This window comes from Ictidomys tridecemlineatus, chromosome 3 (genome assembly GCF_052094955.1).
Source record: "Ictidomys tridecemlineatus isolate mIctTri1 chromosome 3, mIctTri1.hap1, whole genome shotgun sequence".
NCBI lineage: Eukaryota > Metazoa > Chordata > Mammalia > Rodentia > Sciuridae > Ictidomys > Ictidomys tridecemlineatus.
The window spans coordinates 199,986,315-200,130,493 of record NC_135479.1 but is presented as its reverse complement, the minus strand read 5'-3'; the positions used below and the strand labels follow the sequence as shown (position 1 = coordinate 200,130,493).

General features: G+C 36.6%; 1 protein-coding gene across 1 annotated transcript; it reads left to right on the top strand.

Annotated features, from left to right (window-relative positions):
* Positions 1-33,719: 33,719 nt before the first annotated feature.
* On the top strand, positions 33,720-138,264 carry Cyyr1 (cysteine and tyrosine rich 1). The gene is made up of 4 exons (XM_005335393.5): positions 33,720-33,938; positions 38,943-39,045; positions 121,769-121,926; positions 134,028-138,264. Exons 1-4 carry the CDS (start codon positions 33,866-33,868, stop codon positions 134,159-134,161), a joined length of 468 nt encoding a protein of 155 aa, XP_005335450.3. The 5' UTR covers positions 33,720-33,865; the 3' UTR covers positions 134,162-138,264.
* Positions 138,265-144,179: the final 5,915 nt, after the last annotated feature.

Sequence of the window (144,179 nt, the reverse complement as noted above, 5' to 3'; positions counted from 1 at the left end):
AAGAACTGGGATGAGAAGAGGGGGTCTTTGCACTGCTTCAGTTTTCCAGAAGGCCCCCAGCTCTGTAACATGTACTACCCAATCCTAAGTCACTAATTAGCCATCCTGAGGATCATGCTGATGTCACCATACCTGAATGCTTTTTTTCAGGTAACCCTTATTTTACTTAGCAACTGCACCCAAGTCCAAGAGAAGTGATGCAAAGGAGGTACCAAGACATAAAACATGAAGAACAGATTGACTCTGGTATTCTGTAGCAAAGCTGCATGCAGGACAAAACATAGTCTATATATTGATTCTTGACTATCCACAGCTGTAGACAACCACTGGAGATCTTGGCACATATCTCCTGCAGCTAAGGAGGAATATTCTATGTTAAGCCAGAATGAATAGGATTCATTTTTCTTTATTTTTAAATGAAAAAATGTGAATAGACAGAAAACTTAAGATATATTCAACAGACAATGAAGCAGGGGCTCAATAGGCAGTTTTGTTCCAGTTTCAATTTCTTACAAAGATGCCATTATATATCAAGCTATACAAAAATGCACTTTACAAATAATGAATGAGACTGAGAGATATAAAACTCCTTGACCAAGGTCCCACACAAAGTTAATGACAAAGAGAGGACCAGAATCCAGATCTAGTATACTGTTTATTTTGAAATTCAGTAACTCCATTAAATTCCTTTTATGTATAAGCAACCTAGATTTACAACTGGGGCATAAAAGTGGAAGAAAACATTTGTATATTAAATTTGTCCTCACTACACATCAGCTGAAAAGGTGATGCAGGGGATAAGTGGAATACTTCAATAACCTACTTCTGTAGAATTCATGTATTATGTATGAGCAAGAAGGATATATAATCGTCATCATGACCTCCTAAAGGAGTTTAGAGGGTAAATAAATTTTTTTCATGAAGATCCTGTGATATACTAGTAAAATATACACGAGGAAGATTGATAATTACGGTGACATTAGAAAATATTCAGTTGCAGTTTTACAAATGTAAATTTATACCAACATAATAGATTTTCATATAAAATGACATTTGCTTCAATAATAATAATAAATTGTTTTGTGATATATCAAAATACATTCAGATGAATCACTTTTTGATAATCACATTTCAGAATACTGTGACACACACATAAAATCTCTTGAGCAAATTTATTTTCAGAATCAGAAGCATCTTTTAGATTCTAATTCACATCTTTCCCTCTTCTTAAGGGCAATGTTACTACCTGCCTCGAATGTGTCCATCTCCCTCTTGCCTGTCTCACTTTCTACAACCCTTTTGAACCTCTAACTAGGCTGTCTTTTCAGTGTTCATTTCTTTTAACACCCTCTGGTTTGTCTCATGGATTCTCCTTCCTGCTGATAAGCTCCTTCTTCAATGCTGAGTCTCCCTGCCCCAATCCCAAGTTCTAGCTCCCCACGACCTTCCATGAGATTACCCTCCACTGAATAAAAACAGCCATCTTTCTCAACATCACATCTCCTTTTCAGGATCTTCTGTGACCCTGTGACTTGTAGATATAAGGGCAGGGAGGCCCAGACCCATAAGCCCTGTTCTGCCCAACTCTACAGGCCCCCTAGGGACAACTACGGTTGGTGGAGGTCTGGTTGTGGCAGCAAAAGAGCCCACTCCTCCCTCTGCCTATTTCTGCTTATTTTGCTCTCCTCTGAGTGTTAATCCCCAAAATATTCTCCATGGAAGCTTTCCAAATGCTGAAAGTGACTTCAGAGTCACCTTTCTGGGGGAGCCTGTCCTGAGATATTCCCTTCTTGCTTGAAATCCTAAACTCTCTATGAAGCTTATCCATACTGAAGGACTGTTCTGTTTCCTCAAAGCTATCGAAACTCCTATCAACAAGCACCTGAAAATAATGTACATGGAATCATATTACATGTATTTAGCATTTTTATTTTGGTAAAAAAAATTTAGCATAAAATATACCTTACTGAGTTAAAATTTAATGTACATTGCAGTATTATTAATTAAATGTGCATTCCTATACCACAGATCCCTAGATCTCATATTGCTGAACCTCATATTTCATCTCACATTACCGAACCTCTATACCCTTTACACAGTTCATCTTCCTTCCCCCAGCCTCTGGCAACTACTATTTTACTTTCTGCTTCTATAAATTTGACTACTTTTGAAGTTTCCTATGAGTGGAACTATGCAGTATTTGTCCTTCTGTGACTGGCTTATTTCATGTAGCATAATGTCCCCAAGATTCATCCATGTTGTAGCATATGACAGTTTGCTATCTTTTTTAAGGCTGAACAACATTACATTATATTTTTGTACTATGTTTTCTTTATCCTTTCATCTATGTGCATTTAGGTTGCTTCTACCTCTTAGCTATTGTGAATAATGTTGCAATGAATATGTGCTTGCAGAGTACAACTATCTCTATAAGATCAAGTTTCCAATTCTTTTTTATAAATACTTAGAGGTGCATTAAATTATGAATTGTTTTGTTCACTCATTTATCTAATATTCATGAGTTGGTATTCCTGTTGATCAATTGGAAAATATATTCATTTGAATTACAACTACCATGTCATGATCTTTGCCCATTGTTCTGTCATAATACCTTAGGAATTTCGGGTGTGGAGCATGTTATTTAAAGAAATAATTTCATTATCTTGCCCAAGATTAAGCATAGAAACTAGATGGGCTGTTTCGCAACCAGTGATTTTGTGAATGACCAAGAGCATTTCAGAGAATTCATGGCTGACATTTCTATTTCTCTACTGTTAATAAATTCACAAAACAAAATCTATAAAATTTTTATTTTAGTAGAATGGAATGTGAGCTGGTGGAGGTCCAGGGAGTGCTCTGCGATCCAAGAGATGGCTATGGATTCATGACTCAGTGTACCTCACGAGACATAGTGGAAGTTGTCAGGGGCATGAAACCTTCATTCTAAGTGACTTTTAATTTTAGTTATATAAAATATATATATATATATTAGTTCTATAGGATTATATGTAATATATATTATATATAACATATACACACACATATATATATAAAATATGTGTGTGTGAGAGTGTGTGTGTGTGTGTGTGAGAGAGAGAGAGAGAGAGAACGTGTGTGTATGTATAAATATATTCTATATAATCTTATATGCTGTAGGATATGGGTTCAAGGTGAGACAGTCATTAACAGCAGAAGGCATAGGAAAAAGGATGTTGAACTAAAGACAAAGAGAAGCACATGAAGAAAAACAATCTGATATTTTCCTTCAGAGTAATCTTTACTAGATATAACTAATCAAATTCTCAACTAGTATTTTTAAATGCTTCTTTTAAATTTGACACAAAGACAAAGCATAACAATGGAATGCCCCTAATTTGACTTTGGCCTTTTCAGAAATAATGATCACTAAACATCCAAAGTACATAGTAGCAGATATGTTTACAAAGCATGGTTGAAATAACAACCTCAAATGGTTTCTGTGTTTATTCAATCTAAAAACAAAACACAAAATGATTAAAAAAAATTTCAAGATTCCTCAATAACCTATTGTAAAAGCTGCCTTTCCATGGTTTTTTAATATCACAGGACTCAATATTCTACATACATTTCACTTCCAGTAAAGCATATCAATATATTTATTTAATTATTTTTAAATCAACTTTTCTTGTGTAATTTATTTATAAGAAATTAACCAGTGGATGTCAGTTATTATTTGAAAAAAGCTGAAATTTGTTTAATGTCTCTTAGGAATAGGAAAAAACATATAAGGTTTAACATGTAATACCATGAGACACTGTTTCCTGGTCTACATCAAGACAGAGAATACAATTAGGTGAAAAACCAGTACATTATCAAGAGAGACTGAGAGGCAATTTAAACTTATACTACTCTTTTGGAAAGAATTAAAGAGAGACTATATTGATAACTCTGAGTCCAATGTGTTGAAACATCTTTATCTGTGCCTCTCTTCAGTATTGTGTACAACATGGCTAGAGAGTTGTTACCAAACTCACTTTTCTTTGAATCCAGCTACCCAAATTCCTTCTTCCTAAATCTTTCAATTGCTTCAGTTGTGCTGATAAACACATATTTTAAAAATAACAATAAATAAAAAGGCAATCCCAGAAGTGAGTTAACCAATAAAGGAGTCTTTTTCTTTATTCGGGAGTAGGAAAAGCAATGGATATTTCTACTGTGTTTTTTTTGATCCCTTAAATGTCATCTTTTTCCAGATCTCTGTTTTCAAATATATAATTTATATTTTAATAAAATTTACAGATCTTCAACTGCACACTTTAATGAATTTTAACAAATATATGTACTCCTGCAAGCAATACCCAATGTTCAAACTGTATAGAACATTTCCATCTGTATTAACACAGATGTTCCTTTTTACCCTTGTCAAACAATTCCTCACAATTAATGGAGCTGGTCATTCTAATGTTTTTTATCTCCATTTTATTATTTATCCATATTTTTCATGTATCAGGACTTCATTCCTGTTTTATGTCTAGGTGGTATTCTATTGTGTTAATGTACAATTTTTTGTTTGTCCTCTTGCTGAGATTCATTGGAGTTTTCTCCTCCATTATTTTTAATAACATGGATCTAATAGGTTTTTAATTAAACACACTTGATTAATTTCATATCCACCATATCAACCAAACATATTTTTATGCACTTTAGGAAGAGTATAGACCAACAAGAACTCTTTCATACTACTAGATAAATTATAAATTATTATAATTACTTTGGAAAAATTTGGTAATATTTAAGAAAGTTGCAGAGGTGCATTTTCCATCACCCAGTAATTCTACCCTTAGTTATATGTTCTGAAACATTTTCAGACATAAGTATGAGTACAAAAATGGTCACAGAAACATTTTTTTATAAAAGCAAAAGTCAAAATAGCATAAATGTCTTCTCAAAAGAAGAACAGATAAATTGTGATAGGTCCTTCAATTGAACGTTATGTAGCAATGAAAATAACTACACATGGGTCACTTGTATCTGCATGGATAATTCTCACAGATACGATACTGAGAAAAACAAAAAAGCAAGCTCAAAAAAATATAATAACATTTATTCAAACGTTGAAAACAGTGAAAGACTAGCACATGTATAAAATAGATATCAAGAAACATATAGAAATGATAAACATTATATGGAGGATAATAGTAATCTATGCAGAAATGGAAGGTAGATGTGGAAGTCTGGATTAATTTCCTGGAAGCTTGGCTGTGAATATGTGAGGAGTCATTTTACTTTCTCTTGTTTTTGTATTATATCTGAAATATTTTACAATTGTAATACATTTTATTCTCTGACTAAACCACTCAGAAGTGAACACAGATTCAATTCCTAAAAGGATCCTTTAGAAAGTATATAAAATCAAAAGAGTTTAAGCTAGAATATCTGGGAGATACTAAAGCAGCTGAAGTTTGAGACTCCAATTTTGTGAATCAACATTGCAAACAGCTAAATGTGTTAAAATCATGAATGAAGAAAATGTGCCGTATTTTAGGTCTAGAGAAATTGCTATGAAGAAACATTTTGGTCCTATAGACTTTTTATGCTATAACATAGCATTTAAATAGATGAGAATGTATTTGAACATGTAGACAATTAGAAACAATAGCAGGCAGACTGGCAAATGTATAACCTGCTCAGGGAAAGGAGGGTAAAACAAGCCCAGATGTGTAGTGACTGTCAATTCCAGGGATATTGAAACACTCCCACCTTGGTTGATTTATGCTACCCACTTGCGTTGGATGAATGAAAATCTGTGAAGAAATGCATACAACTGAATGTCACGAACCATCCCTGGAACTTCACTGTGGAAAAGCAGAGAAGTGTCACAGAAGACTTCCTCAAGGGACTAGGAAGATCTGGCACTGGAAGTCACTCATGACCTAAAATGATATGGAACTTTCCCAATGCTCAAACTTATGCATCGTAATTTTAAAAAAAATACTAGGAAGAAAGTACAAAAGAGGAGGATCTTCATAGGTTCCCATGTTAATCTAAGAGTTTGTTTGTTAATTCCTACATTTCAGAGGCTAAGTATTTTTTCTTCTGGAAAACAGAACTATTTCTGATAATGTGCCTTGGGTGATCAAAATCAGAGTATTGTTATAATGAAATGGTGATGTCCTTGATAGAAAGAAGTCAACAAAGCACAGATTAGCAGCTGAGCTGATAACAAAAGACATAAAAATGTATGGACTTGTTTAGATAAGGAGAGGATTACAAGAGGGTAGTTTCTTAGTACCCAGAAAATAGTGGAAAGAGCTAAGGATACATTGCTCTGCAAGATTCCATATATGAGAAGAGTGAATAAACCAGGTGGAGAAGTTTCCATGCATTTACTTCCAAGTTCTAGGCATCGCCTCCCCTCCTCCCCACCATTGAATTTTTGGAAACACTCAATCTAGGACTTTGCTCAGCAGGAGGATAAATTGAGTGTAAAGCACCCCAAAATGTTTCTAAATTTCCTGAGAACAGAGGTTAATATTGCAGGATTTCCCTAACCCCATTCAAGATTTAGCCCTCTTTGGTGTTTCCTTCCTGAAGATAGATTAAGAAGTACACTGTGACCAGGTGCCATGGCACACTCCTGTAATCTCAGTAGCTCAGGAGATTGAAATAGGAAGATCACAAATTCAAAGCCAGCTTCAGCAATTTAACAAGGCCCTCAGCAACTCAACAAGACCCTGTCTCAAAATAAAATACAAAAAAAGGGCTGAGGATATGACTCAATGGTTAAGCACCCCTGTGTTCAATACTCGGTACCCCCACAAAAAAAAAGAAAGAAAGAGAATATGATAAAATTTAAATCTCAAATAATATTGGAAATTCTGTGATTAAATTAAAATTTTTATTTTTGTCTCACTATCTTTAGCTTAGCACTCTAGCCACTTACAGTCATGAAAGAATATATTTGATATGCAAGCATTTGTCTTGTTTCTTTTTTTTTTTTTTGGAACTGTGTCTTTTTTTTCATTGAAAAGTTAACAGACTATTCAACACATACACATATACATCCACACACACACACACACACACACAAACTGGGTACTAACTGAGTCCTTTGGCAGTGTATTAAAAATTCAAAAGCAAACAATCTTCAGGTCCAATTAAGGAAGCCCTCCTGAACCCAGGCCAATCAACACCAGTAGCACAGCTTGACTCAAGGAAGATTTTTTCTAAGCATGCAGATAATATGGTGTTAATTCCATTTCAGAAAACTTTTTGCAAGTTGTTTTATTTAATGTCAACTTCAGAAAGCTCACTACAGGCAACTGGACAATAAACTACACAGAAATCACTTTACAAAAAGAGGAAAAGCCCCAAATGCCACTTTCAGAGAAAATGCAACTCAGTTTTACTCAGAGCAAAGAATAAAAATCCTTCAGCATTGTGGGAAAAAATGCAGCCATGGGTTTGAAATCGGTACTCAAACTATACATGCAGGACACTATTCTGCTAATACAATTGATTTGCTGCTGCATTTGTCCTTTGTTTGTCCAAAATTAACCATAGTACACAGCGAAGTGCAACTAGCATTGGAGCCATTCTTATAGGGTTACAGCCTCAGCACAGCATTTTGCTTCTCTACAGCCACTGGGTCTCCTTGTATACCTGGCCTTCCTCCTCTTCTTTGGTCCCAAACAGGGATATTGTCTGTTTGCTATTTTTTTTTTTTTTTTGGTCTGTTCTGATAATCCTCAGGAGAAGTTGTGTCATCCCCCAATTGCTGCATTAACATCTGGTCCAAGAACCTGGTTATCATATCTTCACCATTAATTCTCAAACCATCTAACAAAGTCTTGATCATAACAGATTATTTGGCAATTTCTACACCAACTTCAAAAATCTCTCCATGGAAACTCTGCAACTTGATTGAAGTTATGGTGCTAGGACTCAAAGGGAGGGCAGGTGGAGGCTGACAAGAACAGGGCAGAGTCAGCACAAAGACAAAGAACTAGGGAATGAAATTGACCACCTTATGCTTTGTGCATATACAAATATATCACAACAAATACCGCCATTATGTATAACTACAGTGTGCCAATGAAACAATAACAAGCAAAATCACAACAAAGGTGGAGAACAAGGCCTCTCTATAAGCTTTATCTTTGACCATTGCTCATACCTAAAAGAAAGAGGATTTAAACCAAGTAGTTTCCTTTTCAAAGAAAAAAAGAAAGAAAACCTAACAGTATGATTTTCCCAGGGAGATCTTAAGGATATTACTATGTCAGCTTTTTGCTAAAGATTTAATATCAGATAAAATGTCTAAAATTTTCATTTGGAGATGTCAGTTCAGCATATAACATTGTAATATTGTAAATCTTCAATATTGTAAATGTTGTAACATATATGGCTTTAAAAAACACATTATTGCCACAGAGCCATAAAAATAAGTTCTGCATTCCCACTGTTTAATAATAGATTTTTAATTACTGCTTATTTTTTTTCTTGGGATTTGAGGGTTCATTTCATTTTCTGTCTACTTTATGAAGAAATAATACACTCAAGAATTATCATCCAAGGATTTATGAACACATTAAAGACCTTGCTTCTTATGTTGGCTCAGGGTCTCCCTAGTTACCAGAGCTATAAGATATGTTTAACTCAAATAGCAATTCAAGAAAGTGGCTTTAGTAATTTTTCTCAGAAATCTCACACTATTAGCTATGAGGTTATTAACTAAACCTGTCTTTATGTCCTCAGCTGAAGTGCTTTTAAAAATGTATGTTTTCATAAGTGTGAACTGACACTTAGAAATTTTGAGAAGGGTTTTCCTTCCAAACCCTTAGAGTATAATTGCTATTTAGAAATGTTAATGAAAAAGTAGACCCTGTATAAGATTATTGACTTTGGGGTAAGGGGGAGTATGCTCCTTTATATGTTTTTTTTAAAAAAAATTCACTTGACTGTTTATCTACAGTGGGAATCTTTGGGTTAATATCACATGAACTGTGTGAACCTCCAGAGAAGCTGCTTGTTTGCCTGAATTGATCCAGGTTAATCTGGTCACGTGGAGGTGATCTTGTATCTTTAAGCACTAGGCACATCCTCAAATTTCAGTCAAGATTTATCATTCCTTGGTAGTCTTGAAATCTTTTCAGTCTTTTAGGTTTTCATTAAGAGAAATTCCACCACTCCTTCATATGCTTCTGTGTCATTTTGCTTTGTTCAAAGAGAATGAATTCTTTCTGGTGTATTTAAAAATACACACAACTTTCCTACTTAGGCTACCTCTTTAATCCGCTATCAACCAGTGCCTTCTTGGGTAAGAATTGAAAGCTAGTTGAGAACCTCATAGGTCCTTTCAAGGCATCAGTGAGATGGAAATAAAGGACAAAAACTGTAGAGAGAAATGCAAAGAGCAAAACCCAATTTCCCCTTCATTGAAAACACTGTTTCGGGGGCATCTTCTTAAGAGTGGCAGATCACTCAGGGTACATTTTCCATGCTGCCTGCAGGAATATAACCAAAATGACAGTGAAGAATAAGAAAGGGAAAGCCATAATCCTCCAAGGATAAAGAGAGCAAAAGAGACAAGAAGACAGGTCAGCAGAAACTTAGAAGCTAGAAAACAGACAGATGATTGATCATGGATTTAGCTGGCCAGAGAAAGCGGAAAGCTACCTGTAGCCCATAAAGCAAAGCAATTGCCCCTGCAGAACTACAAAAAAAGGCTGAGGAACTGTGGTGGGAAGATGGGGCTTCAAAGCAGAAGGAATGATTGACATTCCCTATAAAATACAGTTTTTTAACAGATCCTTCTCTATGCCAGTGCCTCAGCACTGAGTACATCCTTGAAACGAGAAGGAAATGTTGGACTAGTATGGTGGGCTCTACTCTTCCCATACTCCATCCCCAGACTCAGACAAGAAGGAAAGAGGGGAAGAGGGAGACAAATAACTTTTCCTCCTTTTATACCACCCCATGGTGTAATAATGAAGTACTAAGGTTAGTATTTGGATTTTAACAGGCATCTCTCTTAGGAAGCCTTGGCACATGACTCAATTGAGCATATTATTAAAAAAATCATTTTCTATTTAGTTTTGAACTGCATTATGAGGATTTTTAACTTTTTAAATTTTTACACATATTATTAATTATGTTTTTCTTTGTGTAATATTAAAATTAGTTCTAACTCCCTGTTCACTTGCCTATGGAGAGTGGGAGAACAATCTCAAAGTAGGAAGTGTACTTTAAAATGTAGTAGCCACTAAGACAAATACCTGGTAAATGCGGCAAGCACATATCTACACAAAAGTGTTAACAGTTTAATTTTTAATGGAAGCCCAAGATAAGATAATAAAATCCCACCCATTTTAAGAATCACTAACAATTCATGGTTTTAGGAGGAATCGTGATGATCATTCGGGGAATATTTATTCCAACTTCAATTATTGAACAAAAGTCACAGTGATATAGTCACAGAAAACTTCAGTGGTTTAGATTAATGGTATCATGTAAAACCAACTTTGTTTCCTGGAATGCTGGCAGAAATCAAGAGTATAGTCAGCAATGCCTGTAAAATACATTATTCTTGACTTATTAGTTGATGGATTAAAGATGTGAATCCCCACCCATTAATATTGCACCATGGGTTTCTTGTGAATCTTTATTACTGACAAACAAACAAATGAACAAAAAACCTAAGAGGTCAAAATGTTTACAGTTCACAGTAATGGTCGTTTGTTCAAAGAAGGTCTTCACTGGGGTCTTATGAATTGCCAGAAGTAATCAGCCTCTGAATATGAACTGTAATCTCTTATTCTCACAAGGATTTCTTCATTTTTTTTGTTAGTTGCTCATGACAATACAATGATCTTGACATATCATACATTTGAATCAAATGGGGTATAATTTATCATTTTTCCAAGTGTACAGGTTGCAGGATCACATTCTAAAATGTACCCTTTCCAAAATGTTTCATTCCAAATCAGCTTATGTCCAGAGAAGAATAACCAATCTCTCCCTATCCTCCTCCCCATCTCTATCTCTATCACTTTTTTCTTTGGGGGTATTTTTATATCAGTAGGTGAAATGTTCAAACTACCATGGAAATAAAATATAACTATTATAGAAATAGAGAAAGCATTCTATTTTCTTCTCTCAGACATCTTCCTTTGGAAGCCAATTCTTTACATGCTATACAAATCAAAGTAAGCATGAAATATCTTATGGAAAAAGATGTTATACAATTTTTAAGTAAAATTAAGTTAATATACTTTTATTGATTCTTTTTATGTGGGTTCACATGAAATCTTGGACCTTGGTTATAACAAAAAAAAACAATGCTTTTTAACTGATACATAATTGTATATATTTTGGAATTCAGTATGATGATTTAATAACTGTGTCAACATATAATGATCATATCAGGGTAATTAGCATTTCTGTGTTGTTAAACACTTGTCATTTCTTTGGATTGGTAGTTTTGAATTCCTCTCTTCTACTTCTTTATAGTATAATTTATATAATCAATTATTCTACGCTGTAGTAACCCTACTGTACTGTGAAGCAATACTTTTTATAGCCCATATTTCAATGTCATGAATTACACTTACATACTAAGGGATCAGTCATAATCAATGCACCATATGCGCTATTGAAACATAAAATAATTTTTATTTTAATAATTTTCTTTAATTAAACTGTACCCCACAGGAAATTTAATGAAATGGCTAATTGTTCTTTTCATTACCATTAGCTAGCATTGAGGTTCTGACTTTTTTTTATACATTGCTAATATACTTCAGATTTTACTATTTTTTTATTTTTTTTTTCTTGTTTTTTTTTCAATTTTAAGAAATACCTTTTGATATTATTAGGGAATAAACTGTGCCCCACCCCCCCAAAAAAAAGCAAAACAAAAAAACACATGTTGAATCCCTAATCTCTACTGTCTACACAGTGTTCTAAAGAGATAATTAAGATTAAATGAAGTCATACAGGTGGGATCTGAATTCAGTATGGCTTGTGTCCTTCTAAGAAGAGAGAGAGAGAGAGAGATACTAGGGATGTGTGTGCACAGAGGAAAGACCACAGGACGACAAAGTGAGAAGGTGATTGTCTGCAAACCGTGGAGAGAAGCCTCAGTATGTTCCAGATCTGCCAACCTCATGATCTTGGACTTCCGGCTTCCAGAACTGTGTGACAATAAATTTCTATTGTTTAATCCAACCAGCTGGTGGAGTTTTGTGGAGATTAGCTCCAGTAGACTAATGCAGACAGCCATTTTCTGTCTTTGTGAACTCTGCCCATACAAATACTTTTGGCTCTGAAAAGTTCTACATTTTGGAAAACATATCACTTCATACCATTTTATTATAATGTGTTTAAGAAAATCAAATAAAGATATATGGAGCCAGAGAAATTGGCAAGCTGAACATTCTTATTCTGGTTGATGGCAATGCTTATTACTTGACTTTTGTTCTACAGGATAATAATATTGATCTCATAAACTTTTAGCTTTGGATTTGAAAACAATAAATGCATAACTGAAAATATTATTGTTCTAGTCTCCAGTCTTCCAAATGGCCTGCAATCATTATTAATATTGTAGATATTCAGTCATGTATGAAATTTTCATGGAGTCAGGGAAACATGGTTGAATGAGATTTATGAGATCATTAAATAGTAGAAAGTATACCTTAGGTATGTAAGCTATATATTTTGTACACATTTTTTCATTCTATTATTTTTTGGGGGGGCAATGGGATTGAACTCAGGGGCACTCAGCACTCAACCACTGAGCCATATTCCCAGCCCTATTTTGTATTTTATTTAGAGACAGGGTCTCACTGAGCTGCTTAGTGCTTCACCTTTACTGAGGCTGGCCTTGAACTCTCAATCCTCCTGCCTCAGCCTCCCTGGCTGCTGGGTTTACAAGCATGTGCCTCCATGCCTGGCTCATTCTATTCTTATTATGACATAGACGTATAAGTCTATCCATTGCAATATCAAAGAAATAGACGCTCAAAGTGCTAAAGTGATTGTTGAAGGAACCCACTGTTAATGAATATTATGCTGACCCACAATCCTGATATTCAATGTCAACTCTATTGGTTTTCCCATTACCCTGTACTGACAAATAATTTGTTCTGCTTTATTTTTCTGGTTAAAAAAAAAAAACTTATCTGAAAATTGTTATCTCAAACATCCAACTTGCCACTTAGAGTTCCTTTGATTTAATTTTTAATTAGGTATTCTTTTTCCTACAGTTCTTTTGGCAAATGCTTCATTTATAATGGGTCACAAAAAAAAACCCACCTGCTTTTGTTTTGTTTTGTTTTTACTGAGATAGTGCTATGTTTATCAGTCTGGAACGTGTCTGGGAATGCCCTCCAATGGCATGACTCGGAGTACATCCCCACCCACCTAGAGATTTGATAATCTTCCAATCCATGAGATTCCAATGAGCCTTTCTCGTGCAGTGGGCTTATGCAGTTGGCCCTGGCTGTTTCTTCATAAGATTGACACTTTGCCACGGCAACCCTTCCTGGACTGGTGCCCATGACGGCTGCCACCATACTAAGCATGTTTGACTGTATCCCAAGCCTCAGAGCCAAGATCAGGCTGAATCTTTCAATGCCTTAATGTAGATTCAGTGAAGTTACAACACAGAGAGAAAACGTCCATCTCTGCTGTCTGTAGATGGTCTGAGTCCCCATTTTCAGGATTCATACAGTATTTCCAGTCATAAAATATATGGACGCTCCTTAACAGCCTTCAGTACAACACATGTTATATATCCCAGACCTGATGATTACCCTCCCTTTATCATGGGACATGGAAGTAAGTGCCTACCAATCTCTCAAAAATGTCTCGACTACCATCTTACCTCTGAGACTAATCTCCACTGTCCCAAAGACTCCAGCTGAAGGAAAGTCCTTCTTTCATCCTACCACGAGCTTCACCCTCTTTCCACAGGGAAATTGATGAACTGAGAAAATACTTCTCCCTTAAGAGATCTTACCCTTACAGGGATGTGGCTTTTTTTTTTTCCTGGCCCAGTCAGAACAATTATATCTGAACAATTATAATATCCCTGAATAAGACCACTTCCCAGTGTCTAAGTTATTTGGTTTTAGACAAGAATAAGAAATCAAGAGTCCCCCCAAAAGCCCATACTGCATGAAAAGAAATGCCCTTCTTTTTTGATTTCCTTCCAATGCAAGTTTTAGAAGGTGGCTATATCTCTTTCTTGAAGTCCAATTCATTTGAGATCCTCATTCCAGAAAACAGCTGCTCAAGCAAGAATACATACAATCTCCAAGAATAAATTACAGTATATAAGCAGACTGTATTACAAATATATTCATAAAACAGAAACACATCTCTCAAAGAAGCAACAAAATCTGTAGACACATAGCTTTGCCAAAAACTTATACACAACAGTTAAAATTACCAAAGAGACGACATAGCTTCTCAGTTTATAACATCTGCAGTCATGTTTACATACTGAGGAAAAGAGCCAGAGAAGAGAGAAAGATCTGCCAAAATGCAGAATAATAGGTATAGGTGGGGGAAAAAATCTCTTAGGTACATAACAATTAGGAGATAGAAAAAGGCAAGGAGTCAGATTAACCTTGAATAAAAGGAAAAGCTGAACTTGGTTTAGGAGTAGAGATCTGGAAAAAGATTCTAAACTAAAACTGAAATCTCTACTAAGATGGGGAAACTGGCAGGATAAAAATTATATTTATTTTAGTTTCACAATTAACTCCTTAGTGATTTGTAAATAATCTTCTCTATCTCTCTGACCTTGAATTAACTTCTAAAAATGGAAGCAAAGATTGCAAGCTTGATTTAGGATATAGAAAGTGTGAGCACAAAGGGAAGATGGTAAACCTGCATTGAAGTATATGATATATAATTAATAATCAAGAGGGCCAGGTATGGTAGTGCATGCCTGTAATCCCAGTGGCTCAGGAGGCTAAGACAGAAGGATCACAAGTTCAAGACCAGTCTCAGCAATTTAGTGAAGCCCTAAGAAACTGAGTGAAACCCTATTTCAAGTTAAAAAATAAAAAGACTGGAAATGTGGCCCAGGGCTTACACACCCCTAAGTTCAATCCTGGGTACCAAAATAAATAAATAAATATATAATCAATCAAGGGAGGATGTAATTAGAGAAAGCTTATATGTTTGCCTGATAATTATAGACCAAAGGCATTATTTTCAGTAGATGGAAAGCAAGATTTCCTCCTTGTCAGCTTGGATAAAATCTCCTATTGAAGGTAGGGCCGTCATCATATCTATGATATGATACCTACATCCTAGCAGATGTCACAATTCACCAGAGTAGAATAACATCATGTTAATTTGTAAAGGTGCTCCCTACCTCAAAATGGGCATAAGAGTTGGCAATGGAAATAGAAAAAATTCTGAAGTCTTCTAATCATGTTTAATATCCTGGCACCATTAATTTATTATCAACAATTAGATAAATCTGTAAACTCCTTTACAAGGTGGTAGTAAAAGCAATATCTTATAAGTTTTGTGTCCCTCTGTCTTTACTCTTGATGAGGAAGCTCTGTACTATAAAAGGCATAATTGCAAGGACAGCATCAGGTGAAACCATTATCAAAATGCCCAGAGGACTTAGGTGAGATATCAAGTTTGTCCATGGTAGAGAGCACATAGGTATCACTGGAATCAGCAACCACTTAGTATCTTTGCCAACTTCACAAAATCTCCCAATTGGAACACCTCATCTGTGGCTCAGTTTTGGGTCTTACTTTTGGTATATATTTTCTCCTCAAATATTTAAATATCATCTGTGTTTGTTTCCTAGGGCCACCGTAGCCTAGTACCACAAATTAGGTAGCTTACATCAACAGAAATGCATGGTATCACAGTTCTGGAGTATAGAAGTTCAAAAATCAAGGTGGTGGCAGGCTCATGCTCCTTCTGAGACTTATAGGGGAGGAGCTTTCCTTGACTTTTCCTGGTTCCTTGTTGTTTGTTGGAAATTGGCTTTCCTTGGATTAAAGATGCAATAATTCAGTCTCTGCCTCCACCATCACATGGAGTTCTCCACTCGTATCTTTGTTTCTCTCCTCTTTATGATGACACTAGCCATACCAGAATAAGGCCCACCCTTCTCCAGTAGGAGCTCATCTTAACTAACTCTATCAGCAGCACCATCATAATTTCAAATAAGATCACATTCTGTAGTACCAGAGATTAGGTGTTTAATATATTCTTTTGGAAGGACAAAATTCAACCCCAAAGACCAACTATATACTGAAGCCTCCCAAATTTATATCCCCGATGTTAATCCTGAAATATTTCTCAATTGTCTACTTGGCATCTCCACTTGATTAGCAGAAGAGACATCTCAATATGTACAAAACTTATCCTCACTTTCAAACTTTTCTTTCTCTGCCTTTCTTCATCTCAGTAGAAAATTTAGCATCACACATTTGCCTTTTTTTTCAATTTAACAATTTAAAAGTCATCTTTGTTGCTTTCTCACCCTGACACCTTACCAATATCCCACTATTCCTGCTGTTCCACTGTCCACAATGGGAGCTGAATCACCTGTTTCTCTCCTTTATTCTGGTACCATAGAATCGATATGGAATACAAAAATAGTCTACTAAATTTTCTTCTTGCTTTTCCCACTGTCTCTCTATAATGCATTTTTCATACAGCATAGTAAATATTTTTAAGATGCAAATCAAATCCTGACATTCTTCTTCTGGAAACCCTCAAAAAGTTTCTACCATATTTAGAATGAATTTGAACTCACCATGATTCAGCTGGGCTAATAAAACTCTAATGTCAGCATCTCATACTACTACCTCCTAATTTATATGGGTGTCGTCATGCATGGGAGCACTGGTTATAGAAACTCTCTTGTTCAAGCTGTCCAGAAGGTGAACACAAACTGTTTGTTCCTGGAGGTAAGAAGAGTGAGGAATAGAGGTGAAGGAAAGGAGAAGGGAAGCACAGCAATGAGCATTTCATGGTTGCAGATATTTGGAATCCACCCACTTCAATACATTCACTTTAAAAAGCCCATCTAATTTCAGCCCTGTTAACTACTCTGCTGCCTTCCATTTTGCCTGCTCCCTCCAAGTTCTGAGCATTGCAATTGTAATATCTTTTGTAGGAATGTAGTTTGAGATAATTTTGTCTGCCAGATTAGATGCTTTTCCTTGACTGCCTTGCTATCTTTAAAAATTTGCAGAAATCTCTTGTCAATACATGTTTTCTCTCCATTTCTCTTTGACTTTATGAACTAAATACCTTTCCAATTATTAATTCTTGCTAAGGGAAGTTTGGGAGAGTGAGTATGCATGTAGTCAACCAGCTCAGTTAATGGAAAGAATCCTGTATTAGTTAATGAAATACCTGAGACTAAGAAATTGATCAGGAGCATACATTTACTTCTCAGAGTTCCAGATGCCAAGAAGCCTAAGGTGAAGATAATACAAGGTTCAGTGTCTGGACAGGGCCATTTCTACCTCCAAGAGAGCACCTTGAATGCCACTTCCTCTAAAAGGACAAACTCTATGTCCTTATGTAGCTAGTTCTCTCTAGACATTTTATAGGACATTCATACAACTTAAAGTTCTCATCTTTTAATACCATTGCATTGAGGACCAATTTTCATCATGAATTTCAGAAAGGACATTCACCTCATAGTATGTTCGAGGATTAATGACATCTCCCAACTCCATAATACATTGCAGGAAAACTTTGAGTTGTGGTCAAATTCTGTATCTTATGCTACATAATCTTCATAAGAAAAATGACAGTTTAGACAGATTAGATATTGATACACTCAACCTCAGTACTATTGACATTTGGGACAACAAAATTGTTATAGGGAGCTGTCTGTGTATTAAAGGGTATTTAGCACCATCTCTGGTCTCTACCTCTCCTCCCCCGCCCAAGTTACAACAATTGAAATATCTCCAGATATTCCCAAATGTCTCATGATTGAGAACCACAGATTTAGAGAGAAATTGGAGTACTATTAATAGAGTTAGAGGTGTAGTATACACTACAGAGATTGTTTGCTCTTTAATTCAATCAACAATAATATAATTTGGAAAACCTTGCATCAACACATAACCTAATACTTTAGGCCCTGAATTACTAAACAGTTTTAACCAATTCTTTTTTTTTTTTTTCAAAACTTGTCTGCTCCTCTCCTCGACTTTAACTAGAACTTCTAATGTCTGACCAGTGCAATACAAATACTGCCACAGCTGTTTGGGGTGTCTTTGCTCAGTCTATGAAATTATACCAAGCAATATGGGGGATGAAAGGATTCAAGACAAATCTAGGGAACTCAGAAGTCAGATTCTTGGACTTCACACCATTTTCACTAAAAGTTTCAGTATTCTCTGACCCTGCAGTGTTTTTACCTACTACTCTTTCATTACAGCTGTCATACGTAAATTATGTAAATTTCTATTTAACTTTTAATTTATTTTTTTAGGGGTGTTGAACCAATGAACCACATCCATAGTCCTTTTAAAATATTTTATTAGAGACAGGGTCTTACTAAGTTGCTAAGTGCCTCTTTCAGTTGCTAAGACTGGCTTTAAACTTGTGATACTTCTGCCTAAGCCTCCTGAGCCACTGGGTTTACAGGTTTGCTCCAACTTGCCCAGAGATTTTATCATATTCTTTTAATGATTTTTTTTCTCATTTTCTGTCCATCTGATACCATTGGGGTCATTGTACAAATAATATATGAGATATTTAGGCTTTAAATTCATGGCATTTATATTCATGCATGAGCAATTGGTAGTAAATAGTAAACCAATCAATATTTAAATTAACTGGTGATCAGTGCTATGTAGAAAACTAGATTGTAGTATGTTAGAAAAAAAGGATGGCAGGGAAAGAGGGCAAGATTAGACTGAGAAATCAAGATAAAAATCATTAAACAGGTGACATCTGACTCAAAACCCAAAATACAATACAAGGATGTAATTAAGAGTTTCCTATATGAAAATCTAGAAAATGGACTCCAAGAAAAGAAAAAGTCAGTGGTGTGTGTGTGTGTGTGTGTGTGTGTGTGTGTACATATATGTTTTTGTATATTTATGCATCCATATATATGCATCCAAATTAACTCTTTCTCTACTTTCTTGGTTCTGTTTATTGCTCATTCCTCTTTAAAATGGCTCATTAAAACTTTGTGCTCTTTCCTGCATATTTAGGTCCCATTGGTACCTGACTTATTATTTTGCCATTTCCTAATTTGAATTTCCAAGTGTTATCATCTGATTGGCCACATTTACTCCCACCTCTTTTTTTCCCCAAGTAATGCCAATAATCACTTGCTGGACTAGAGATTAGCTAGTCTTGTATCAGATGCCCTTTTCCTAATATAATCAACAAGACAGTGAGAGGAAAAGGTCATTTGCGACCAAAACACCTGCCTGCAGTTCCCCTTTGTACTTCCTCTTGTTCGACTACAGTCAAGTCCGCTTCATCTAGAGGATGGGTAAGTGAGCCACCTGACTGACATATCGCATGAAATCACCAACTGAAGCAACCTTGGCTGTGCACTCAAGGTCACTCTCCCCTCAGCTCTGTTATCGTTCATGTTCCATTTTTAATTTGCTTTCCAGAGAAATCCCTGAAAGACATCAGAAAACTAGTCCTGGCAGTAGCAGAGGTTAAAAGCAAACAGATAACTGTATGTCTTCCACACAACAGCATGAGATTGAAAATGATTTTCCCTAGACAGTGAAAAGAACATATGCTTTAGATTTCTTAGTTCACTTTCCCTGGTGTGAATCATAAAGTCACTTATTCAACCAAAAATTATTGCAGACAGCTATCAACCAAGCCATGTTTAAAGTTCTTAATAAAACAGCAGTGAACAGGGTAGATCCAGTCCCTGCCTTTGAGAGCTCCTAGTATGTGCTTTTTCAGTGGATATTTGGCATACACTTCTTATTGCCTAGTATCTTTTGTTTTCTCTTGTTTTGTTGTTTTGTTCCTTCTTTGCAAGTTTGCCATCTAAGGAGGATTGCCTTCCCAAGGAAGATGTCAGAAACAACAATGGACTTTCTTGCAACTATAACTCCAGTTCATGATTTGATTCTTGATGTGTATTTTGATGGTGCTAGTAAGACACTGAATACAGAAGATAATGCTGGAAACATGGATACACATGCAGAGTCTATGTCTTATAAGCATGAGTGGCATTGCAAAGTTAGATTGGAAGCAGTAACAGGGATTCCTATAGTGATATTTGGTGACAAAGATGAAAAGTCTTCAATTGAGCAACTTCATAGCATACTCTGGATATTTCCTAGATTTGTGTTCTTCAACATGGTCATTACTAAATATGTGCATCTATTGAATACTTAAAATATAGTTAGCACAATTTATGAATTAAAAATTTCCATTTTTATTTCTTTTAAAAAATATTTTTAATTATATATGACAGCAGGATGCATTACTATTCTTATTACACATATAGAACACAATTTTTTATATCTCTGGTTGTATACAAAGTATATTCATACCAATTCATGTCTTTATACATGTACTTTGAATAATAATGTCCATTGAATTTTAAAATGTAACTTGAAATACTTCCTTTAATTCGCTTAAAAACTCTTAAGTATGTTTAAAGCAATTTGGTATGGAAATCTACTTTCTTAACTGTACGTAAAATCTAAATATAGACTATCTGATGAAAATTTAGCTCACAAATTAAATCAGTTGCAAATGCATAATGAATAAAGGATATTTCAGACTGTGTTAATAAGCATTTAAAATATATCATTAATGATTTTTTATATTACTTACATGTTGAAATAAAATTTTGAATGGGTCAAGGCAAATAAAATATATTATTAAATTAATTTCAATTCAGTTTTACATTTTTAGCATGGATATGAAAAATTTGAAATTACACATGTAGTGCACCTATTTTTACTGGACACCAATTTTCTAAACCAGTGGTTCTCAATTTTAATATGTACTAGAATTGTCTGGCAGGTATTTTAAATCAAAGTAGTGCTTTGATTGACAATGAAGGAGAGCAAGTGAGAAAGCGATCTCTGAGAAAGTGAGTTGAGTGTAATCTTAGGATTTGGGGAGAGGACCCCTAGAGAGAAATGGGATAACTGGTAGCAAGGAAATGACCAGAAATTCTAAGAATTTTCCAGGATTCTGTGGTCAGATCTACTGGGGAAAAAAGTCAGAAAGGTAGATGGAAACTAAACTGTTCAAGACATTCAGTCTTGGTAAAGAGTTTGAATTGTGTTCAAAATCCAAAAAGAATATGCAAAGTTTCAATCAGTGGAGGATTGGGACATATTTTTATTTTTAAGAGATTACACAGCTACTATCTGAAAACCTGTTTAAAAATGAACAAGAATGGAAACTGAAAGACTAGAGGATACTGCAACAATAAAGACAGGGCAAATAAAATATGCCAAAACAACCATATGGAAGCCTAAGCAGCTGCTGATATAATGATTATCAAGACTACAAATGTGGAAAATGCTTGGGATGCAATGTTAACTGAAGAGAAGATAAAATCATATAGATAGTATGCTTCAAAGTGGAATTATGCATACATACCAGAAAAGGCCAAGTGATAATACAACCCATCTCGCCAAAGAAGAAAACCATAGTGGGAGTAATATTTTTCCTTTTTCAAAATGTAAATTGATGTATCATTTTAAAACAACATAGATTGAGAAAGCCTGGCTGTAATTAAATGAAGTATTTCTCTCACTATTTCTTTTAGTAAGGTGGAATTTTATTGCCAAGAAGATAAAATTTTCATAATATGATTAGTATTTGCATTTATATTTATCACTGAATATTTAATTTCACTTTACTTTTTCAGTACACAGAGGTATTCTGCTAGTCTTTCCATAGCACTCTATGTGCTACAAGCACAAATGAGATACCATCCATTTGAAGTATTTCTGTCTCTATTAATACTAAGGCATCAGACATTGAACTAGGAAACAAGGCAAGCATCTGATATGCTACTTGCTGACAAAACCAACACCTTATCTTCTAATCAGTTATGATTTGGAGACCTAAATGCTATTGATTGTTACATGCTAATTTTATGTCCTGCTACTATACTAAATTTGCATTCAATATCAGAGAGATTTAATTGTATAAAATGAATATGTACAAGTATCATTATTGATAATAGATTCTTCTATAACCTGGGAGAAGCAAAATAATTCAAAATTCAGATACCAAAAATAAATTTTAAAAAACTACGCCAATAAATTTTACTTCTTAAACATTAAAATTATTTGTATGGCAAAAACACCATAAGCAAACAAAGAAAAATGACAAACTGGGAGAACATACTGAAATATATATATCACTTGTAAATGATTTAATATCCATAATATACAAAGAATTATTTAAGGAAACTCCCCCAAATCCTATAGACAAATAGGTAAGTTATAAATAAATAACTCAAAAAAGATTTTTTAAAAAATAGCCCTGAGAAAAGATATTAAATTTCACCACAATAAGAGAAACATAAGAAATACTACCTCTCATATCAAACAAGAAAAGAAAGAGGAAGGAAGGAAGGAAGGAAGGAAGGAAGGAAGGAAGGAAGGAAGGAAGGAAGGAAGGAAGGAAGGAAGGAAGGAAGGAAAGGAGTGAGGGAGAGGAAGAAAGAAAATCAAAGACTTTGGCAATATATTATGTAGGCAAAGTGGCGGTGGATACATACTAGTGGGAATGCATAATGTCAGTCTCCTAGAGATTAATGTGGCAATGTTCAACAAAATTGCCTATGCATTTACCCTTCAACCCAGGAATCCAACTCTTGTAAATTTATCTTAAAGATAAACATATTTTAAAGGTTATTAATTCCAGCATCATTTGGAATTGCAAACATTGGAAAATAACTTAATATCCAAACAAATAACAAAAAAAAAAGAACCCATTCAATTTTACGCTTTGAAGCAATTAAAAAAATGGATGAATACAATAACTCTGAACTAATATGGGAAGACTGCCTAGATGAAAATGCAAAAAAAAATGTACACAATGCTTCAGTGAAAAATGCAAAAGAATATAAACAATACTTCCCTCTTTGTATGATGGAAAGGGAAAATTTCTTCCTTGTTCTTCTCAATTCCACAATTCCCTTATAATGTGTAAGACAGTTTCAGATTTTTTTTTTTTTTTTTTGCTTATACCACCTCAAAGAAAAAGAAACTTCTAAAAAATGACCTATAAAAAAAAAAAAGAGGGGCTGGGGTTGTGGCTCAGTGGTAGAGTGCTCACCTAGCATGCATAAGGCCTGGGTTCGATCCTTAGCACCACATAAAAATAAACAAATAAAATAAAGATATTTTAAAAAAGAAAGAAACATGAGAGATAAACTAGCACATGATGAAGCTGATTATTTTCAAGGTGTAGAGAGACTGTAGTGGTATATGGCAAAATTGACAACTCTCTGAATATATCTTTCTGCATGTTTTCTCTTTCTATCTTTCTTTCTTTTCTTTTCTTTTGGTACCAGGGATCAAGCCCAGGGGCACTTACCACTGAGCCGCCACATCCCCAGCACCCTCCCACACACACCTTTTTATTTTTAATTTTTATTTATTTATTTATTTAGAGACAGGGTCTCCTTAAGTTGCTTAGAGCCTCCCTAAGTTGCTGAGGCTGCCTTTGAGCTCACCATTCTCCTGCCTCAGCCTCGCAAGTGGCTGGGATTACAGGCATGTGCCACTGTGCCCTGCATGTTCTTTACTTTTAGAAGTTTTCTAATATTCTACATGTTCAGAAAACAAATAAAATCAACAAGGATAAGAAAAGAAAAACAAACAGTAAGAACCTCAAAGCAGTAAAACTGAAAGCAAGCTGAAATAAATGAACCCAAGGGCATTTTAACTGTACTAAAGTTAGGGAAGGGAGAGTACTAGGTCAAGTACATTTATTTAGAGAGTTGTTAATAAAACAATTCTGAAACAATTTTGAATGTATTAATATTTAAGAGTCACAGATATGAAGTGAGAGAAATTAAGGAAGAGCCCTATGGTGATGGATTGGAATTAGAGGTATCAGTGTGAACTCAGATTTCTATAATGAACATGTATGTATAAATGTGCACGTGTGTGTGTGCATGTATATATGTATCTATGAAACCATGTTTTTATTTTCTAGCTCTGTCCATGTGAAGGGGCAAGAAACAAAGGAAATCCAATAGTAACAAACCCAGCTTGTGTTGAGAGTATCTTCTATACCATTATCCATTAAAGAAAGCCAGGTCTTCTCAAAGAACGGAATCCAGGGCTAGAGCATGGAAGATCGATATGAACCTGGAACACGTTTTATGCCAGATAGTTAGGAAGTGCCTGAAACCACTGTGGTGTTGTCACAAAACATAGAAGCCAGCTCAAAGGGACTCCAGTGGCCGAATATGGAGTATATTTACCCTTGAAAAAAAATGGAACTTCATAAGATCACATCTATAACCAATCAATAAATTAACAAACAAGGAAGAAGAGATTCTTATTTTGAATGTCAAGCTCCAAGTAGTCTACACAGAGAGAGTATGAAGTACAAAACAAAACCATCTTGTAGCCACCACAATAAAAATCATTCAAGCAAAAACCATTAATTGCTTAAATATGGAAAATATGTTAAATATGGAAATTATGTTAAATATGGAAAAAGCAAATTTCATGAGGATTGGGGTATTTGCAGGACTTGACATATCCTAATAGATTTCATATTATTAGGAAAAGAAAAATTAGCAACTGTATGTTGGAAATTTCTCACAGACAAAATACACACTGAAATATTTAAGAGGAAAGAGCTACAATATGCACAGCTTATTTTTGAATGGTTCAACAATAACATATGCACAGGCATAGAGAAAAAATACATTTAGAGGGTGACTTTGAGTGCTATTAATAATAAAACCATGGTGAGAATTGTACACTAAATTAGACACTGAGACACACATATACACACACAATGGATTACTATCCATGCATTAAAAAGCATGATATCTTGTCATTTATGGTAACATGGTGAACTCAAAGGACATTATACTGAGTGAAATAAGCCAGGCACAGAAAGGCCAATAGCACAGGATCTCACTCAGATGTGGAATCTAAAAAAGTAGATCCCCTAGAAGTAGAGAGTGGTTACCAGCGGCTGAAGCTGAGGTTAGGGAGGTGAATTAGGAAACATCCATCAGTAGGATATTGTTATGGTTTGTATATGAAGTGTTCCCTAATAAGGTCATATGACAGGCCATACAGGAGTGTTCAGAGGGGAAATGATTATATGATGAGAGCCGTAACCTAATCAGTGGGTGGATCCATTTGATGGGTTAATAATCTGAAAGTCCTCCTGTACTGGGTGGTAACTACAGGCAGAAGGGGAAGATCTGGAGGAGGTGGGTCCCTGGGGACTTACCTTGGGGACTATAGCTTATCTTCCCGGATCCTTCCTCTCTCTCTGCTTCTTGCCATCATGAACTGAGCACTTTTCTGCCATGATAGTCTGACTCATCCCTGGCTAGAGTAATGGAGTTGGCTGACCTAGACTGAAACTCTGAAACTGGAAGCCAAAATAAATTTTCCCTCTTCTAAGTTGTTCTGGTTGGATATTTTTGTTTGTTTGCTGACAAACGAGGTACAAAGGTAAAGTTGGACAGAAGAGATGTTCTATTGTGGTGGAGTGACTATAGGCAACAATATTGTACACTTAATGTTATATATTCAAAAGAGTTATGAGAAAGAATTTTGAATGTTTTCACCATGAATAAATAATAAATCTTTGAGGTGATGATGTTATTACTCTGATTTGATTATTTCACAATGTACACATGTACCAAAAACACTATACTCCACAAATATGCATAATTATTATATAATTATAATAAAAATTAAAACTTTGTTCTTTTTTATAAAACTAGGTTTATATAAGGGGCAGTATTCTCTAAATCAGAATTCTTAGAACCAACATTTTGTTGTGGTGCTTAGGCAATGGTATCTGCCTTTGGGAACTTGTGACAAATGCAAATTGTCAGGTGCTCACCTTGACATTCTGAATGGGGATTAGGATATGGTGGTTTCTAGTTTAGCATATTTTGTAGGTAGTGACTTTGATGCATGCTAAACTTTCAGCACCACACTTCTAAACTATAACCTACTATTAATAATATAGCACATCTTAGAATTGTTAGGATGATTAAATGAGATGTTATGTGGACATTTTCCAAAATGTAATTAAAAACACATTGTTGATAGCAGATTATTTTGTGTGACATAAAATTGTATGAGAAAAATTCTGAAATCGATAGAATTTTGAGCTTTTATCAAATTAATATTTTACAAAACCTTAAATGTTATTTCTCTAAACTTTATTTCCCATGCTTATTCCTAGGTCTTGCAAAGACAAGGTGCCTCACTAGAGCTTTTTTGATGCTGATATAATTACTGTTGAGAAAGGTCATTAGCAAGTGCCTTATTTTCTGTTTTTGATATAGCCAAAGTGAGAATTTTTAACTTCATCTAAACCAAACATTTTTTTTTTTGACGGTTTAGATTTGATGGTTAAGAGTGGAATCTCTGCTGCTCAGGAGTTACATGCGCAAAGCATTCTCTTTTGCTATGTGACCTTGGGCAAATTTGCTCCCTGCTCTGAGTCTCAACACCTTGCTCACACAATAGGGACTGTAGAAACAGTATCCATCTCACTGGGATGTTGAGAGTCTTAACTCAAACATTCAAAGAATAAGTAGAAATGGTCTTGGTATATAATAGGCTATTCAGTATTCTTTCTGTATTCAACCATTCTTTTTTTTCTTCTTGTTTTCTTCTAGTTTTATGGGGTTTTTTGTTTTGTTTTGTTTTTCTTTTGTATGGGCATTTTCTTTTCTTGGCATCTGTATATCTTTTAATGAAGATGAAGCAGAGGCCTTACATACACACAAAAAAAGGTTTTGTTGTATTTACTAATGGATAACTAGTCATAAGAAGTTACACTGATCTGCATGACTACAGGAAGAAATAAATTATTTGAAGAGAGGATTAAGAGTCAGGAGAAATCAGAAGAGGATTGTCATCAAACTCAGGGAACAATCTATCATATCATTGCAAAATCTCTGTGACCTCTCTGCATGGGATCCTGCCTCCCTCTAATTGATGTGGTACTTTGGCCTTAGTTTCCCATCTATGAAACTAGGAAACTGACACAAACATTGTGTGAAAAATGTCCTAACTTTTCCATGCTAAATGAACCCAATGGTTAAAACTGCTCATCTGTCCTATGTGATCCATAGCTTTTTCAATCATCTTCAAGCATTTATAGTGTAGATATATACATCATCCAAAGACATAACCATAATACAAACACAACACCCAGTTACACATGATATGCTAATAAATGCTCATCAATGAATATTGGTCTTAAAGTTTCATTACTATGGCTGGAATTAAAATTTATCAGAGGTGAAATCATTTGATCTACAAATGCATTTGAAATCTTTCACATAACATTAGTCATTAGGAAACATCTACTCTAATTGGCATAATCAGACTAAAAGATCTTACTTTAAATCTAGTTTTTAATCATTATAGCACAGCACATGTTTGTTGTAAATATTTGAAAACATAAGAAGCAATCAAAAGTAAAGATGTATTGATTCATTAAATTAGGATCCTATAGTAAACATAGTTTGGCTTCCTCCGTAAAGAGTCTATGACCATTTTCCTATATCATTAAATATTCTCCAATATGATGATGGAATAATATTACAAAATGTAACATTTATTTAAGAACTAAGCAGTAAATTAGGAAAATTAGGAAACAGCAATCATGGCCCTTCTGCAAACATGTGCCTGTAGTAGCAGTCCAGTGTGTGTCTGCACACGTGAGGGCAAACTTGCAGCCTCTGATGGGGGCAAGGGTCCAGTGAAGTCCACCTGCCACTGTGGTGATGTTGCCTCCCTCGGGCTATTCATCTCATCACGTGAAGCATTAGCCATGGCTGCTGCATGGAACAGACACAGTAAAAAACACATGCACATACAATAGTGGGTTATCTTCATGGGAGTCCCCATTTTTTGCTATGGGCCATGGAGCTTTATTTCTTCATGACCTGTCTTTCTGTATAGCCAGGCAGTTACATCCTCAGCTGGCATATTTTCAGTCATTTAACTTCAGTTAGGTCATCTGTTACCTGAGCCTGGCAGAAGAATATGGCTCTGTGCTGCCGTATAAACCATGCACAGTTCCAAACGAAGCTGTTGTTTCCAAATGTCTTTCTATATCTTTGCCTCCTTTCATAGATGTGATCAGGGACCTAAGGGCATTTATTTATTGCCCTGCCATTGCCGCAGGATCCCTTAAACCCATCATGGCAGCTAGAGGCATCGGCATCGAATGCATGGAGCTGTTCCTGGGCTGGCATGCCCAATTCATATCATTGCTCTGCAACTCTATTTTCTTGAGAAAAGGCCTCAAGATGTTTTAGTTCCCAGTATGATCAGGTTTGCCTTTGGAGGGACAAAAATATCTTAACATTCCCAAGAAATTCGGTGACTCTTTGGGAGTTGGGAAAACTTGGACTTTTTCTTTAATAGCAATTTCCAACCAGATAGCCCTGAGTACTTGGCAGACAGCCCAGGTCCTCGTAATGTGGAGAAGCAGATGGTCCATCCTCTCTCTTAGAGATGCACCACCACAGTTTGAGTTGACCTCTCTAGGTGAACAAAATACTCAGAAGTTAACATCATATCATCAATATAATGCAACATTCATACTGTGTCAGCTTTTGCTCACCAGGCTAGATTTGCCACCATCGTCCCATGACATATAGTTGGGTTCCATAAATATCTTTAGGGAAGAACACTGAAAGTCCATTGTTGCCCTTCTCCTGTGAAGGCATCTTGCTATTGTCTTTTTTTTTTTTTTTTTAATTAGACCCCTTGTGTTTCCTTTGCCCTCTCTGTCACATTTCTTTGGTCCACACTGTATTCTTTGCTTCTTAATCTTTTTAGTTTCTCCCTTACCAGCTATAGCCTGTGCTGCTCACAGAAGAGAAGACCCCCTAAAGGGCTCAGGATTGAGACCAGAGCTCTATAATATTGCTCTGAAGGGTTTGGAGAACTGTCCTTCATTCTTGCTGTGAATGGTTCATTGTCAGGACCAGTGTGGTTGGCTATATAAATGGCCTTCATTTTTAAGTCATCTAGGAGGTCTTGGAGTTCTTCCATCCGAGGGGTGCCATGGGTAACTCCCTCACATTGGGCAAGCATTTTTATAAGAAGTAAAAAGCAGGACGATAAAAAAGATGGCATGGTCCTCATTAATGGCTGAAAATAAATGTTATTCATTTCCCTCTCTGATGGGACTATGCCTCCAGTACCAGTATCCCAAAGCCGCAGCAGCCCTTCTGCTGCATCTTCCTTGGCTTTCTGCCTAAACTTGTTCCCAGTTCTATCAATTCAGCATCAGTATAATCTCTCATGGAGACATACATGCAACCATCAGAAGGAGACAGGTCCTCAATATTCATTCTCACCAGCTGTAGACTGAAACCCAGCCAGTGGTAGAGCAGGACTCCATTACTAGGGAAAGAAAAGAAGTTCTTATTTGGGACAGAAAACATATACCCACATGCACATATTAAACATCCTACAATAAACATAATAAATCATACGGTAGGGCAGACTATAAAATATGCCATGTCAAAGAGAAAAAAGTAGAACATGCACAGGGTGAGAGGTCAGTCATAGGGAACAGGAGAGGCTGGATGGGATCTTTGAAAGTGTGGTCAGACTAGACCTCATCAAAGATGTGACATCTAATCAACACTGTGAAGCAGCTGCTCTGCCTACTTAATTTTCTCCCAAGACTTTATATAGAAGATCATAGTTGGAACTATCAGATTAGATCTTAATTATCCTGCATTTAATTTTAAACATCAAACAGTAACAGTAAGCATAGACTAAGGCTTTTTTAAAAAAAAGAACGAGATACCTAAGAGGAAGGTCAAGAAATAAAGTTTAATAAAAGAACACACTCACCTTTCATTGATAAGCATCTTCTCATTATTAAAATATTTTTTAATCTTATTTTTCTGTACACTATATATTATAACTATATAAGTTATAAGGATTTCTCCTAATTTTAAAGTATTGAATATTAATCCATAATATATATGTATCCTAATTTACTTAACTATTCTACCTCAGCTGGACATGTTCTTTTTCTGTGTTTTAAAATTCTAATAAATACTGTTATAAACATTGATCTTCATGGACTCACATAAACATGGAAATTGATTAGGAAATGGGATTCCTAAACTTTAGTCTTCATCTTTCAAATGTTTAAAATATTTTCACTCTCTTTTACATTTCAGGGTTGCAGATGAGATATCTTATTATATTTATCTGATGTTCTTTCTTTTTGAAGCAAAAAATTTAAATACATATGGTAATTTATAGTTTTTAAATTTATAGTTGCTAAAATATATGTATATATGGATATTTCTATATACAGGCTTTTTTTCAAAAATTCTCTTTAGAACTCAGCATTTTAAATATGAACATTCAAATATCATTATAGCCCATAATTAAAAAAAATATATTTCTTTGATGAATTCTTTTCTTTTTCCTCCTAAAGTTGCTTCTAGCCTACATTTTTATTTCCATATTTGATCTCCTCAATGTGTTTTTACAATTTCTCCCTCTAGGAGCAGCCTGCAGGGACTCTGACCCTGGAACACTGCCTGGCCTCCTAGGCCTTCCTTTGAAATCATGGTGGAAGCCTCCATGACCCTTTAATCCCATCATTCTGTCTTCCTGTAGAACCAGTACCACGTGGTTGTCACCAAGGCCTGCTGCTATCTGGAGCAAGAGCCAAGCTTCCAGAGACCACAGCTGCAGTAGTCTTTCAGTACCTGGGTGACTGAGGATGGGGAAGCAACTTCCTAAGCCACCCTGTGCAAGCAGGGTGCCCCACTCATCTCAAAGGAATTTTTACTTTTCTTCCCTTGAGCCTGAGATTGGTGTGATCTTGCCAAGATCTAATCTTTCTAATTGTCTCTCTCTGCAAAGTTTTTGGAGATTTGTTAGTAGTTATAATGTCTATAACAACCACATATTCCATAGTCCCAGTTTTACTCACAGTTTTCTGGTGGGAACTGCAAATTTTTCAAATCTTTCTGTTCCTGATTATCATAATAAACTTGCTGAAAGCTGCCAGTAATATCTATGCTGCCTAGACATTTCTTCCACCTGATTAAGAAACACCTCACCTTTAAATTCAGCCTAACAAAGTCTTAGGACTTGGGTAGAATGTAGACAGCTTCTTAGTTAGAACATAACATGAATGCCCTCTGGTCAAGTTATCAATAGTTGTCTTCCTTTTCCTCTGATAGCTCACGAGCCCACCATTGGGTATCCACAGTCCCATCAGCATTCTGGTCTTCTGAGCTCCTATCAGAATCGAAAGCTTTTCAAGCTTGCTTGTCTGAACTTTTCAAAATTCCTCCCACAAATTTCAGAAAGCTTCTGAACTACATGATCAGGTTAGTCAAAGCAATGCCCCCATTTCTCCGTACCAATTTCTGTTTGAGTCAGCTTTTTTTGCCACTGTGACCTAAAGACCTGACAAGAACAATTAGAGGAGAAAAAGTTTATTTGGGGGCTCACAGTTTCAGAGGTCTCACTCCATAGATGGCTGATTCCATTCCTCAGGGCTCAAGGTGACGCAGAATATCATGGCAGAAGAATGTGGCAGAGGGATGTGGCTCAGAACACGAAGACCAGGGAGCAAAGAAAGAGAACTCTCCTCACCAGGACAAAAGGTAAACCCCACCTTCTCCAGCCACACCCTACCTGCTTTCGGTTACCACTGAGTTAATCCTTAACAGGGAATTAATTCACTGATTGGGTTAAGGTTCTCATTTCATCTCTAAACCTTCTTTCATTGTCTCACATGTGAGCTTTTGCTCATAATTAACAAACGCGCATTCGCACACACACACACACACATGCACACACAAACACACATTTTAATAGAAGGTCTGTTAAATTAAGTTTCTATTGTTGATTTTTCTTTTGCTTCTTGGTTTTCAATGGATTGTTGTACTTTTTCTTATTGATTTTAAGCTCCTTAAGTAGTAAAAGATCAGATGTGTTCATTGTATGCATTGCAAATATTTTTACCAGTCAAATGCTTAATGAGTTACATACAGAAATTCTTAATTCTTATTTAGTCAATTTGGTCAATATTGTCTTTTATGGTTTCTGAATTTGGGGAATTTTTAGAAAAGACTCTCCTGTTTCATAATTCCTTGAATGTTATTATTTATTTTATCTAAAATTTTCTTGTCAGCATGTTTAAAAAGCTTAAATATTTAATTCATTGTGGAATTGACTTTAATGGAAGAAGATAAAGCTCCAAAATGCCTATGCATGTACCAACTTAATTTATTAACAAGTAAAGTCATTTCCCCTGCTATTACACTATTTTATCATAAATTGAATTGTTGTATGTGGTTAGTTTCTTTATTCTCTGCCATTGAGCCTATGTATCTCAATGGCTAATCTAAACTGTTTTAATTATTTTGATATTATAATACATATATATTTAATATCTGCTGAAGCTAGTCCTATTCATTATATATATATATATATATTTTTTTCCATGTTTACTTTCCACACAAACTTTAAGATCAAATTGGCTTTGGGAAAAAAAAAAAAAGAAACATGTTGGTATTTTTTTTATCGAGATAGTTTTGCTCTCAAATTTATAGAATAGTTTAGGGAGCCTTAATATCTATTAGCTAAGAGAAGTATCTCTACTTGTTCCCCCATTTTTCCTCCTTTCTTCATAACATTGAGCCTTTGATAATTTTTATTTGCAAGAAAGAAAAATTTATTTTTTTAGATGAGAGCTTTAGAGTTGGTTCCCTTTGATTTTCACATATCCATCTCATTTGATAATAATTTTGCTTCCAATCCAGAAAAAAAAAAACAACTTTTTCCTTTCTCTTTTCTAATTGCATAGGCCAGTAACTCCAGAATATCGTTCGACAATAGTGATGAGTGTGTACATTCTTGTTTCGTTTTGCTTTCCCTTGCTCCACTGGCATGCTTTCATTACGTATTTAATAAATAAAACATTTTATCAGCTTTCAGAAAAGATACCAGACAGTTTCTGTACTTTCCAATTCTGGATTTTCTTTACTCTCATTCTTTGTACAATTAGCTTCAACCCTGAAAATTCTCTTCATTTGTTTAAAGATTAAAAAAAAAAAAAGTAACGTTCTTTATCTATTGCTTATGAAGGACAAAATAGTGCTGGAGGGCAGGCAGGAAAAGGAGCTGGTCAAACACCATAGCAGCAGCCCAGGCAGAGGGTTAGAAAAAGTTCCTTCAGGACCAGGCGGTGTCCTCAGTCACTCTACAGAAGGAAGCACGGCATCGTGGGGAGGAGTCGCGCCTCCCCGCCCTCTGCCCCCTGTTAGTGCCACCCGCGGAGATGAAATGTGAGCCTGGGTGGCCCGGACGCCAGAAGAGCCGCCTCTCTCCAGTGCAGTGGGGAGGGACAAAGAGTCCTCAGCCCCCAGCGCGTCGGGTCCTGGCCACCGCGCCCCATCCCGGAGCCCGCACCTCTCACGCCACGCGCCGACAAGCTCTCCTCGGAGGTTGGCCGGGCCATGGCCAGGTCCCCGCTTGGCCGGGCTCTCAGGAGCACTGCTCTCTCCGTCTGACCGCACTCCATCCTCCCGTGCCCTCCGGTACCGCGCGCTCCTTGAACTCCAGCCTCGGTCCACACCGTCCGTCCGTGCGTCCTGGCGCGCAGTCTCGGGCCACCGGCTTGGATGGACGCCCTGAGGCTGCCCGGGCATCCAGGGGTCTTGCTTCCGAAGTTGGTCCTGCTTTTTGTCTACGCAGGTCAGTGAGAAGGTCAGGCGGCGGGAGAAGGTCAGGGGTCTAGGGACTGTGATCAGGTCGCCGTCTGGGCAGACGCCGGCTGGGCAGGACAGAAAAGGACCTTTGTAGCCAGCAGAGCTTCTGGAGTCCCCGCGAGGCGACAGCAGGAACCAGCTCGCTTGAGCCCTCTGCTCTGCCTTTTGTTTTTGTATTTTTGATTTTTTTTTCTTTAACTTTTCTAGTTTGCTTTTTTCCCTTCTTTTTTTTTCTCTCTGCCAAGCAACTTGGAATCCACATTCCGGTACTTAGGGGATTTCACTCTAAGCAGGACAAAGTGTATCAAGGATTCAAGGGAAATCTGGGGCGATGGCGGAGACTAAGGGGTAATGGGAAATCACTTTCATAAAAGCATCTGAAGCAAAGAAGTACTGCTAAATTTAAAAATAATGGAATTTGGTGAATTTCCCATTTTGTTATGGGTAACTCATGGCCCCTTCTAACTCCCACTTTCTAAATATTCCGTGTTTTTTTTTTTTTTTCTGTTAGAAATAAAAACCCTTACACTTTTGCTTTTGCTCTTTAGGAGAGTCACAAGTATTGAAAGCTAGACAATTGAATGCTCTGACTTAAACATACAATTTTTGAGAGGCACGAATTCACCCAGAGTCTAATCTGTTTTCTTTGATGTGGTTAAGCACTTGTACGTGAAGGGCATCTCATTTTCCTCCTTCCATTTACTCTTAGTGAGAATTGCAAATAATTAATGAAGCAAAGTGGGTTTTCTTGTTTTGTGATTGATACAGAGCCCTAAATGGCCTTTCCATTGGTTATTCAAGTAGAAAGTTAATTACATATGTGGTCCTTGCATCTGTTTGGTTCACAAAACTGTGCCAGCAAAAAGCAAGTTCTTTGTAAAATGTTTTCATGTCTCTAAGTTCCTATGACAAAAATCACAGTCTTACCCATGACCTTGAAATGCTAAGTGTATGAATAACATTGCAATTTACCTTTTAAGATTTAAAAAATTCTGTCATTGGAATGAAGATGCTCTTCTACTTTGTTACCTGAGAACCAAGGGAATTGAATTCCTTATCCAACTTTGACAGAAAGGAGTCAGAATAACTTTAATAGAAATTTTTGATCTGTTTATTAAAATGCAAAACTTGTTTTATTGTAGGGGAAATGCTGACTTTCTAATGTAGAAATTCATAGAAGTAGAAAAGTCTACTTCTATGAATCTAACATTTTAATCGGATTGCAATATTCATTTTATTTTTAAATCCTATGAGGCTTTCCATATTTGATGGAGTATCAATTGCACTCATGTTAGTTTTATTTAAAAATCTCTTTATTAGTTCATTGGAAGTAATGATGATTCTTTCTCCTCCTCTGCTTATCAAAAGAAAATAAAAATACGAAAATAATAAACAAATGAAATTTGCTTAATCCTTGCTTGCCCTTACTCAGCCACTTCACTGAACCAGGTTTTTCTTATTCTTGTGTGTATTTTATGCCCTTGGTGGAATGAAAGTTTCTACTTTGCACCCCTGTCCTCTTCCTCTACTTTTCTCAATGCTAGGTCTCCAGTTCCCCAGGACTCAGGAAACAGCAAGGCTGGCCGGCTGCAAGGTTTCTTCCTATGGATAGCTGTCACTCCTTCTGTTTCTGTGATTCTCAATCTACCTAGTAAACTACGAAGTAATTGCAAGCCAGTACTAGGTTGTCTTTCATGAGAAATATTTAGTTAATGAGTTCTTTGGTGTTGATTCCTGAAATTCTTATTTCAAGACCTTTTTAAGCTTGCCCTATTTATTGGAAAATAAGCACAGGTCATGCTCTGAATTTTTTTCTGGGCAAGATCTTCAAAGAATAGAGAAGCCCCTGACAAAAGGAGATGGGTTAGGGCATATAGTGGGAACAAAGGCATAAACAATGAACTGGATATGTTCAATGATGGATAATTCCATTTGGTTAGAACTAAGATATAAAATTGGAAGTGTCTGTTGGGGCTAGATGCCAGAAAACCACAGAAATAAAAATATTCAAACAGTGTGGTAAATTACCAGTTTCTTGGGACAAAAACCAAAGTAGATAAACCACTTATCTTCTAAATTATTTTCTGCAAAATGAATGCATTAAACTCCACCTTCCAAGCCCGGCACGGTGGTACACACCTGTAATCCCAGAGGCTAGGGAGGCTGAGGCAGGAAGGTCTCGAGTTCAAAGCCAGCCTCACCAATGGAGAGACACTAAGCAACTCAGTGAGACCCCATCTCTAAATAAAATACAAAATAGGACTGGGGATGTGGCTCAGTGGTCAAGTGCCCCTGAGTTTTATCCTTGGTGTCTCCTCCCCACTCCTCCAAAAAAAAAAAAAAATCCATATTCCACGTGGTTTTGCAAATAACAGCAAGGTTTCTATACCTGAATTCTCATGGTTTACCCTCAGGTCACCTTTGGAAAGATACCCACTGTAGTGTTTATATTATTGTCCAACCCCCACTGCAGGCTACAAAGACAGGATTTGGTCAAGGTTTTACCTTCTGGGCCACAGGCAGTGCCTTCTATCCCCTCCCTTTCCTTCCTCTCTTGTCCTTAGCTATAGCTTGCAAATGCCATTTGCAAGCAAGTGCTTCAAGCCAGATATGGCTTTTCCTGTACTGCACATTCCTTAAGGAGGGGTGCAGGGTGAGTAGGGGAACCTTCTTCCACATCATGCCTTTAATTAAAAACCTTTGAAGAAAGTTTGAACTGGCTAATTTTCAGGGATATTAACTTGGATATTAGAAGTGATATTATTTATCTTCCAAGGACAATTCGAATATTCCATTCTCTCACAAGTGAGAAAATGACCCTGTACAGTCCAGAGTTGGATCTTCATAAAATTATCCTCACAATCAGCCAGAGAAAGCAATTAACATCACAAAATGAGCTTTAAGGTATGATTGAAAACTCAGTTAGGCAAGGTCATGATTGTGACTGTATTTGCCCTTTTCAGTAGTAGCTTAATTCTGGGAAATAGACAAGAGTACTGGAAAATGCCATAAAAATAATGGACAATGTGTGACATGATCTAGATGTTTACTGCAGGTATAATTCAGTTTCTTGGCTACAAGATTTTGGGCTTGGTTTCCTGTAATGTTGGCTGAAAATATTTTGATAACACCGTGTTCTTATGATAGTAGTAATTGGAGTGCAATGTTAGTAATTGAATCTTTGATATTCATGGAGAATTTTAGAGGGTTTCACTGCCCTGGGCATCATTCAAAAGGCACCTGTGAATTTTCTTACATATTGGTATCTTCCTCTGACAAAATAGTGAGGACTTGGCTGTCTCTTGATTTTAGTGGTTTTTAAGAACATGAAGCAATGTATTCCTGCTAAGTCCAGAGAAAATTGACAAGTCTAAAATTTTCAACAAATTGAACAGGCCTAAAAATGAGAGCTACAGAAAACTCATGGAGAAAATTATAAAATAAGTAGTCTCGAAAAGTGTGGTATCCATGAGGACTGGAGCAGTAGCTCAGTGGCAGAGTGCTTGCCTAGCTTGTGTGAGGCACTGGGTTCAATCCTTAGCACCACATAAAAATAAACAAATAAAATAAAGGCATTATGTCCATCTACAACGACAAAAAATATTCTTAAGAATGTGTGACATAGTTTGCAAAAAATAGGGATGATTAATACATTAGCTTCTCCCTTGGATATAAATAATACCGTGTTTCTCTCTTTGAAATTTAAGAGTGGATTTCAGTAGAGTTACTGAAAACCTCAAGGTTCATAATTATTAATCTGTAATGTAGAAATAAAATTGAGGGAAAGATAATATGAACTTTCTTACTTGTTCCACAAAATTCATGCATTATTAATGAAGGCAGATGAGCTTTGAGACCTGAACAGGTCCCTTTGTAAAGAACTATTTTAGCAAAGAGGGGGTTTAAAACCAGTCTAAACTTTCTTTTATAGATAAATGAATACAGGGATGTGTAGACAAAAATATAATGTTTTATACTTTAAATGTTATAACTCTTAGGAACACAAAAATTTTGTATAACTTATATAATAATGTTATCTTCAAGGATTGAGTTGAAAATTACTCATTTCTTCATTCTTGAACACATAACTTAAATTATCAGACTATTTAATGTTTTTCTAATCATATATCTGAAATTCACACATCCATTATAATTTATTTTACTGGTTATAACTCAGTGATAATCTTAAACTGTTGGATATAAATCACTTCGGTAGAATAAAGAATTTCAAAAGCTAGTGTGATTTGTACTCAATATTTCTGGTATAAATTTTACTTATTGAAGAATACATTGAAAAAGTAGCAATTTGGTTTTGTTGACTCCCACATATTCTTTTAATCCCCAAACACCCTTTTCCACTTTATACTTGCTGTTTCAAAACTTATGAGTTCTTCCCTGTGATATTAAACTATTAATTATTCACAAATTAATTATCTGAGTGAACTCTTTGTATAACTAACTCATCACCTTCCACCTCATTTGTGTTTTGCTGTATGTATGCAAACTGTAATTATGAGGGTAAAAATAGGTGTTAAAGGAAAAACATATAATGCATAGTCATGTCAGTTATACATTGATTTTAGATTGTCACTCTTTTGGTATGACCCCTTTCAGAAACACTTTCCATTAATTGAGGTTGAGAATGTAACATCCTAAAATCAGAAAACCATCAATTAAAAACATAAGAACTTTGTTGACAAATGAAATGGCTGATTAGTTGGCTCATTCATTAATTTCTCCCTTCATTATCTCAGTGAATCAACACGCCCTACCAATGATTGTGCTTAGTGCAGGAGATTCAAGAATGGTCTTGGCCTTTATCAGCCCGGAGTGTGACTATTAAGAAAGGCTAGTTTAGACTCTTGCACATGTTATGGGATCCACAGCATGACCATGAAGATACAAGTGTACTGAAAAAGTGATTGTTGACCTACTAAGATATGAATTTGATTTCACAACCCTAACTGCTTTTGTGGTTTCTGTTGTTTAGAGGATTGCCTTGCTCAGTGTGGCAAAGACTGCAGATCCTATTGCTGCGATGGGACCACGCCCTACTGTTGCTCCTACTATGCCTACATTGGGAACATTCTCTCGTGAGTACTGCTCACTTTTGGCAATATTGATGTTGTTGGGTTATGTTTTCAAGCATACTAAATTAAAGATACGGCTTAAAAAATTAAAGATCAGTTGCTTATTTTGATAATGGGGATTGAACCCAGGTGCATTTTACCACTGAGTTACATCCCAGCCCTTTAAAAAAAATCTTTTAAATTTATTAATTAATTTTTTTGTGGAACTGGTGATTAAACACAGGTGCACTCCACCACTGAGCTTCCTACCCAGCCCTTTTTATTTTACTTTATTTTTTATTTTGAGATAGGATCTACCTAAGTTACTGAGGATCTTGCTAAGTTGCTGAAGCTGGTCTTTAACTTGCCATCCTCCTGCCTCAGCCTCTCAAATTGCTGGAATTCCAGGTATGCACACCACACCTGGCCCATGTGGGAACTTTTGGTGTGATGGGGATATTTCACACCATGCTGTGGTATATTAAATGACTATACATAAGTCAGTGCTTGGAACTATCCATTTACAATTGGTACATTTTATTGTAAAGCTGCCTCAAAATGGTAGATGAGAAACATAATATAATTGGTTATTAGCGTAAAATCTTTACTGGAGATATTAAGCACTCATCATTACCTAGTATTTTGTATTATTTGACAAAATGGACAAGTTAGTATAAATTGAAATTAGAAAAGAGTTAAAAATGATAGTTTTAGGGTTGGAGATAAAGCTCAGTTGGTAGTAGTGCTTGCCTCACACACACGAGTCCCTGGGTTCAATCCTCAGCACCACCAAAAAAAAAAAAAAAAAAAAAAAAAGATTGCTTTGTTTCTTAATTATGTGTACTAAATAATGTTTTAAGTAGATCTTATGTAGTTTAAATGTTGTCCATGATATGTTTTCATCTGCTGTGATGAAGGATTTATAAGTCAACATTTGTTATTTAATTATGGCAGGTTTATTTTGCCATCCAGGTATTAATTTGTCTAATGCATCCAGTAGATATCAGGGGAAAGAGAGATTATGAATAAAAAGCTGTTGAGATACAAAATATCAATTCTCTACATAATACTCAGAAAACAGTTTCAGGAAGAAAGTTTAGAGGCCAAGATAAGATATGAGTGAATAGTGTAAAAACAAACCACACACATATGCACACACACAAACACATCCACACACATTATGAAAACAGGTACCTGCAGGAAGTGTTAAGTATTTCACCATAACAAGTTAAGAATGTATTTTAGAGCTGCTTCCAAACAAAGGGAAATGAGAAACCAGGACCTGCCTTCAGGATTGAGCTTTTGGAAGAGTGTGGGTCAGTCCTCTGCGCGTTAACTGAGATAAAGAAGGTAGAGAATTAGAAGTTAAAAATTTTCTTGAGTCAAAATCCCCATGGCTTTCAGATAGTAGCAGTGGTCTGGCTGCTGACCTCTTGTTTTGCTTTTCAAGTGAATAATGTTCCCAGTCTGCTTAATTCGTGCCCTTTGAAGACCAAGTGGAAATGGGAAATATTAGGCGCTAAGTCACCTTGCACAGCTATTTTAGGGATGTGCCATTGAGCAGGCTTATAACACATCCTCCATTTCCTGAAAATAGAAAACCTGGCACCACAGAAACTTTCTAGAACCAACACTGGAGATCATATTCTTTTGAATATGGCTTTAAAAAAAAGTCATACTTTCAGATACTTTTGAAGACCATGCACGAATGTCAGATCGAAATAAAAATAATATATGCAATTTAAGTATTCTTTGAAATGCAAATAAACTCTAAATGAATATTTGAATTTTCCCTCATGGAAGATTTGGTAGGAAAAGAGAGTTAAGCACATCTTCTACCTTAGAAAACTGTCAGAATGATTTTCACATGAATTTATCAGTTGTTGTTTACAGTTGTATATTTTTAGAATTTAAAGTAATTTAAAATCACTTATTAATAAATTAGAAATTTATTTTTGAGTAATCTCCACATGCCAGATGGTACTGTTTCAGGTGAAACCAGCAGATAATACAGATTTGGGGACTTAGGTTCAGAGATTCTGGGATTGTTTAGTCTTGTCTCCTGGCCCATCTCTCTGTCCACTAATTACATTGTGGTGTGCATAGTGCCCCTGTTTCTCACCTTATAGCTACTTGCGCTCTGGTAAATATGCATAGAACATGTAATTACTTATTAATCAGTATATTTTTTAAATTTAAATTTACAAATGTGCTTTATGTGTGATTTACATTTGCAATCAAATCCATACTCTGATGATGCAGGCTCTAACTAATTTCACCTTTTGATTACAGTAAATCATTAGTTGCATTCATGTATTTATTTGGGTTATTAGGACCATGTACTCATTATGTTTAGGGAAAAAAAAATAATTGTGTTTTGGAAAGGAAAATAAACACAGATGGCATTATATTTCAGGCAGTTAAAATTGAACTTTCTGTTCAAAATAGAAGCCATTGACTGTATCCCTTGCTAAACAATTTCTAGCCAAAAAAAGAAACAGAGAGAGAGAGACTTTAAAGTGTTTTTCCCTACTGGATAAAAAAGAATGCATTTTCAGGATTTCCAGTTATTGTTTAACATTTGAAAAGAGTTCTTAACTCCACCCAAAGCTTTATTTTATTTTTTTAAGTTGTGGGAGGGTGGGAGAGGTGCAGTAGTTAGAAAATAATCAATTCTAAGAATACTTCCAAGAGTCTCTTTCATGCACAATATTTTCAAATATTGCCATTTGGAACTCAGAAAGTATGCTCTTCCTCTTTCAAGCATCCAGACCACATTCCTGGCGAAAAAAAAAAAAATCAGTTTAATGATCTTAACAGAAAGTTAAATTTTTGTGGTTATCACAAAAGTAATAAAGAAAAAAAGAAATATACAATAAAATGTTAGATATTTTAAATGAGTAATTTTATAATTCAGTTTATTTTTCATTTATTTTCAAAGTAAAAATATTGGATAAGTTTAAAATGAGCTAAAAAACAGTAGAGAATATACTTTGACATATTTTGGACTGTTCCTAAGTTGGTAAAGTTTGGTTCACATGACTCTTCTGGCTGAGGCCACCCGGAAGCCAACCGAGTATCAGAGTTGAGAGATATTCAGCCCTTGATTCTGTTTACTTCATCTGATTTCACTCTTTTGCAAACTAATAATTAAGATTCACTTTTAAAGAAATTATAGGAGCCGACTTCCATTATTTTTTAGTTGAAAAGTTTTCTTTTACTCAGTTTCCCCCATCTTTTAGGATATTTTCTATACCAAACATGAGTTACATTGGGCAAATAAATTCAGGACCCACACCTCAATTTTGTTTCTTATTTCCCTGAGGAATTTTTAAATTTACTTCTGTCTCCTGAAAAACTTTCAAAATTAAACTTAAAAAATAGAATACCTACTTTTGGTCCTTCCAGTCACAGATACTGACTTCTATATAGGAGAATAATGTTATCTTCCAGAATTTAAGAATAATTTTTACACTCATTGGCATATATTATTTAATCAGTTAATTATTTATAAATGCACATAGAGGGCCTATTACCGGGCATAGCTGGACAAGGTCTTGGGGTCCAAAGATGAATAAATGATACATCTTGACTTCTAAGACCTTGAAATCTAATAAGATAATGTAGCCAAATAATTTTTGAAGTAATCCATGAAGTGTTATTTAAGGACCAGAGAGAAAACAGCCCAGCCTGCTTGTGTGTATGAGTCTGAGTGTGTGTATGTATGTGTGTGTGTGTGTGTGTGTGTGTGTGTGTGTGTGTGTGTGTATTTAGAATGAAATGTTTAGAGAAGCGTCAGAAAAGGCATTTGATCAGAGTTTTGAAGGAAGAGTAGGAATTTGTATAGATGCACAGTGAAAAAAGGGAAGTGTATTCCAGACAGAGAGGCTCCTATATACAAAGGCATAGATAAAAGGAAGGAAGTGATCAGTTGGGAAAACCCCATGTTATTCAGCTTAGTTAAAGGGGGAGGTTAAAATCTGACTATATCATGGGAATAACTGGGTCAGATACAAGATAGATTCTTTTTTAAAAGTTAATTAATTTACTTTTACATACACGACAATAGTGGAATGCATTACACTCATTATTACCCATTTACAGCACAATTTTTCTTAACTCTATATAAAGTAGGTTCTTGCCAACATACTTTTATTGGCCATTCCTACCAAAATTCCAAAGAAATAATTCAGTCTTTTTCTGATAAAACTAGCCATCTGGTTTATGCAGGAAGCATGCATTCCTAGACACCACTTAGAACCCTACACAAAGGTGAGCAGGCTCCAAGCTTTTATTTACTCCGTAGATGAAAAGTTTAGAATGTAAACTTTGAGGTGTTAGATTATTTGGAAGATTTTATATGACAAATGTGCAACCTTGTAATTTTTTCTTAAATTTAAGAGATTGTTGACCAGGAGGACAATTACTTGAACATTTAGAAGAATTTGGTATGCTTAAAAATGAGAATTTGGGCCAAGTTGAGAAATAAACAATTTACCACCAGATTGATTCTCAAACATTCATTCAGCAACTCTTCTCCATGAAAGATGAAATACTCTGTGATGAATATGAAAAGGACATTTACATTTTTGCTGCTGATGGAATTTAATTGATATTTCCTGGAGTGTGGATCCCCAGTAAAGACATAGTGTATGAAATAGTTTTTAAAATTGGTAGAAGTCAGGGGAAGAAACAGTGCATCTGAGTGGCTAATTACTGTTATCTAATGGGACAAAATAAAAACAGGACTGTCCTACAAATTAAAGTATTCTGCCATGTGAATAAGAGAATAATTGAATAATTTTAAATATGAACTAGAATTTGACTGTTTTGGACACAGTGAGCCAGATGAAAAGATATAGGTTTTAATTCACTAACCCAAAAATAGATTTTAGCTTTTCTAATTTGCCATTGTGAAATGCTGATCTGTCTAAGGATTCTTCAGAGCACCATCTGGTCATCATAAAAATCCCCATGGGGAAAAAAAAAAACAAGAGGAAGAACTAATAATGGAGATCCTGGTGGGATTAAGTTTCTTTTCTTTTCAATGAAATGTGAAAGATGTATTACCCACAGTTTTGCAAAGACAGCTAATAAATATCACAACTGTGATTTTAGAGCCAGGCTGTGCATGAAAGCAAAGCTGGAATAAAAGATAAAGGTTTCATATTTTCAAATGACACTTGAGTCCTATGATCATTAACTGAGTGTTCTGAATTAAACACAGGAGGGTACTAAAACACTGACAGAAACAATGCATTTTAACAGAGCTTAGGCATTCATTAAATACATCATTTAAATTAAAATAATTTTAGTCTTAGACATGGGGAAGAAACTCTGAAGTGTACATACTGAGTGAATCAAAGTTTGTGGGATTTTTTTTTGGTTGTTGTTTTAATAATGGCACAAAGGTAAGTAACTAATATGATGTTTACAAAATACAAACTTGATTTAAAATGTACAATAACAGGTTTGATATAAGAAGAAGGTCAGGGGCTGGGGATGTAGCTCAGTGGTAAAGCACTAGTCTGGCATATGCAAGGCCCTGGGTTTGATCACCAACACCTCAACCTCAAACAAAAGGAAGAAGGTTGGTGGTTCTCAGGAGACATAAAATCTCGTCTTACAGGTTATTTTCAGTAAGAACAAATAACAATGTGTTGCATCTAAAGCTTCTCTCCATCAAATTTATAGTGTATCCTAATTGCCTCACTCCTGTGGGAAACACAGTATGCAGTTAAACGTGTGAGGAGGATCTTTAACTTCACCATGAGGACCTGTAAAGTCTTCTAGGAGGAGAGTAATTTTAAGATCCAACTTGGATAGAAAAAGAATTGATAAAATTCATGAGTCAGAATAAGACACTTAGGAAACTCAGAATATATATAAAAAATGTTTTAACCTAAGAGATATCTTTAAAAAACAGAACAAAAAATAAAACCCCACTTAACCTTGAACACTATGCTCCGTGGTAGGACAGTGAAACCCTTCTCTTTCAAGGTAGCAGTAGGACCAGCTAGTGTCTCTCACCACTGCTGTTCATCATAGTACTGGGAACCCTGGCAGGTGCAATCAACAGGACACATGTAAAGACAGGTAAAAGGAATCGGGAAGGAAGAGACTAAATTGCTGTTACTTACAAATGATATGATTGTCAATACTCTTCAGGTTATAAAACTAATAATAGAATTCACTGTGATGACAGGTTACAAGGCCAGTGCACAAAAATTGGTTTATCGCCATATGCTAACAATGTTGATTAGAAAATGTACTCTGTGTGTGTGCACTGTATATAATATACATGCATATATATACATAAATACAACATAAGAAATCTAATAATATATGCTTGTCATTTATGTAATAATCCAAATACATAAAAATTTCAAGGTATGAAGAGAAATCTAAAGACATTGAGAGGTATATATAAATTATGGATAGGAATGGTGTAATGATGTCAGTGCTGGGATATGTCACTTACTCCTGAACTATCTGCAAATTCCATGTAATTCAATCAAAATCCACAGGATATTTTTTTATCAAATTTGAATGACTGGGCTTAAAACTTATGTGAGATAGTAAAGGGCTCAGAAAAGTGAGGATAGCTATGAAAAAGAGCAAGATTAGATGGTAAGGTTTATTATAAAGTTATAGAAAATAAATTGTACGATACTGGATCATAGATAAACCAAAAATAATACAGAGCTTACAGATGACTTATACATGGGGGAGTTTGATAGGTAACACAAATAGCATTAGAAATCAATGGAGGTGGATGGGTTATTAAATAAATGATGCTAAAAGTATTAGCTACACTTTGAATAAACATTAAAATAGATTAGTTCATTTGTCTGCATCCAGAATCCATTCCTATTGAACTAATTACATAAATTCAAAAATCAACTATTTATAATATTTAAAAAGGGGAATATAACAATATGTGCTTTATGTTTTAAAAAGTTGAAACAGAGAATTTAGAGTGTTTTCACCCTATGAAAATAATAATTATCTGTGTAGATATATTTAACCTATATATACTATAAAACATACATGTATGAAACATCACGATACCCAATTGATATGTGCAATTTTTATGTTTTTATGTATAATATCAGAAAGACAGTTTTTAAAGCAAACAAAAAAAGAAACAATGGCATTATAGTGTCTAGATAGAAAGGTTTCTAAAAAATGAATAAATAAAAAGCACAAATAGTAAAAGTAGAGATATACTAAAAATCATTGAGCTGTACACTCTAAACTGTTGAGTTTTATGGTATGTGAATTATATCTGTGTTTTTTTTAATGCTGAATATATAGGGCAACTGAATTCCTAGATAGAAGTAAGAGAAAAAAATCCCCACTCAGAGAAGATACTGGTAATTCTTATGATTTACATAAGATTAGTTTCCAGAATATTCAATAGGAAAATGTGCAATTCATATATTAAAAAAAAAAAAAACCTCATAGGGCAGAATACTGAAGTTAAGGCCATAAACATACAGAAGAGGTACCGCATAGCTGCCTGAAGCATGGGAAGCCATTAAAAACTATGAAATGCCTTCTCACACCCATCAGGGGGCTGTCCACATTCCATAATTCTGATAACACCAAGTAAGGTGGTCAAAGCTAAGAGGGTCCCCACACTGCCAAAAGGAGAACATAAACCCTTAAAAATACCTGGAGAGCAATTTGACCCCCATCTAGTAAAGCTGAAGATGGCAACCCTTAGAACTTAGCAATAGTTCTTCATTATATCTTTCCTAGAAATTTTCAGACTTGCAGGAGGAGACATTTGTAACATTTGTTGACATATTATTTAGAATGACAAAATACTGGAAGCCACGTAAATATCTACCAGAAGAGTGTGGATAAATAAATTACGATATATTTGTTCCATGGAAGAGGTAGGTGATTAAAATAAATCAGTGTAAATTAACATATCATTATAGTAAATCTTGAAACTGTAATGCTGTGTAAAAAAAAAGAGTGAATTAAAGATGAATGTGCACAGCATGTAACATAATTCTGTGTATTATTTATGGAAATGTGCACATGGTGAATGTGCAAATGTATGAAAGAGAGATGGGGTGCATGTGAATTTTAGATTCCCCAGGACTTGAGGGGTGTCCAGGGATGAAGGACTTCATCAGGCACAGATGGCCCTGGGCAAACTGGGACAAATTAGTCACCACAGGGAGAAGCATAAGGCCACACAGTCTTCAATTGTGTAATATTTCATTACTTAAAAAATTGAACAACTGAATCAAATATTACAAATTGTTAACATGTAATAAATCTGGTTAGGTATGTAGATGTTTATATGGTTTCTGGCTTAATGGTGGTTCCACTTATGATTTTACTTTATGATGATGTGAAAGCAGTATGCAGTCACTAGAAATAGTACTTTGGGCCAGTACCCTGACTCATCCCTGTAATTCACCTATGGAGGCTAAGACAGGAGGATCAGAAGTTCCAGTTCAGCCTCAGCAATTTAGCAAGACATTGTCTCAAAATAAAAAGGTCAGGGGATGTAGTTTAGGAGTAGAGAACCCCTGGGTTTAATCCACAATACCATCAAAAAATACATGAAAAGAAATAGTACTTCACATTTTGAATTTTGAACTTTCCCAAGCCAGTAATATGCAATACAAAACTCTCATGATGCTGGGCAGTGGCAACAAGTACCCGCTCTGATCAGCGATGCCATCCCAAGTGGAACCTATTGACACTCCATGGTGTACTTCGTTTCCAGCATTTGGGGATATTGCGTTGTGTGGTTTTCCATCCCATATTGCCTACAAAATGCTCATCTATGAGAATACATCAGATAGTCACCACTTTGTTATAAAATAGTATTTGTATTCAATGATGTCACTTGACTCCAGACTAATATAAGTGTCCTGAGTATATTTAAGGGAGATTATGCTAGACTTTAATGTTCTGTTGGTTAGGTATATTAGAAAAATCTTCAACTTGTGATATTTTATTTTATTTATCATGGGTTTATTTGGAGATATATACATATATGTGTGTGTGTGTGTGTGTGTGTGTGTGTGTGTGTGTGTGTGTGTAAAACTTCATAACATCATTGTTGTGGAGCTTCTATGTTTGTAATGCATAATTTGATAATCCTTGTAATTAAAAAGAGAATAAAGAAATGAAAAAATTTGGATGGTGGCTGTCATGTGATCACCTGGACACCTTGTTCATATACAGATTCTCACTTGGTAGGCTTAGGTGGGGCCTGAAATGCTGCACTTCTAACGACTCCCAGACCATCCTGGTGCTTACCATCATGGTGCCATCTGACAGTGTCTTGTGCTACAGGATGAAATGATAGAAGAGACTGGGACATGTGTACTGAGATGTGAAAAGAACAAGTCCGCGTCATTTCTGAAGTTTCTGTTTGGGATGATTGGGTGGATCACATGCTGAGAACTAATGGAGGATATGCAGGAGTTTCGGAGACGGGAATGGATTCTGTTGTGAGCATATGGGGGGAGGCTGGTAGACTATACATCAATGTCTGTGAGCCTTCACTGGTGGAATGCACCAGTCTGAAGCTGAGTAAAGAACACAGAGCAGCACGTAGAGACTTGGAAGTGAGGAGCCTAAAGCTGCTGGTGGAAAAGGCATGGGGATATGAATAAGCTGTTCTGAAGACAGACAAAAGAAACAGAACAGCAAGCCAATAATGGAGCTCCAGGGACATTCAGTAGCATGCAGTGATGTCTTCCTTTTTCACATTTGGAGGCCATTTCAGCCTCCTCCACCTCTATCAAAGCTGATCTAAATACACCTACCATAGTGGTGTGGAAAAATGTCCCTATTTTGTTTTATTTGTTTTTGTGTTTAATATTGCATAAAATATAGGTAGGATTCATTGAATTTCAGTTCATTCTGAATTGCATATGGTATCCTAAAAAAGCAGATTAGATGATGGTCCATCTATATTTAATCTGTGGCTGAAGCAGATCACTTCATATCTGGTCACATATTCTAGGTTTTAGGGGTTCTTTTCATTAGATACAAATCACAGTTATTATTTTATAAGAGAATGTGTGTTTGGTGATGGAAGAGATTCTTAGAATGTAGAGCACTACTATCTACTTAATGTTTTCTCCATCCCAAATGCTTAGAATATTTTTTTTTTATTCTTTGGAATAGCACTTATGGCCTAGGTATTATTATTTCTGTCTGTCAAAATGATGAGGTTTGGGCTTAGAGTCAAATGATCATGCAGTTGCACTCAGGTGTGATGGAGTGGGCTAGCATTTAAACGTAGATGAACTTTCTGCTTTACCCACTGACTCCTGATCATCTGAAGGAGGTTTCAAGATGGGCTGAAAGAAGATTGCTATTGTTAGGAAGACCCATACCATGATTGCGGATAGTCTTTTCTCTCCTTTAGTATCTGGACTAAATTCCTTCCTAGATGCTGCTAAGACAGTATCCTTTCTAGGCCATGTTATTGTTATCCATTTATCCAAGGATCTCAGTTATGGGTCTGTCCTCTCCTGTTCATGTTCCACACCTGAGAGGAAAAGGGAGCCCCTTTGCCAACTCACCATCCAAGCTACAGGGTCTATGGGTCTGGAAGATCCCATGGCAGATCATTTACAGTCAGGTCAATCCTGCATTTAAACATGAAAAGCCTGAGATTTTGCAGGGTCTAAATTAATATTCATCATCTGGATAAATATTTGTTGAGACAAGTCAAATCATAATATGAATATGTTATTGGTTTCAGAGACTGTCTTCATGGAATACAGATTAGATGTTATTGCAGAAGAAAAGGTGTGATGGAGTCAGTTGTCACTTTCTAATCACACTGTTTATGATAACTTAAAACCAGACGAGAGGGACTAGAATTGAAATGCCAATTTGATGATCGTGATTTAACTTCTTGTCATGTCTCCCAGTGACTGCTCTCTATCAATGAGGCAGTGTGATCTGCCAGCCTATGACCATTACGGCAACAGGCTCCCATGGAACTCTATTCACTTCTATAATTTTTAGAGATAATGTGTATTACTGACAAAATTGAGGAGGGAAATTTTATTATTGATAAAAATTGAGGAAGGAAATTTACATACACTCAGTGATATTTCCTCGCTCATATTGGGAGAATTCTGGCAGGCAGCTGCAGCCCAGAGCACCATGTCTGCCAGCCATCTCCCAACTGCAGAATGTTAGGCTGAACGCACTCATAACTAATGAAGATTGCAGAGGGTGATGATCACCTCATAAAGTCTAATAGGATTTCATGCAAAAGTGCCACAGGTAAAAGCCTTAGCTGTTTAACCCATACCAACTCTCTGTGACTCAAGGACAAACACCATCTCTAGTTTCTATATCATTGCTATGGAATGAGGAAGAAGAAAGAAAGACCTTACAGGTAAAGAGAAAAATGTTTTGTACTTTTGCATAAGCCAGACAAGAAATAGAGGAAAAACCCTGCACATTACTTCAAATGTATTTCTGTATGCATTCACACTGCCAAAAGGCAAGATGAACTATTTCTCTCTGCTGCATTTTGCAAAAGATAAGTGCTACCTTATCTTTTTTGAAGGCTGATCTTGTGTTATATCTGGTATTTGTAGAAGAAGAAAAATGCTGTATTAACAGTATAGAGTTGGTTGCAAATAACTAACTCTATACTGATAACACAGCATTTCTCCCTCTACAAACACCTGATATAACACAAGATTAGCCTCCAAAATATCACACATAGAAACTGAATTGAGGGCTCTTTTTAAATTTGATTTTTATGAACATTAATTGTACATGTTACTGGGATTCATTGTGACATTTTGCATGCATATAAATTATCAAATCTAGCCTTCCTTTATTCATATCCCCATCCCACTTCCCAATCTCTAGTTAAATGAGTATTCTAAATTTAATTTCATTTAACTTTCAAGTATGAAGGAGAACATGCAGTACTTATTCTTTCTGTATATGGTTTATTTCACTTAATATGCTTTTGATAGTTCCATCCATTCTGCTGTGAATAACAGGATTTTATTCTTTGCCATGGCTGAATAATATTCCATTTTGTACATATACCACATTTTCTCTATCCATTTGTCCATTGATGGACACCTGTGTTGACTCCATCTTTTAGCAATTGTGAACAGTTAGAATATACATTTATCAAAAAAAAATGCTGAAGGCTCTACTTTGAGGTTATCTCAGATAATATCCATCTTTACATTAAGTAGATAGACCTCACCCTTTGCCAGGTAGAATCAAACAGGAAGTAAATCTTTGATTCTATTCTTAATTAATAGAACTTTTATCACCAGGAAGTTGTAAAAGAAAAGCCACAAAGGTTGAGATTCAGAAAAATCAGGTTTGTGCTTCTCTTTTATGCTATGTAAACTTAATTTTCCTTATATCACTGAACCTCAGTTTGCTAATGTGACAAAAGAAAATATTACAAACAGCTTTCCTCCTTCTCATAATTGGGCCAATGGATTTATTCGCACATAAAAGCTCCTAGCCCTGGCTTTTCAAAATTTTTCTGTCATTGATGAAAACATCGGGCTTTGAAAACATCTGGAATTGGGGAAAAGCGGAAACACAGGAGGAAAGCAACTTCTTCTCCAAGGTCATTTGAAAAGTCTGCAAAGATTGCCACTTCTGGTGAGAGGCACAGTCCCTGGCCCTCTGGACTTCCTCAACAGGAGAATGCCACCTGCTGAACTTGAACACCCCTTCCCTCCCCCCTAGAGAGCACTCTCAGCCTTTCCTGAAACAAATGGCCCTCTTAATCAAATGTGATTGCAGTCTGATAACTGCAAAAGCAGCTAATTAAGTCTGGTGTCCTGCTGCCCAGCAATTGCCAAAAGCATAATACGCCCTGAAAAGTCAGGTGCATTAAGTCTACAAATCTGTCGTGCTGCCCTAGGCCGACCCGTGAGTTAGAGAAAACAACTGAGAAACAGAGACAAGTCTAAATGAAAGTACATAAACCTGATTTATGAAGAACCACATACGTAATACCAGCGATCTGGAGGTAATGATTTGCTTTATAGTTTCATTATGAAATTCCAACGAGATCCCTTTTAGAAATTTATTTTATGCACAACTTTTCAGAAATATTTATTTTGCATATGCCTGGCGCACCTGGGAATAATTTGTGCTCACAACAAATGTTCTAACTGCTGGTCATTTCAGTAGTGATCACGGTGCTCTCTAGATAGACGTATGCCTTTTTCATGTGATCGGTTAGAATTGCCCTGGTTAGGCTCTTTAAAAACTCTATCAGCAGTTCTCTCAGTGCAAGTCAGTGCTTTTAAATTTACAAGAAAAGGGGCCACGACTGGCCTCTGACGTTATTGCACATAACCTACATTTGCGACCATCTCCAGTCTGAACATATTTTCAGGGGTAGCAGATAAATGCCAGATGGTGACGCCAAATTAAAAGTCATTGATCAAAGCAGGGACCAAAAGAGGTCCGTGGGTTCCAAAGTGACTTTCCTTTCATTCAGCTTGTTGGTGTTACACAGCCAACCGTCAGAGGAGCTCTATGTTTCGCTTAGTGTTTGTGAACTGGAAGGGTTGTTTTCCTTCTGCGCAGGATGAAGGAAGCAGCTACTCAGGGCTGTGCAAAGTGAATGGTAGGAAGATGGAGAGCAGAATCCACAGTACTGCCTAACCAGCCTTGACTTCCTTAAGTGTTTTCCTTTCTTTACCCCACCATGGACTAAGCAGCACAAAACACATTGGAGGGCATTAAGGCCAGAGAGAGCTACTGGAGGAGCTCTCTAATTTCAGTAAAATAAGCAAAGGCTCTTCACACTTCAAGACCCTGGTAGGCATTCTCTGATATTTTACTTTTGTAGTACTAACAGATGGGATGAATCCCACTCTTTTTCTTTTCTTTCTATCCTCCTACCACTCCACCATGGATATGAGCCCATTTGTTGACATAGGTATACAGTAGGGTAAATAAAGCCCAACCTTCTGGCCAGAGAACCAGAAAGGGTTGTCCCAGGGAACTAACAGGTGCTCTAGAGATTGTAGAGATGGAAAACTCAGGGAAGGGGCTGCTATAGTTGCTTGTGAATTCCTGGGCTTACCTCCAGTTGTGCATGCATGGATCTGACCCTCAACAGTCCACCACAGACCTGAGAACTAAATACAGGTGAGACAGCCACAAAGATCCCACAGCAGCAATTGAGTGGTTACACAGGGGGCCCATCTGAACAGGATTACAAAGGTTTTGAAAATGGAATTTACATTGAAACCACAGCCCACAGAAGTCTGGTTGGAACTTATTGTCTTTAATTGAATCTAATTGATTGCCTTCTAAAATGAACATATCAAAATTCTCCATAAGCTTCAACAAAACTTAAGTCTCTTAAAGAATTAAGAAGTCCAGATTGCAATTTAATATACTCAGCATGAAAAGAGTCAAGGAAATTTTAACTCATAAGTAAGGTGTTAGTCTCACTGACAACAGCCGGGTGACAGAGGTTGCAATTACCTAGTAGAGACTTCAAAGAAGTTATTGTAAAAGTGATCCATGAGGTAATGGCAAATTCTACTGGAAATTAGTGAAAAAAGCCAAAATTTCAAAAAAAGATAAGACAATATGAAATTTTAGAACAATACCAAAAAAAAAAAATACAGTAACTAAGGTTTAAAAAAATTCTCTATATGGGCTCCAAGGGAGAATCTTGATGTCAGAGTAAAGAATAAGTGAATTTTAAGACAAATCACTAGAAATTATCTGGTCAGTGAATTATCAAAAAAAAAAAAGGAAAAAATACTGAAAAAAAATAATGGTTGTTGATGTGGGTGATTGGTAGAATGTTTCCCTATGGTGCCCTTGGGTTTGATCCCCAGAACTAAAAAACTAAACAAAACAAAAGCCAAATATCATTATAGCAATGACTGACATGAACATAGAAGAGGCCTGGAATTCATTGTTATCAGAGTCCTAGAGGAGAGGAGGAAGCACATGGTGCTAAATCCAGGCATGGGGCACACACCTGTAATCCCAGAGACTTGGGAAACTTGAAGCAGGAGGATTGCAGGTTCTAGCTGGCCTCAGCAACTTAACAAGACCCTCAGGAACCTATGAGACTCTGTCTTGAAAATAAAATAAACAAAGGACTGAGGATGTCTCTCATTGGTAGAGTGCCCTGGATATGGTCCCCTCTAACAAAAGGTAAAAAAAAAAAAAGTATGGCACTCACAGAATTTGGTGAAATAGATAACTACAGAGTCAAGAAGCCCCACAAGTTCCACAAGGATGAACCAAGAAATCTACGTCTAAATAAATTATAGTTAAACTGGTAAAAATCAGAGAAAAGAAATCCTCAAGCAGTGCCGCAGTCCGGCTGCAGCAAACTAACGGGGGTGAGTTGGGGGGTGACGAACAACTTGTGTACATTGATACAGCAGGAGTGGGAGCCTTTTATTGTAGGACAGGAGGGGTATATATACATTCCACACAGCTTATCTAATTAACATAAACTAGATACAGCAGTCAACCAATAAGGAATCTCCACACTTAATGGCTCGCTGGTGTTACTTCACAAACCACTCCCCCTGGCAAAATGCCAGGCGCCATCTTGACTTGTTTACAGACCTGGAGAAAAGCAGCTGGAGAAAAACAGCATATTACCTATGGAGGAGGTAGGACTTGCATGACTTCTTATTCATCATTAGAAATCCTGTTTTTTAAGTGCTGGAAGAATAGAACTATCAATCCCGACCTACATATTCAGTGAAAATATCCTTCAGAAATAGGAATTAAACATAGACATTCTCAGATTAAGAAAATATGAAACTAGCTGACCTGATCTAAAAGAATTGCTAAAGAAAGTTCTTAAGAAAGAAAGCAAATGATACCAGAACGAAACGTGGAATATCAAAAAGGAAATAAGAGAATTGGTATACGTCTGGGTAAGTATAATGTAGATGATTTTTCTCCTCTTCAGTTCTTTAAGATGCATTTGGCAGCTGAAGTAAAAAATACTGCATGATACTGCTTTCAAAAGGTATCGATGCAATTGTTGATGCCTCTCTAGCACCAAAGGGATGGGTTGAGAGATTTAGAAGATAGTGAAGTTTCTATATTCTAACTAAAGTGATATAAAATCAGTTCAAAGCAATGATAAGTATATATTCTGCAATTCCCCACAGAATCCAATTTAAAAAAACAATAAAAATCTACAGAGCAGTGTAGTCAAAATCACAATAGACAAATTAAAATGGAATATTAATAAAAATAAATGTTCATATAAACAGAGCAAAAACTGGAAAAGGGGATCAAAGGAATGAAAAACAGGTGGGATAAACACAAATTAAAAACAATGACAGATCTAAATTCAAACGTATCAATAATTACATGAATAGTCTAACTGGACCAGTTAAAGGACAGAGAATAGACATTTTTGACACTGACCCAAATCTACTGATATAGGTGAATTAAAAGTAAAAGGATGGGTAATGCTGTGCCATGCCACCATGAACTGAAAGAAAGCTGGAGTGGCCCAACTGATGTAAGATAAAGTTCTGAATATTACCGGAGATAAAGACTGACGCAACAGAGTGATACACGGGTCAGTTAATCACAGAGATGTAACAATCCTAGATGTGTACACACCTAACAAGAAAGAGAAGGTTCCTGAAGCAGCAATAGGAAGAACTGAAAGGGGTAATAGATAAGTCCATAATTATGGGAGACTTCTCTCTCAAAAGACAGGATTAATAGAAGTGGTCAAGGGAAAATCAGCAAAGATTCAGAAGACCCCAGAGAATCCGTCATTCAGTGGATTGTGATTGAAATGTCTGAAATGCTCCTCTCAAGCAGAAGGTGACCTTCTCAAGCGCTTTCATGGAACATTCATTAAGACAGACCACAACCAGGGTCACAGAACAGCCACACTGAAATTAGTGAAATATGTTATCTTTACAATAATGGAATCATGCTGGAAACCAGAAACAAAAAGAAAGGAGAGGAATTCACGAGCACTTGAACACAAAACAGGAGACAAAAATAACCCACTCTCAAGAGGAAGTGTTCAGGCAAATTTAAAAATACTTTGAACAAAAGTGAAAATTCAACATAAGAAATAAGCAATGAAGCAACAGCAGTGTCCAAAGAAAAATTTAGAGCATTCAATTATATTACAAAAAGTTTTAAATCAGCATTTGGTTTCTATTTTTAGAAACCACAAAAGAAGGGCAAGATAAACCTGAAGCAGGGAGATCCAACAGAGAAAAATAATGAAACCAAAGCTTATTCTTTGAAAACATCAATGAAATTGACAAACCTCCAACAGGACTGACAAAGAAAAAAAAGAAAGAAAAGTCACAAATTACCAGTGTTACAAATGACTGAAATATCTGAGGTATTCTTTGTAATATATTATCTCTAAAATATGATATACTGATAGTCATAAAATACAGAAAAATACAAATTGCATATCAATTTTTTGAATTTGATATAAATTCTTCCTCATTTATCAATTGCTCATCCAACCAATAAATAATCATGTAATTCTTTTTTTATTCCTTATAGCAATTTATTCTCACAATTCTAGCGGTATTTACCTCTTTTTTTAAAAAAAATATTTTTAGAATATCTCCTTGACTAAATTCTTAAATGCAGATGTCTATTATACTCACATCTTTAGTGTCTCTCCTTCCTAATATGATACCCAGTCCCATGAGAGTTTAGAGTTTGACAAACAGCTAGCCATATGGAAGATACAAACTATTAAATAAAACAGTTGTTGGTTATATAATCCAAAGAGAAAGAGCTATGGAGACAAGGAAAACCAGGTTTGTCTCCTGGCTCCATATTGGCTAGTAAATTTAGACAAATTTATTGACTTCTTTGATTATCTGTTTAAGTTAAGAGATCATAGTAGCAACTTGCAAAATTCTTGTAAAGTCTAAATGAAAACAGCACTTAATTTCATGCTTGTGTTACGGCAGATGCTTAAAATAGTTGGATGCCTTAACACGTGCTGCTTGTATGTTGCTGAACAGCTGGAACTACATAATAGAAGAGTGGTGTCCAAATTGTGTTCAACCAGGAATGTAAAAATGATTCAGCCATGCACAGTAGCGCACGAATGTAATCCCAGCGGCTAGGGAGGCTGAGAGAGGAGGATCTCAAGTTCCGGTCCATCTTCAGCAACTTAGTGAAGCCGTAAGCAACATAGGGAGATCCTGTCTCAAAATAAAAAATAGAAAGGTGTGGGTATGTAGCCCAGAAGTAAAGTGCCCCTAGGTTAAATCTCCAATACTTCCCCCACCCCAAAATGATCTACTGGGATGTCATCAAGAAATTATAGAAATAGAATTTTTTTTGAAGAAATTACTTTAGGTTCTTTATCACAGTAGGGCAACTACTGGTTAAAACAATCTGTTTTAAAAATATAAAGACACTAAGGTAAGGGAGAAAATGGCCCATTAAGTATGCTTTGGGAAAGACAAGATGTGACTGTTGACTTTTAATCAAAGTGATAAGATATTATTTAGGTCACCATGAACTAAAGAGAATCTTAAAAATCTAAATATCTAGACCAGTGGTTCTCAGTCAGAGGTGATTTTGCTCCACTATGGGCATTTGGAAATGTCTTGAGATGTCTTTTTATATCTATGAAGAGAGGTACTGGCATCTAGAGAGTAGAGGCCAGAGATGCTGCTAAATATCCTACAAAACTTGGGCTGGTCTTTCACCTCAAAGAAGTAGCTAGCTTCCAAAATCAGTAGTGGTAAGGCTGAGAAACCCTGAGCTAGAAAAGGATCAAGCTTCAAACTAGCTCTGCCATTTAGAGGACTTGAAGCAAAGCATTTAAATTATTTGTAGACATTTTAATCTACTTTAAAGAAGATCTAATAACACCTTTTTCCCCCACTTAACCAAAATGTCACTCTCAGTTGGCAGTGAAATGCTTATTATAAGGTCTCTTAAAACATAAAGCACACCTCATCTTGTATTGGTATGAGGGGAAAAATAGGTGGCACTATAACAATTGATAGACAAAGAAAAAGAAAATATGTCGCCTCTTTCAGTAGCACATGTTAAAATATCTTAAATATAAACAAGAGATAGAACAAGTGGCTGAACTAACCACTCTTCAGGAGGATACTGGATGGACCTCCATGCTATATGGAACAAATGTTTAATAAAATCATGACAAACTTGTTTAGTCAAAGAATAAATCAGAAGAAAAAATCAAAATTTTGATATTTGATATAATAAAGAGTAAACAAGAAAACTACTTTATTGAAACTCACCTTCAGGAGAAAGAGAACAATACAAGTATGTCGACTTATATGAGTGAAATTGTTTGTATTTCTCTTTCTTCTTTAATTTTACTTAAGTGTTCTGCTGGCAGATTGCAAATAATACCATGAAAACTTAGATTTATGCCAGTCTGTTCTAAAACAGTTCAAAATTTGAAAATCCCTGTTAGTTTGTACCTGTGTGGACAACTCTCTTAGGAATCAAGATCTTTGAAGAATTGGCCCGCTCTGTGGTACTTTCCCTCATGAACCAAAAAGCCATTCAGTGATGGCAAAAATTCTAATTTCTCATGCTGTATAGTGAGAAACCTCGTAGATGACATGGAATAAAGACAGAGACATGGGGAACAAAAAGTTAAGGATGTCAATAATTAAATTTGGTGATGAAAATACTAAAATAATTAATTTCAATGGAGACTTATTAAGAGAAAAATACTGTTTCATGAAATGTGTAAGAGAATTTTGGAAGAGAAAAGAAAATAATATGAAACCAAAACTCTTTAGTCACTGGCAGCCTTCCCCAACTATGTTCATACATTTTTAAAAATTCATTAAACTTTTTAAAAGAATGATCCTGGTTTTCGCCTTGTAATATAAATATTTATGAGAAGGGAGAGCTCACACACAACTGCAGAGACCCAGAGATTCATTCCTTTCTGGGTGCAGGGAGAAGGTGGTTCATAAGGGAAAAGAGCTTATCCTGAAATGATTTATCTGAAGCCAGTAAAACCTGTTCTGCTTTTCAGATTATGCTATTAGGAAGTCCAGCCCCCAGGTGTTTCAATTAATCAATGATCTGATTTAAAAATCTGCAAAATCTTGTAGGTTTTTTTTTTTTTCCTGTACTGCATCCATTTGTTTCAAATAGCACTTTTAAACCTGCATTTGCATACCAGAAACAAAAAATATACTTTATTTCTTAAATCACATTCAAGCTTTTAAATGTCTTGCATTTGTAAACGTCAGACCTTAATTATTGTCTGTTCAGCAGAAGTAGAGATTTCATAGCATTTAAATTAGAGGTTCTCAAACTTCAGCTTGCATGGAATCACCTAGAAGTGCTTTCTAAAAATACATTTTCTCAGGACCTGACCTAGGAATTCAGGTTGAAAAGGTGCAAAATGGAGAAAGAAAAGCTTTTTTTCCACCCCCATTCTTGAATAAATAGTCCTTGGACCACACTAGGCTGAATAAACCATACCAAAAAGCTTTTCTTTTCAGACTTTTATTACCCTCTTTAGTTATCAAATTAACCTACATAATTAAAGTCATTTAGTGAATTTTAACTTCCTTACCCTTACCTAGACCTATGTTAAGGGTTATTTAAAATTACTCTTGTAAATATGTATCAGAAGTATTAAACATAAAATATTATAAAGATTCTCTTATGTTTGGTCAAAGTAATTAAATAGGAAGGCGAGATAAGTGTTATCTCAGTGAGTCCCCAAATGGTCAAATTTACAAAGTTTCTACCTCTACCATGAATGGGCTATGAAATAGAGATGACATTACAATCTGCCTCGCTGGTTGCTATATGGACAAAATGAGTGAAAACCTATGAACCACTTGGAACTGTTTCTCGGTAATTATTGCCACCAGTGTATGCTTCCATTATGTCAATTAATACATCCACAATGAGTAAATCAGGAGTGGGTATTGCCATAACTGATAACTTAAATTTATTTAAGCATGATCTTTCCTTGGCAAGAAGAACCAAAAAATAAAATGCAAATAAAATTATAACTTTGAGCAGAAAAGGGCAAAGTGCACCAGAGACTGGACCCTAATTTTTTAAAGAAAACTTTAAAAGGAGTGGTGGCTCTAGGGCTTTCAAACCAGAAAACTCCACCATCATCCATATTCAGCTCTTTACTTCTAGACATGCCGTTCCCCTATGTCCCAGGGCCACTTCAATCTTTCCTGTCTTAATGCTGGCAAGTTGACCTTTCTACTGGACAGTTTCTTCACCTTTTTCATGTCCTCTGAGACAGACTTGGGCTGCATTAACTTCCTGCCAGAGCTGGGCCAGCTGTTTCCTAAGGTACCCATTATTGTTGCTATAATACTCTAAGCAGAGTGAAATCTCTGGTGGCATGGGGGAAGCTTTCTCTTCAGGTGTCCTCTCTACCTCAGCCTGGTCTCAGTCTTAGTATGATGTGTACTGCTAAAATAAGATACTGATAATTAAATCCATGAGACCTGCCTCACTCCCAATGAGGGAAACATTAATATCTCTTAAAGACCTAATCACCATCTTTTAAAGACTCCAACCCTCCAACACTGGCACATTGGTGACCAAACTTCTAGCAGTTAAATCTTTGTGGGACAAGCAATGTCCCGCGAATAGCAGGCCCCTTTCTGGCATCTCAGAGGGTGCAATTGTATGGTCATGAATTTTTACAGCACTTGAGAAGGTATTTTAATTGTCAAGATCATTATCTTTTTCCATTTCCATATCGTCTCTCTCTAATGGTTTGGAATAGCTGTACCACTTTGGGGGATCCTGCTGGAACTGTGGATGCATCTTCTGAGTTTACTTTAGGATGTATTTTTGTGGGTGATAAATCATGTTTATGTATAGTTAAGTTGTTGCTGGCCATTCCTAGATAAGAAAAGCTCCCAAGAATGATCAAGCAACCCACTGTAGAACTTACTCAGCATTCTGAAAGGAAGGAGAACATGATTAGGTGAATAAGTGGGTCCTAGAGCTATGCAGAGTAGAAGTCATAGATAGTGATGGAGAAACAAAGTTTGAAATATAGGAGTCTGGAGAGAGTCTGTGGAAAATTCTTTTAAATACAGTATTACCACTTCTATATGAAAGAGACCTAATACAAGTTTTCTCAAATTTGATAACAGTCCAAAATTTTACACACTGCCACTAACATGCTGTGAACCTAAAAAAAAAAAAAAAAGAAAAAAGAAAAAAAAACTTAAACCAGGAATAGTCAAAAGCAAGTTTTAATCCCTCATGCTAGTAAAATATACTAGTTTTCTCTTACCAGTTTGGAAAAAGATATTGCAAGGTGGTTGTCACATGAACAGAGGATCAAAAATTTGCAGCCAAAAAATGTAATAAAGCACGCAGGAATGTATATCATTGACTGTGTTGAGCAGTTAATCTAATGTATCAATATCCTTAAAGAGAGGCCCCAAATTTTATAAGGTTCAAACTTAAGAAAAAAGATCCACAGCTGGCTTTGATTAGGAAGTGCACAGATTTTACTTATTCTACCTTGAACCTGTTTTTCCCATAAGTTCTGTTATTTTTTTTATTCATGGTATTTGCAGAACTTAGGTATTCTATTTTTTGCAGGAAAGGAAATGCCATGTAATAATAGATTCACCTGTTATAACAAATTAATAATATGATATCCAATAATTAATATCATCACTACAGTTGTTGGATATTAGGATAGACAATGAGGGATATGTGTGTGTGTGCATGTGTGTGTATAAATAACCAAGCCAGTTAAATAATAGAAAGATTTATTTAAAGTATTATCACAATTTCTCTTTCATTTGTTAAAAACTGAATTTTAAGAAAATCTCAAGAGTATTAAAGCTCAAAGAAATGTTACCCCAGCTATTTCTGGAAATTAAGAACTAAGTAAATAAGTGATTTCCTGAAGCAGTTATTGAACTTATATTTTATTTTAAAAAGGCACAAGACATTTCTTCCAGGCTTTTTCTTTTTTTTTTTTTTAAAGAAATCTCTGAAACCTAGACTGAATAGTGAAGTCTACATCCTACCCAAGAAAATATATAATTTTCTGCTTATTTAAATTAATTTAAATTATCTGCTTAATCTTTCATTATTGAGAGGCGAATAATGTAAACTGTCTTTAATATTAGGAATATGTATCATATTAAGCAGAAGATAGAAACCATTCCACCCTGCCCTGCTTGCTCGCCACATCACTTCATTAACTCAGCCATCTTGGAATCAAACCTTCAACTTGTTCGTTATTACCTTTTTATGAAAAAAAAGAAAAGAAAAGAAAAGGAAGCAGACCAAAGGACAGAGAATGGTGGGGTGTGCTTCACACTGTATATTTGGGACCCTGTAGAAGTTGCTGAGGAGGTGACCCCATAGGAGGTGCTGAGGAGGTGACTTTTGAACATAGAACAGAGCAAAGTGAGAAAGTCAGCCCTGGAAGCTTTTGAAGGGTGCAACGTCACCAGGAGGGAGGCAAATCCAGACCTGAACACCATGACACGGGAGAAAGGTGAACCTGAAAAATAAGACAGCTCAAAATGGCTTGAATATTTTATATTTATACTTAAATTTCTTTTAATGTAAAATTAAAAATATTTCCCAAGAATTTGACACAGACCAGAACATATAATAGAGAAATGATTTTTTATATGTTCTGAAACATTTAACCTACTCTTAAGATATTTTTTGTTTATTTAAATGCTCTCTTATGTGTCATTTTATAATGAAATAGTCATTTATCTTATTCTTTAAGTATTTAAACCTATATCTCTTATAACATTAAAATATAAATATTTTATAATAAATTTATTCTTTAAAATTTATTTAGGTAATATTAAATGATGTGAATAAAATTATCTTTCCTTGTGGCATTTTCATTGATCCGTGAACCCCAAGTTTCACCAGCATGTCTGCCCATCCAGGGTGTCATTAGAGATGGATTCTGCCTGCCAAGGGTTAATGAAATTTAGTTTTATAAGTCAGAAAATAGATTTATAAACATGGCATTCTTATGGTAGGCATTCATCTAATAAATCCTAAACATGCTTTGATTTATAAATCATTTTATTGCCCTTGGAATTCCAGTGACTGACTTATGAGTCAGTATGCGAAAATCTATAATTTGATCAGGCATAAATCTTATTCTACAATTTCTGTTTTAACACATGATTCATAAATCCTGGTCAGTGTTAAGTTTGGGGTTTTCTAAATACTCTGCATTTAGCACTGAGTTTTTAAGTCCATATTTGAGGATTTTGATGAAGAAGAAAGTAATTATTTGTCTATAATTCAGTTAAATAAAAATAATAACTGAGTAGAGCTTTCTCTATGTTCTGATAGGTGGGATAGTAAGTGTTTTAGCTTTAAGAGCAGTAAAATATTGCAATTAAAATTCATCTTGTCTGTACATAACAGACAGCATTTGTGTCGGGGATGATTAGCTGTCTTCTAATATCCAATCTCTGTAATTCAATAGCAATTGAACTTCAATAAAATACCATGGCTTCCCATGATAAAGACTGACTGCCTCTCTCAGCCCACCACACAAGTGAATGTGACTATGTGACTGACTTTCAGCCAGTGGTGTGTGAGCAGGTGATTGTTTGCAACATTATTACATATTCTGTCAGGGGACCCCAAAGTAGCTCAGGTCCAGGTGCAGAAACAGAGGAGCACAGACCCCTGACAGGAGGTGCCATGTTTTGATCCCTGGTGCACATAAGCCTGGAAAAATAGGTGAGGGAGAAAACAGTTTCCATTTTAAAAAGAGTAATTAAAACCTCTTGTATAGCAAACAAATGTTCTTTGATTATTCAATAAAATGTGTTCAGTGTGTTATTTGTTAGGCATTTTGCTGCTCATTTTGGAAATAAAGATACATCAGATTTGGTTAAATTTTTCCTAATAGCAATTTCTTTCTTTTTAAAATTTTTTGTTTATTTATCAATTAATTTTTAAAAATTTAAGTGATACATAAAAATTATACATATTAATGGGGTACAGATGTTTCTGAGCACTATAATAGAGAACATTGTTTTTAAGTATTTTCTGATTGCTACAAGAGCATAAAAATGCAATTATTGGTCATTTATTGTCAATACAAGAACTTTGCTAAATTTACTTAGTAATTCTAGTAACTATTTTTTACATTGTTTAGAATTTTCCATGTATTACTCATAATCTGAAAATAGAGTTTTAGTTCTTCTTTTTGATACGTCTTTTTTTGATGTTGTTGTTAACCTTAATTCCATGAAAAATATTGATTAGAATCATTAGAGAAAACATCTTTGCCTTGTGCTAGAACTTAGGGGCAAGTAAAGTGTGACATTAACAATACTTCTTCCTGCGGATCCTTTTTATCAGATTGAGGAAATTCTCTTCTGTTCCTGATTTGCTGTGAATTTATTAAGGAATGGAGGTTGAATTTCATTAAATTCTTTTTACAGCTATGGAAATGCTCATGTTTTGTTCTCTTGAAAAGTGATTCAAGGAGTTGATTTTCAATTTTTAAACCAGCCTTGCATTCCTGGGAAAATCAATCTCTCTCTCTCTCTCTCTCTCTCTCTCTCTCTCTCTCTCTCTCACACACACACACACACACACACACACACACACACACACACGCCATGCCCACTTTCTCATACTGTTTATGCTTCAGAATGCAATAGTGTCTTCCCAGCCTTTAACTAAGTCTGCATTTAGAGTGCATCTACCTTAAGTTTTGTATTCAAAGCTCCACTCCTCTAGACAGCAAATAATTTGTGCTTTATAAAGTTATTCTGACTATCCCTGTCTCTTAACTGAAGTATTTCATTCCCAATCAGTGTAATTACTGATGTGCTTGGATTTAGTTCTGTCAGTTTGCTATTTCTTTTGTCCACCTCGTTTGTTTTATGTTCCCTTGTTGCGCTTCTCCTACCACTTTGTGTTAATTGAAATTGCTTTCAGGATTCCATTTTCATTTATGTATTGGCTTTTTAGCTTCCGTCTTTGTATTATTATTTCAGAGGTGTTCTAGAGATTACAATATGTTCCTTTAATTTTTCAGCATATTGAAAGCTAATATTGTAATGCTTCTCATGAAATGCAATAAATTTGCAATCTTGTCTTTTAGCCCCTGTAATTTATGCTGTGGCTTTGGCATTTATTGCACATGCTGTCATTTTTATTTTAAACATTCTTCAGTATTTCAAAGAAGTTAAGATCTGAATTTTCACTCGACATTGCTTCCCTTCTGCTTCAAGAATTTCTGTTAGCTTTACTTTTAGGGAAGGTCTACTGATGAAAAGTCATCATTGTTTTTGCTAATCTGAAAATGCCCCTATTTCACATTTATTTCCAGAAGTTATTCTTGATTCATATAGAATTCTAGGTTGGTGGTTTTTTGCTTTCATTTCACATTTTTTAAAGCTATCATGCCACTATTTTCTGGCCTCTACTGTTTCTGCTGAAAATGTAGGGGTAATTTATACTTTTGCTCTCATATAAATAATCTTTTTTCTCTGAATGCCTTTGAGATTTTCTTATCTTTTGTTTTTATCATTTTCAGTATGATATTTTCAAAGTTTCTGGAACTTAGGGGCAAGTAAAGTGTGATTTTTGTTTGTTTTCGTTGTTTTTTTTGGTCTGTATTAAATAGGATACCTAAAATTGGAAAGGGGTCTGTAAAATATAGGATTTTTAAAATATTCTTTCTTCAAATGTTGAGTTCTTCCTCATTCTGTCTCTCATCTCCTCTAAAACTCCACATGCATTTGACCTTTTGATAAAGTCCCACAAAGTACTATGATCCATCTTTTTCTCTTTTTGTTCTCTTTTTTTCCCAGTCTGAAGGATTTTTCATTGAAATATCTTCAAGGCACAAGCACTCCTTCCATCTCCAATAAGCTAATAAGCCCATTCAATGAATATTTTCTTCTGTTTTATATATTTTATTGGTCATTTAATTCATATTCTATTTTGTACACTTTTATGGGTACCATTTCTCTGCTGAGATTTCCTATTTATTCACTCATCACAAACATATTTCCTTTGGTTCCTTGAGCATACTTATAATATCTCCATCCAAATTCTTGTTAGCTAATTCTAGCAGTATCTTGGTCATTTCAGGATTTTATTTTAAATTGCCTTTTCTCTTGACCATGTATCTAGTAACTTAGAATTATATACTAGACATTGCTTAAAAAATACCCAGTATAGATTGGACTTTGTCATTCTCCTTGTTGATGTTTTTTCTTCATATTATTTATCAAGTAGTTAATTTGAGAGGACTCAAATTCAGTTTGTGTCTCTTGTGAAGTACAAAACTCTGTTTAGAACCTAAGTTGGGCTGCTGGGAGTTTATTCCAGGCAAACACAATTCTAAAGTTTTCCTGATATTTTTCCCAAGATTTATAGGCAAAATGTGATGCCCCCCTTTTTTTGGTTTTCTCTGATTTCCCCCTCATTAACCATCTGCTTTGTCTTCCTGAACTATCTCCTCTGGTTTTTAAAGCCACTGTGCTACCTGGGCTTCTGTGTAAACCAGAGTTATCTTTCTTCTGACTGGAGCATGCCCTTAGGACAAAAGCTTCATCCATTGGAAACTCATTTCTTTCCATTCCCTTCTTCCCAGTTTTGACTCACTTCCTATTTATGTCTGCTTTTGCTTTATTTCTGGTGACTTCAGGAAGTTGCTTTTACATTTGTCAATAATCTATGGTTGTTATCTGTAGTGGGATTCTACCAATAGGAAATACTCCCTTCTACCATTCCCACAGAAGATATTGCCCCATCCATGAACTCAGTCTTATGTTCTGAAAAGAGATGCCAAAGGCATCTGGGAAGAGTCCAAGGAAAGTTCTTTAAAGAAATGATTACTTTACAATACAGAATAGATGTCTTCCTAAAGTGGCATTACGTATCAACCTTGTTTTCCCACTTACTTTCATATTGAATTAGAAAGAAGTAGATATGCTATTATGAAGCAGGGAGAGAGGATGTGAATTCCAGACATAATAAAATGCTACTTAGGAATGCACCAATGCTTCTGGTTAAATAGCATAGATTGAATGCAAATGTCTCTCTGTAATTCCTCCTGAATCTTCACAAAGCATTGACATTTTTTAAAACTCACAAGGACAAAAAGAGGTAATAGTTTGAATTCTGGAAAATAATTTAAACGCTGGTAACTGCTGTAGTCTAGAGAATGTAGAAAACTGAATGAGGCAGAAAACCCCCAAAGCTAGTCATTTCCACGCAAAATACTATAATCTGCTGGACCTGGAAACAAGTAGTGCTTTCAAGACAGTTGTACCAAAAATGGGGATAAAAAACTTGAGTGTGGATGGAACATATTTAAAAGACAAGTTAGACTTCCCGTGTTCCCCTCCAACTGTGCTGCATGAACAGAAAACCAAAAGTCGGTCATTGTAGAGGACTCATCAGACAGGCCCTGAATTTGGAGAAAACAAATGTGTTTGAGATGGGAAGGTGAGTTACTGTGCTGAAATCCAAGGATTATGGGACAATCTTTCCACTGAAGAGAGATTTATTCTTTGCATGTCTTGCGAATTGCTAGCAGCTGGGTTTAAAGTTTAAGGTTAGAGATTGGTGAACTGCTTCCTGGAAAAAAATCAATCTACACAGAAATAAAGACCTACAGCAAGAATGTTTAAACAGAGGGTCTGAGCTTGAGTGAGAACGAGGATTCATCTCCACTTTGACTCACTTCTGAAAGTGAACACTTCTTCCATTTCTGAATGTAGGTGGCAAATCATCATGCTCTAATCATACCTGTGACTTTGTGACCAATAGCAATCAGTTATTTTCTGATAAGATGACTCATTGCATGGATCTCAAAATAGCATTTACACTCACCATTATTTCAAAATTATAGAGATCTGGAGAAATAATTCTGAAGCAGGTTCATAGACGTTTTAGTCAGTTTTTGTGTTGTTGTAACCCAAATACCTGACAAGAACAATTTAGAGTAGAAGTTTATTAGGGCTCACAGCGTCAGAGGTCTCAGTCCATAAAAGCCCAACTCCATTGGTCTGGACCCAAGTAAGGCAGAACATCATGGGAGAATGGGTGTGAGGGTGGAAAACTGCTCCCTTCATGGCAAGTAGAAGCTGAGAGAGAGAAAGAGGCCACAGGAAGAACAGCCCTCCCAGGACACACCCTCAGTGACCCACCTCCACCAACCACATCCCAACAGCCTATGGTCACCATCTACTCCTTCAAACCCGAATGTACTTATTAGGTGACAGCTCTCATAATCATTTTACCTGTGAATATTTCTACATTAATCAGAGCTTTGGGAGTCACCTCATATCCAAACTATAACCATAGACATCACCAGGTTGCATGGCATTAAAATATCCAAGAGCCTCTGAACTGTGGGCATTTAGATTGGTCTTAATCACAATAATGATTCCACAGTAGCAAACCTACAGTGAGAGTCAAATGTTGATAAGTTACAGTCAGCCTTCCAAGTCAGGGTTTTTGAAATTTGTTCTAATTAATTAGACATGACAGTAGAATGCATTTTGACCCATCATACATACGTGGAGTATGACTTCTCATTTTTCTGGTTGTATATGATGTAGAGTTATACCGGTCATGTGATCATATACGTACATAGGGTAATAATGTCTGATTCATTTGACTATCATTTCTCCCCTCCCTTCACTCCTGTCTGTCTAATACAAAGTATCTCTATTCTTTCCTAGCCCCCTGCCCTTACTCTGAATTAGCATCTGCATATCAGGGAAAACATTCAGCTTTGGTTCACTAGGATTGCTTATTTCGTTTAGCATAATATTCTCCAGCTCTATCCATTTACCAGCAAAGGCCATAATTTCATTCTTCTTTAAGGCTGAGTCACATTCCATTGTGATTATATACTGCATTTTTTTTTATCCATTCATCTGTTGAAGGGCACCTAGGTTGGTTCCATAGTTTAGCTATTATGAATTGAGCTACTATAAGCATTGATGTGGCTGCATCACTGTAGTATGCTGATTTTAAGTCCTTTGTATACAAAGCGAGCAGTGGGATAACTGGATCAAATGATGGTTGTATTCCATGTTTTCTGAGAAATATTCTTACTGCTTTCCATGGTGGTTGCACCAATTTGCAGTCCCACCAGCAATGTATGAGTGTACCTTTTCCCTCACATGCTCACCAACATTTATTGTTGCTTGTACTCTTGATAATTGCCATTCTGATTGGAATAAGATAGAATCTTAGTGTCATTTTACCAAATCAGGTTCTTTTGAGCCTCATTTTAAAATATAATTTGGTATCAAAGGAAAACCTGACATTTGAGAAAAGCCTCTGCCACGAAAGGTAAAGACAGAACAAAACAAAGCAACAATGAACAAGAGGGGAGGAGAATAAAGCGGAAAAATAAACACACCAAAGAAGCATCAGGATTAATATCCTGTCAGAAATAACAGACTATATTGCTTCCATGAAATGAGACCAGTCTGATACATACAAAGCAAAAGAGTAACAAGGAGCTCTTGGAAATTAAAAAGATAGCTTCAGTAAATGTACAGGAGACAAATGAAGAACAATATTCAGGACAAAGTTACTCTTCAAGGTAATTCTTTCTAGAAAGCAGAGGAAAAGATCAAAGGGACGGAAATGGTATTTTATCCAATATAATTATTTTTCACTTACAAAACATTGTGCATCTTAGTAAACAACTTCTAACTTCCACGTTTATACATTACAACACCACTGCAGTGCCACTAGCCACTCCCATTCACCTGTAGTTGGGAACAGATGCTTGAAAATAATGGATGGTTTGAAAATGAATTAGTTGCTGGTAGGGCACCAGTAATTTTCTCTTTACATAGACTTTAGTATCTGATAAAGGAAGGTTTGTCTCTGTGCTGGTCACTGCTGTTGCTCATCATCTTGGTCCATTCTGGCTACTACAAAAAAAAAAAAGACCATAAACCGGGTAACATATAAATCTATAAGAAATTTCAACAGAAATCGATTCCTCACAGTTATGGAAGCTGGGAAGGCCAGATTCAAAGTACTGGCAGCCTCCGTGTCTGGGGATGGCCTGCTTTCTCAAAGACAAGGACTTCTCCACATGTTCTTATGTGGTGGACAGGGCAGGGCAGCTCTCTGGGGTCTCTTTTAGAAGCACATTAATCGCAGTCTTGAAAGTTCATCTCTCATGACCTAATCATTCCCCAAAATGCTCACCTCATAATGTTGTCACACTGGGGTCAGGTTTCAGTGGATGAATCTAGGGGAGCACAGACATTCGCCAAGCATTTCTAACTTTCAACTCAGTAGTCTCATGCAGGATTCCTCCACTTTGCTGTAGCTTGAAGTTAAGCATCAGCTCTCACTTGCTTTGGCCAGTGAACTGGGCACCACTTCTAGAGAGAAGCCCCTACAATGGTTCAGTTTGGCACATCCTCTTCTTTGTCACAGTGAAGCCTCTGGCAGCCCAAATTGCAGAATGCCAGTTAAGGACAAAGTCTCCTTTCTGCCAACCCAAATTGGACATAAAGATCAAGCAGTAGATAAACTTTGTCCAACCCAAGTTGGACATAAAGATCAAGCAGAAGGTAAACTTTGCTTGGATCACTCACTAAGAGCTTGAGGTCATTTGTGTCACAATGAGAACCAGAATCTCTCTCTTCTACTTCCCTGTGTTTGTTTATATGTCCTGAGCTATGAACTGCTATGATTTGAATATGTCCCACAAAAGTTCATGTGTTTGAAAGTCAATCTCCAAATTCATATGTCAATGGTATTTGGAGATGGGCCTTTTAGAAGTTAATTAAGATTAGATCAGAGGCTAGTGCTGTAGCTTAGTGGTAGAGTGCTTGCCTAGCATGTGTGAGGCACTGGGTTTGATCCTTAGCGCCACATAAAAATAAACAAAATAAAGGCATTCTGTCCATCTACAATCATAACAAATTAAAAAAAAATTACATGAGGCCATGAGGGTGGAACTCCCATGATGGCATTAGTGGCTTTATAAAAAGGAGAGAACTGAATTAGCATGCTTGTTCTGTCTTACTCTGTGACGCCTTTTGCTACGTTATGATGTAGCAAGAAGACCCTCTGCAGATGCTGAGCAGATCAGATGCCAGAGTCATCTTGGACTTCCCAGCCTCCAGAACTATGAGCTAAAGAAACTTCTATTCTTTATAAATTGCATGGTCTCCGGTATTTTGTTATGCCAACAGAAAACAGACTAAGTATAAGCCAAAGGGAATTGCTACACAAAAGAATAGACTAGAAAAAGCAAACTGGAATCCCTTCATGTCTGACCCTAACCTGATAAATAAAATAATTTGCATCCAGTGGTTTTCAGTCAAACATTGCACGTATCCATACCTCATTTCAGAATCACAGAATCTCTGAGCCCCTGAAGTGCCATCCTTTCTCTCTGATAAACTCTTTCCTGGACCTTCTCTTAACCCCTTCAAATAACTGATCAACTTATACACCTCAGTCACATGCTCCTCCTTCATTGTTTCCCTAGGAAACTTCTCTGAATCTACCTTTTGGGGAAGGCTCCTTATTTTAGGTTCCTACAATATATTTTTGCTTCACAGCTTCCCTGTATTTATGGTGACACATTCTTGGCTCTTTTGCTTGACTGCAATCTCCATGGGTGCAGAATCTCTATCTGGGCTGGCTCACAGCAGATGCTCAAAGGATATTTATTGAATGAATGAACAAGCAAACGAAGCATCCAGAAAGCTGAGGATACGTCTAGAGAATACAGAAATGACATAGTTTAGGGAAATGCAGAAATAAAGATCAAGGCACAGATCAAAGCAGACCCTGTTAAAGGACTGTGATGCAGTGGTACCCAAGACACATCACAAAGCATATACATTTTCATTCCGGTGTCTCAGGGCTGCCAGTGTTATAAAAATAGTGAATAAAAATCAAAAGGAAAGAGTTATCGTTTTCTTTCTACTTAAGTATTGAATTTTAAAAGCCAAGCTTCAGGCCCTTTATAATCACATTAGAGTGACTCCTGCCATGCTTTTCTGACATGAAAACCTCTGAAGTTTGGAGGAAATGGTGTTTAAAATGGACTAAAGCAACTGACTTATACCTTCTAAAAAAAAAAGTCTTAAGTTGCTGCCATCCCTGATTTTGAAATGTTGTCATTTGACATTGCCTTCCTTTGATAATGTGCACTCTTTGTTCATTCGCACAGACTATACATATACCCATTTGTTAAAAGCACAATAAGGCATCTCCTGGAGAAGTAGGGCTCACCACCTGCATGCAGCTTTCAACAATGTGATACATCTGCCCTCTTTTTCATGCGTCTCTGGCAACTTAATGCTTAAGTGACACAGGAGACGTACAAACTCACTGAACCCTGTGGATAGGGAAGTTATGAACATCTTCCTGCAGAGGTCTCAGAGTTCAGTTGACTCTTGAGATTGGAGGAAAAACTGAAGCAACGTTTGGAGGGTGGGGCTCAGACAGTGACCACCACTGCATTCTGGCAGCACAGGCAAGGGGAAGAGCTAAGAATGCAGACACTGGGTATGAAAAAATGAAGTTAGAGAGCTCTCTGGTTTTTCTGAGGGTACTGTAATAAAACTTGATTTGGAAATCATTGACTTCATAACCATGGATTAGGTACTAGCAAAAATCTCACACACTTTCTTCCCTCCACCCAAATGAATAGAGAGAGCAGAACTTCAGTAGTACAGTTCCTGATAATAGCAAAATTATTCTGCACTAAGTTCTTCCATGCCTTGCAGATGCAAGGAGTAACATTAATTATGTAAAACCGTTGTGAGACACAGTTATGGTACCTGGCCCTATCAGTCTGTCATACAAATAGCACATCTGGTCTAGAAATTGAAAGGAGTTTAGTAAGAGGACTTTTTTAAAAAGGTGCAGGCAGGGATTACAGAAACCAACAAAACATGGTGCCGCATTCTGGGATATCAACAGTGGAGAGCCTTTAGGGTCCCTGAGCCAGAGAAGAAAGGAGAATGAGTAGTTTCTAAGAGTAGCTATATGAAAGGGGCCATCCACAGAAATGATGACTATCTAGAGAACAAGGCAGCCAGCTAGCAGCAGTGGACTGAAGAGGAGCTGGCGGACCACACGCCTCCTTCCCACTCTCCCCTCCACCTCCATTCTCCAACACCAGGCTTCCACTGGCCAAACCCAAACAGAAGTCAGTGAGAAGCTTGATCTGTTGACACAGTCAGTCACTGATTACTGATGAAGATGGAGAACTGTACATAGATCCTGAGGGGCAAGAAGAAAATATCCATCACATTAACACAGAACATAGATGCAGTGCACGGCCACTACCTCCTGATACTGAGTCTGGGGATGCGAGCAAGGAACAACTCATTCTTTAATCCACTCCTTTAACATTAGTTCTGTATTAAGCCCTTAATGTGTAAAGAAACCACCAAATTCCCACAAAGTTTGACATCATTTAGGTCCTCAAAGGGTTCTAATGGAGAAATTAGGTAAACAGTCAAATAAGAATATATATTACAGCCATATTAGTAAATATTGATATAGTATATTGCAAATTTGGTTTTAAGATCCTGGTGGACAAATTACTTAAACTGATTTGAAAGAAGTGCTATGAAATAGTAACAAAAATAGTGATGTGTGACATGCTGTGAGTACTTGGAGCTCCATGTCTATGGTGCAACTAGACTTTCATACTAAATTTTATATCATTTGTCTCAATCTTAAAAATATGTGAATTCCAAGTTCTTAACAAAAGCTTCTAGGCATATTGCCATGAAATAATAAATGGCTTTAGTTGGTTAGTATGTAAACTAATATTTTTCTGACCTTCACTCTTATGAAAGTGTTTTCACTCTCAGGACCAACACCAAGCATTGAACACAAGCACCATCACCACCAACAGCAATGGCAACAGCAACATCCTGGTTGCATGGTTAATTTTGTGTCAACTTGACTGTCCTAAGGAATACTCAGTGATAGGACATTTTTTATGAAGTGTCTGTGAGGATATTTCTGAGAGAGTTTATCATTTGAATCCTTACACTAAAGATCAGCCTCATCTGTGGATGGGGATCCTCCAATCTGTTGAGGACCCTGCTAGAACAAAAAAAGGTGATGAGAGGCAAAATCACTCTTTCTGTTTGAACAAAATCATCTTCTGCTCTTGTATTTTCATATTTTGAATTTTCTGAACTTTGAGCTCCAGAACTTACACCAATCAACAGCCACACACCCCTAACCACCCAGCTCCAATCCTGGCTCTCAGACCTTCTGTCAGACTGAATCATACCACTGGAATTCCCTGCTCTCCAGTTTGTGCCTGGCAGATTGTGGGACACCTCAAACTCCATAATCCTGAGTTATGTATGATGGTACTAGAGAACTCTGATTCAAACACTAGCTAATTTTTTTTTTCATGAATGTGTGCCAGTGGTATGGCCAAAATAACAGGATATTCAGAATTTTAGAGATCAACAAATTTCTCCATTTGAAAATAATTTCATTATGGGCAAAATAATTATTCAAGCAGCTTGTGAGCAGCTTGACTTCACTAAGCAGCTTCTCAACTCTAGTGTCTTTCATAATACACAAATATGAGCAAATAGACTGACAAATTAAGGCTTCACAGTACATCCTGAGTCTTGTAGCTTGGGTTGGTTCTACTGTCCCATGGAAAAATGGTTTATTGCATTACCATATTTGTACTGTTACTTACCAGTACTTAATACATGTCAACATATGTCAATATTTCTGTTGATATATGTGTTTCATCATAGTTCATCATTGTCACTACTAAAAATAGGATGGATAATATTATGGGCTATATATGAGGTGCCCCCCGCCCAGAAAGCTCCTGTGTTAATGCAAGAATATTCAGAGCTGAAATGATTAGATTTTGAAAGCTGTAACCTAATTGGTTCATTTTTCTATTTGATGGATTAATAAATTTGAAAAGACCACTGAACTGAGTTAAAACTGTAGGAAGGTAGGGTGTCAATAGAGGAAGTAGATCACTGGGGACATACACCTGGATTATGTTGTCCCTGGATTATTGCTCTCCCTCTCTGGTTTCTGGCTGTTTGGAACTGAGCAGATTTCCTATGCCATGTTCTTCTGCCCTGATGTTCTACTTCACCTTGGGCCCAGACCATTGGAGTCTACTGACCATGGACTGACACCTAAAACCATGAGCCCCAAATAATCTTTTCCTCCTCTAAGTTGTTCTTCTCATGTATTTTGGTCACAGCAACAAAAACTTGACTAACATCGGCAGCAATAACATTAATTTGTTGAGAAAAGAACTTTTGAAGATCAACTACTATTACCATAGGTCTAAGGGCTAACTTCTTAACCTTTCTGAATATACCTCTGCCCATCAATCATTCTAACAAACTTCTAAGTGCTTAATAAGATAAAATTTACTAGCAATGAACCACACTGACCTCTGTCAAAAACAACAACACCTATAGCAATTAATTTCAGATTAACTGAAATAGGAACTGATGATATTGTCCTTGGCTGTAACAAACCATACTCACCTGTGCCTTCATGACCTGTTTTCTGAGACATGCTACTGGGTTTAGCCAGCCTCCAAATTTGCAACAGGGACTTTCTCCTAAACCATGCTAATGACTGCTACTGGGTCCTGAAAAATCTTTCTGTACACATTTGTATCCAAAGTTTAACTAAAAATTGAGACTACCTCTTTTCTTCATGAAATTGAATATTTACTGATGTAATGCATAATATTCATTAAACAGTGAATATCTCTATTATATGTTAATATGGGACTCAATTTATAACAAGTTATTTATATCCAGTCTATCAGTAGCTCAGTTATTTCATGAAAATCCTCATACATTTCTAAAAAATATGCAAAAGGAATATATGTATGAAAATTTGATGTGATACAATGGACTTTGGACTAAACAGAGTACTTTTCAAATTTCAGCCTTTGCTACTTACTAAGTAACCTTGGGCGAGTTGCAAAACGCCTCTGAGCCATACTCTCTTTATATGCTAGATAGCATTAATGCACAACTTTGGATTGTTGTGAGAAATAAGTGCTCTATGTAAAGTATCTGTGTACTAGCCATGGTGAGGCACTTATAATTATTGGGAATGACTCAAATTTATTTTAATTTTACCTATGACCTTTTGTTTGCTGCTAATGATGGACTATGGTTGTATGAAATAAAACTAAACCAACAAAACTTTATGGTGTTTGCCCTCCTGCTTGAGAAAAACTTTATTGAAAGATTTATAAGGTATCTACTTGCATGTTCCTCCTTTTCTTATAGGTTGAGCTCTCTAATGGCCATGTATAATTAGTAACCAAGCTCTATGGTAAAATTAAATCAAATTGATTTCAGATCAGGAAATGGTTTCTGAGTATGAATAATGGTGCCAACTCAATAGTTGCGACTGAATCTTAGATTTTTTACTTTCATTTTTTCCCTTATTTTTAATTTCTTTCCAAAATTGCATTAATAAAGTTCTAGAAAATATTTTTACACAGAAATTCTAAAAGAAAGAAAAAATATTTTTTGAATATTTTATTTTTTTAGTTTGTTTTTAGGTGGACACAATATCTTTATTTTTTTTATTTTTATGTGGTGTTGAGGATCGAACCCAGTGCCCTGCGCATGCCAGATGAGTGGGCCAGCGCTTGAGCCACATCCCCAGCCCAGAAAGAAAAAATATTTTAAATGCAAACCTTTTGAGTGAAAAGCAGAAATTTAGTTATTAACAAAATTTGATAATATTTTTATGTAAAACAAATACTTATATTTCTATTCTGTCAAAATAATTTTTCCCTAGTATTGGCTGGTTTTGTCTGAGAGTTGACCAGATTTCTACCAGAAAATCTCTGGATTTCTACTCACTTTAGGTTTTGCTATATTTTTCCTTTGCTCTTTATCTATAGAACACAGTGGTTTGTTTCTTGAAATTTCCATGTGTTTTTTTTTTCTTATAAAGCGATTACTTCTTTGAGCTTTCAATAATGTAATAATGATGCCTTCACCATCAATTTCTCTTACTTGGTGGAATGTATATATTTCTAGACACTCAACAGGAGTAAAGACCTGATGATCACTGAGCTGTGGTATTATTTGAACAAAATATTCTCTTGGGACCTATAAAAAATTTGGATACCTCAAACCTGAATTTAGCTTTGAATCTGGCAGCAGTGCACTTTTGTAAAACAGCACTTTTCAGGAGGAACAGAGATTTCTTTATGTGTGAATCATCTGGTCATGTTCATGTAAAATAAAAGAAATATACAAAAGCAGCTATAAAATGGCTTATATCCATGCCAGCATAGGCCATTTCTACTTGATGATGAAAACGGATCTATTCATCAGTAATTATCCATATAATGACAGATACCGGAATTCAGAGGGAATATAAAAATTAACCTATCAGACATTCCTTTCTGGTTAGTGTTCTAACCCTTGCGGTTTCTAGGACATTCATTATGTAAAAATAAAAGTGATATGGATTTACTTTGGTTATGTAAGTTGATTATTTTACATAAGTGAAACATATCAAGTTTACCCAACTTCATGCCTGTTCCCTCTGCCCCCCCCCAAAAAAAAAACTGGAGAAGGAAGTGGTTATAATATTTTAGAAATTATGCTTGTTTATTTCTAAACCCCAAGTCCTAGTTTATTGATAACACTACTTATTTTTATAACATTTTGCACTGTGCAGGGGGAAAAAAGAGAGAAACTGGCAACCTTTGCTCTCTAATTTGCTCCAAATGTTCAAATGCCTTTCTTATATGTTTCCTGTGCAGAATAGGTATGTGAGGGTAGCCCTCCCTGATCTCTGATCACTCGTGGTATGAATGTATTCATATATTTGGAGGGAAAAAAATGAAGCCAGAGTGTCTTCACCTTTAGGGTCAACTTACTTTATTTTCTAATTCATTACAAATGATTGACATAAACTCAGCTTCGTTTATTATGCAAGGACAGGAAAATCTTCTCTCAGGCAGAGTGAGAAGGAGCAAGGCCATAATGCCTGGAGGGCATGTGATATATTTCTATGGGGATTCCTGAATTTCAAAATGTCTTTAACTGTCTTGCTTCCTTTGATTCCTAGGACCCTGAAGTAAGGACAGGAATTTTTATACAACTTTAAAGATGGAAAAAAAATTAAACCAAGAATTAAGTAGATGAAGAAGCTTGTATGTCGTTCTCAGTCACTTAGCTAATGAAGAGTGGATCTGAGATTGTAACAAGTTTTCTGAATCTTACACCAGGATACCAACATGGATAGATGTGTTCCTGGAATCCTTGAGGTGTTGTTAAAATTCATTATTTTCAATTGAAACACTTAAAAACTATTTTTAGTATGGAAGACACATATTTATCAAATAATTCAGATGTTTATAGTGATCTTAACATGAAAGTAAATTCTACCTTACAAATATCAGGTTTAAAATTTGTTGCTAAACAGTTGATTAGTAAATGGGGGATGGCTTACAAGGAGGTTAAAAAGAAAAAAGTAAGAACTTTTTAATTAATGGGAACTGCCATCAGAGATAGCCCAGTAAAAATTATTTGCACATAAGCAATGATTGTAGTGGTTTGGGAGGGTCAGAAAGCCAAGTATACTTCTAATTAACAAATGAATCCCTTCAGAAAACAGATAAACTTCAATTTAACATGTGCTAATAAATTCACTTATTAAGTATCCCACATACACATAAGAATAACATCTTTTTAATGAAAAACTTAAATAACTCCATGGACAAAAATTAAAAAAAAAAAAAAAACAGAAATACATAGGTGTTTGTCCGTGTTGAAGCCCTGGGAGACAGGCAGGCAGGGATAGCTGGAGTTCAGCTCTATAGTCCTGGGCTCATGGGGAGGCCCACATGGTTGGAATGGAGCTAGACTCATTGCTAGAATTAACTTGTGAACTGCTGTGGGGCTGAGGTCAGATCACCTGGCTGTCAGAGATGCTTAATAGGACTGCAATGGAATGATGTGATAGACATTGATAATCAGCTCAAAAATAGATATTTTAATATTCCCAAAGACATAAAGGAAGAAGTTCACTAAAAGATATGAAAGTACAACCCAGAAAATAGGCAGAAATTAAAAAAACAGGTTATTAAGAACTAGGAGGGTGAGGATAAGGCATTTGAAATTCTGAAAGTGAAAAATATGGCATTGAGATTTTTAAAAATTACAATACAATAAGATCTCTAGAGAGATTAAGTGAATTGGAACAGGGTCCTGGGAAATCACACAGGGCATTAGAAAGGAGATGACAGAGGAAATGTTCTAGAATGTTCATGCCAGTTACCCATTTATTACCTCTTTTAAAATCTTCAAATTAAAAAGCACTAGTAAGCAAAATGGAAAACAAGAAGCCTATTGCAGGGCCTGGGCCTTCCATGAAACTGAAGCAGCACAAAAACGCCCCTCTATCCCAATTCTTGCGATGAGGCCAGAAGGATTTCAGACATGCCATTCAGAGTAATGGGCATGAGTTCTTTAGAAGGAATAGCAAAGGGGTAAAGGGACATTCTCAAGGGAAAGAGTGTTTCCTCTCAGAGAGGAGATTCATGGCGTAAGCGTCTCCTGCTCACTAGTTTTACCGGGCTCCTAGGGAAGATTCCAGAGATTCCCACCCAGGTATTCCTCTTGACTTTTAACTGACAGCAGGATGACATCAGACTTTCAAGTCCCCGCTACATGACAACTCTTGGTCATCCTGAACCACGCTAAGTGATTCTAATTAGAACCTGTTCTTATAGATTTTATGGTTAGAAGGAATGATCCTTATCTCCTGGAGTTCTGGGATCTGGTCTGTGTAAAGATCACAAAAGTCCTTCACCTTCAGGGTGGCTTGTGTTCTTATCATTGGCACTCAGGGCCTACATTTCTTCTGCAGTTTTGCTGAGGAATGTGACATATCCTGTTTACTTAAGCCAGGCAGGGCTGCAGGTAAATTACTTTTTTGGAAAATAAAGCATGTGAGGGCCAGCACAATAGGCCCATTTTATAGAATTCTCCCCCAATCTCATGTCCCCAAACTCATTTTGGTCTTTTCCCATCAGCACTATTTTATAAAGATGATTATTACTTATGTAAGAAAATAACAACCTGTCAGTCCATTGATTATAATAAAAATAACACAATTCTAACCCTGCACAATTAACAATATATTCTGGAATTATACAAAATGAAAGTCGATAATGCCTTAAAATGATAATGGGAGATTTTTAACACACTTCTCTAAGAAAGTGAAAGACCTTTTAAACAAACAGTGAGTAAGAATCTAGAAGATTAGAATGTCAGTCAAAAACTGTGCACCAAAATTTAGAAAATTCACATTTCATTCATTAATTCCTGGGACATTAACAGAGTATGACTACAAAGAAAATTAAGCAGATACCAAGAAATGATGTCAGACAGATCATCCAAGACGCAATTAAATTTCATGCATACACATACAGTTAGAATACAACAACCTGAATTTAGAAACTGGAAAAAAGAAAAGGAAAAAAATTATTGTTAAGTAATTTATGGAATAAAGGAAAAAATCTTAATGGGAATGACAAAATGATTTGAATTAAACTCTCTTATATAGCATCAAAAGTACTGAATCAAATTTTATGAAATGCAAATAGACTACTTAGAGAAAAATTCATAATCTTAAAAAGACTGAAAATAATCAAGTTAAGCAGTCATCTCAGGAGGCCTGAATACAGAAATAGAATCCCAAAGAAAGTACAAGGAAGGAAATCTTAAAAACATTTTTTTTTTGCACCTCTTACTAATAGGAATGTAAATCAGAACTTCTGACACATGGTGAAGAGGGCATTCAAAGATACCCTTCAGGGCATTATTATTTTAAGGAGGAAAATAGTGTAAATAGACAAAACATTCATTAAAAGTGTTCATCAAGAAGAAAAAAGATATGTCATAGCAATAATTAAATAGAATACAATACTGTGATTAAGAAGAAACAGGTTTAAATAAAATAGAAACTTGTAGAAAAACATACATATATAAGATTTTTATAAAAAACACTTTATTATCAGATAAAAATTTACATATGTGTATTTTCCATATATTTGTGTATCATTAAGAGAGTCTAAAATATGGCTGAGCTAGAGTCCATGTTCATAACAACAGTTATCATGGAGAAAAAAGAAGGAAATAATAACGTGAGGGGACTATGACAATCATATTCTTTATCTGGAATGATTTTGTTTTCCTAAAGAAAGAAAATATCTGATGCAAAGAGACAAAATGCTCATGGCAGTTTCTTCTGTGTGAGGAGTACATGGTATTTGTTAAGGGATCCTTTGTTTGATGATGCAATCTGTTAAATTGACAAAATTTTTAAAATTACACAAAGACTGTAGAGTGGCTATTTAAGAAAGAGAGGAGACACAGAGAGAAGGGCACTACTCAGTTGTTAACTTATTGATGATAACCAAGCACCCTCTGCTTCCAGGCCTCAAAAGCCAAAAGAACTGCCTAAGCTAATTAAGTCTTTATTTCTCCAGGACAATGTACTGTATTTTAGAATGCCTTATAGCTTTTTCTGCAAAGGAAAGGGGAGATTAGGATTTTATATGTACAGGCCAAATATATTTTCCTACTTTTTGCAACATCAACTGCCACTGAAGTGGCCAAAATATCAATGGAAGGTATTTGAAATTTTTGGGTTAAACTCAGGAATAGCAAATTTGGATAATCTACTGGATTCAAGTTCAGAGTTTTAATTATGCTGAATTGTGGGTTGAATATCAGAGTGAACTTTTTGAGAAATAAAATGGCTAAAAACTAAGAATTACAAATGCCCTGTATACATACATTGTTTATAGCTCAGTGGAAGAAAGATCAACCCTGGGTTCAATCTCTAGTATCTCATAAAGTAGAAGAAAAGAAGGAGAAGAAGAAGAAAACTCAGTGTCCATTCAGACAGTTTTTATTGGAATATGTTATTGAATTCAGTGTCCATACAGACAAAATAAATAAATAAATACTTAAGCATATCTCCAGTTAAAGCTTATTTGCAGTGCTATATTTATTTAACTAGGGTTTTTTTGTTTGTTTGTTTGTTTTGTTTTGATTTGTTTTTAGTGTACATATGAAACAGTTTCACTCTGGGCTGTTAGTTTGATAATTTAGCTCATGGGAAAATCAAGGTTGTGGATTTCATGTTTTAAAAATATGTTTTATTGCTGGGTGTGATGGTGCATACCTGTAATCCCAGCAGTTCAGGAGGCTGAAGCAGGAGAATCACAAGTCCAAAGACAGCCTCGCAATTTAGCAAGGCCTCAAGCAACTCCATGAGACCCTGTCTCTTAAATAAAATATAAAAGGAGGTGGGGATATGTCTCATTGGTTAAGGGACCTTGGGTTCAATCCCCAGTACCAAAAAATAAAATAAAAATATGTTTTACCTAAATTACTGCATTGCCTACTAATTCATCTCCATAACTTTATCCTCACTATGGTCAGTCTCTTCTCAATCCAGCAATCAGTGACTGTTTCAAAAACGTGAGGTTGGAACATGTCATTCTTGGATCAGAAACTTTCAGTAGCTCCCCATTTTCAAGCAGAGTAAAAGCCAAAGTCCTTAAACTGATTGCTAGTCATTTTACGACCTGCCCTTTAACCTGTGTCCTCAACTGCCCTTGTTCCCTGTGTGGACTTTGCTTGAGCCACATTGACCTCCTTTCTTAAATATGTCAAGCATTCCCCAGACTCCTGCTCTTCCAGGGCCATCCTTCTGGAACAGAATGCTCTGGGCCAGATGTCTGCTTGGCCAACTCCACCACCAACTTCAAGTTTTCCGTTCCTCAGTTTACCCCTATCCCTGTCCCTGTTCCTCCTTATTCTGCTGGCTATTTTGTTATTCCCTGTGGAGCTGAATACCTAGGGATGATATTTATGCTTTGTTCATGTATGATGCCTGTTCCTCTACCCCACCAGAATGGAATTTCTTCATGGATGAATATTTTACTCAATGACATAATTCCAAACATCTAAAATAGTATTAGGCACACAGTATGCTCCTGGTAAATACTTGTTGAATCAAATGTACAGGTGGATTGGCTTCACATCCTAAGATTTTCTTATTAATTTACTCTGAAAATACAAAAAGTAAAAAAGAAAATTTGCTCTGGTTTTCCAAAAACTAACCCGCCAACCCTCTAACCTTAGCAACTGTGTTAAAAAGTCACAAACATTTTACTCTGGAAACAAACATACTGGAATGAAGGAGCAGGGATGATTTGCCAAAGCTATTCTACCTTGGGAGAAAAGACATCTGCCACAAAGTTTCAGGGATGCTTTGAAAATGTAAATTACTGTCCAATTCATGAACTCAGAGTGACCGTTCTGATCCTGGGCACTGTTTGTTTCTTAAGGCACTTAATTGATGAGGAACTAGGATCAAAATTAATTGAAGGTTTTGTCAGGTGTTTTAAAAAGCTAAGAAGCACCAAAAAGTATAGAGTTATAAAGAACAAAGGAGTACAATTTCTGCATCTCACCACTGGAGAGGTAAAAGTAGCAGGTTCAAGTCAGTGCCCTGGACAACCATGTCAAGAGTCTAAGTTTGGAATTTCAGGTGTTTGCAGATGTGTAGTTTCTCCTTTCTTCTTCCATAACACAGACACTGCCTCCTCCAAGGCTTAGGGAGTGGCCCCACACTCATTGGAAATCAGTCCTTCCTTAGAAAGATCCAAGGTCTTCATTATGGCTGTGCGTCAGTCAATAAGCATGGGCCTCAGGGCCGCATGAGATGAACACTAATATATTTTCAGGTCATAAGCAAGTGTTGGGTTCCCCCCAAACACCTATCTCTGCCTGTGTGCAGATCATCTGGAGTCTCCTAGAGATATAATGGAGAATCGTCCCAGCACCTCAAATATTGAGATTCTCCTCCCCATCCAAGGAAGTTAGTATGTCTGATTTCTCATCAGTCTTTTCTTTTTTGACAATATAAGAAAAATCTCTAGATGGATGAAAACGTTTTCTTCTACATTTTTCTTTCAGTTGCAAGTCACTGCTGGGAAGTAATTAGGTTTATCTGACAAGGTACTTAAAAGATTAGAAGTAATACCACATTAAAACCATGTATAATAAAGTGAAAAGTAAAAAATATATTCTAGAAGGAACAGGCTTGGATATTCTTAATATAAGCCTGTTCTGTTTCCTCTGTGATAATTCACTTTCTTGGTAGGCACATTATTTTTTTTTAAACTTAGATTGTAGTCAAAATTGTTATTGGGTAGATTGTCCCAGTGAATTCTTAAATTCTGGCTAATCATTATTTTTCTTATTCCCTAGAATCCTTTCATTACTGGCTAGCTTGTAGACAAATTTTAATATTAAATTAAGCAAAGAATTTTGAAGCAAATATTTCCTTAAACATAGAACACATCATAGAGGGTGTGACTATAAATTTGACTATTATCATGCATAATATACATAGCTACTGTTGCCTAGTTAAGTAGATAATTAAAAATTTATTACATTTTGGGAGGCCTCTGTAGATCTATCAAAACTAGGGAATTTATTATCTAGCAGAATCCTGGAGTTTGATATTGTGCCATTAATATTTTTAAATTGCAATTTTCAGAAGAATGTATTTATATTTTTAACTTTAGTGGAGGAAAATATTCTTGTGGTCACTGAAAACTCAAGATTTATTTTTTTATAACTTAGCATCCATTGGTCATCTACTAATAAGAACGTTAATATTTATAAGATGGGAAAGTAAGCCTCTTTTAATATTCTTCAAAATGTCCTAAATTCATTCTGCCCTCCAGTTCAAACTGGCTTTCATGGAGCCTTGTAAACTCTCTGACTGTCAAAACACTGTAAATTATGTAGTAAAAGAAATTATGCAGGGATTTGAATAGAACTTCTTGGAAGGATGCTTGTTCTCCAATGCAAATCAGCATAGTATTTCATTGAAGACTTTGAAAATCAGATTGTCTGCCACTAACCCTACTTATGCTATTGACAGTGAAAAGTGGTTTTTGACTCAGATCTTCACATTAGCTTTCCAAGAGGTATAAAGAAAGGTACCACAGTCTGCCTCAATTATTTCAGCTTCTACCATTTCTTACAATTGCTTCATTCTGAAGAATTCTTGTAATCAGAAATATTTACATTAATTAAAAAGAACCTAGTCAGAAAAAAAAGAGGGTAAATTTGTAAATAAACTTTAGAGGGGGAAATTGTCCATATAGTGGAAGCTAAAAAGTTAAATTTTATGTATACATTATTTTTTAGTACTTATAAAATATCTTAAACAATTTTAGTTTATAGTTGACACTATAAGGCACTGTGGAAGATAAAAATATGAGTACCAGGCTGGAGCTGAGGCTCAGTGGTAGAGCACTTGCCTAGTATGTGCAAGGCCTTGGGTTCAATACCCAGAACCAAAAAAAGAAAAAAGAAAAAAAGAAAAGAAAAGAAAGAAAAAAATATGAGTATATACTGTTTGTAATGTACTTCTTGAAGTTTACAGTACATGCACAAGTATTATTTCCAATCAACTATAGTACCACATAAATAGTGTAGAAAAAGATGCTGTAAGAATAGAAAAAGAAAAAGATTGTTTCTGAAAACAGAGATCAGAGGAGGAAGCATTGCTCATGGAGAGACAAGATGTACAAAGGTTGATTGGCAAAAGTAACCCTGGAGAACTGAACAAAATAAAACTATGCTGGAAAGGAAGTTTGGACTACTTTGTAGAAGGATTTGACAGTCAGAAATCTAAAGTAACATCCCAGAGCAAACAGTATGTTCTTAAGTCACATCATGTGCCTTTTGGCACTTGGGTCACAGAATATGTGTGAGTTTTTAGTTCTGTGGCCAGCAATAGTAGAGACACAAGCAATCTAACTTAAAAGGAAAACCTAAAGAGACCATAGGCAAAGTGGCAGGGTGTGCTATCACATGCCTGTAATCACAGCTACTCAGGAGTCTGCGGCAGGAGAGTGGCAAGTTACTGTAGGCCAGCCTGGGTGAATTAGTTAGACTCCCCCTTGCAAAATAATCTTTTTAAATAGGGTCAGGGATTTAGCTCAATGGTAGAACACACTTGAGTTCAATCCCCAGTACTGAAAATGTACACACACACAGCACAGATAAAGTTTAAGACTACCATGCAGACCATATTGAATTGTAAAAAGCTTGTCCATTTATAACCTTTCTATCTTCATTATTCTTTTAATAATATCTGTTGAAGAAATGTGATATAATCATAGGGGTTATGTGGGAAAATTGGTTTGGATTCATTTAGGCTTGCCTTTGGATCTCAGTTCCATACTTACCACCCCTCTAAGCCTCAATTTCCTCATCTAAAAGTGGGGATAATGTGGTTTCCTTGTAGAGCTACTGTGCATGTCAATGTGACAGCCTTATCACAGGACCTCACAAATGGTCTTTGCTCAAGTCCAGTTAGCCCCTCACACTCTGGCCCACTCCTCTCTTGGCTTGGTTCTTTCTTCTGTGATCCTTGTTTTTGCCCACAATATGTCCACTTTTTACTTCTTGGTAGGTTTCTCTACTCTGTAGACCCTGGGTTACATCAAAACTGAATTAAGAGTAGTTACTCCATATTTGGGACTCGGTTCAGATCACCCGCACTGCAGTGGTTTATATTCCTGAGCTTGAGTGTGGTTTCTCATCTCTGAATAGGCAGGATTGGGCAGAAGATCTGGTTGAACCAATCACTTCCCTAATGAGGTCAAGACAGGTATCATCTTTGGGTTGTGTTTAAAACCAAAAAAAAAAAAAAAAAGAGGGAAATAAAACAAATCCCCATTTATATCAGAGGGGTTTGCAGTCACAATTATAAAAGTTTGTAAATAGAATTTCCAAATATAGGCTACCATTCAGACACTAGCATATGATACATAACAGCTGTGATACCTAAGCAGTGAAGGTAAGAGCTGATCCTCACTCCAGTTTTTATGCCCAGTCACCTCCATGGGGCCCCAATCCTCAGGATCTAGCCACAGCCTCCACTTTATCCTCTTTTCTATTGGTCTGTTGACATTCAAACTGGTCTGTTAAGATTTTGATGTTTAGGGCCCGCCTGGTTTAATTCTGGATTGGGTCCTGGGCTTCGGACTCAAAACTCAATTGATTTGTCTGGAACTGAGCCCTCCCACAGCAGCTTTATTAGAACACCAACTTGAGTCTTTTGCTACCCCACTGGAATTTCCTTAGGACTCTGCATCTACATATGGGATTGTGCGTGGACTAAGGAATCTGTACCAGGCCTGCCCCATCTGCAGCATTCTTAAGGGTACAAAGACGACTGAGACAGTCCTTATACTCAAGGATCATATAATACATGAGTGCATGACTGAGGACAGCACAGGCCAGACATGGGAAGTATGTCAGAGAAGTACGCAGCACTGGGTGAATTCCCAGCAGCAAGAAATCACACGAGCTTGACACACTTCTGAACTGCCATGCTGACAGTGACATTTGATTCTGGATCTCAGTGTCAGATTTTAACAGAAATAAAAGAGACATGGCTAGGACAGAGAAGCTATGTAAACAGACATGGGTAGTTAAGCCGCACCAAGCGAAGAGTAAGCACTAGGTAGGAAGGTAGAAAGAATGTAGTCTGGGTCCTGAGTACAGAATACCTTAAAAGGCTGGGAATGGAGAAGCACTTAATATGGTGGATATTTGAGAACAGGACCAGGGTATACAGCCGCACAGTTTATGCACAGCCAACTCCAGGAGGTCCATTCATACATACTGGGAATTGGCAAGCTTTTGTGTTTTATCTGGCCAAATATCAAATATTTTCGGATTTGGAAGCCATGTGGTCTATGTTGTAACCATTCAAGTCTGCCTTTGTAGCTCAGAAGTCATAATAGACAATGTGTGAAAAAAAATGACTATGGATGCATTCCAATAAAGTTTTGTTTATAGACACTAAGGTTTAAACTTTACAAAATATTGTGACTTTTTTAACCACTTAAAAATGTAAAAGGAAAAAATTATGTTCTTAGGTAATAGACTATTCAAAATCATGCAAAAGACCAAAAGACCAGATTTAGCCTTCAGACTGTAATTTGATGACCCCTAAAATGAATGATACCTCTAGACTTAATATTGATGACACCCTGGAGTTGTTAGACACATGGACCTTGGTGGAAAGCTATTGGTGCTGCTCAATAAAGTAAACGTGACCTAATGACATATAAGAAATAGACTAGTAGAAAAAGCTGTGTGAGAAAGGGATCTGATCTAAAAAAAATAAAATAAAATAAAGGAATCCCCTTGTGAATGTGTGATATTTTTGACACATTTCTGAGCTGTCATGTAGAAAGTGGCAATTGAGCTGAGCTTTCTAATTTTTTAAAACTTTTAATTTGTTATATATGACAACAGGATGCATTACAATTTATATGACACATATAGAGCACAATTTTTCATATCTCTGGTTGTACACATACATGTGTACATGTCACATCCTTCTGTAGAGTCACATCCTTCTGTCATCATCCATGTACTTAGGATAATGATGACCATTGCATTCCACCATCTTTTCTACTCATATGCCCCCTCCCTTCTCCTTCCTCTCTTTTTCCCCTTTGCCCTCTCTAGAGTTCATTTGATCCTCCCATCCCCGACTCCCTGCAGCATATTATGGATCAGCATCCTTAAATCAGAGAAATCATTCACCGTTTGTTTTTTGGGGATTGGCTAATTTCACTTAGCATTAAATTCTCCAGCTTCATCATTTACCTGCAAATGCCATGATTTTATTATCTTTTATTGCTGAATAATATTCCATTGTGTGTGTTTTTATATATATATATAAACATACACACAGACTGCAGTTTGATGATGTCTATTTTCTTTATCTATTCATCTACTGAAGGGCATCAATGATGGTTCCAAAGTTTAGCTATTGTGAATTATGCTGCTATATACATTGATGTGACTGTGTGTCTGTAGTATGTTGTTTTTAAATCCTTTGGGTATAAACCAAGGAGTGGGATAGCTGGGTCAAATGGTGGTTCCATTCCCAATTTTCTAAGGATTCTCCATAATATTTTCCATATTGGCTGCACCACTTTGCAGTCCCTTCAGCAATGTATGAGTATGCCTTTTCCCCCACATCCTCGCCAATACTTATTGTTCTATTTTATACACCTATTATTCTATACTTTTTACTCTAGATTTTCTACACATTGTGCTTTCAACTTGGCACTATGATCAGCTCACCGAGTGTGTCTCATTAAAGAGAATAGCAGAAGTGTCCAAAGAGAAGAAAAAATTTCTCAAGGTTATAATTGTGTTGGGAGTGGGGAAGAGTAACTCAACCCTTGAGTGAAAGCAGTAGTATAAGTTGCTTACAAAATAAAACAAAAAGGCAGTCACATTGCAGTAACCCGATCAGTTTTATCACACCATCATACAAAACAGCATATAAAATCCACTATGCTTTCCCTTACCCTCCATGATAAGCCAGCACTTGGGCATGTCTCAGATTGTTGGTTCAGGGAACTTCTGTTGTAGAATGATTTATCTTCTTGTTGATAACCCGCCTGCCTTCCAGCACATGGCTTTGGATATGTATTTGTGTCTGGTCTGACTCAGTCCATATTCTTTGGTTAATCACAATAGAGCTATGTAGGCCAATGAGTGGGCAGGAAAATTACACAAGCCTCAATTAGAAGATTCACATCTTACTTTTTTTATGCTGGTTGGCCTAATACTGACCCCATTATGATTGCTAATACTTTAATCTCAATCTGTGATCTTTAAATAATCATAAAGATGTTTCCAATGTTTGGTATGTGTGTGCACAATACAGTCATTAGCACAAGAAGCATCTTCTAATCTAAGCATCTTCTAACTCTACAAGTGGAGTTCCAGGGTGAGAAACTTTGCATCAGATATAGACACAAATGAATGGAAAGAGCTTTCTCCCAGGTAATCAATGGCATGCTACAGGAAATTGCTGAAAAGTTCTTCATAGGGACAAATGGTTCATTTGGCAGGTAATGGGAGCAGGAAGCTTGTCCTCGCTCTACCCTGATATCATAAAATAACTCTGAATTTTCTAGAAGATCAAAACCAAATTTTAATAGAGGAACCCACAAAATTGAGCACTTTGCATTAAAGGTATTTTAAAAATTAAGTTGCTATTTTTAAGACTTTCACATTGAGAAAACTGTCAGAACAGCATTATTGCCATTATTAACATTAACATTTTATTATCAGCAGCAACTTAAGGTGACTAACAAAATGATTATGTATAAATTCAGTATCTTTTTGAGGTTTGACGGGAAATGTACTCATCAATTTTCCAAATCTGTACAAACTAATGTTTTTAAAAGATTTTGACATATCCTTAAATAGATCCTATTAAGACTTTAAATAGCTGGTATTTGGTCAATACTAAATATGCATAAATCCTTGGAACAGTGATTGACAGTACTGCAAAATTACCCATCCAGGAAGGGTCTCCCAGCAACAGAGCCTAAGATTCAACGCAATCTGCCAATGTTGAATTCGATGAAGGAAATGATGAGAAAAATGTCTTCATAGTCTGTAAGCATATGATTTTGGTACTCTTTAATATTTACTGTATATCTGAATTTCCTTGGCATTTTCTTGCTGCTCAATACATAGAAAATAAGCCCAATGCTAATGCATTATCAGATCCTTACCTCACCAACTGTTAAGCCAGCAGGTCCACAAATGGGACATTCTCTATGGCTCTGATAATAGGATAACTTTACCAATATTTACGTCCCAAAAGAGCATGATTCTTTTTCTCCTATCTGGTCAATGTTCTATGATCATACTGTACTATTTGTATACTAGCACTTGAATGGTAGCCTACCTTTGAAAATTCTGTGTGCAGACTTGACTTTGGTGACTTGCAAGCCTATCTGTTATAATCAGGGTATGTGTTGTTTCCCTCATCTCATGCATTTGAAAACAGAATCAAAGAGCAGATACCTGACTCAGCCCATGACGGTAGTGGTTGGCTCAGCCAGATATTATGCACAGCTCTGCTGAGTTCTACTTCAGTGCTCTCTGCATTGTCTCATGCTGAAGGTTAAGAAGATTACTTCAATGCCAATCAAAACCATTATCAATGACAACAAACAAATGTGGCAAGGATGTGGAAAAAGGGAAGCTCTCATATACTCTTAATGGAAATGTAGGTGACTGTAGTTACTATGGAAAAACAGTATAGAGGTTCCTCAAAAAACTAAAGATAAAACTCATATGATCCAGCAATCCCACTCCTGGGTAAATATCCAAAGGAAATGAAATCAGTATGTCAAAGAGATATGCATACTCCCATGAAGCATTATTCACAATAGTCAAGATATAGAATCAACCAATGAGTCCATCAATGGAAAAAATGGGTAAAGAAAAGATAAAGAAAATAGAGGATACTATTATTCATCGAGAAAAAGAATAAAACTCTATCACTTATAGGAACATGGAAGGAACTGAATGACAATATATTAAGTAAAATAAATTAGACATAGACAAATACTGCATGTTCTTACTTATGTGGAGACTAAAATGTTGACTCAGAAGTAGAGTAGAACAGTGTTTACCAGACCTGGGGAAGACCCTGGGGGAGGGGACATGGCAAGAGAAAGGTAACAGGTACACAAGTATACTGCTGAGTAGGAGTGAGAATTTCTAATACTATACAGCATGGCAAGATGACAATGGTTGAGCAACAATAAATTAAATATTTCAACATAGCTAGCTGAGAGGATTTTGAATGTTCTTAACACAAAGAAATTATTAACAATAAATGTCTGATGTAATGGATATGACAATGATGTCCTATGTCATATGGTCAGATCACATGTAATATATATATATATATATATGTACTGAAGTATCACACAATACCACATAGATTTGTAAAATCACTATCTTTCAAGAAGATCATTCCAAATATGGCTGTTGTGGTAGAGCTAGAACTGCTCAACAATAGCTGTACTTCCTCCCTTTCCATGGAAATAGTTCTGACCATTAGACCATGAGCAGAAAAGATATGCACCACTTCTGGCCTGAGTTAGATAATAGCCTTTATAGGATCTTTCAACACTTTCTTTTTTCCTTCTGGTGGCAATCACGAAGCTATATGATGAGATGGTGGGTTCATAAAATGGAATGATCCTGGATCCTTGAATCACTGCATGGAGGAGAGCTTTCCTGGAGAATCACTTGAGTTAATCATACTTTGAGGAAGAAATGAACTTTTTTCAGTTAATTTATTAAGCCATTGTGACAGCAGCATAAACTCAGTCTATTCCACCATATATGCATTTTCTAGTGTAACTCTTCTAGATTTTTTCTATAGCTACTCTTAGCACTATACAATTACCATCCCCCAGTATACCATTATCTCCAGTTATAATATTTAAAGGAAGACCAGCAACTGCTCTTTGGTTCTATGGTGAAAATAAAACAGAAGAAAATGACAGGGAATGGATATGGTTTAGGTGCCATGATTTTAAATTGGGTGGTCAATGAAGAACTCACTTAAAAGGTAATATTTGACCAACCACTTAAAGTTAGGCAGACATCTACGGAAAGTATATTCTATGCAAAAGGGAATTGTCAAACATCTGTTATTTTAGGAGCAGCAACAAGGCCAGAGGAGCTGAAATTCTGTGATTGAGAGGGGGAAAGCCAAGAGAACTGAGGACAGAGAGATAAGGAGAATGAGGCATACCATGGAAGGACATGTAAGTCTTTTAGGAACTTTGTTCCTGGTCTAAGTAAAACTGAAACCCCTGTAAAGTATGGTGCAATGTAGTGACATGATTGGATTTATGCTTTTAAAGAATTGTTTTCTAAAAGCATATTTATGGCACTGTAAAATTACTTACAATGGACAGTATTGTTGCAATATAATAATTCTGGCTTTGAACAGGTGTTGTATTGATCTATGAGTGATTCTCAGCAAACCAGTGATGTTGGCATGAGCTCAGAGTTTCCATTATATTGATAATAATCAGGGTTCTATCTGAGGTTCCTGGTACCCTAGACTGCCATTCCCTGACTTCAAATGCTTGCCATCAAGCTCTTAAAGAGATCTTTGCAAGAGTCTTTATTCTCAAGACCCTCCAGTGTAAATCACAAATAGCTGGCTATAATTTCATAGCATATGAAACTATTATGTGCAATAACAGTATCTATCCTAGGTGATGACAGAGTGCATACATTGATCTCACAAATAGTTTACTTTGTTATTTCCACCTCAATACCCAAAAGATAGCTTTGGTTCAGCATCTTCAAAGAATAAAATCATTTTCACTTACTTGTCTTTACTTACTCCAGAATTTGTGCCCATTATATTCCTTTCTTCAGTTCAGAAAATACCCCTTACCACAGTGGATGAAGTCAGAAACTCTAGAAATTTGTAAGAGTTCTTTCTCTAAAACCCACCTTTCCTACAACCCCACACAACCTCGAATTTAGGTCTCATTTTCTCTCTTGTGTAGCTCACACAGGCACTTATGGGGTTTCGCATTGCACAATGGTCCAGAAAGTGTCATTTTAAAGTACAGGTCAGGTTATATGATTCCCTCTCTATGTGTGGGCTTAAAGATTCCCTAATGATCCTGTTTCTGCCTGCATTTTCAGCCACCTCTCCTGCTGCTTCAAGATCACAACATTTGCTTCAGCCAAACAAAGCTGTTTGCTGCTTTCCATTCACTATCAGCTACTTCACCCATCTGTGACTTTGCAGATGTCATGCCCTGCACTGGAATATTTTCTCACCTTGTCTAACTGGCAAATTCCTATTGCTTTCAGCCTCTGTGTAGATGTCATATCATTTGTGAAGTTTCCCCTGACCTTACCTTCAGGGCTTCTCATAGATAACTTTCCTTTAGGGGTGACTTTGAGCTTATGTCTGTCCGGCCCCTAGGACAACTCTTTGTATTCCAAACCCCTAAAATAAAGATGGATATATGGCATTTGATCTTTGTGGAACTCTAAAAACTGTTCTGGCTAAAAGCCTGGTGTTAACATAATTAAGGAGATATCACAACTGTAGGGCAATATCCATTCTGTGTTCATGAAGGAAAATATGGCCATTTCTTCCAGCAGTTAGCTTGGTAACTTGAAAATAAGCAGACTTTTCACATGGAATTTGTTCTTCCTCAGGATGGGTTCTGCATTTGTTTTTATTTGTTTGTTACTCGGTCATTTTATTGCCCTAGGATTTTATCTTTGTCATCCTTCTCTGTCTCACAGCAGTTGTTATGAACTGATTGCTGTTTCTCTAAAGGCTCACCTGGTCATCTCGTGTTCTGGAATCGTTGGCTATTGAGGAGAAATATGTTGAGAAAAAAATCAGCTCCTGTTTCTTGCTTCATGTGGAGATCCAATTTTCGATATTCATATAAGGATAGATTTCATTTAAGAGAGCAGCTATTCTAAAACTCATGGTCAAATTATGAGAAACACAGGGATACTCCGTTTTCTTGAGAGATTACAGTTCAGTTATATAATGTTGTTCGGTATTTGTATTTGTTTTTTGTTTTGTTTTGTTTTGTTTTTTTCTTATTACAGAGTAGCATATGTTCTCAGACGGGACATTGCTGGTTCTGCCTCATCAACTTGAAACCCTCTCTAGTCAACATAAGGCCTGCTGAGCTGAATACTGCAATGACATGCTCTTCTAACTGGTGGCTGAGTCCCCTGTTTTCACAGGGTTCGTGCCATAAGGAATTGAGACATATGTCTCATGTGTCAAATTTGAGTGTGAATTTGAAAGCTGAAAGTAAAATGAACCCTTGAACATTTCAAGAGGAAATCATAGCAACCTGAGGGCTGAGGATTTTCATAGCTACTCTTTGATTTTTTTTTTCCAAAGTTGCATTTTATTACACTGCTTGTATTTTCATGCAGTGCGTTGGAAACAAATGAACCCACACCTTACTGATTGTGTCATGAAAAAGATATTAGGAATGATTCTGATTTCTCTGTGATCAGTTATAAATGTGTATTTTCGAGTCACTGGGGGTTTTCCTTTCTTGTAGAACAACCAGTGAATAAATGGTCAAATGAGGGGTCCAGGGTCATTTTAGCAAGTGGATACCCACCTAGATTGGGTAGAAACCCTGCAGAGGTCCATGCACCTTTGAACCTGTTTCTCTTTCCTAGAATGGAAGGATTCACAGCATGAGCATGTAGGTCAGGAATCCAGGAGAAAACAAAAGGCACATGAGACGTGGATGGTGGCAGGACATGGAGAGGGATGCAGGGACACTGAGTAGCTTCTGCTCTTACATCTTGACTTAACTGAAACTGGAACCAAGACACCTTCTTCCAAAGGTTGAGATTGAGAGTGTAGCTGCCCCTACAATTCACCTTTATGTCTTCTTAAAGCATATTTTCTCTGTCTTCTTATTTACTATCTTTGGCCCAAGATGCTTTAGAGAAAACAACGCAAGGATGGTTTAAAAAATATGGTGAAATTTATAGGGCTTATGAATAAAAAAGAGTGAAACTTCAGTCACATTGCAGTTGAGAGAAAGCCCCTAAATGTCACAAGAAGGTCACAGTGCAGATGAGTTAGGATTAGGGACATGCTGATTGTAAGGTAACTAGAACCACGGTGACCTAGAATATAAGTAAAGTCGAATTCGTGGGTGAGGATTTATGTCTCACTAGAGAAGAAAATGAGGGCTTCAGATTTCTCAAGGTCATTTTTTCCAGATGAAGAAGAGAATCTGAAGCCTCGTGTAATCCACAGAAATGGGTAGGAAGTGGAAACTGGATAGTGAGTTGACTGTGAACAGACCCAAGGAGACCTCTCAAGAAATATGATCTATATGTTGAAGTGGTCATGGTTCCGTGGGCATATAAAAAAAACCATAAACCTATCAAGCAACAGATTTAATATTTATAGGCTGAAATGAAATATGTCTCAGTAAAGGTTAAACAAAACAGAGAGAATGTAGAACTGGGGCAAGACCTAGATTTTATACATCTCTCAAGAACAAACAGTTTCTCAACACAATTTTATATCAAAATTCTCTCCTGTGCTTATGAAAACGACTAAAAAACCCTTTCTTGTTTGTTTTATTTTTATTATGATAACCTACTTTCTTCAGAAAGTCCTCTTTGCATGGTATTAAATAGACAATAACTCCCTTTCATTTTCTTAACAGCAGTTCATGATTAGCTGTGTGGCTCTGAGACTACTCTCATAAACCCTGTCTCAGAACTTTATGATCATATTGGTTTAATGTAACTTGATAATAATGATAATGATAATGGCTAATGTGTATTAAGTGCTGAACGATGTTCCTGGCACTCTGGTTACAGACATACTCTCATTTAATTCTCAAAACAATCTTATAAATAAAGTTCATTAAGTATGTGCATTTTTTCTTACAAAAAAAAGCCCAAATCTTGTGAGGTTGGGCAGCCAATCCGTGGTCACCCTGAAACAGGACAGAAATTTTGGTTATCAAAATTTAATCTTAAGCTCTCCAGACTGTAGCATCTCCTAGCAACACTCAAACTCTCACATAAAAGCATATCTTTATTTGTAACTTGGGCTTTTAATTGCTCTTTACATGCTTGGGAATAAAAAATGTGAAGATTATATTAATTCTAAATACTTTGTCATACCTTGGTGACCGTGAGCCATCACATGAAAACCACAGTAATAATTAATAGAATCAAAACTATGAAAATTTAGCCAAGAACATGTTTTCCTTCTAATTTCATCTCTGTGCTGGATTTTAATTCACATAAATTTTACAGATTAAAGAATTTTTTTTCTTTGAGCATGAACATTTTTAAACTATTTTAACTATTTTTTCAAAACTGAAAAAGACATCTGTTTATATTCCTCACTTCTTATCTATAATACACATTCTGCTACACGCTCACCTGTTCTTGAGGTCTCTTGCTGATCACTGTTTTGTCATAATACAGTGAGTTATGTAGTTACCATTAAAATGGGCTGGACTCTTGGACCCTACTCAGAATCCCCGAAGTCAATATGCAACTCATATTGTCACCCTGCTCACTCACTTTTTTTTTTACAGTTGTCCTTAATGCTATTTCATGGAATTTGCTGATTCAAAATCATCATGAGCTAAAGAGAACAATAATAGACCAATAACAGAGCTAAAATTATAAGTGATAGAGACTTTCAGAGAAATTTTTAAAAATCAGAATAAATAAATAATCAGAAAAATTCTATAAGTGAAAGTGCAGGTTTTATAGATTTATTTTTATCCCAGCTTCCTCTTGCATGGGTTTAGACAATTTAGATTTATACAATTGTACAATTTAGATTGTTTTCTCCTGTGCATCCCGTTCTTTATTGTTATGGTTACCAAAATAGGTATTATCCAGAAAAGTATTTTATTGTGACTTTTAAAAAAGCTATTACTTTCTCAGGAGCAAATTGATGACATCTGTCAGCTCCTCGTTAGACGTCCTAAATTTCCAAGAGGCCACAGCAGTGGATGTTCTTCAAGAATGGTCTCCTGGCAACCAGGTTTCCAGGAAGATACTGCTAAGGACACAAAAGTGAACAGAAATAAGATGAGGCAGTCAATTTAGAAAAAAAAAAAAATGGAAGAATTTCATATATAGCATGTGTGTATGAGTGTGTGAGTGTGCATGCACGCACGTGTGTTCTGTAACCTTAGAAGAGTTGAAGGGGATTTTTTCAACCCATAATTGTTTCTTAAACTGAAGTAGGGATTTTTAGTTATCTGCTTAATACTATTTTAACTTTTACCAATAAAATACAATACTCAATGGCATAGAGAAATGCAATGTTCAGGTAGAAATTTCATTTAATTTTGATCATATATCTCAAATTACTGCTTTCTTTTTCAAGAATGAAATGAATGATCAAAGAATGCAGGATTTAAAATGAAAATCAGTCCCCCACTCAAGAACAGATTCCAAATCCCCTCACCAACAACCTCACTTTAATGAGATAAATGAAGTTCCCACATATTTGCTTCTTTAAAACAATACCTCCAAATACTTTTTAAAAAATTTTTTTAGATGTTGATGGACTTGTATTTGTTTATTTATAAGTGATGATGAGATTCGACCCCAGTTCCTCACACATGCTAGGCAAGCACTTTACCAATGAGCCACAACTTTAGCCCCCTTCAAGTACTTTTAATGATGATGAAATTCCTCTACTGAAATTGACATTGTTTTAACAGAGTCTGATTTTTTAAAAAAAATTTTTTAGTCATTGATGGATTTTTAATTAATTTATTTATTTATACTTATACGTGGTGCTGAGAAACCCAGGGCCTCATACATGCCAGACAAGTGTTCTACCACTAAGCCACAACCCCAGCCCCTACAGACTGATATTTTTGCATGGATTCTCTAAAAGTGAGCCTTCTGAAAACCAGAAAAAAAAAATAGCATTATGCCTACTGTACGTTTCATCCACTTTCTTTTTTTTTTTTCTCTCACATTCTTCAAAATCAAGTATAAAACAGGTTAACTTTAACTACAAGAAATACAATTTTATTATGGGTTAGATATTAGGTGTCCCCAAAAAACTCACAAGGGAGACAATTCAAGAAAGCCTAGAGGTAAAATGATTGGGTTATGAGAGCCTTAACCTAATCAGTGCCTTAATCTCCTGATAGGAGTTACCTGGGTGACTACTGCAGGCAGGTGGGGTGTGCCTGGAGGAGGCGGGTCACTGAGGGTGTGCCTTGGGGGCATATATTTTGTCTCTAGTTAGGGGAGTCTCTTCTTCTGGTTCCCAGTGCCATAATCCCAGCTACTTCCTTCCACTACCCTCTTCCACTCTGATACATTGCCTCACCTCAAGCCCCAAGGAATGGAGTTGTCCATCTATGGACTGATCCCTCTGAAACCGTGAGGCCCAAAATAAATTTCTCTTCCTCTAAACTTGTTCTTGTCAGGTCTTTTGGTCACAGGAGAAAAATAAATAAATAAATGAATAAATAAAAATAAAAAAATCTGCCAAAAACAATGTTCAACTATATCTGCAAGGTGGAATATAAACATCTTGGCAAAAATAAGGAGTAAGAAGAATAAGGATTAAGAAGAAAAAAATCATCATCAAACATATTAATCTAGACAAACTGAAAACCATCTCTACCACACGTTTTTTAAAATGACTTAAGAAAAATAAATTTTCTTTGACATTATCTATAGCTCACTGTACTACAACATAGAGGCAAACAATAAGAAATATAAAACATATTTGAAATTCAGTATATAGCAAGACATGGACAATTGTTTTAGATTTACAGGGAATTGGAACACTTTAAAGGAAGAAAGGGACACTGTCCATCTCCGAGACCCAAAGAGATTGTAAGGGCCAAAGTAATTTTATTCTGGAGAGTTCGTAGCTTGAAATAATTAGTTCATAGGAAGGACACAGTGACTTTATCTTTACAATTATTTAAATTTATAAATAATGTATTCTTTTGTTGCTCTATAAATGTAAAATTGTAACTAGCCTAAGTAATTATTAGTTACTCTTTTTGTCACATGTACTGTTCATTTCCTGTGTCCCTTGACTATCCTCCTAAGCAAGCAGCTTTTATATCCTCCTTTCAAGTCAAAAAGAAAGAAAAGCACTTACCAAGTTATCAAGCACATACACAGCAAGTGAATTCTGCTTATGGTGCATTTTGAATGGGGAGCAGAGAACCCTTTGTCTTGATTCTATTTCTGAATGTCTCTGACTTTAATCCTTTGCCTTTCTATATTGATGATTCTAAATTTTCAAGACACATTATTTTATTCACTAAAGTCTGGGTGTACCAATCAGTGCTTTATCTTAAAATTGGAGGATGAAATTTTCAGTATGCAAAGGATAATTCACTATTAATGTCTCAGACAGGTTTCATTATTGCTTTTGTTTTTCTCCTCAACTGTCTTATATATTCTTTACTACTCTGCAGCTTTGAGGCACAAGGCAAGATCCTTTGCTATATGTTTTTCCACATTCATTAAAATATACTTATCCTTTGACACTTTAAATAATACTCATCACTTCTCTCACTCCCCCTCCCTTCCCTCCCTCTCTCATTCTGCATCTTCAATACACTTTGCAGACTGTCATTAATTCTTACAATACTTCAGAGAGGTAGATAAGTGGGTATTACTGGTCAGATTTTCATTCAGTCTGACAGTGGGAATCCTTCCATCGAGATAACATAAGATGAAATTGGGACCCATTATCTCCACTGCACAGATGAAGAAAATGAGACCAAAAGATTAAGTGGTGAACCAAGGGCAGAGAGCCCACGTGAGCAGAGTGGAAAAGCCTTTTCAATTCCACCTCTCAATCCTGGGTCTTTTGTATTTACCTTGTTACAGACCTCCCTTGGCTAGGGAGAACAAGTGGAATCTATATGTGATACTCAGAAAGTTCTGTATAAAATCTTCTCTGAGAATTAGGAATGACAAAATCAACCAATGCATTTCATACCTTCATCTGTGCATCCTAATTTTAGCACCAGGGAATAAAGAAAGCATCCATGTAGAAGAAGTCTTTGGCATCTTCTCGATTTTGTGCCAAAGAAAGATGTCCCTCACTGGTATTTCTTAAAGGAAATGTACATCCTTTTCTTTCAATGTCTGAACACACATTGAACAACCAAGATGCTTGATTGATAAGCAAAGCTCAGCTCTATCCCATTGTTTACAGAAAGTTTTCACCTTTTGATGGCTGAAAATGTGGCAAATCTATGACTTTTTTTCTCACAGTCCATAAGTCTCTTAAGCCCCAAATCAATGTATTTCAGAAATTTTCAATATCTCTCCTAAGGCATCAGTAAACATTCTGGATTTTATGCAAGACTTCTCCCCATCTACCAGCAGAAGCCAGCAGTTGGTGGACCACCTGACTTTGGGGACAGGGCTATGGGCACTTGCCCTCTATTCCCACCCACTTCTACCCAGCAGTTCTCTTCGTCCACTACCAGTGCTGGTCCTCCACTACCTGACCTATCTGAGGGAAAAGAGAAATAGGTGGCAAACAAAAGTTCTTGTTCAACTCCCGTTAGGTAGTTTTCCAAGCTATTAGAATGCCTGGATAGCAACCTGCAAAACTTAAAGAATCTCCTCCGCTGGCCTTGTTGACACCTACTACAAGGGGCCACTATCTCTTCCTTCCTGTTTCCCCTACTGTCCTTCCATTATTCACTCCACATGGACAACTCTTCTGGTATAACCCTACTGCCCTTCCAGGTGGATGTCTCAGGACCCAGAACAGCTCTAGGCTGACTCTGATCCACATGTCCCACACCTGCTACAGAGAGTCAAGTCCCTTGCCTTCTAGGAACTGAAGGTTTGGGTCCCCACAAAATGCACATGTTGGAGCTCTTCTTCACAAGATGATGTTGTCAGGATGGCGGAGGCTTTGAGAGGGAATAAGGTTTAAGTGAGACCATAATGTGATCAATGCCCATCTACAAGAGAAACCAGAGCTTCCTCTCTCTGACATGTGAGGATGCAATGAAAAGGTGGCCATCTGCACACAGGAAGCAGGTCCTCATCGAGAAGCAAATCTGCCAGCATCTTGACCTGGCACTTTCTAGCCTCCAAAACCATAGGAAATAAATGTCTACTGTTTAACCAACTCACCTTGGTATTATAGCAGCCCAAGATGACGAAGGCCTTGCTCTATTTGGAGCAGGGGATAAATCCCTCTCCTACCCAGGCTTGTTGTCCCTCTCCTTGTATTCTACTGTAGAAAATATTGCATTCTGTTCATTTTCTCCCCCTTCCAATTTTTCTTCCCATTGTCCAAAACATGATCCTCCTCCAACCAGTCTAATCTACTCACTGGTCTTCTCGTGTGTGCATTCAGACCCAGAGCTTTTCACGAACATAACCTGCTTGCCTATTTAGCCTCATTTCCAGCTTCTCACTCATAGATTCTGTTAGCTCTTGCTCTTCTGGACCTGTTCAGAGTGCACCAGATTCTCTCCCTCCTTCTAGGTCTTTCTGCTACCTTGCTTGTTTTATTTACACACAGCTAGCATGACAAATTACCAAAAACACTAGCTTAAAGCAAGAAATATTTAAAACACTAGCTTAAAACAAATGTCTCTTGAAATTCCCGGGACCAGAAATCTGAGAGCAAGGTGTCAGGCAGCGCAATATTCCCTCTGGAGTCCCTAAGCATGAAGCCCTCCTAGCCTTTTGCACTTTCTGGTACAGTTGCTACTCCTTGGCTCATGCTGAGACTCTGCCTCCACAGTCGCTTTGCCTTCTCCAATTTTCGTCTGCAACATCCCCCTGATGTCTCTTTTAAGGACACTTGTCACAGGATTCAGTGCCTACCTAGATAATCTAGAATGAAGTCTATATTTCAAAATCCTTCTCTTAATGATAAAACCGAAGCTGCAGAAACAAACAAACCCTAGCATCTCAGTGGCTTAACCCAATACACTTTCATTTCTTGATTACAGCACCATCTCAGTGGTTCGACTCTCCCTCAATCCATGACATGGTAACTCACTCTACTTCCATATGGTAGGCTCTCTCATCTCTAAAGAACCATTTACTTCCAGTCATGTGGGCAGACAGGGGAGTACAGGTAGTTGAAGAAGAGGCATTGATGCTAACTGATGTTGACAGGAAGTGACATATACCTTCCGTTAGTATCCTTAGGGGAGCATTAGTTGCAAGGTCATTCCAGGAGATATGAGAAAGTGGGAAATGTAAAGAGGCATGTGGATGCTTGGTGATCCTTACCCATTTCTGCCTGAAGTCTACTGCTTCCCTTATTAAGGTGGATCTCTGAAACCAAAGATTATTCCTTATTCCCTGTTGCTGAGTTTCTCCTTATTAGATCCACATCTTTCTGCCTAATCTGCATTAATTTCAACAGAAGAATCATCAGTTGGTAAGAACAGCTCAGACTAATGTGCTTCACTCTGCCTATCTGCACCAGCAGTATAAGTTACTTGAATAACTGTAGTTTATAATGTTCTATATTGACAGTCAGTCTGCAGAGTTTATATTGACTAATTTTCTTGCCCCCTAGTAGGAAAGCTGTTGTTTCTCAGGCTACTCCTCCCTGCTTCATGTCCTAATACATGGAGCAGGATGAACTTTGCCTGATTTCTGAGACATACATCCAGACCAAACTGTGATATAAGAACCTTCACTCTGATGGTTCAAACCAGGAATAAATCCCTTCACTTTCAGTTGTGTGGCTGTAAAAGTAAGATGCTCCCTGGTCTGTGAGAATTTCAAAGAATGCTATAAAGTGTTCTGCTCCAAAAAAAGGTACAGAATCCCCATTTTAAAAATTTTATTTCTTTTTTAATTGAAAAAAATATATATACTTATGGAATAAATGCAATCTCTTAATACATGTACATGTTGTGGAATCAGCCAACTAGTGAAGGCTGCTTAACATATCCTAACTATTTTATTTTAAAAAGTCATGTAAAATGATGTATTTTCTACATCAGTTATTTTGTAATTATTTAGTCTATTTTGCCAGGACTTTTAAGATAAAACTATATATTTCCAAGTCATTAGTTTAGAGTGGACTAGATAATATGAATAGGTATATGCAGTTATAATTACTTATATAAAATATTCATTATTGCCTTGGTGATTATTATCTCTCCACAGACAAGATTGCTGCTTGTATTGACAATAAATGAGATAAGAATTATTGGAAAAAGATATTTTCTCTTCCTTTCAGAATTGAAGGTGATACTGGAAAAGACAATTGTGTGAATAAATTCAGCTTCAGTTACAACTAGTCAATATTCATATAGAATTTGTATTCTCATTGGACTGTAATTAATAATCACACTAAAATTTAACTTACTTCCAGTCTTTTTCCTAAGTTCATTAGGCTAAGAGTTCCACCTTGGCTTAGCTTTCCTTTATTGACCAGCAGCAACTGTATTACTAAGGTAGAATTCCTGCTAATTAGTTGTGGTGCTAGGAAGCTGAAGGGAAGCTCAAGCATTATCTAATCTAATTAGATTCTAACTGTACAAAGACCTCGGTGAGAAGATCAGATTGCATGAATCAACCTAAGAATAACTCAAAAACTATTATTTTTTAACTTATGTTTTAGAGAGGGTTAAGTATAAGAGTTTTGGAGGACAATTAAAAGTTTGTTGCTTATATGAATAAAGCCAACCTCCTATCTCTGTGTGTTCATTATCCCCAAAGTTTATGGAATGCAGTATTAAAAACTAGACAAGCTTTTCATAAAAAATGTTCATGTTGGAAAACACACTGGGTTCCAGGCGGGCCAGGAGGCATCGCTAACAAAGGCATCGTAAGCACAGTTTATGTCCTGCCCTCTCTGTGACACCTGGCTGGATCTGATCTTTACCTTCTTTCTTATAAGGAGTCAGAGTGTCCCCTCTGTAGACTTCTCTTTTTTGGAAGAGAGATGGAGGTCTGATAGATTAAATTCATCCTCAAAGTCACACACATGCATGGCCTCCAGACTTAGTGACTTTTAAATATTGGAATTATTCAAAAACTTCAGGTGGACTGGTGATGGCATAGTTCTAATAGTCCTTGAGGAGTTGAAACTTGGTGACTTCAAGACACTGATGAAAATTGGTTTTCTATGTTATTCCTGAATTCCCTTCTTCCCACCTTCTTCCCTGACACACTTCCACTGTCACTTTGAGTCTTGTGCCATCTTTTAATAATTACAGTGATCTTTTAATAGGGCTTCCTGCATACAGTCTGAAACCATCAAATCCACTCTCCACATTACTCTTAGACTGATCCATGCTGACAGCTTTTCACTTGCTTCCCACTTCCCATGAACTCCAGTAAAAACTCCAAGCTCTTTAGAGTGTCATTGAAGACCTTCCCAATCTGCCCACACCCCTGCTTATTCTGCAACCTTACCTCCCTTCTTTTTATTCCAGCAACTCTTGACTTTTCATGGCTTCTTAAACACATCATGACATATTAAATTCCTATGGCACTTATAAATTGTTCTTTTAGTACAAAATGTACTCCTGCTATCAATTCTCTTTTAAGAGTCAGACAAGTTACCTCCTTCAGTAATCCATGCTCAGGCATAACATATGCAATACAATCTCTTTCCTTAACACACCAACCTCTACTCACCACACACTAAAACATGCCCTCACACACTAACATGTCTGGATTAGGTACCATCCTCTTTGGTCTCATAGAACTAGTCTGTGCTTCCCCATTTGCTCTTAATGCCTTACTCTATTATGAATGGCATGTGTATATACATCTGTCATCCCCAGTCTCTGTTTTCTTAAACCTTCAACACTATAGTTAGGACAGAGGAGATATTTTTAAATGTTTGGTGTTGCATAATTTACTATTCTCACCAATCTCTAGATTAAACTATTTTTTTTTAAGTAAGGGTCTGCCAAAAAGTATGGTCATAGAAATCCTTATGGTATCAAACCTGCAAACTTGCCCAAGGTTATCTTTCTGACATTTTACTGTCACTTATATGTTTGGGTGAAGGGCAAATAGATCTTAGATTTGGGGCATTTGTCCCTATCTGTCCTTCTTTCCTTATAATTCCAGCTTATACCTACAGATGAAGACATGGACCTAGAATTATATCAATGCCAACTATATAAGTTTACAGGTGTGCGAACATCTATTTCTTTGTTTGCAGACTCCTACTTCCTCTCTTGAACCAGCTACCTTTATGTCCCCCATTGGTTACACATGGAAGATTTAGGGACAGGCATGTAACCTAAGCTGTACTACTCATAGTACCAAAACTATTGGTTTGTTACCATTCCCATCTGGGCCAATCACATTCCTTCTCTGGGATTATGTTTGCTGGAATGAGAGGAGATTGAAATTATTTTTTTCTCTGATAGATAATGGTAAGACACAAATGTAGTAACTATTTGGAGCTCTTAGCAGCAGTCATTTAAACCAAGAGAGAATGACATTGCTGCTCTGATGAAAATGAATTGCTTGTGAATGACTTTACTGAGCAAGAGGTGAGATCCTAAGAGAAAGATCAAATGTGACAGCTCTAATCAATCACATCAGTCTGGCACAGGTGAAGTTGTAAGTAAGACCTTCTGAGAGGTGTGACCAGGCAGCAGCTGCCAGGTCTAGGCAGCCTCAGGCTCATGAGAGTTAGGTACGGATAACTAATGTCAAAACCAGGCAAATGGCTGGCAGGCCTAGAACACAAGATGTCCCCAACTGACAGTTATCAATCATGTGCTTGTCTTGGCAGAGGATGGGACTCACCAGGGACCAGAAAGAGGAGAGCAAGCCAGCTTGTAATATATAGTCAAGCAGTCAGCAGAACCACAGAAAAAATTACTGGGCTAGCACAGAAGCTCATTGCCAGGGGACTTTTATGCCATCAGGGTCTGTTGCCTGCTTTAGCAGCTAATCTGGAAAGGTTTACAAACTCCAACATTAACCTTTAAATTCTTGGACCTGAAAGGTAGCTGCTCTGCCAGGTCAATTACTGTGAGCCTCTATATGTATTTGAAACTTCATCCTTGAGTAAGTGGGAAGAAAAGCAGATTAGGTCTGAATTTTTATAATAAGATCCAATTTCTGGAGTCTAATATGCTTTCAGGACTTAATCTCAGAAAGAAGTGAACTTTCAATAGAAATCTTTGTAGTCTCTGTCAAAAATTGGTTTGTGATTTTTTTTTATTTGTTTGATAAAAAGGCATAGAAAGTCTGGTCTAAAGTAATCATCATAAGCAAGTTAAAGTGATTAGCTCAGTGGGAAGTTTCAGCAAACCTTACTTCAGAAGGATACCCTATGCTGATACAATAGGAATGACAGGGTTATATCCAGAAGAATGTTTTAGGGTTCAAAAGTGGAAGACAGAAGAACTCATATGCAGTGACTCCACTTATTTAAATCTTGTCTTTTCATGTCAACACAGTTTACAGATTATATTGTTTGCCATGTAGGGCATTCTGCATGACTGCTTCTCACTCCCCCATTCAATTAGTCACCAGATCTCTGAGCATCAATTTCCAAGCATATCAAAAATCACTTTTACTCTAGTCTCTCCAATTCCCAACTAGACTTCCTTTCATCTTTACATGCCTAGTGTTTTGTAGAGAATTGGGCTCAATGATGAGATTCTATGTGTTTTAGTCAGCTTTTTTCACCACTGTGACCAAAAGACCTGAACAGAGCAATTGTAGAGGAGGAAGAGTTTATTTCATGACTCATGATTTCAGAGGTCTCAGTTCATAGACAGCTGGCTCCATTCCTCAGGGCTTGAGGTGAGGCAAAACAAGATGGCGGAAGAGTGTGGTGGAGGGATGCAGCTCACGTGGTGATTAGAATGCAAAGAGATACTAAGCTCAGCTCATTAAATATACACCCCAAAGATATGCCCCATCTCTTCTAGCCATTTCCTATGCACCATCAGTTGCTCCCTATCAGGGGATTGATTCACTGAATTAATTATTTTCTTCTCTAAAACTTGCATTGTTTCACAAATGAGCTTTTTGAGGGAAGGACACCACACATCCAGACCATAATACCATGAATATTGTAAAGAGTAAGAGCAAGACAGTTCACTGCCACCTAGACAGCTCTGTGGTGACAATTTAGGACTGCCAAGTTCTGTCCTTCAACCTACCACAAAACTAGACACAAGATCTTTCACAAGTACCTTTTTTAAATCCTCTCGCATATTTGGTTTTTATACCTACAAAACATGTGGGTTGGATTCAATTTCACAAAACACCTTCCAGGTCAAACACTGTTAGATATAATTAACAAGATTGAGAAATCACAACTACTCCCTTTAGTTTGCTATCTTCATTAGGTTTTATTGTTAGAAAAAAAAAAAATCTCTTTTGCTGAGTGTGACCAAGTCTTTCATTGTTCTCCAGTCTTAGTCTTCTACGCCTGGAGATAGTTGACCCTCATAATTTCTGTCCTTGTTTGCTATATGACATATGACTTTAAAATTTTTTTCATATATTATATATTTCTCAACTTCATACCCCAGGACCCAGAACAGTGCCAGTATGTGACAGATGTTGCTATCTAGTAACAGCCATTTGGAATAATTGTAGACATAATGGCTGAGGAATAAATCAAACCCCCTGAGAGTCATGACTGGAAAATTGAATATACTCAATTGTGGGTCAGTACCACCTTTTCAAATATTGCTGTTAAATAGTTAAATGAAACACTTCCATGTAGAAAATGAAAATATAACTTGAAAAGGTTCTAGAAACTTCCATAGCTATGAACCATTGCATTTAGATTTTGATATATATAGTATGTTTTGTTGTATCATTTTGGAGTTACACTGACAGCTAATCAAATGACATTTGGTTTCTATTTTGGTTTAGATGTGTAGTGTCCCCCAAAAACTCATGTGTGAGACAATTCAAGAAAATTTAGAGGTGAAATGATTGGGTTATGAAAATATTAACTTAATCAGTGTTAGTTCACTGATAGAGATTAACTGGATGGTAACTATAGGTAGGAAGGTTGTGGCTGGATGAGGTGGGTCATTAGGGACATGCCATTGAGTTTATATTTCACCCTTGGAAAGCAAATCTCTCTTTCTGCTTCCTGAGTGCTATTCCCAGATGCTTTCCTTTACCACACTCTTGCGCCATGAGGTTCAGCCTCACAGGCACTCCAAGGAAGCTAACAGCCTTGGACTGAGACCTTTGAAACCTTGAACCTCAAAATAAACTTTTTCTCCTCTAAATTTGTTCTTGTTGGTCTATTGGTCACAGCAATGAAAAAAGTGGCTAAAACAGTTTGTACACAGTATTTATAACACATCAAGGATATATAATAAGGCGCCAGGTGCAGTGTCACACACTCAACTTGTGAGGCCAATGCAGAAAGATCACAATTTTGACACTAGCCTTCTCAGCAACTTAACAAGATCCTCAGTAACATAGTAAGACCCTATCTTAAAAAGAATTTTTTTTTCCTTCGTATGGGGATTGAACCCAGGGGAACTTTACCACTGAGCTATATCCCTAGTCCTTTAAAGGAAAATATGATAGAGGATAAATGTGGGTGCATACACATATCAGAGTAATGCATTTGATAGAATATATTTCATAAACGGCTTTTTGGTTTAGAAAATATGCTTCTGAGTGAGGATTCCCTGAAATATATGTGTTGTTTCTCTCTCTCTCTCTCTCTCTCTCTCTCTCTCTCTCTCTCTCTCTCTCTCTCTCTCTCTCTCTCTCTCTCTCTCTCTCTTTCTCTCTCTCTCTCCCTCTCTCCCCCCTCCTCCTCCCTCTCTATCCCTGTACATATAGATAGATTAGATGATAGATATGTGCATATATATATATATATATATATATATATACACACACACACGTATATACACATATGTATATGTATTTATATCTCTATGTAGTAAGCTGGAAAAGAATGTTTAATTGGTATTTTCAGCATTAGTGTTGTTTAACCACACACACTTAATCTCCATTGAATCTATATTGGCACAAAATCAGATTGGAGCTGAGCACTTTTTCAGAAAATATGATCAGTGAAGATAAGGGCAAAACAACTAACTCTCAAAGGATCCTTTTTGTCCTGAATTATTCTTGCTCTCTTCATCAATCAAAGCATTTACATTTAGATCTAGTGATAAAAGTATTATTGTATAGATCACCCTACATTTCACAACACATTCAAGACCATTTTTATTTTCATTTTGATGTCTTCTTTGATGTCTAAGCAATGTAGATTATTTCTTGAAGGTCCTCACTGAGTCATAAAATCTAATTCTACATAAAATGTAAGATGAAAGATTATAATTTAACAGAATTTGAATGTAATCTCTTGTCCTCTTGCTACTGATATGCAGGGTGATGGTGGTGGTGTGGAATCTTTATTCAGGTTTCCGAGTATCTGTATATTCCATAAAACTGCTGTTTACACATTGAATATTTCATTTTGTTTCCAGTAGCTGAGATTGTATAATAACCTTGGTAAAGGAGTTGTATTTAATCAGATTAGGTCAGACAGCAAATCATACACACATACACAGCCACACACACACTCAAAGTAATGGTGATTTTAATGGATTAAAATTAAAACTAATTCTCTCAGATAAAAGAAATTCAGAGATTAGCAACTGCTATAGCATTTCTAAGTAGCTACTGGAGAAGTAGATTCTATCAAATTCATACTTTCTCTGTCCCTAGGATATGACCTTTGTCTCTTGGGCCAACATGGAGACATGGTCACTGCATTTTTTTATTTCAGAAAGCAGAATAGAGGGTAAAATAAAGAAGTTGGGGGAAAAAATCCAATTCAAGCCATCTCTTAAGTGGGTTTCTTAATGAATGGACACAAAATGTTTTACCTACAACTTATTTTCCGAACTTCATCACATTAAAAAAATATATCTTGATGGGTGCTTAGATCAAAACATTTATTTCAGGTAGCTGTGTGTTCAGCTGATATTCAAGATTTCTTTTATCAAGGAAAAAGCAGAAGACAGAAATTGAAGTAGACAACTCTCTCTTCCACAGGGCTTGATTCAGTAAACCAGATAAATTTATCCATTCAGAGTCATTATTTTCTTACTCTACTATTACCTTTGGAAATGTGTGTGTCACAGGGATTCTTTTTGCAATTAATATAAGCTTATTGGGAAAATCATATAGGTTGGTTCTCCTACTCTCCATAAATATTATGCACATGGATTAGTAAAAATATTTTATAACAATATAACCATTTGGAATTATAGTTTTATTTAATATATGGAGATGTGCATGTTACTAGATATAGTTAGCAAGTTGGAATTCTGAGGACCTATGATTATTAGTGGAAGTTGTAGAGGTAAATAATATTGAAAACTACACTCCATTAAGTTTGTTTTTCCATTCTGACCAATCTGTAATGATTTGTTAAAGCACGCGGCAAGAAAATGCATTATTTTAAACTTAAGTTTTAAGTCAAAATTTTACTGAACTATATTTCTTACAAATTCCCCAAAATATTATAAAGTATTGGTTTTGAAGGGTATGACAGTATTGTAATGCATTGACACAAAAGACACAGATTATTAAGCAAATACTACTGTAGTAGTCCAATGGGCAATTTTTTCTAAGTTTTATTCTTCTTTTGTATATTGTTGGAATAAGATTTTTGTTATTTCTCTAATTCATCACATACGGATTTTACATTTCCTTCTTTAATAAATAAATTTAATTTTTTCATGTTTAATTTATTTGTACATTATAATAGGAAATTAACTCATTTCAAATTTATTCTTTCAAAATTGTAGTCATTTTTCCAGAAAGCTCTCCCTTTTAAAAATTTACCTTTTGCTATGTACTTCTTAAAACCTTTTATGTCCATATAAAAAGTTTCTATAAGCAAAAGTGTTCTACAGTTTGCATACTTTTTATGTGGGCATCAAATATTTCTATGGCCTTTTTTTTTCTATATTTTGTGAGTGATGTTACTAAATAATTATGTAAAATGTTCATAAATTATTTTATTATGCTTATTGCTAAAATGCATTTGTAAATTGAATCATGTCAGAGAACAGAAATATTTCCCTAGAATTTTTCTCACATTTACTATTTTTCTTAAATATTATTTAATAGTAAAATCATGTCAAGATGTCTGTGTGAGGTTGCTATATAATAATGATGAACCTAGAATTGGGTTGTCAGTATCATTCTAACAATGCAACATTATCAGAATCTTTTCTACACATAAAAGCTATTAATGGAATGAAGTAAATTATCATTGAGCCTTGATATAAAAGACAGTTTTATATTATTGCTAGAGCCACTACAAATACATTTAATGTCTAGATTGCAAAATCTCACTGCTGCAAATTTTTAGACCATAATTTTGTTCCAATTCCTTTCATTATCATCCAGTAGCCAACATCTACCTATGAAGCTGAACAATAGGAACTTGATACTTACATGCATCTTTAGAGATTTTTTTCCCTTAACATGAGCCAATTTTGAAAACAATATCTGTCCTTTATAATTTAATTTAATTCTGACATTAATTATGTGGAATTAGCTTCAGACTTCACAAGTTTGAGAGCTCATTCCCACAGGTGCTCACTGCAAACACCAGACACAACTTGCAGGTCTCTGAATATCAGATACCCTCATTTCTATGTATGCAGCTTGGTTAGAAAGCCAAAGAGATCCCTCAAGGGTGGTCACTTGCAAGAACTACTCATAGGACTCAGGAAAGCACTTTGCTGTTATTGGTCTATTAGAAACAAAAAAGATGCACCGATCAAGGTATTGAGGGAGGAGAGCTTGAAGCTTTCAGGCTTCCATGCCCTGTCCAGCACACCACTGCCCCAGCACCTCAAGGTGTTCAACAAGCTGAAAGCCATCTGTATGCATATCGTTGTTTTACAGACTTCATTAAGTAAGCATATGTTATGGTTTGGATGTGAGGTGCCCCTAAAGCTCATGTGTGAGACAATGCAAGAAGGTTAACAGAGAAATATTTGGGTTGCGAGAGTCTTAACCCAACCAGTGAATTCATCTCTGGAATTAATAACGGGATTGGGATTAACTGAGTGGTAACTGAAGGCAAGTAGGTGTGGCTTGAGGAGGTGGGCATCAGGGGCATGGATTTGGGGTTTACATTTGTATCTGGTAAGTGGATCGATCTCTCTCTCTCTTTCTCTCTCTCTCTCTCTCTCTCTCTCTCTCTCTCTCTCTCTCTCCTCCCCTCTCCCTACCTCTGATTCCCGATCATGTGAGCTGCTTCTCTCTGCCACACTCTTCCACCATTATGTCCCACCTCACTTTGAGCCCTAAAGAATGGAACCAGCCTCTTATGGACTGGAACCTCTAAAACTGTGAACCCTTAAATAAACTTTTCCTCCCCTGAAATTTTTCTGGTCAGGTCTTTTAGTCTCCACAGTGAAAAAGCTGAGTAAAACAGCATGTGTGATTAAAATCACCAGTCACTGGTGATAAATTTAACCCCAAATCCTCCTTCCCTTCCTGAAGGTCAGTTGGTAGAGCTGAAAATCCCAACTATTGAATCATACCTCAGTCTTGCTGGTGACAAGTCCCTTGTAGGAGCTCCCAGCAATCAGGCTTTTCATCAGCTTGAGAAAAAACACTCAGCACTCCAGAGATTCCAACGGTTTTAGGAGCTGTGTGCCAGAAACAGGAAACACTAGAGACCTTATTTTTTATTGTCTTTTATTATTCACACTTAGTTTTTTATCACTGATTTATTATAAACAGAAGAGATGTACAGAGGGGAGGGGAGCTTGAAGGTTTCAAATACTTTTATTTATATATTTATTTATTTATTTATTCCATGAAACATAAATGATTTTTGTTTTAAGATAGCATCAGAAATGTACTAGAGTAACTAATATTAATAGGCTTAATCAAAAAGAATATTCAAACTTTTGCAACTCCTCTGAGTTTCTAATTAAAAGAATGAAAAGAGCATCCCAATACCATAGGGTGTTCAATTGTCAGGACAAATTGCCCCACTTATGCCACAACTTTGCTTCCTTACAATATCTTTAGTGGCATAACTTTTTCAAAAAACTTCACCTAGGGAAAATCAACATTAAGATATTTGGGAGAATTAAGTCAGGAATCAGTAAATATTGAAGCTCGTAGACATGTGGTCTCCGTCACAACTAATCCAACTTTCACTTTGTAGCACCTAAGCAGCCAGACAACACATAAGGAAAGGGTGTGGCTTTGTCCTAACAAAACACTATTTTATAAAAACAACTAGTGGGTCTCATTTCACCCATGGCCTTTGTCTGTCTGCTCTTTCACTAAATCAACTAAGAATGCATTCATTTAGAATAGTCACAATGAATGATTACAAAGAATAACTTGATCGTATCATGGTTTCGGTCATGCTGTTGTGACCAAAATACCCGGACAAGAACAAGTCAAAGAGGAAAAGTTTTTATTTGGGGCTCCTGGTTTCGAGGTCTTTATTTTTAGATGGCTTATTTCATTCCTTGGGGCCTCAGGTGAGTCAGAACATCATGGAGGAAGTGTGTGGCTAAGGAAAGCACCAGCAAGCAGAAAGAGAAACTTCATTCACTGGGACAAAATATATACCCATTGCCACAAACCAGTGACCCACCTCCTCCAGCCACACACTACTCACCTATCTTACCACCCAGTTAATCCATTCAGATGGGTTCGATGATTAGGTTAAGGCTCTCATGCACCAATCATTTCACCTCTGAGCTTTCTTACCCATGAACTTTTGGGGGACACCTCACATCTGAAACATAATAAATACCTTGGGGTTTTATCTATTGATCGTCATACAAATAAGAAAGCTAAATGTTTTTATTTAGTACTAAGCTCACTCAAAACTACTAAAATAATGAGATATAATTACTTTTGAAATTTGTAATTTCATGAAAGGTGTTATGGCAGTTATCCTGAAAACAGAATGTTCTCATTCTGTGTTTTTAACTAAATTATGCTTTATGGGACAGAAAATCAACAGTTCAAATAAAAATAATTAACAAAACTAAAAATAAGTTATATTTATTTATTCTCCCAAGAGGGAGGAAATGTAACTTCACGTTTGATCTATGTTTACAGTTGATATGGTTTTAAGAAAGGGTGACATTTCTATTACAGAGTTCTGCAGGTGATAGTTCCATTTTGGCTTAAATAAATGTGGTTGAATAGTTTATTTGTATGCATAGAAAAAGGTCCAGAATCACTAAATATATGTACGCAATTGCTTTCACACTAAAAACCTAAGCGGTATTAAAAGCTGACATTTAAAGACATTTATCATGTATTTATCTTTTCTATAAAGGTATTTATATATTACTTGGGTTTTTTTAAAAAAAACACTTTGCAATTTTAGACAATACCTTTTTTATTATAATATTTTATTTTTCAATAAGCCCTAATCAGAAGATTCTGAAGAGTAAAGAGTAAAAAGACAGAACAATTAATTAGGAACCTGGTGGACCACAGAACACAACTGTGAGTTCCCTGAGTTTTCACCTGGAAATACAAAACGCCAGTGGGTTCAGATCATAAAAGCCCCAATAAAAAGATTACTTTCTCCAGCCAAATTCAGAAAGAGGCAACCTAGAAAGAAAACTTTTAGACATAACCGTTTGACTGTGGTCAAACACTACAGGCAGAACTCAATGTAGTCCCACTCCAAAGACCACCAGCAGCTATTCAAGAAAACAAAATCAGGACTGAATGGAGAAAAATGCAAACCCACATTCATACCTAAGGACTTCAACATCCACCTCGATAATTGATAGAACATCTCAAAGAAGAATCAGCAAAGGATACAGAAGAACTGAACAACTTCGCCAACCAACGGAATCTCAACGCTGTCAAAACACCTATGCAACAGCAGAACTGCACTGAACCTAGAAATAGTCCCAGACAGGCATGGCCAACTGATTTGGACAAAGGGACAAAAGCACGCCAATGGAGGAAGGTCACTGTTTTCAGTCCATTGGCAATCCATGGCAATAAATAATAAATAAAATCCTAAACCTGACACCTTATTCAAAAATTAAACCAAATGGATAAAAAGCTTCAATATCAAATGTAAAGCTATACATAAATCCTTTAGAGGAAACGTAAGAAGACCTAGGGCTCTGCAAGGAGTTTTTAGACATGACACCAACCAAAAGTACATTCCATGAAAGAAACAATGGGAAGGCTTCATTAAAGTTCTTTTATTCTCTCCCTGTTGAGAGATCAACAACAACAAAATGCTATGGAGTGGGGGAAATATTTGCAAACCACCTATCTGATAAAGGACTTTAATCTATAATTTAATAAGTCTTTACAAAATTTCAACAGTGAAATAACCAACCCACATAAAGGTGGGGAAAAGAAGAGCCATTTCATTGAGGAAGATATAGAAATGTCAAATAAGCTCATGGAAAGATGTTCAACTTCACTAGCCATTAAGGAAATGCAAATTAAGACGACAATGAAGCCAAGCGTGATGGCGCACACCTGTAAACCCAGCAACTTGAGAGGCTGAGTTGTTAGGGTTTAGATATGTTCAGATGCATTCCCTAAAATGTTTTCAAGGTGCCAAATTTCTCAAGTTAATAGTTTCTCTTTCCAACAGTTAAATAAAATTGTTTATATACAGGAAGATTACTGTGTTTTCATTGTTTCTTTTAATCGATAACACAGTAAATAATGCTATAAGTTCTATACTTGCCAAGTGTTAAAACTCTAATTTACAATTTCAAATGGGTGTCAAAGGATCAAGGACACCAAAATCATGATTTAATCAAAAAACCTCCTTTAATGTATGAGTTGCAACTTCATTTATTGAGTTTAAGAGCAGGCACTGAGTGTTATGGTTTAGGTATGAGGTATCCCCCAAAAGCTCATTTGTGAAACAATGAAATAATGTTCAGAGATGAAATCATTAGATTATGAGAGAGATGACCTAATCAATGGATTAATCCACTGGTAGGGATTAACTAGACAACAACTGTAAACAGGTGGAGTGTGGCTAGAAGTAGGTCTCTGAGGGCACTCTTTCTGCCATGTCCTGTGCTATTTTCCTTTGCCACGCCCTTCTGTCATCATGTTCTGTCTCCCCTCAGGCCTAGAGCTACAGATTGGGCCCACCATAGAATGCAGCTCTGAAACCAGGAGCCCAAATAAACTTTTCCTCCTCTAATTGTTCTTGCTGACAAGAACAACTCAAAAGCTAAGTAAAGCACTGAGACAGAAGGATCAGAAATATCCAAAATTTTTTCAAAGTTCTTGGAATATAGCTCAATGGTAGATCCCCTCTGGGTTTAATCCCCAGTACTACTTTTAGAAGGAGGAGGAGGAGGAGGAGGAGGAGGAGGAGGAGGAGGAGGAGATGGAGATTGTATATTGAGATATATCACCATTAAAAGAGTTAAAATTGAAAATTAATGGCACTTATAATGGCAATACCAAGGATGCAGGGAAATTACCCCAGATGCAGAAAACATGGATCTCATTCATTGCTGGTATAAACATGAAATGGTACAGGTACTCTGAGGAAAACAGTTTGGCATTTTCTCTGGAAATCGAACATAAATAATATACCTCCTAACAGTCATACTCCTGAACATTTATTGTTGAGAAATGAATACTTATAGTCAGAGAGAGACCTGTACATGATTGTATACACCAGATTTATTTGCCAAACTTAAAACTTGAAATAACCAAATGGTGCTGCAATAAGTAATAATTGAACAAATGGTGTGATATCCATACCATGGAATCCTACTTATCCAGGAGCCAACTGTAATTCACACCTAAAACCTAGAGTGGATTCCCAGAGCATTGTGCCAAGTGAAAACTAGCTGCCTTAGGGGTCACGTACCATGTGATTCCATATATATAACATTCTTGAAATGACAGGTGGAAAGCAAATCAGTGCTGCCAAGGGGTACTGAGAATAGAAAGGAGGAGTGGACATGACCATGAAGTAGGTGCCCAAGGGAGGTATTTTGTGATGGAATAGTTTGGTACCTTGCTAGCTATGATGATCACAAGAACATAAGCACATGTTCAAATGACATAGAATTGGACGCACTCTTTACACCAATGTGGGTTTTCCCATTCATGCTATACTATAGTTAAGATGTAACCTTTGGGGGAAATTGGGTGAAGGATGCAGCAGACCTCTCTGTTCTATTCTTATGACTTCCTGTGAATTTAAAATTATTCCAAAGTAAGCTTTCAAAGGCAGGAAACATGCAAATCCTGCAAAGCATTCTTTAAAAAAAAAATACATTCCCTAAAGTGTTTTCAGGATGCTAAGTTTCTCAAGTTAATAGTTTCTCTTTCCAACAGTTAGCTAAATCAAATTGTTTATATACAGAAGATTCCTGGGTTTTTTCCCATTGTTTCTTTTTATTGACAACAGAGTAAATAATGCTATAAATTCTATACTTGCCATGTGTTAAACTCTAATTTACAATTGCTAATGGGTATCAAAGGATCAAGGACACCAAAATCATGATTTAATAAAAAAAACTGCTTTAACATATGAGTTGTGACTTCATTATTGACCTTAAGAGCAGACACTTTTGCAGCAGCTGTCAACAGGGAAACAAATGTGACTAATATTCTACTTTCTTCTATTTAAAGAAGAAATTAATTAATATAAATATGCCCTAATTGGATATCTTAAAAGCTTCCGGAACACATACTTTGAAAACTCTATGCCTGAATAATTGGGCCATTGATTATTTCTGGAACATAAATTCAACCCTCCAATTTAATCTTATTTAGACATGAAATTACAATAAAAAGGTTTCCTGATAACGTTTCATCTTCTTATTTTAAATTATCTCCTTTGATAAATCTCTTTTTCTTGAGAAGATTTATGTAATAAATTACTAGATTCTGACATTCTTTAATTACCAATAGCAACACCTCCAAATATGTCTTATATTCTGCTTTCATAATTTACTAGCAAAGTGAAAACACCTGTAGAATTATCTTAAAGGAGTTTATTGAAATCTTCAATGGTATTCTATTTTTTTTTTTAAGTGAGTAGGGAAAAATCTCAGAAAATACCTTGTGGAAAGTACAAATACAGGTTCACAGTCCCTTATCTGTACTTTCACTTGTCAGGAGCTTTTGAAGATCTCAGAATTGCAGGTCAGGGTCTATTGGTGGCAACATCAGACTAGAACAATCCTGGGACTTTTTGGCCATCTCTTTGTAATCTGTGACACTATTTTTTTAAACAGATTACAGGCATGCAAAGACACGAAAGACTACTTCTCTTTGAATCCATCTTTAATCCATGAGTGTTAATATTCCTACCTTCATTATAGAAACATAAATATGCTCAGGATGCTACCCAGCTGCTTGTGCGAGTATCATAGAAGACACAGCATATTGTATTTCAAAATCTGAAAGTCCTCAACATGTGAAATGTGATTGGCTCCAATAATTTGCAGTGGAAGATTATGGGTATCTTTAAAAAGTATAAAATAGGGCTGGGGTTGTAGTTCAGTCAAAGGGTGCTTGCCTAGCATGTGTAAGGCACTGGATTCAATTCTCAGCACCACATAGAAATAAATACAATAAAGGTCCATTGACAAATAAAAAATATTTTTTAAAAAAGAAGTATAAAATAGATGTCTAGGGAGCACTGAGAATAGAAAAAAAAACTTTTTTACCAAGCACAGAAATCCACAAGCACAAAGATCGTGACAAGAAATTCTACAGATTGGATCCAAATTATCATTCTATAAATGAGGAAACTGAGTTATAGAGAAGCTGAGAAGCTTTCTCAGGGTTCCTGAGTTGGAATGCAGGTTATCTGGGTTCAGAGATTACACTCTTAAATCCAAAAGCCAGCAGTCATGGTATTGTGAGAGACAGGGTCTCTGAGGTAAAAGCATGAGGATTTTTGTGAAAGTTTATTTTCTTTTCAGCAAAAGTTCAAGGTTTAGGATACTGGAAGTCAGATGCATGATATCCAAGTTTGATATTGGAGAATCTTTTCATGGAGAAAAATGAATATCCCACAGGAAAAGGCATAGGAAAACTGACCTCAGATGGTCTTTATCTGTGGAGGTCACCTGTCAAATTCTGGTCATGCGCACTGAAATAGCAAGCACCTATTTAAAGCCTATATATATAAGAAAATGTATTTAGGGGTTGGGGATTTAGCTCAGCAGCAGAGCACTTGTCTAGCAACACAAGGCTCTGAGTTCAGTCCTCAGCCTTGAGGGGAAAAAAAAAAAAGAAGAAGAAGAAGGTGTATTTCTATATTTGTCTGTTTTCAATTACTATAATGAAATACCTAAAGCTGGGTAACTTTTTTAAAAAAATTGGTTTGTTTAGCTTGTACTTTTGGAGTCTGAAAGTCCAAACACCTCTGGCAAAGTTTCCTGTGACTATGTCACATCATGGCAGATGGCATCGTGATGGAGCATGTTGAGAGGGAGCCATCACATGACAAGGCAGAAAGAGAGAGAGCAATTGGAGAATCATGTTAACTGTTTACAAGGACATGTGCCCAGTGACCTCCCATCCTCTTAAAGATCTCACCACTTCCTAACATCACAACACTAGGGACCATGCTCCCAGCACATGAGCCCCTGGGTACACATTTAAACCAGAAGTAAACCACAGCAGAGGGGATTCAAAGATCCCCAGACATTTGAGGAAAACAAACATCAAAGGGGTCAAAATGAACAATCAATGAAAGGGAACACAGGCTAGAGGAAACAGAAAAATTAAGGCAAGTTTCAGTGAATATAAGTACCTCAGAGAATGAGAAACAAGACTGCATTCACAAACCCAAAATAGGATGCTTTTTTTTTTTTTTTTTTTTTTAATGAGAAGAGCTTACCAGCATGCAAAGACCTGAAAGACTGCCTCTGTTTGAATCTGTCTTTAAGAATGTTGTTCCACAACTTTGGATTGGGCAGAGGGCAGGGAAGGCAGGGGAGGGGCTGTCAGACTGGGAAGGATGGTGGAATGAGACGGACATTATTATCCTATGTACATGTATGATTGTACGAATTGTGTGACTCTACATCATGTACAACCAGGGAAATGAGAAGTTGTGCTCCATTTGTGTACAGTGAGTTGAAATGCATTCTGCTGTTGTGTATAACTAATTAGAACAAATTAAATAAATAAATAAAAGAAAGTGGTTCTACAGAGCAGTTTAGCAAGAAATAGCAGGAATGGGGTCCAGAAGCTTCATCTGAAGACCACTAATGCAGGTCAGTGTGGACAATTCCTTTATTTCCCCCTATTTATAAAATAACTGCTATATCTCTATTTAAATGATTGATATTTAGAAATATAGTTTTACCTCATTGCAGTTATTCTGTAAATACTGTTAAAACTTGCTTTTTCGTTCATCATATTATTACTAAAATTAACCATGTTCTGTGAACATTTCACCACAATCATGTTGATGAATATCCTTGTTATTATTTGTACACACATGTGCTGTTTTTCCTTAGGGAACATTGTTCGAAATGATACTGACTAGTCATAATTTTCATTTTGATAGATTTTTTCATTACTTTTCAAATTAGTAGATGAATATAGTTGCCTCCAAATTATACACAAATAATGATAATGTTTTATCTCATGCATTTTTTTATATTTATGGTTTCGCTGCATGAGCTAAAACTTTTTGGAGAAAACTATAAGCATGAGTAGGAATAGAAGTTATGCTTAAGTTGTTCCTGATTTTAATGGGAATGCTTGTTTGTTATACTTTTGAATATTAACGAATATGGTGTTTGGCTTATTTTCCATTCTGTGGTTAAAAAAAAATCCTCTGAAGAGTTTGAATTAAGAATAAATATTAAATCATGTTTGGTATTATGTCATTTATCAGATTGTCTTCATTAAACACATACATACTGTTCTCAATAGACCAGATTCTTTGCTGCTTAGGTACACAGCAGAATGGGTTTTTAATTATCTTGTCAGATTGCATACACAGAGAATTGTGTGTTGTATAAATACACCCACTCTTAAAACCAGCACCAGGATGATGGATTGGTCAACTGTGCTAGAAGAGGATTCCCTAAAAGTTTATAACTTATCCTTACCTTTTGAAGTACAGACTGTTTGCTTGACTGACTCAAGGAATTCTCTTTTAAAAAGTTGTCCATCAGAATATCTGTAAAGAAGCACTTGTCCTATAGCCATGGAGCCATATTTGAATGACTAAAGAATCCTTGACTTAAAATCCTTTTTAATGAAGGTGCTTTTGTTTGTCCTTTTAGGGGCACTGCAATTGCTGGCATCGTCTTTGGAATCGTGTTCATCATGGGGGTCATTGCTGGAATTGCCATATGCGTCTGCATGTGCATGAAAAACAACCGGGGCACCCGGGTGGGTGTCATCAGAACCACCCACATCAACGCCATCTCCTCCTACCCTGGTGAGAAAAACTGCCTTCTCCTGAAGGAGGAGTCCAATTTTCTTTGTTAGGCTCAAATCCTTGGAGAGAAAAAAAAAAAAAAAAAAACATTAAAGACTCTATCTGAAATAATCTCAGGTTTCTAGGGTATTTCTAAGTAAATGTAGTTTGAAGCTCTATCTTTGAATAGAGATTATTTAGACCCAAGTAAGAAAATCCATTTTGTATTTGAGGGTATTCATATTTTCAATGGATCTCTCATTGACTACAATTGCCAGTCAGCCAGAATGAAGATAAATAGACAATTCACACACACCTACCACTGAGCCTGACAGATAATTACAGAGAAAGCATGTCTTGGTAAACTGGTATCTGATTCAATAGCATATACATCTTGAGAAAAATTATTTGTAAAAGTTTTCATGTGTCCTCATTATACTAAAAGAAGAGCTTTCACAAAAATTCTCAACAAAGAGCAAAGGTAATATATTAATAATTTGACAAGTATTTGTTGAAAATCTGCTAGAAACTCCACATATAAATTTATCGAGTACATGTGACTCCATAAACAAAATCCTGCATTTTGCACTGGAGATTTCAATAGTGCTTTCATTGTCAATCTGCATATATACGACTTGGCATATAAAAGGCAAGCGAATTCTTACTTTGACACACTCTTAGAAAATAATTTCCCCTCCACCCTTAAGTCCTCTCTAAGTCCCTGCAATAAAGAAACAGGGTGCCTTTAAAATATAGTCTACCCTATGCATCAATCCTATAATTCTTTCTTCTTTTTTTAATCTTTTCTCTATTCATTTGAGGGAGCAAGTTTCAGATGAATGTGGGAATGATGACTTCTCCAGTTCCTCTTTGCCAGTTCTTCCTCTTCTCTCCTATCTTTGTGTTGCAGTGTCTTGGGGCTCTGCATCTTCTTCCACACGTACTTTAACTGTACCATTTGACTTTGCAATGAAAGTACAACTTATATGCTAATGTTTCCCCAAAGTTATATAAGATCTCCAATCCAAACCTCTGCTCTGAATTTCAGATTCATTTTATCCCAGGGCGTATTGGACATCCCCACTTGTGTGCCTAAGAAGCATGCCGACTGTGACATATTTAAAGCTATCTTTCTGATCTTCTCCCCAAATCCCTTCTAGCCACAACTTCCTCCATTTCAACGGATGGCAACTCTAGCCCTTTATTTAAGACTGAAAACCTTGAAGTCACCCTTGATTCCTCTCTTTCCTTACATGAAGTCTACCAGGAAAATGTTGCAGCTGTAGTTTCAAAATATATTCAGTATCTGACTCCTTCCTGCAGCGAGAAGCAGAAACTGTTACTTCCCTAGTGGGAACAGCACTGTCAGCCCTCACCTCTGTCACTGCCTTAAAGTTCTGGCAGGTCTCCCAGCATCCTCCCTGGGCCCCCTGGGATCTATTTTCGACAAAGTAACCAACGCAAGACTTTTTACTTAGATGTCACACACTCCTGTGCTCACAATCTTCCAGTGTCTCCCCACGTCTCCTGGAGGAATTTATTCCAGTGTAAAAAGCCATTTCTTTACTGGGGCCTTCAAGATACCTTATTAATTGGTCCTTTCTCCTTTTTGTTCTTTCTTTCTTTGTTTTCCCCCTATTTCTTAAGGCTCATTTCTTTCTCCTTTCTCCCTTCCCACTCTGGCTCTAGCACACTTTATTTCTTGCTGTTCCCTGAACACGGGGCACACTCCCATCTCAGAGTTTTACCAAGGTCACTGCCTCCCTCCCTTCATTCAACTTTTTGGTCAAAGATCATGTCCTAATGGAGCCTGACTTAATCCCCCTCCTAAGATCCTAATGTATCCCACCCCCACAGCATCCTAGTCCTCCTTATGTTACTCTTGTTTTCAGGGTTCTTTTGATCTTCTAAGATGCATATAGTTTATCTAATAGTGGATATGATATTTATTGTCAGCATGTCATTCACCTCTCTATTTCAATTATCTAATTCTGGGCTTAGCACATAGTGGGTATCCAGCAGACAGCTTGAAGATGAAAAACCCACCTCATGACAAGACCTGATTTAATCTTAGATCAATACCTATGGAATTGACCTTAAGTTTCCCCCTGGTCCATGTAGCTTTTACTCCCTTCAGAAGTATGCTAGTCAGCTCTTGTCAATGTGACAGATACTTGAGGAAACAAAAAAACTGGAGGAAGAAAGATTTCTTTTGGCTCATGGTTTCAGATATTTCAATCCATGGTCAGCTGCCTTCGAGGCAGAAACAGGGAGGAAGGTCATGGTGGAGGAAAGTTACTCAGCTCATGGCAGCCAAGATGCAGAGGAAGGAAAGGGCCAGGGGCAAGTCCCCAAGGACATGCTCCCAGTGACCTACCTCCTCCTACCATGCTCCATCTGCCTGTGGTTTCCACTACTTCTAAGTATTTCAGCCAGTTATCAATGTATTGATCCACTAATAAGGTCAGAGTCCTCAGGATTCAATCATTCTTCAAAGGCTCTACATCTGAACATTACTACATTGGGTAAGCCTTCGACGCATGAGTCTTTGGGGAACTTCATATCCAAACCATAACAGAGAACAGTTTGTGATTTAAAATATTCCCAACTTGTCAAGAAGGTAAAGATGTTGGGACTAGGATAAAAGGAGAAGAGATGAAACCGTTTGTTATTCTTCACATCTCCCCATTTTCCCCCCTGAATCAAATCATAACCCAAGAACAGAACACAGGAAAATCAAATAGAGACATTAATTGGAGAGAAGGCAGGGAGAAGTGCTCCATAAGTATTACTCTACATACACATTTGCTTGACCCAAAGAAAAAGTTTATATTCAATTTTAAATCAAATAAATATACTTTTATAAAATATTTTATATTTTATTTTATCTTTCTTCAAATACAAATCTTGTATTGAACCAGAAAACATCACTATTTTAAAGTGAGGTCATATTTTTTTAGGTGTGCAGTTTCTGTTTTGCACCTAGAATCCTGTTTAACTCTACAGTGGCTCCTTACATAGTGGCAGGTCACAGCAGTATGTTGCAATTCCAATAAATGCATTGTTCTGGAAAGAGAACATGCTGGAAGTGTTTTTCTTGCAAAAATAGCCTAGATCTTCAAAAGCCTAATGTGCTTGATTACTTCTCATTTCCTTCTCAAAGTCACTAATTAAGCTTTTACTTAAAGGATCAGGAAACCACACATAATGGTATTGACTGCTTTTCAAAATCTTTCATGTGTGGAAATACAAGACTTTTACCCACATTAATTAATTAACCCTGTGAAAATTGAGATAACAACCCAACTTAGTGTGTTGTCTAGTCCTACAGCCTAGAAACCAGATAAATGAGAAGAACATCACTTAAAGAATGATGTCTTGTCCCATGGTGAAAGTACTTAGTGGGAACCCTGCAGTGAATATTACTGCTCTGTACAGGGAGAAGAGAATGTCATTCTGCTGTCACTTCTAACCCTTTCCCAAATTAAACTTTTCAGCTGTGTTGGGTAGAATAAACAGGAGTCCTCTTTAGTTGCAATTATTTTTAAAATAGGTATTGTGAAGATAAGAAGTGTTGAGTTGTACATTTTCACTCTTTTCAAAGAAAACTAGAGAGTAAACAAAGAAAAATGATCATCTTAACCCTTTTTCGAAAAGTAGGTTGGGCTGATACACATATAAAAGAAAATAATACAGTGAAGCCGCAACAAAATTGGCAGATATAAAAATCAAATGCAAACAGAAAAGAAAGCAAGCGATTTTAATCCCATCAAGAAAATGGAGGTTTGAAGTACAGTATTGAGTCTCCTAGGAGAGAGAAATGGTAGATGGATGGATATTGGAGAAGTAGGCAGGGTCTCTTCCTAACAGAAGAATACACAAGGATAAACATAGAAGGAAACTGTAGAATTGGGGGGGGGGGAATTACCCCTTTAAAATCAACATAAGATTTGGACCAAAATCTTTATCAATAGTCACTAACACTAGAGGAGAATGTTGCCAAGGAGCAAGATATTTGCAGTGCTTAATGTTTAGGGGATGTCTAGTTTAATGTCTAGTGGATGTTTTTTATCAGTTAATAAGAGGAAAAAGAGTAACTATTCAGATACATCTTGACCAGATTATCAAAATTAATAGCACCATAGAGGGACAGATGGATGTTATACAGTAGCTGTCTGTAGTGTTCTTTCTGGGCGTTCACAGCCTGATCGTTAGCATGAAAGGTATCTGACAAACCCAAGTTGTCATTGACCCAGAGACTAAAATAAATAGCATTTATTTGAAAACAAAAATCACAATTCAGGTACACCGAGTCAGGTCAGCCCTTAAGAGTATCCTGTAAGGCAAGTGCAGGAGAGATTTCCTAGGAGATTACTAGAGAAAGATGTTTTCAGGGTAAATTCATTGGCCAGGCAGGAATTCTAAATCACAAACCTGTTCTGTTTGACTAGTTAACTGGGGTACTGCCAGCTGAGGACTAGGGACTCTGACTTCAATTGTTCATCCAGTCTACTGGAACATTCTGTGGTTTGATCTTTAGCAGTGTTAGTGCAATTGTATCACATTCTCCTAGCTCCTGTTAGAAAGCAATCGTTTTGGTTATTTCTTTTTCTTTTACATTTTATAAAGCAACTGGCCTGTAATCTTTAATACCTCCTGAAAATACTTCATTGGGGATCAACGCTCCATATGCCTCACTGCATTCAGAAACAAAAGCAACCTTAGTACATGCACTAAACACAGGAAGACTTCTGAGTACTCACCAAACCTCTTTCAAGACCAGAAATTTATACTGAAGAAAATGTCTGTGTTTGTACTTAATATGAAAAAAAAAAAAGGTTCAGCTCCTGTGTGACCTTTTTAATACATGAAAATCCATACTGGAGGGGTTCTCTGTAATAAAGTTGTGACTGTGAACTTGAAGACACGACTCCTACTGGAGGAAAACAAAACAGATGGAAGGAATGTGGTTGTCTTCACCCAGGCAAGCTGTTCCAGTAACCTGCTTCAGAGAACCCAAACATGAAGTGAAAAAGCTTTCTCTGCAATTGTATTAATTATACTTAGAGAATCAGTACTGCAGATAAATTCATGAAGGTATTGTAGGATGAAGCAGAGATAACAAGTTCAAGTGCCCTGCTATATGATGGGTCAAGAAAAGTGGGATGGACATGAAGTCAGAGGTTTTTTGCTTTCCATTAGTTAATCCAGATCCTGGTGTCTGGTTCCTCTACACTGATGGGAAAAGGTCAAGGAGGAAACTGATAAACACTGAAGGTAGAGGGGATTATTGAAAATCAGGGTCCATGAGTATGTGGAATAGGATTTAACACACAGTGGACTGGGTAGCCTTGGATGGAATCAGAGAGTGCCTTAACAGGGGGCAGGCAGTGCATGGATGAGGTCAGCTGTAGATGGGGGGATCAGAGTATGAGGATCTTCACTTCTGCTGGTGCCTATTTTTTTCAGTATAATGAGAAGGAATTTTCCCTCCAAAGGGTAAAATATAAAGAAGAAAACATGAAACTCATCTCAGAAAATGGGGTGTGAAAAATGCCTAAAGGTATATATGATTTCCAAGCAATACCAAGGGTCGCCACACTTAAGAAAATGATCATTTATTTAAAGTGAGATCAGTTAGCATGATTGAACTTTGTTTCTAGGCACATTAAGCTCCTGGATAAAAAATGAAGGGCAACCAAAATGTTGGGTTCCATCAGGGCTAGAGGGGAAAAACAGATAAGGTCATTGACCATCTTAGTGATGAAGCCTAGATCTAAGCTGAATGAAGAAGAGCTTGATGAAGATGGCAAAGAGATGACATATATTTAAACTGATTTTTTTAAAAATCGCCACCTATAAAGATGAAATCCCAGATGTGGTGGAATGGACATTCTAAGAAGATAAAGGGTACCGGTCAGATCTGTAAACTGAGATTTACAAAATAGCGCCATCATTGATGATGACATGAATGAGAAAAACAATGGAAGGTAAAAATGTCAGGGGACTGAAAGGCGGTCTTACATGGATGTTCAACTGACAGAAAAATGGTAATAGATGAGGGGAAGGAAAAATAGATGGACCAGATTCTAAGTCTCCAATGAATAGGGGTTTGGGGCAAGAAGGGCCAGAGACATCAATAAAAAGAAACAGAAAGTAGTATAATCTGGTGGCATATGTGTTACAAAAGAGCTCGGATTTTTAAAGAGGGAAAATAGACAATAGTTGGAAAAATAGATAGGAAGACCACAGATACTCTGAGCAAGTTCTGACCCTATAGATTGTGGGATGTGGGAGAAATATAACAGTTCCAATTTGACAGTGCTGCAAAGGAAACCACCCTGCTGTGGAAAATCAGATTTCAGTTAGAGTAGAAAGGTGTTTTGGATGTTCGCTTCCATCCCTGAGAGAACTGTCTCATGCAATCTTGTCCCTTCTCAAACCTAAAAAAAAAGTCTATTTAGGGCCTTTCTCACTCTCAGCAGTTGTCTTTTCATCACATCTTATTTCCCAGAGAAACAGACACAATCATAAAAGAACTTCCTCATGTTCTGAGCTGGAGTGGTGAAGGAAGGGACAGGGACACGCAGAACTTTTGTGGTGACAGGCTTTGTTTTCCACTGAGCACAGTCAAGTGGGTGGAGGAGCTTTGGAAAATCAATCAGATTAGATGTGCAGAAGCTTCCTGGGTTAAGTTTACAATGAAGCCTATTCTGGGAGATTGTCCTTGTCATGGTAACAGAGGGATATAAAATATGATAGGATTTGTCTTGATGTCCTCTGAAAGGAAGGGGAACAATGGGTTCTAATATCTCTTAGTATCTTAGTCATTGTGGAAGAGGAAACAGGTAGTACTGTTTGTGTGGTGAGCAGGGGCACTAGTTGTCTGGCAGGAGTTTTGTGGGCTTCTGTTTAAGTCCTCTGCTCTGGGCAGGGCTCAGGTGAATTGTGAATAGGGGTTCTGGAAGAGTGGAAGAAGAGATCTGCACCTAGCAATAAAAAAGTAAAAATTGTCTTTAAAAATAAGATGAGATTTGCAGTCCACCAAACATTAGAACCATTTAAAATTAGTAGTAGTTTAAATTAGGTGTTTTTAATATTAAGAAAGCCTTACTCTTGGAACCACAACATTATATTAGAATTGTACATATTCTAAAGTACACAGCAAAACAATGTGAAAATTGAGGGTTATTTGATAAGGCCACATTTAGATAATTTGGTTTCCACAAAACTTAAAAACTTAGAAAAAATAAACTTTGATGCAAAAACATATAGCAAAATAACAAATGTAAAGCAGCATTAAGTATATAAACACAAATGGATAAACTCAAAATAATTATATATCAGATATCTGAAAAAGAAGACTAACTATATGCTTATAAAAACAGAGAATAATGAAGATGAAAAGGCACATTTTGTTATATACAAGCTTTAAATTTTAGTATACTAATGTGGTACAAATTGCATAATGAAACAAAATATTTTTACAAATTATCCCTAAAAGAAAAAGCATGTAATTTTGTATGTTGTTTATATTTTTTTACCTTAATTATACCTTAACTCTAATTGACCTCAATTTGTAAGTTATCAGTACAGAACAAAAATTTCACATGGTATGAAAACAGAAAACCTAATGTAAAATAATGTAAACCCTAGCTATTATCAAAGAACTGACAAAGTAAAATAAAGAGCTATATTTTTTCTTTCATTAAATTGAAACAATTCCTTTTGAAAATAATATCATAGTATGTTCTGAACAATAAAATTATGCCGCAGTCTGCCTGGGCACAATTCAGGAGCCACTTGTCAAAAAGAAACTAACTTTATTTTTAGAACTACAAACGCCAAACAAAACAGCTCCTCAGGGAAAAAACCCTCAGAGCCCAACTGCCACCACCGGCTTCCACAAGCCTCTCCCTCAACACAAACCTCACCACCTCCCCCACTCCTCCTGCTCTTGAGGCCGATTGGCTGGGTCGCGTGGGCGGAGCCAAAGAAGTCCCCCAATGAGCAGCTCCGTGGAGGAGCCAATCAGCTAGATGTTGCTGGGGCCGCTGTGAGCCAATCATCAGCTGGCAGTCTGAAGCTTGCTGGCAGCTGGAAGTTTGCTGGGGCCCCTTTGGCTGTGGCTCTCAACAAAATTTATGTTATTTCGGCCAGTTTAGTCAATTTCTGGAATTTTATTCTAAAGAAATCATTCGAAAATGTCTCTGTGCAAGAAGATAGCCATCTCACACATATTTATAATAATAAGAATTTTAACCTCAAAATAACTGAATGATCAGTAGAATCTTATGCAACCATAGCAATAAGTCTGTGAAGAATATGTAGCAGAATGAAAAAGATATAATGCAAAGTGGAAAAACATTTGGCATTGTATGTGACTGCAAAGATATAAATATACATAAGCAACTGGAAGATAATATGTAAAGATTTTATTTGTCAAATTGAGATGACAAAATCATGGATGATTTTCTTCCACTGTAAGTTCTAAAATCCTTTGTGGGTAAACAGATGCAACTGGTTTAGAACACAGTGCTAAGTGAAATAAGCCAGACTCAGAAAGGCAAGGATCCTATATTTGTTCTCTCGTCTACGCAGAAGCTAGAAAGTAAATAGGTATTAAAAGTCAGGGATGAATCTCATGAAAATAGAAGAGACTTCAGTAGAGGAGAGAAGGAGACCAAGGAGGAAGGAAGAAGAAAGGCTCTATGCTATATTCACGTATGAATATACCACACTAATCCCACTTTTATATATAACGTTCACCAATGTAAAAAATGTATACATGTAAATAAAGAAAGGAAAGACTGAAGAGTAGAGAAAGAGGAACGGGGGAGAGAGGTGGAGAGGGAAAAGAAGACATACTGGGAAGAAATTAGAGTAAATTATGTGTGTACATGAATATGTCACAGTGAACCTCAGTATTATGTATAATTATAATACAGTGATAAAAACACACAAAAAAATGTTGCTTTACAGAATAACTCACTTTAGATTTATTTTGAAAACAAATAAGATATAATAATGTTGAATAGTTTTGATGACACCAGGCATCTATTTTAAAAATAGTGGTCTGAGTGGGTGAACATACTAAATTCCTCCTCTGAATTTTATAGTGTTCCTCCATTATTTTTTTTATATTATAGACAACTACATCTGACATGGCGTAAGTTACCCAACTTATAGCAAAGAATTATATATTGGTTTTGAAAGAGTTTAAAAGGCTCTCCACTGCATCCACACATTTTTTTTTTCAAAGATTATTTCAGGTATAAAAAAAGAACAAAACCTCTGAGGGTTAATCAAGAAGTCTATAATTGATTGATACCTTGAAAAGTTTACTTCCTAATAGAACTTATTATCAGTAAGAAAGATAACAAAGTCCACCAGTATACAAGTATCATTGGAAAATATTTTCTAGCAACAGTTATGATAAAAATGCAATATTCAATATTATGTTACTGCTTTATCAAAATTCTGAGGTTATATGTATAAAAGAACACTGTTTCATACCTGAGATGTTCATGTTCAACATGCACCTGTGGAAACACTAAGGATATCTCACTAAAACATCATCCAGCAGTTTTTATGCAGATGGCCCAGTGCAGACACTTTGTTATGGATACAGCCACACACACCAGGAGTCCAAGACATGGACTGGTGTAGAGTCAATTGGCAGGATAAGTCAGAGTATGTTCCTTAAGCAGGAAGGGGAAAATCCTCAATGTACAGTTTTACTGTCACAGGAGGCTGTGGAATGGGGGTCAGATTGGACTTTACATGAAGTCTATAGTGTTCCCTTCTTTGATTTGGATAAAGTTTTTCATAAACATTTTTTATCTAAGTCCTCTTAAGACTTAATGCAGCCAACAAGTCGTAAAGTTCAGAGGGAAAGTGTGCAGTTATCCCACAGTGTTGTGGAAAACACAGCATAGAGTAGCGCAGGCTGAAGGAGTGTTAGAGACTGAAAACGCCCTCATCGATTTTTTTACAGAGTTGCATCCTCTGCGGAAAGCCCTCAACCTGCTCAGTGTCTGCCAGGGACTTAGCGACCGCCCTCAGGAACATCTCACTTAGTTCTCTGGCTCCTTCTTTCCCTTTCTGTAGGTGACTCAGTTCCGCATCATCATATCCTGCGACTCTAAGGAGGTCTGTAAATGGTTCCATGATCAAGCACTTGACAAAGAGGCAAGCCAGAGCAATCCAAAAGGAAACATACTTGGCAGGACCCTAGCTGTTGAGGCCCCATGTTTGTCTATCCCTGTTTAGCAGAACATGGCTAAGTTCTTAGTAGAAGGAGCACAATTTAGAAGACACTTAGAAATATATATTTATATAGATAGTTGCATTCTAATGTTTAAGGCTTAGCCATTCATTTGCATTATCATGACACAGATCTTGAGATTGAGGCTGGATTCACAGTAACCAATTAAGGCATGTTGATTTCCAAACACAGCCAGGATCCTGAGCATGATTCAGCTTCTGCCATACCTTCAGAGTGGCTGCTGAGGGGTTGCTCAGCTGTTGCAGAGTGATTAATTCCTCAAAGAGCTGGATGAAATTCAGCTTAAAGGGGGTCTCTCTTCGGATCTTGGAGACAGGATTGAGATCACTAAAAAAATAGACATCCATACGTAGTCATCATAAAGTGTTTTAAGTGTGACTTTAAAACACACTGACATATAAATAAATTTAAGACAATTTTTTCAAATATTTAGAAAATTAAATTCATCATCCCGAAACCTGCTTGTCATATAGAGTAGATAGACTGATACATCAATGGAGCAGTCATACCTTTGCATCTTCTTTCCATTGTCATCCCTTTTTCCACATACCCAGGCATCCCCTAATCACCTAAATACTCAAAATGCTTGGCTCATCAGGGCATATGTGAATGTTTTCTCCTCACCATCATGAATCCCTTATTATTGTTTGACTGTGAGGGGTCCCCCAAGAGCTCATGTGTGGGACAATGCAAGAAGGTTCAGGAGAGAACTGATTGGGTTATGAGAGCCTCAACCCAATCCATGAATTAATCCCCTTGTAGAGATTAACTGAGTGGTAGCTGAAGGTGGGTAGGGTGCGGCTGGAGGAGGTGGGTCATTGGGAGCATGCTTTGGGGGTATGTTTTTGTATCTGTCAAGTGGAGTCTCTCTCAGCTTCCTGATCATGATGTGAATTGCTTCCCTCTTTCACCATGATGTTCTGAAGAACATCACCTTGAGCCCTGAAGAACACAGTCTGATGTCTATGGACTGAGACCTCTGAAACTATGAGCCCTCAAATAAACTTTTCCTCCTCTACAGTTGTTTTGCATGGGTCTTTTAGTCACAGCAGTGGAAAAAGCTGACTAAAACATCTCTTAGGTATGCTCCTAAATCAGTTCACCTTTTCTTCAGTTTTCCTGAGTCCGTGCTGCTTAAAGCATCGTCTTCCTGCCAGGCACAGTGGTGCATGCCTATAATCCCAGCAGCTTCGGAGACAGAGGCAAGAGTATTACAAGTTCAAAGCCAGCCACAGCAAAAGCAAGGCACTAAGCAACTCAGTGAGACCCTGTCTCTAAAAGAAAATACAATAAATAGAGCTGAAGACGTGGCTCAGTGGTTGAATGCCCCTGAGTTCAATCCCTGGTACCCCTAAACCCCCCCAAAAAAAAGGAATCCTTTTCCCTAAGCATATTCACTAATATATTAAAAATCATCTCTGATAACTCTGCAGTGCACACCATAAAGACACTCAGAGCCTGCCGTGATAATGTAGCCACACTCCACAATGTCTTTCCCTATTTCCCCTCCACAGACATCTTGCTTAAACAACAGTGCTCTCTCCTGCTTCTTTGCTTTGGGTCAAACTTGAATTGTTCCTCATCTTTTTCTCTCTATGCTCCTCAGCATCATACTTCCCAGGATCTCTTCCTATGCCTCCAATTCTAAACACCTCCATCCATTTGCCACATTTCACAACACTTATCCTTTCACAGTACGTATTTTTGACCTGAAAAAAAAAAATCTTTTTCAGACAAAAATTATGCTCCCTTTCAAAGTACCCAGTCCAGTGGTCCAAGTTCGACTCTTGAATACTCTCCAAATGCCTGATGGTCTCTTCCTTTTCTTTTGCAGTGCCACCACCCCCCTATGGTTACGACCATGAGATGGAATACTGTACAGACTTGCCTCCTCCATACTCCCCAACTCCACAGGCCTCAGCACAGCATTCTCCACCCCCTCCTTATCCTGGACATTCACGGAAATAATGTTTCTCCTGGAACAGAATATGTGTCAATCAATGATCTTGCCTAGATTGAAATGCCTCTATTCCTAAACAAACAGGAAAGGGTTGCTCTAAGGAATACTTTTATGGGTCAGATACTATTTCTGGTGGACTGTCTGTGCTAAGAGGCACAGGGTTCCCACCCTGATCAGAGCTGACCCCATGTGGATTATTATGCATGGTTCTTCAGAATCAAGTTTTAAGGGATCTGATCCACTTAAGCACATTCAAAGAAGAGGAATGAGATTGAGAGAACTTCTCATAACTGCTCTTTAAAGACTAGATGAAGGAAGTTTCAGTACTGATCCTGTAAAAGAGAAGACTGCAGTAGAACAGGAGAATGGCCCGGACTACATAAGCCAACAGCTTTATTCTATGTAGCTTTAAAGTCAGAACCAGAATTGCTCCTTCTTTCTTTTATTAATATATATATATTGAGTGTCTGAGGCCTAATATGTGCCTGGCACTGTTTGAGGCACTGGATGGAAGTTACCAGAGGGGACTTTGGTTTTTAGTACAGGCATACCTCATTTTATTGCACTTTTCTTTACTGTGCTTCACAAAAAAATGCATTTTTTTACAGAATGGGGGTTTATGGCAAGCCTGCATTGAGTACGTTCATCAGCACCATTTTTCCAGTAGTATACAGTCACTTCTTGTCTCTGTCTCACATTTTGAGATATTACAATATCTCAAACCTTTTTCTTTATCATTGTATCTGTTATGGTGATCTGTGATCAGTGATCTTTGATGTTACTATAGCAGTTGTTTTGATATGCTACAAACTGTGCCCAAGTAGGGCAAGGAGCTTAAGAAAGGGTAAATATTGTGAATGTTCCAACTGCACTACCAACTGACTGTCCCCGTTGGGACTTCCTATTCCCTAAGATATAAAAAAAAAAAAGTTGAAATTATGTCAATTAATAACCCTATGTGTTTAACTGAAAGGAGGAGTCATAGATCTCTCCTTTTAAATCATGCACTAGAAATAACCAAGCTCAACGAGAGGCATGTAGAATGCAGAGACAGCTGAAAGCTCAGCCTCTTGCAGTAGTAAACCAAGTTGTGAATATAAAAAAAAAAATCTTGAAGGAAATTGAAAGTGCTACTCCAGTGAAGATAAGAAAGAGAAGTAGCCTGATTGCTGGTATAGAGGACGTTTTAGTGGGTAAAACTTTCTGGATAGAAGATCAAACCAGCCACAACATTTTTTTAAGCCAAAGCCTATTCCTCTCTTCAATTTGATAAAGGCCAAGAGAGTTGCGTGAGCTGCAGAAGAATAGTTGGAAGTTAGCAGAGCTCAGTGCATGATGTTTAAGGAAAGAAACCATCTCTATAACAAGACAGCACAAGCGAAGCAAGTGCCTATATAGAAGAAGCTGCAGCAAGTTCTTTAGAACACCTAGCTCAGGTAATTCATGAAAAGGCTAAACAGATTTTATTTTTAGTTTTTTAAACGACATATTTTTAATGTCAATGAAACAGCCTTATATTGAAAGAAGATACCATCCAGGACTTTCAGAGCTATGTAGAAGTCAATGTCTGACCTCAGAGCTTCAAAGAACAGGATGATTCAATTTTTTTAAGGGACTAATACTTAAGCTGGTAACTCTAAATGGAAACCAATGCTCATTTGCCATTCCAAAAATCCTAAATTCCTGAAAGTTATACTGAATATACTGTTCTTGTGCTCTATTCATGGAACAAGAAAGCCTATTTACAACATGGGTTACTGAATATTTTAAGCCTACTATTGAGATCTATTACTCAGAAAAGAAATTCTTTTAAAAAAATTATAGTTTACAGAGATAGAATCAACTCCTGGTAAAGATGCTGTGACCATTATTGAAATAAACACAAGGGATTTAGAATAGTACAAAAAATTATTTGACAAATTAGCATCAGTGTTTGAGACGATATACTGTAATTTTGAAAAAAGTTCTAATGTAGATAAAATGCTATCAAACAACATTATATGCTACAGAGAAATCTTCCATGAAAAAGTCAATCTATGTGTCAGACTCTACTTTTGCCTGATTTTAAGAAATTGCAACCTCGTCCCCATTCTTTATTAAACACTACTTTGATCAGTCAGCAGCCACCAAAGTTGAATTAAAGACCCTCCACCAGCAAAAATATTATGATCGAATGCTGACTGAGATGACCCTTATCATTTTTAGCAATAAAGTATTTTTCAGACATAATGTTATTGCACAGTTAGACTCAGTACAATGTGAACCTAACTTTAATAGTCACTGGGAAGCCAAAAAATTGTGACTCACTTTATTATGCTATTCATTTTATTGTGGTGGTCTAGAACTGAACCCACAATATCTCCAAGGTATCCCTCTATTTAAAAACAGCATTTAGAGCTTTCTTATGGACAAAACTGTTTTGTAAAGCTTCCTTTTATGAAGACTTCAAAACGAACCTAATATATGATCTAGAAAGGATACCTAAATCAAATGGTAGATAAGCCCATTGGACACCCAAAAGTTCTGCTCATTTTTTTAATGCAAGTGAGTTTCTATGGTTCTAAAAATAAAAGCAACAATTGATTCTTACTTATTTACTTTGAGAGTTAAAACACAGTTGCTACAAGCCAAATACTCGTCAGTGTCAGCTGCCACCTCCTAAAAAATCATCTGACTGGGTCAGTGGATTTATGAGGTTTTTCCAGTGATGAAGGAGAAATTGTATCAAGTTCTACAGGCAATAAAAGCTTCTCTTTAAAGTAAAAGATAAGAAGGCAAATATTCCTATAGATTTTATATCAGTAAAATCTCAGAACTTAACCATGAAAACATACAATAGATTAACAAAAAGAAAAGGGAAAAATACAATTTGGTTTGCTTTCTGTGGGAGTCTATTTAAATGTAACTGAGACAAATTTATATTCCTCTTTTGTAAAACTATGGTTATCTATTCTCTTGAAAAAGTTATATAACAAATGAAAAAGGATAAGATATTGACATCACATGGTTGCCTTTTACCAAAATGTAAATTTTATGAAGTGCCTACCTTTAGATGTAAAAGCACTTAATAAATAATTCAAATGTGCCATATTTGGCTGGAAGTGACCTTAACATTTATATTTTATATGGATCCTTTCATATATTTAAAATTGCATACTGAATTTTGGGGATAGATGATAGGACTTTTGTGTCACTAAACAATTAAACCTAAAATGCTTAATCCACTATCATCACCTTTGTTTGGTGAAATCCTAAAATGTTGTTAAGAATTTTGCTAAATAAAACGATCAAAGGAAATTCCTTAAGGTATAAATTATAGTATTGGCACTTATAGTTAGGAAACTGGTTATATAATATACATTCAAATATCTGTACTAGAAATACATTGATCTGGCCTAATATAGCCTGCTTGTGAGGTCTAAAGGCTAGATTTGTTTGAAATCACTTGCCTGATTTTTAGGCACAGTTGATTTTCTTACTCATGAACATGCACAGTATTCAAGAGTTCCAGTCTATTCTATTGAAAGATTCCCTGACTCACTATAGTATTTAGCACAATGTTAACAGCACATATGATTTAATTTATTTTTTTCCTCTGCAAGTGTGATCAGATCCAATTACACTGCAGCTATGAAACTGAATGTGCCAGGGTCTCCACAATTTTGAGAATGTTGATTGCAAATACACTGTATATTCCTGAAGAAAACATGCAGAGGAAAGACCATTGGAAATTGATTTTCATCATCTCTGCCATCAGCAGGTGTTGATTGGCTACATCTTATGTTCTACAAGTCCTGCCCTCAGAAGCCCTTTCATTCCATACCATCTCTCCTGTATTTATGCCCTCCTTAAGGGATACAAACCTATATTTCTACAATAGATGAGTATTTTTACTACTTGTGTTTAGTGTAACAGTATCACAATTGTGCACATTATAGACTTTTGAACTTCAATGATTATTTTCACAGACGATGCAACTTCAGGGGGAAACAGGAAGTGACGTGAAAGCTTTAAATTATGGTGATTTACAAACTAACATATTTGCTGTGGCCAAACTGTTTACAATAAGCAATAAAATGAAAGAACCCACTATAACAAGGGTTATATTTTAGTTGTCTTGAGTCCATTTTTTTAACACACTCACACGCACACACACATAAACACACACACCCGCCCCATTCCTACTCAGTCTCATTGTTCTGTATAGGAAATAAAGGTTAGAGCCAGACAGACTTTTTTTTTTTTTTTAATCCTGTCTCCTGCTTCTGTGATTTGAAGCAGTTGACTTCATCTCTCTAAGATTCAACTTTCTGCTCTGGAAAATGTAAGTAATATTATGGGCCTCATCAGGTTTTGTGAAAATTGTATGAATATATGCAAAATTATAAGTATAGTGCCTGACTCTTGGAAAATGTTCTACAAACATGAACTAAAAATAAATTAGTGAAAAACCAGTATAATGAGAACAGCCTCTAGAACTGTGCTATCCAACACAGTAGTTGCCAACTACATATAATCATATAAATTAAAATTAATTGAATGTAAATTGGGTGAAAATTTCATTTCCTGGGCTGCAGATGTAGCTCAGTGGTAAAGCACTTGCCTAGCATGCCTGAGTTCCTGGGTTACATCCCTAGCACACATATACATACCCCCCCCCAAAAAATTATCTTCTTTAGTCCCATTAACCCCATTGCAATTGATGCCTAGTCTCATGTGGCTGGTGACTAACTATTGGTTAATGATGCCCAGAAAAGCCTATGTAAAATGAAACGAGGTAGTGCTGTGGTGTTGTGCAGTGGCAGAGCTGGCCTAGAATATGCAAGGTCATGGGAATCCCAGGTATCCCAAGTGGAAAAAAAAATCAATGAGGTAGCAGGAAGGTGTTGAAGGAGAAGCCTCTCCAATCATCTCCTCCAGCAGAACCTATGGACTTTGTCAATTGTTTACAATGTCCTCTAGTAACATAAGAAGCCATTGACATGAAAGCAAGGTATGACCTGCACGAGGACCCATGAGCTACTTCTTATGTTCTACAAGTCCTGCCCACAGAAGCCCTTTCACTCCATGTAAAGCACTTATTAAATAATTCAAATGTGCCGTATTTGGCTGGAAGTGACCATCTCTCCTCTCTCTAGGGCTAGACTGGGAAAGCCATTGCAAGGGCTAAAGGACTCATGATAGAAGAGAGACCTTGGAGTTGCTGCTGGAGCTAGTCAGACATTCTTTTCAGCTCTCAGAGCCATCATGGGAGAGTACAGGACAACACTCACCTTCCTGAGGTGCAGTCCTACAATGTTCCCTTCTGTTTTGTTTTTGTTTGTTTGTTAATAATCTTGTTCTTACACTAAATGAAGTAAAGCTCACCACATATCCCTTTCATTCCCAAATTGTGCTTGTTTAGCCAAATTCATTTTGCTAACTCCTGGTTGTAGGTGAGGTAGGGTTTAGCACTCATTGGATGATATATACAAACCATCAAATAGCAACCCTGGGCACTGTTGTTTTTTAACTTCATCAAACAACCTAAGACCAGAACACCAAAGTCACGAGATCACTTCTCTAAGCAGGCTTCTAAAGGCTACCAAATTCTCCATCAGAAACTTCTAGGAATGAGCAAAATTTACTTTCTACTCACTTATCCCAGCTGCAAAGGGTAAGGCTGAACTTGTGTAAGGTCAGTGTTTTTCCTGTAAACCTCACTATGATATATTTCACTTCACACTGTCAGCACCTCTAGAGAAGGAGAGTGACATCAGTAACTTTGAAAAGATCTGCAGGTGATTCTGATTGCCCCCCAACTCTGCCCCCTCCTCTTATCTCTAAATGTAAAGGAAAGAGCCAGACTTGAGAGCAGGAGTCTCTCTGGTCTCTCTCATCATTCTCATCTTCTAACCATATGTTCTGAGTCAAGTAACTGGATTTCCAGAATATCTACTTCTTCCAAAATATGTGAACAACACTACCCTTGCCAGGTTGTTGCAATTATTATAGACAATATATGTAAGACATCTGTCACAAAGACCATTTGAGTTGGTGACTCAGATGCAAATGTATATATGTATTCTTTTTCCAATATTTGTGCCCCACCCGAAGCCTTATTACTTCTGTAATCAGTTGTTCTTACTCATGGCTATGTAACAAAGTCCCTCAAAACTCCGTGGCTTGAAACAATATTTACTTTCTCAGTTTCTATAGAGCTGAACCCTAGAAATAGCTTCTCAGGATCTCAGGGACTCTCCCAGGTTACAGTCCCATGCAGACTTGTTGATGAGATTCAGTTCCTTGAAGGCTTTTGGACTAAAGACCCTTTTCAACTCTTCATTGGTGATTAGCCTGAAGCCACCTTCTATTTCCTGCCATATGGGCCTCTCCATGGGGCATCTCAAAACATGGCAATTTGCTTCCCCAGAGCAATTGAGCCAACAAGAAGAGACATACAGTGAGAAAACCCTCATAAAGGACAGTGCTAGCAAGACAGGCGTTCCAGACTTTAAAAACCTAATCTTGGAAGTGACATCCCACCACTTTTGCCATATTGGTTCCTTAGAATCAGGGCATAAGGGAGATTAATAACACAAGGGAGCAGAAACTAAAAGTCAAAGAGCTCCAGGAGCTATCTTGCAGTCAGCATACCAGAGCCCAGATTTCATCACAGTCTCCTCAATCCATGGTTTGGAGTTTAAGCAGTGTAAACATAATACCTTCCCTCTAACAAGAACAAACCAACTCAGCAGCTGCAAGAGTCCCAGGGCTCTGCCTGGCTGTGATCAAATTGCTTTTATTGAACTGACGAAAGAGGACTGGAGCTGGCAGCATTCAAAGGCCACACTAACTAGATAAGGCTGCATTCCCGAGGAATATCAAAAGGAGACACTCAGGTTTGTGTTTCCCATAAACTTCATTTATGAGCTGCACATCACATTTGGCAGAGAAGGAAATACACCACATACCACATATCTTTATGGACAAGTGTTCAGACAGTCCCGGTTCTAACCTTTGTTTCAACTTTGTTCCAAGATATTTAATCTCCACCGAGAAAAGAATTCCAAGACAAGTTTTCAGATGAGTGTTCAGTGGCTCAAGTTGCTACCTAACCTAATCCTGAATATCTTTGCTAAAAATGGAGACACAATATATCCAAGGAAATGTTTGGAGCAGCAGAAACTTGTGTTAGAGAGGTTCAGCTTCACTGGACTCATGAAGAAACATTGGTCAAAACATTGTTCCCAGACTCTCTTTTCTTCTGCTTCTCTTCTCCTCTTCTAACCCAGTCATGAGTAATTTTGGAGTTTGTGCCACCTGCCATTTCTAAGTGTGAGAAAGAGGAAGAGGCGTCATCTTCTGAATCACGTTTGGCCGCGGATGATAACATGAATACGAGATCTAGCACTGTTTCCATGACCCGAAAGACAGATCAATTATATTTTTACTGACTAAAATCCAAAGACAACCAAATGATCTGATTCCTCATTTCTGTATCTTATTAACAGTTGATGTCTTGTTTATCACACAGGGTGTCGCGATCATTTTCTCTGGGTTTGTCTAGAAGGATTCAGTCTAGTTTGTCTAGTTTGTCTAGAAGGATTCAGAATTCAGCTTCCAGGATGCATGTGAAAAAGCATATGAGACTCCCCACTATGGGGCAGGGCATGAAAAGCTCATTCCCCTCCCAGCTTTTCTGGGGGTAAATATGCCTCTAGTTTATTCTACAGAAGCTGTCCTCATCTTTACAGACCTAGCAAAAGGGCTTGCACTCTGGGGAGAGGATTTTATTAAGTTCTCCCTTGAGAATTGTTTCCCACCTCTTTCTATTTTTTTTTTTTTTGCACCTGTTTTTCTCCCCTCACAACCTTGGCCCAGATTTGTTTAAACAACTGTCTCCCTCTTAAGACTATAAGCTCTTTGAGAGCAGGGACTGTCTCTTCGATATTTGTAGTCCAGGTGGGTACTTACATATTTGACTCATGAAACTAGTGGCTGAATACGTAGTCAGCAAATAATAGTTGACATTTAGAAATGTTAAGAAGACTGGGGATATAGCTTTGCAGTAGAGAGAGGGCTTGCCTAACATGCATGCCACCCTGGGTTTAATCCCTAGCACTGGAAAAAAAAATTGTTGAGAGGAAATGAGATTATAGTGAGTAACATTCTAAGTGGGGGCTAGAATCCAAGAATCCAAGGTGTGGATGGAGGAACTAGACAAAGGGCTGGAATTGGGGAGTTTTTCACTGATGATCTGTGTCAGTCCAGAGACTGGTGAATTTGGGTGTTAAACTCGGTTTTAATTGCATCCATTTCTAAAATGCACATGCTAATCCATACTGACTCATACAGTGGGAACAAACCGAAAGGCCCGTATGGAAGAGGCACTTCACGATTCTCCAAATTAAAATGGAGCTGCTCCTTTTTTATATAAAAAGATTTGCCTTACAAATCACATTTCCATGGATTCTAATATAATTTTAACATCACCGGCAATGTCCAAAAGATTCACTAAAAGCGTTTTTACTATGATAAGATGCCACAGTTTTTGTAGTGCCATTTCTTCTGGGTGTCTTGAACAACTACTGAATATTCTGAAATGAAACAAAACAAAACTGGCTGGAAATGGGTACCAAATGGCAGCCAGCTTTTGAGCTGTGGTTGTTAAATATCTAGGGAGCACAGTGGTGCATTTATCCAAGTTCTGAAGAGCAGCAACAGCCCGGTGAAAAGATTGATTCCCACTGGAATCATCCCTAGACATGCATTACCTTAAACAGCAATAATAACAAGTTTTGCATGTCTGTGTGCATAGCACTGTTTTGAGGCCCTCTGAGTTTAATTTACATTTTTGATTCTCTCCCAACTCCCAATGATAGTGGCAGGTACTATCATTGCCCCCATTTTGCAGAATTAGAAGTTGTAAATGTGATGCTCAGTAGTCCATTTTTTTTTCCTCTCAGTAAGAATAAACTTTTAATGCTGCAAAGAAAAAGCCCAGATCTGCCCTTTATTTGCACGTGCTACCTGTAACAACCTTCAGGTTGGTCATGGAGGATGCTTTTGCCTGGTTTGAGTTCCGAGCAGATGGTTTGAACAGTCTTAAGGCTCACATCTTCCACCTTGTCCTTCTGTTGTCATTTTTCTTTTAGCCTCCACAGACTCCAGTTCCTAGGTACACAGTGGACAAGACAGAGAGGGAAAGGGCTCTTTTACCTCTGAAACAGCACCTGTTCCCAGCAGATACTTTCCTTAGATTACATCCGCCATCGACATTCACTTGCATGTTAAAAACCACTATGAACTTTCTGTGAGAGGTTTATATTTCCTTTCTGTGAATGAAAGAATCAGTATTTAGGCAAAAAGGGATAATAGAAGGGAACCTCTTCAAAATGATGTGAACTTTTATCTAATTTTGCAAGGATAATCATGAGTGCTGGTAAGCTAGACTGAGAGCAATAAAAATTGGGACATTAGTCCAACCACAATAGTTTATCTGTAGCTTTGCTTTCCATAGTTTCAGTTATATGCAGTCAAAATATTTAATCAAAAATTCCAGAAATAAACAATTCATAACATCAAACCTCTCTGGGAAGCATGATGAAAACTCACTGTGCTGCCTCCTCCCACCAGGGGGCTACCGGTCATCCCTCTGTCCAGCAGCCTTACACTAGGCCACCCATCTGTCAGTTGTTGAGTAGCCATTTCAGTTTTCAGATTGATTGTTGACTGCAACAGTGTCACAGTTCCTGTGTTCAAGTGACACTTATTTTTACTTAATAATGGACCAAAGAACAAAAGTAGTGATGCTGGCATTTGAGACATGCCAAAGAGAAACCATAAAATGCTTCCTTTAAGGGAAAAGCTAAAAATACAATAAGAAACATTGAGAGGAGAGAGGCCACACTCCCATAACTTTTAATACAGTGTATTGTAGTTGTTCTATTGTTGACATTGAGCAATAGGACCCTAGCATCTTTGCTGTTATCCACTACACAATGCAACTTCTCAGGTTGTTACTGTCCCAGTCTTTCCAAGATC

Excerpts from the sequence above, each read along its gene's own strand:
- Cyyr1 (XM_005335393.5), top strand. The coding sequence starts at position 33,866 with ATGGACGCCCTGAGGCTGCCCGGGCATCCAGGGGTCTTGCTTCCGAAG. Across the intron at positions 39,046-121,768 it reads TACATTGGGAACATTCTCTC|GGGCACTGCAATTGCTGGCA; the intron begins GTGAGTACTGCT and ends TTGTCCTTTTAG. Across the intron at positions 121,927-134,027 it reads CGCCATCTCCTCCTACCCTG|TGCCACCACCCCCCTATGGT; the intron begins GTGAGAAAAACT and ends TTTCTTTTGCAG.